We start from the raw sequence: 140,710 nt of genomic DNA, 5'->3' as shown, positions 1-140,710 counted from the left end.
TCCTTTGTGGTAGTCCCATGAGGTGTAAGGTTCAAATCTCATTGGGTGCAAACAATTCCCTGGGGTTAGCCCGCCGGTGAAGTAGAAATATTACGAAATCCGTGTGGAGAGGGCGCTTTCCACAGGTCCAAGGTTTACCTGACATGGTACACGAAGTGGTCCTACCTTGGAGGGGTTCCTTGTCTACCAAAAAAAAAAAATGTGACATCTTTTGTTAAATCTCTTGGGCTCTATCCTTGATGCCTGAACAGCCTCCTCTTTCTTCTTCAAGCCTTAACAGTTCTTTCCCCATTGATCCTTACAATGATTTGTTGACTGATAGAAAGGGGGTCATTCTCGCGCGAGTGCTTAAATTTTCTGAAGGAAAGAGTTTTCTTCAATACATTTATGAGTTAATAAACTTTGATATTCTTTTGAGTAACTTCTCAGGTAAAATTCTTAGAAATTTTCATTGATACAAACTTTTGTGACATCTTCCTTTGTTCTTTATCTTGAAACTTCATGCCCATGCCCATGTCCACGTCTACAAAACATAGATTAAAAATGAAGATGATGTATATATGTTGACTAGAGACTTTACTTAGTGTTTAATATGATTTTGCGTACACACAAAATACCGGAAAATGTTTTTTGCTGAAAACATTTTCCGACGTTGGGGACCCGACCAGGAGCTGCCTGATTTTCCATACATGCCAAATACCGGAAAATATTTTCTAAGAAATCATTTTCAAGGAAAATGTTTTCCGCCGAAAATATTTTCCCCCAAAAATATTTTCCGACGAGTCCTGGGCGAGTCCCTGTCAACTCCCGGCAGGGTCCTAGGCGAGTCCTAATCAAGTCCCGGCGGCGTCCCGGGCGGGTCCCAATCAAGTCCTGACGGGTTCCCGGGCAAGTCCTGGTCAAGTCCCGAGTTGGTCTTGGTCAAGTCCCGGGCGGGTCTCGGGTAGGTCTCAATGGGGTCCCGAGCAGGTCCCGGTCAAGTTCCGGGCAGGTCCGGTGGGGTCCCGGGCAGGTCTTGTTCAAGTCTCGGGTAGGTCTAGGCAGGTCCCGTTCAGGTCTCGACGAGGTCACGAGCGGGTCCTGGGCAAGTCCCAGTTAAGTCCCGGCGGGGTCCTGGGCAGGTCCCAAGCAGGTCCCGGCGTGCCTTGGGCGGGTGTTAGCAAGGTTCGTCGATTTGAGAATGAGATGCTCAAAATCGGAAATGGTTTACGGTTTTCAAAACCGTAAACCATTTTCCAAAAAATAAAGAAGAATTTTTGGTTAAAAAGAAAATATTTTCCGTTGACCACTATTTTAAGTCGTAGTAAACACCATAAAATGCGAAAATCATTTTCTTGAAACCATTTTACGTCAAACAAAACGAAGCCCAAGATGAATTGGCCCTCTGAATGCTATTATAATTTCATAGAGCCGAAGCTGCTGGTAACTCTAGAATTAGTTTTATAGTCTCTATTTTGGTCAAGTCAACCTGGGGTAGCAAGATCATCCATTGCCATCTACTGAGCTTTGGCTGATTATACTTTGTAGATTTGCAAAGTTATAGCCATGTCGGTTCATGATTAAGCTGTAGTGTAAGTTAATTATGTCTTTTCATATGTCCATTCTGACCCTTTTAGTCACTTCCTTTCACTAGCCAATGCTTGGGAGGAGGAGGATGAAGTTGTTCTGATTACTTGTCGCCTTGAGAATCCAGATCTGGACATGTTCAGTGGAATCGTCAAAGAAAAGCATGAAAACTTATACAACGAGCTGTAGGACAACTTTTTGCCCATTTTATGAAAACGCAAAGCTCTATTCTTGCCTAGGTGTTTCTGACAGTTACCATTCTTTTCAGGTATGAGATGAGATTCAACATGACAACTGGTCTAGCTTCACAGAAGAAATTATCAGCATCTGGGATAGAATTTCCTAGGGTGAATGAGAGTTACACTGGCAGGTATCCGGTATCCTTCAACTTTTGTTGACAATTTTCAATTGATCTATCCAAGATTGCAAGAATGCTGGTTCTGGAAGCGGATAAGAGAAGCTAGATGTTCTGAAGCTTCTTTTTGTTTCGCAGTGTCCTTTCATAATGTTGCTAGCAACCATGCATAATTTATATTGTTCTCTTATGTATTCCTATCATACGTATTGTACCTATGATTTTGTGGGTAATCAGGAAACAAAGATATGTTTATGGAACCACAGCTTACAGCATTGGAAAATTCACTGGGATTATCAAATTTGATCTGCATGCTGAACCAGAGACTGGAAAAACAAAGCTTCAAGTTGGAGGAAATGTTACAGGCATCTGTGTCTTGGGACCTGGCAGATTTGTTTCTGAGGCTATATTTGTCCCTCGTGTGCCTGGCATTACTTCTGAAGAAGACGATGGCTACTTAATATTCTTTGTACATGACGAGAACACCGGGTAATACTTTTCTCTCTTACACCATTGACAAATTTAATTCCTTTTTAAATACTATGTACAATTTTATTTTATTTTTTTTAGTTTAAAGGAGCTATATAGTTAATAATTAGTCCTTTTGATCAAATGAAGCTCTTGACAATGAGGATACAATCTCAAGTTTTCTTCTTTAATTCTGCAGAAAATCATCAGTGCATGTAATTGATGCAAAAACAATGTCAGCTGATCCTGTTGCAGTTGTTGAGTTACCCAACAGAGTTCCATATGGCTTCCATGCCCTCTTTGTGTCAGAGGTTAATTCTTTCTTTACATTTCTCTCTGTTACTCTAGAGTTGAAATTAACTTCAAAGTATTTGAATCAATGAACCATTTTGTGATCTAGATGAGAGCATTGTCATGCTGTTTATTCCTAACTTCATTTTTTTATTCCCTATTTTTTCACTATAAAAGCTGCCTTGTTACACCCCAAATTATTTTTATTTCAATTTCTTTTGGCTTCTGTTTTTCAGTTTGCTCACTTTTTATTGTGGAGATTCTAATTTTAGTTCTGATTTTGATTCACAGGACCAACTTCAAGATCAAGCAAAACTCTGATAGATTGTTGGGAACCGCACAATATATTTGAAAAAGAGAAACTGGAACTGAAGGCAGATCCATGTAAATTATACTTTTGATATCTCTTTGGTAGTACTTTCCCCATGTTATCTTTCTTCCCCAAGGACCATAGGCATCTCAATGATATTTCTTAATTGCAAACATATGATAATTGAACTGGTTCCCAACCAAAATTTATCTTTGAGAAGAAAATCTTGTCTATAAAAAATGGTGTTTTGCATCTATTATGATCTGATTCTCTACCATACTTGAAAAGGAAATTTTTCTTGATCCCCTGTCACTGTCAAACTGTCTAGCTTTGAGGATATAACACGTGTTGTCATAGCACTTGTTCTTCATTGGCCATCTAACAGTATGAGTTCTATATTTCGAGAGATGGATGCGATAAAGAGTTCTTAGGCTGCAGGGTGGCTACCATCAAGGGTGGTGTTTCAATAGCCCAAGGAAGTTTTCAAGTGGTCATGGCATGTATTAGGGCATGGGTTCGAATCTTCGCAATAGAGATTTTTCACATATATCTGATTAGTATTAGCCACATTAGATTCCCATTGATGCTCTGATGGGACTGGGTCAGGTTATGGCGCAGTCAGACTTAAGAGAGCGTTTGTGTTTCTCACTGTTTAGGCCCCTCCTGTGCGGCTTCAAACGGGTAGATGTTACTATGGTCATACCTAGGTAGAATAGCTATAATTGGTCTCTCCGGCCTACTCTTTCTCCAAGGGCTTAGCCGTCACCCTTTAGACCTCAAGATGACACTAAGGAATCCATAGATCTTGTATTGCAACTCATGTTATTTTGGCCAATTTAGGAACATCAAGTACAAGGGTGGTTCTTGGGTGATGTTACTGTTAAAGTTTGAAATAGTTAACAAGGAATAGGCTTGAAATTTTAGGTGTGGAGTTCTTAGGCTTGAAGCACCCATGGCATGGTTAAGCTAGGGTTGATAAATAAATTCCTTCTGTTTACTTAAAAAGATTGCTTTACAATTTCTTTTAGTAATGCAACCAATATTTTGGTGTCAATTTGGTGATTTCATGTATACCTGGCTGCCTTAGTAGTTAAATAAATCATATGCTTAAACAATTTGGTGAAAAGGATGTCTTGTTAACTCCCAATGAAATGAGGCATTTAGTGTGGCTATTACATTTTTTTTTTTTTTTTGGAGAGGGCAAGTATCTGTGTATAATCCAAAAGATGACAGCAAAACAGATGTGCTCCATTTGGGATTGGCCATATTAGTTTTTTGCTCTTAGTGTGGGACATTATTGCCTTGTTGCATAGGTTGAATGCTTTGATTTCATAATAGTAATTACCTATGAGTTGTGTGTGAATACTTCATCACGCATGTGTAGGGGCGAAACCACAGCAAGCACTGTAGGGGTGGGGGGAAATTATGTTTTTACTAGGTAACCCCTCTAAAATTAATTTTTTACTCCCCTGAAAAGGTTTTTACTTTTTATTTTTTTATTTTTTTGGGTTTGTTTTGCCCGTCCGCCTTACCTAAAAGTCTAGTTTCGCCCGGCTGCGGCGCATGTGTGTGCCTTCTAACTGTTTGAGGTCAAATACCTGCATTATGCCAAACAGTCTAAGAGATATATAGGACACATTTGGTAGATAGAAATTTTGAAAATTTTTGTATAAAAAAGTGAATATATATATATATATATATATATTGTAGTGAATTTTTTACTTGAATAATAATAAAAAGTTATTGATATGATATAAAAAAGTAAAAATATTAAGAGTTGAAAAAATTGAAATTTTGGTACTGACTTTGCATATTAACAGATTTTGTCAACTTTTCTAGTAACATAAACCTATTTTAAGCCAGGGAGTGTTTAATCGCTTTTTAAACATTCGGAGGCTCTTTGTCAAAACTCCAACCACATAGACCAATTTAACATTTTTCCCTTGATCTTACGGCAAAAATGTCTTTTCATTAAAAATATAATAAGAAATGGACAAAAACAAATTTCAACCCATAATTTCTTTCAAAATAGGTTAAAGAAATTTTTTTCAAATTTATTTTATAAAATTGTCATGCGTCCTTTAAGCATGCGAGAAACATATTCTTTTCTAATAATTCTATAAAAAAAAATTACGTGGTCCTCGCATGCTAATTAAAGGTCGCATCAGGTGTGTTTGGCAAGGGGCTTGAAAAAGGAAGTGGATCAAAACTGTAGCAGATTTGATTAATGTGAGAAATATATATATATATATATATATATATATATATATAAAAGTGAAAAAAAAAAGAAATTGTTTTATAGTTTTTTTTTTATCTGAATAGTAATAAAAAAAAATTGATGTAAAGTAAAAAATAAAAATATTAAAATTAATGCTGAAAAGAATTTTTTGAGCTTTTGGATATGGCCAAACACTCCCATAATCATCTTTTGGCTTTTAACAAAAATAAAAGTCATGGCGTTGGAAACAATTTCCTCATCTTTTGTTTGTACTTGTACAGAATCTTGATCCACAAAGCCACAGTTTATCCGCTCTTGATTAATTTATTCATTTTTCCATGTTGTTCCAATTTGACAACGACACGTGGCAGCACGTTCACCCCACAGAAAAGCCATGATTGGAAAAGACACCATATAATCCCCTCCAACACGCGGGCGCACACTCACTCACTCAAACACAGGCTGACAGGCAGAGAGATATGGCGGAGGAGAAGCAAAAGTGCGGAGGAGAAGGGTCGGTGGTGGTTGTGGAGCCAAAGCCATGGAATGGGTTGACTTCTAAAGTGGTGGACTTTGTGGAGAAGCTGATCGTCAAGTTCATGCACGACACTTCTCAGCCTCAACACTATCTCGCCGGTAACTTTGCTCCGGTTACTGAAGAGACCCCTCCTGCCACCGACCTCCTTGTCAAAGGGTTCCTTCCGGTGCGTACAATTATCTGGATAATGCTACAAGCTAGCGTTTATGCATGTATGCGAATTGGGTTGTGTACTTAAGCCTTAAGGGTCTGTTTGGTTTTTTGATGGAAGGGAATTGATTTTATGGATTGATACTCTTTAGCTAACCAAACAGAGATATATAGAGTTTCATTTTGGTATTTGTGGCAAATTGTTGAGATTGTTTTACGTATGATTATCGTATTACATGAATATAATTGAGCAATTCGAATTTTATAGAAACTGGTGTTTGATTTGGAGTTGTTTAGAATGTTTCTAGATGATGCTTTGGCGTTTTAACACAATTATAAAATAAATATTGTTTAAATTGTCACTTAACATGAGAAATTACAATTGGTTAGTGTTTCAGGCACGTTCTTGTAGACTTAAACAGGTTTTCGATATGTGGTGCAAATGTTTGATGTAAAAGCCTCCTGCCTAGGGATATGAATTTCAGGTTGTGATCCGGCTATAGAGTATTTGTTATTGTTTTGTGGTGATATTTCCTTATGAGTGAATAAGCTGTGAACATAAATATGGTGTTGGAAATGCAAGCCTCTGAATTATGTACTTAAATGGAGAAAGTTTAGATTTATGTGTGAGGATAGTGAGGACAAGAAGTTTAGAAACGTTTACTAAGCAATCAAAACCATGTGGTTTGGATGTGTTGTTTACCAATCATAAGCATTTGGTTTAATTGTGTTTGCAGTACATTGAATGGCACCAAAACTTTATAGGCCACTACTTGTGTTGACTGCATAAACACACACAGGGCTAGATAACAAGGTTTTGTGTTGGCCTCAACTCCTTGACCCAGGCTCTTTTTGGCTTTACTAAGCAATCAAAACCATGTGGTTTGGATGTGTTGTTTACCAATCATAAGCATTTGGTTTAATTGTGTTTGCAGTACATTGAATGGCACCAAAACTTTATAGGCCACTACTTGTGTTGACTGCATAAACACACACAGGGCTAGATAACAAGGTTTTGTGTTGGCCTCAACTCCTTGACCCAGGCTCTTTTTGGCTTTACTGTTATCCTCGTAGCTTCTTCAACTTGTATTATACTACCCTCTCATTGCAGATTTAATAAATGCTCCTTGTCACATAATAAGTGGTCCTGTCGCATTGATGACGCCGGCACATTGAATGGCACCAAAACTTTATAGGCCACTACTTGTGTTGACTGCATAAACACACACAGGGCTAGATAACAAGGTTTTGTGTTGGCCTCAACTCCTTGACCCAGGCTCTTTTTGGCTTTACTGTTATCCTCGTAGCTTCTTCAACTTGTATTATACTACCCTCTCATTGCAGATTTAATAAATGCTCCTTGTCACATAATAAGTGGTCCTGTCGCATTGATGACGCCGGGCAGAATTAAGATTGTTTTGACAGCATATAATAGCAGTAGAAACTAAGAATTGAAGATTGAAAAGGGAATTCAGGAAGAGAGAAAATAACAATAAGGAAGAGAAAGTTCCTAATTGCCCCAAATAAGCAAATAGAGAAATCTTAAACTTAATTGATAGTATAAACTGAATTCTTATATAACAAAGACTAGATGCCTTTATATAGGTTAGGCACCTTCTAAATTAACAAGGAAAAGGAAAAGCAAACCTAATTGGAAAAGGAAAACAAATCCTAATCGGAAAAAGAAAAAAAATCCTAATAGGAAAGGAAAAACCCAATCCTTATTGAAGAAGGAAAACTAAAACACACACGCATAATTAAAATAACAATTTCTCAAATTTCTCCTGCATCAGTCTCTCCGGGTCGGAAAGAACTCGCCCTCGAGTTCAAATCATCTTTTCCTCGATCTTTTGGATGTCCAATTAATCTCTTCCATCCTGTACTTCTCAACATCAATGCAACTTGATACCGGAAGAGAGACAATTTACAACCCAGCACAACATGACTACGAATAGTAGTTTGAAAACTCTTCATATCATATTGAGATACTTCAATCTTCACACGGTATTCATTTATCTTCTCCCATTCATGCGGCATATAAATCTCCCAATAAGGATCAACTATTTCTTCATCTTCGAAAATAAAATTTTCCTCTACCTCTATAAGATCTTCAACGTCAACATATATATCATAAGTTGGTGGAGCATTCCAATCGACGAAGCATTGAGAAGGATCTTCAACGTCTTCTTCATGTTGAAACTCTTCATCAACAAACTTAACTCTGAAGTCTAAGTCTCCATGTCGTTCATCCCGAGCACATTGTTCCTGAAATAGAACAGGCTTGTGATACGGGTTCTCGAAATTGAATTTTGAATTGTGACCGTCAATATCGCATTACATCTCCAAGTTTTGCGCCGCTAGACGCTGGGTTAACTCCGCAACCTGCCTTTGCAAATCTTCAATCATCACGTCTTGTATACTGTGCTCATGGTAAGGGACTTCCTTATTCGGAACCTGTCCACGTCGACCACGACCACTAGTCATAAAAAAACTAATGAAAAAAATTCATCCAAGAAAACACTAAGCTCTGATACCAACTGACGGTGGGCAGAACTAAGATTGTTGTGACAGCATATAATAGCAGCAGAAACTAAGAATTGAAGATTGGAAAGGGAATTCAAGAAGAGAGAAAATAACAATAGGGAAGAGAAAGTCCCTAATTGCCCCAAATAAGCAAACAGAGAAATAACTCTGAAAGACTACTTAATTGATAGTATAAACTAAATTCTTATATAACAAAGACTAGATGCCTTTATATAGGTTAGGCACCTCCTAAATTAACAAGGAAAAGGAAAAGCAAACCTAATTGGAAAAGGAAAACAAATCCTAATAGGAAAGGAAAAACCCAATCCTTATTGAAGAAGGAAAACTAAAACACACATGCATAATTAAAATAACAATTTCTCTAATTTCTCCTGCATCAATTGAGTGTTATGTGAGCCATCTCTTCGTGAAAATGCATTTATTTGTTGCTGGTGAAGATAGCTGACAGTTTGACCTATTGTTTGTTTATTTCTCTGATACTTCAAGCAGTATCTTATCATGCCTGTGTTACCCATGACATGGAATGTGAAATATTTATTGCAGGATTGCTTAAATGGAGAGTTTGTTAGGGTGGGTCCAAACCCAAAATTCTCCCCTGTGGCTGGATATCACTGGTATGTCTTTGGGATTTTTACTTCTCATGAATGAATTTAGTTATTAACCAGGTGAATGTTACTTATTCCCTTTGTTTTTCTGTTTCAGGTTTGATGGAGATGGGTGCGTGATGTTCTGTTCCTCTATTCAAACTAGTATTTCATTCAAATTTTCTTGAAGGAAGAATTCAAACATATAACTTCAGTACCCATTTTTTTCTCTGTAGAATACTATTATGGTCTCTCTGTTCGCCTAATATGTTGGTGTTAAGCGGATACTCAAAGGCCTAATATTTTCCATAGTAATCTAATCTTTGATTAACTCTGAAGGAAAAAGCTCCGTGTAATTTCAAAAAATAATCAATTGGCTGCTCTAATGAATTTGAAATTAAATCAGTTGATTTACTCACTCAGTAAGTGCTTGTGTATTTAACTGTGATAATCTGCATAATATATCAGCAGTAGCCAATAGTGAGCTATCAAATTTCCTGAATGATCTATATGTTGACTATTTGTGAAGTGAAATCTTGTTGCTCATTCATTTGGCTTAGATATCCAGTGCTTAGTTATCATAATAGATTTTGAAAAATTTCAGTGAAAGCATGCAGTTCATTCTTTAGTTTTCAAAATCATTTGGCTTTTATGTCCTGTACTTAATTGTCATACTAGCGTCTGAAAATTTTTACTGAAAGACATTGATTTTTCTGACTCAACTGCAGTTTGACAGTAGAGCAGAATTAATAATTTTTCTATTGGTTGAAACTACATAATTTTAGTCCTCAAGGAGGTGAAAAAATATATGCATTTGCCTTTTGTTTTTCCTGTCAGCCTCCTTGAGGTTTTCTCAATGCCTAAATATGTTTAAGCTGTTTCACGAAGGTTTGAGACCGGCATTCAAGGAGTTGTTTGGTCTGGATATGGATACTGTCTTGACATTAAAAACTGAATTTTTACTATTTTAAGTTGAATCATCAAATCAAGCTTGCTAAGAGTGAAATTTTTCCCTATTACTAAATCTATGTGGCAGTATGCAATGAGCCAGAACATCTTATCGAATGCCACTGCTATTCTAATTGATGAGTTATATATATTTATAATTTCTTAGAACTACCCTGGTCTTAGAGTGAAGCATGCTCGTGAAGTAATGTAATAAAAAACAACTTTGAACATATTGGCGGCATGTTCAATCATCAGGATTTGAAAGTAGATATCTATGCTTGTTCTCCTTCTTTCTAATTTCTTGGCAAGCTTTGGTGTCAATTGTATTTGTGAAGGGGGGGAAAGAAAATTTGATTTTAGTTTACTCATGCCATTTTCAATTTCCATGAAGTTTGTTACATTATGTAGTACTGTATTCTGGCTGGTTTTAGTGAATCATGTGTGTCTGTGACCAGTGGACGGCAGTTGATTGTTTATTAACCATCCTTGATATTTTTATGTTCTCTCATGCATTTAGTTGGCTATGTTTCAACATTCTGTTCTGTGTTTTAATGCCTTAGAACTTTTTCTTTAGATTTTGGAAACTAGTGGCAGTTGTTTGGAATCCATTAGGTCTATACAGTATTAATCTGTTAAAGCAAGAAGTGATTTAGATAATATCTTTAACTTTCGCAGCATGATTCATGGTTTGCGCATCAAAGATGGGAAAGCAAGCTACGTCTCCCGCTTTGTAAGAACATCTCGGCTTAAACAAGAGGAGTATTTTGGAGGTGCTAAATTTATGAAGGTATACCCATAAGTTATAGGGTTCTTTTTTCTTCTCTTTTCTAGTATCCTTTTCAGTTACATATTTTGCCTCTGCCTGTGAACTTTACTGTTAATGGGGGTCGCAAAAGGAAAAGTTTGTGATGGATAAAGGAGGGAAGGCAGTTGAGGATTGTAGAATTAAAAATCTTAAGAGTAGATAAGTCTTCTGCTATATATGTTTGATTTGGAGTCCCATTTTGAATTTCATTTTCAGGTTGGAGATCTTAAGGGGCTGTTTGGATTGCTTATGGTGAATATGCAAATGCTGAGAGCAAAACTGAAAGTGTTAGATGTTTCATACGGAATTGGAACAGGTAAGTTTAGTCTAGTATGCAATTTTTTGCTCGAATGTAACGATTCTGTTGCGATTGTGAAAACAACTTTTCTATTACAGTTCAAAAAAAAATGCTGTTCCAATTTTTCATTCTGTTTTGAATTGTACTTATTTTTCATGTTGCATGGGCTCATCTTTGCTGGGTACTAGTATGTGCAAAGGTCTTTTATTCATCGAATCCCCAAACATTAGGATGTAGGTACATGACTGGTTTTCAAGTAATAAGTGTCCAAATACTTGTTTTAAACCTTGGCTGACAAATTTTGCTTAATATATTGTGTTTCACATGGTGTGTGCTTCTTTTAATCACCAATTGTCCCAAAAACTTAGGTTGATGAGAAATTGTGTATTTAATCATTAAATCAATATCCTAACAGTCCTTGTGCAGTCCCAAACTCTGTGTCAAGAAGTGCAGCCTATCACATAAAATATTTAACTTTAATGGGTGGTAGCCTGGTAGGGTAAACCACAGTCAGAGTCATAAGGAAAGTACCAGTTGGACAGGGAGCACCCACCGGTAAAGTCGTTTCTCGATCTTTCACAGCAGGCAATGGTTGATGGCAGTTCAAAAAGAGCTTCAGAAGGCTGGCCAGCACAAGAGAAAGCAGAAGGATAGCTAGAGAAATGGGGGGAGTTTATTCATGTGGAGACAAAGTTCAACTCCAAACGCTATTCAAATACCATGTTAAATTACCTATTGTCCTAAAAGCTTAAACTTTTAGGACAACTAATAATTCAGCACTTCCTTTCTTTGACAGATTAAAAATAAACAAAAGCTTTATTTGAAAGCATTATTTGTAATGGGCAAGATTTGAACTTGACCTTCCCAACCTTTCCCCACCATTTTGTTTCCTTTGGATAAGTGAGTTGTGCCCATAGGGAAAGGGAGGGAGAGATTTGAGCCAAGGACCTGCACTTCATGAGACATCATACCCAGCCAATACACATATACTACTTCAAATTGTCCAAATGCAGCGGGACATAAATATATCTGATACATGTGTTATGCCGAAATCTGTACTGTAATGTTTGTACTGGGTATATCTCATATATTTTTTACTTTTTATGTGATCCTCGTGTGAGGTGAAAGACACTAACTGTTTGTCATCCACGTCCAGCTAATACAGCTCTCATATATCACCATGGGAAACTTCTAGCACTTTCCGAGGCAGATAAACCATGTAAGCTTGCCTTCTTATTTTGTTTTTAACTATGAAACATAAATAAAAGGGTTGGGTTTTCTCTGGATTGCCATTGATTAGAGAGACTAATGGGGAATGTTTCGAAATATCCCCATTAGCATATAAAATTTTCTTTCTTTGTTTCTGGGTTGCATTACTTTTGTAATGCCATGATGAAGTAATTCTGTCTATGGGAGGGCAAAAGGAACACAGAGCAATGCCAATTTGTTTGGATTTGTATGGACTCCACTAAATAATTTGCTGCAACTTCCTTGCTTCTAATGTGGAATTGAGATTGTTCTCATTACATTATTTAGATGTCCTCAAAGTTTTGGAAGATGGAGATCTCCAAACACTTGGCATGCTGGATTATGACAAGAGATTGACGCATTCTTTCACTGCTCATCCTAAGGTTGACCCATTCACAGGTAAAGACATCCTCATAAAAGAATTTATTAAGCCATTGTAATGGACGAGTTCCTTTTGACTTACTGCATCCCTCCATGCAGGGGAGATGTTTACATTTGGCTATTCACATACACCACCATATATCACTTACAGAGTAATTTCAAAGGATGGCTTCATGCATGACCCAGTACCAATAACAATATCAGATCCCATCATGATGCATGACTTCGCCATTACTGAGAACTATGCAATTTTCATGGATCTTCCATTATATTTCAGACCAAAGGTATGGTACTTGAAACTTGTTGCTGCTACAAATGTTAACTTGGTACAAATTACCATGATATTGAATAAATAACTTCAGCATGCACAGTGATGAAATACCACTCTGAACAACCCTAGGCTAAAGGAGGGTTGGGGATTTAAGTTAACTACAGCAGTAAAATTTTTTTTGTAACAAACCTAAAGTAAAACTCACCTTGAAAACTGGCTTGTAAGGAGAGGGTGCCCAAGAGCTTAATACACATGGTTTAATGATGTGGAATACTTAGAATCGTAACATACCACCACGCTTTGAAACCAACATCCCGATGGGCCCATCATTCCTAGCTGGGTGTCTTCGAAGACCCTGTGTTTTACAAGTAGTAGCCCTCCCCAAGTCGACCTTTCCTTGACTCAGCCACATTGCCACAACTCTTTCAGTCTTGTACTCGACAAGCTAAGTTTGATCTCATACTCGATGTAGTGGCAGCTCTGAAACTAAATGTAATAAACCTCATGTAGGACTCATCATTGAAAAGCAGTTTATAAGGGTAGGCTGCCCAAGAGCTTACATCCACATGGTTAACATTGCACTTAACCAGTGTGAGATACTTAGGATTGTAAAAATTGTTCATGAGATGTAGATGTTGCTCGTATGCTTTAAGCCAAATATGGGTCTTTCTTCGGGTAAACATGATGGATGAAGACAGTGTGCTTCATTTTTTGATAACATTGTTGCGCATCATATTAATTACACCAATGGAACTTGAAATAATTAGATCTTTATGTCAGGAAATGGTCAAGGAGAAGAAGATGATATTCACATTTGATGCAACGAAAAAAGCACGCTTTGGTGTACTTCCTCGTTATGCAAAAGATGAGCTGCTAATCAGATGGTTTGAGCTTCCAAATTGTTTCATATTCCATAATGGTGTGCTTGTTTCCTTTATAATCTCTTTTTAGTGCCAGAATGTCCTTTAAATTTATATTGTTTATTAGACGAAGTTTACTCGTGGATAATCTATTGTATGTGCACAGAGGTAAAATTTAAGTAGTAATCTAGTCATGTAGGCGTACTCACTCAGCTTTCTAACTAGTTTTAAGATTCCATGTCTGCTTCTGGTTATACATCATTACAGAGACTCTAGAGTATTAATTGTCAATAGAACCAGCTTACCCCTCTTTTAAATTGACGCAGACTATCAATTATTAAAGTTATTTGTCCATTATTTGCATTAGACTCTTTAACACTTGGGGTTGGCTACATGAATCTTTTCGTGCCAATCAGTTCTATTTTGTGACATGATTAAGCTATTGTGAAAGTTTATTCTGTCTTTTCATATGTCCATTCTGACCTTTTTAGTCACTTCCTTTCACTAGCCAATGCTTGGGAGGAGGACGACGAAGTTGTTCTGATTACTTGTCGCCTTGAGAATCCAGATCTGGACATGGTCGGAGGAATCGTCAAAGAAAAGCTTGAAAACTTCTACAACGAGCTGTAGGACAACTTTTTGCCCATTTTATGAAAACGCAAAGCTCTATGCATGCCTAGGTGTTTCTGACAATTACTGTTCTTTTCAGGTATGAGATGAGATTCAACATGAAAACTGGTCTAGCTTCACAGAAGAAATTATCAGCATCTGCTGTAGATTTTCCAAGGGTGAATGAGAGTTACACTGGCAGGTATATTCAACTTTTAGTGATGGGAGATTTTGGGTTGACAAATGTCAATAGATCTGTTCAAGATTGCAAGAATGCTTGTTCTGGCAGCGGATGAGAGAAGCTAGATACAGAGAGTCCATATTTATCTAATCTTTTGGTTTTTTTGAAGATGTTCTGAAGATTGTTTTTGCATCGCAGCGTCCTTTCATAATGTTGCTAGCAGCCATGCTTAATTTATATTGCTTTCTTGAGTGTCAAAACAATTATTAACTAAAAAATATTCTGATGTATTCCTATCATATGTATTGTACTAATGATTTTGTGGGTAATCAGGAAACAAAGATATGTATATGGTACCACACTTGACAGCATTGCCAAAGTCACTGGGATTATCAAATTTGATCTGCATGCTGAACCAGAGACTGCAAAAACAAAGCTCGAAGTTGGAGGAAATGTTAAAGGCCTCTATGACTTGGGACCTGGCAGATTTGGTTCTGAGGCTATTTTTGTCCCCCGTGAGCCTGGCATTACTTCTGAAGAAGACGATGGCTACTTAATATTCTTTGTACATGACGAGAAAACCGGGTAAGACTTCTCTCTCGCACCATTGACAAATGTATTTTCTTTTTAAATACAATGTAGAAATTTTTTTAGATTAATGGTGAAGGATAGGACTGTATTCAAGCCACCCTTCCCCGGACCCCAGTGGGACTAACTTTGGTGACTGGCCCTTTACAAATGTTTTCATCATTTATGTTTTTGTTTGTTAAATGGAGGAAATGCTAGTCAGAACATGAAATTGAAAGTGTTTGATTGCATCAAATTTTAAAAATTTGGACTATATGGATTGCATCACAGAAGAGAACTATTTTTACTAATGTTTGTTCCTGATTCGTGAGGAATCTGAAGACCTCAATGTTTCCAAGTTCTGGAAAGCTAGGTCATCGACAATCTTGACAAAAGGAATAAAGCTGTGCAGCCTGACCAAGGTGGCAATAACCATGAATATAATGGATGAGAAAGCATTGATTCATTTTCATCCACTTAGGATTCTATATTGCTTTTCCATACACCATGCTTAGTTCAACTGAGGGAAAAAAAAAAACCTTAGTGCCCTTAAAGGAGCTATAGTTAATAACTTAGTCCTTTTGATCAAATGAAGCTCTTGAAACTGTGATTAGAAAATACCAGCATGGTTGCTTTCAAAACACCGGTTGGATTGTAAATTATGAGTAAACTAGTAACTAGTATGTCTAAATAGGTCTTTTCTTGTTCTGGCTAGATGATGGACAATGCTATGACTCAAATCTTTGTCTTATGCTATTTGTGTGCACACTACAAAATCAAATTTCTAAATAAAAATTAGTGAATATTGCTAAGAATGATATGCAAACTGCAAGTGAACCGTATAGTCATTGTAGTCATAGCAACCATCCTTTTCTTTCAGATGCGTGAGTATAGTTATTAACTCTTGCTTCATGACTCAGATTTAAAGTTTGAATATCTTTTCAACGAGGATATAATCTCAAGTTTTCATCTATAATTATGCAGAAAATCAGCAGTGCATGTACTTGATGCAAAAACAATGTCAACTGATCCTGTTGCAATTGTTGAGTTGCCCCACAGAGTTCCGTATGGGTTCCATGCCTTCTTTGTGTCAGAGGTCAGTGTGACATCAATTGCTTTTGGATTTAATTTCTTTCTTTACATTTCTCTCTGTCACTCTAGAATTGAAATTAACTTCAAAGCAAATTCCTGAGTTTTTGAAAAAAATGAAGCTTTAGGACAGACCGGAATGAGACCCAAAATATAAAAATCTCCATGCAGCTCATAGCAAGTAGGAGTAGAATAGAGGAATGGTTGGAAAATTATAATTAGGAGATGCTCAATAGTGACCACTTTCTATTGAGGAAAGATTGAAAGAGACCTTGCTCAACTGAAGTAGATGGCTAAAACATAGGTGTATCTGGGATTTTTTTTTGTAAGTAGTTGATATATCATTAAAAGACCCCCAGATATCATATCTAGGATGTTATGTGGTCAATCACATAGTATTGGAATTGGTGAAGGATACAAGCCCGGTGTAACTTCATGGTACCAGATATCCAAGAAAACTGAGTGGTATTCTGTGCATCCCATATTATGCTGCATTTTAATAAACAATTATGTGATGTCGATGAGAGCATTGTCATGCTGTTTATTGCTGCTTGAATTTTATTCTTCCTACTTTTATTTCACCGTAAATACTTCCTTGTTATCCCCGAATAATTACTATTTCAATTTCTTTTGGCTTCTGTTTTTCTGTTTGCCCACTTTTTTATTGTGGTGATTCTAATTTATATTCTTGGTTGTCATACGTACGGGACCAACTTCAACCTTTTTTGGTTTTTGCTTTTCTGTTTGCTCACTTTTATTGTGCATATTCTAATTTATATTTATGACTTTCGTCCACAGGACCAACTTCAAGAACAGGCAAAACTCTGAATTTCTGATAAATTGTTGGAAACCGCGCAATATATTTGAAAAAAGAGAAACTGAAACTTAAAGCATATCCATGTAAATTATACATATGATATAACTCTTCAAATAGTACTTTCCCAATATTTTATCAGCACATCATTTCTAGCTTTAAAAAAAAAAAAAAAAAAAACAATGTAATAATTCCTCGCGGGATCAGGAAGAAGTATCTCTACTATTTCCCATGTTATCTCAGTGATATTTCTTAATTGCAATCTTATAGGAATTTGTTCTTCATTGGATTTGGCCATCTAGCCGGATGCATTTTGAACAGATAATTTGAAGGGAAGGGCTTCAATGTTCCTTATGGAAAGTGCTTATGGATTTCACATACATCAACAAGAAATATGACCCACGTTTCCTCATGACAGAATAATGCAGTACAACTGGAAACTGCAATTAATTAATCCAAAGCTGATTCCGAACCCAGTGGTTTTATGTTACTACAATGCATTCGAGCCATTCAAACCCCATTGCAGCACCCAATCTGCCTAAACAGGCAGTCTCATGCTCTAAATGTGTCCAGGTTGCAGGAGAAGATCCTGTTGAGGTTGTTCAAACATCCACCCTGATGTACAACTCAAAGTTGAACTGAATTTTTCAACTCGGTGTATTAAACTAATATCTATTCTTAGATCAATTTATTAAAAATGCATATGAAAATCACAATTATACACTTCTCCAAGGGCATTTATAAGTTTAATACTAGATTGGAAAAACAACCTAACTTGCAGAAAAGCTTTGTTCAAACATGATATTCGAAGTATGCTAGTTGCTACGCACTATGTACTCAGAGAAGATTAGAGGATTGAGGTGGAACAAGAAGGCCTCCAAATTAGCTGGTAAACTACAAAGCCTGACTGAACTAGTCCTAAAACAAGGTCAACTTTGAGTAGGTTTCAATTCAAATTCAGTTTTGTGCAACCCACATGGAGTGACCCTGTTTTAGCTTATTATGGAGATAGATTTTTCTTTTATAAGTAAACTAAATTTATTAAGAGCGAAATGGGGCAACCCAAACACATAAGAAGTATATAAGATAAATACCCAAGAAAAAAGACAAAAGATGAAGAAAAAAATTTAGGAAAATTCAAAATATGTAAACGATTATAGGCAGCTGCCCACTGGTAAAGAGTTTTAAAGAAGCAAGCCTTAGTTGTCAATAAGCTTATTAGGGAGATATCTTGTAGTATTTCAAGCAAAAATGATAACTTAAGAATCAGTTCTACAATTTACAATATCTAGTGAACTGAACTCAGAGCCAACTTCATTATTCCCGACAGATCCAATATGTGATTTGTCAAACACCCCACGTAGAATGCTTGGTAGCTTATCAGCACTTAGCTTAAGGGCCTTTTTTTTGTTTTTGCTTGTTTTGATATGACATAAAAGTGAAAGTAGTTTTAAGTGTTTTGTGAGTTGTAAAAAGAGAAAACAAAAGGAAAAAATCTATCAAACAAATCACATTTTTTGAGCTGGCAGTTGACATTGTTTGCAACATTGCAATACTAAATCCGATGAGGGTATCTTAAGCTATAAAAAGTTTCATCCTATTAACATTAGAGGCTATATAAGTTCTCTGTGTAACTCTATGGTTTCATTGATTAAGCAACTTAACAGAAAAGAAAGCTACAATGATCAAGCACCTAACAAAAAGTTTCCCCTTATATTCCTCTACATAAGCTTCTGATGAAAGACCAAATCATGATTTGGTCTTATTATGCTCCTGACATGAGCGAATCATAAAAAATACTCTAGCTTTGATACCAAAAACAAAGAACACCCATCAAAACACATTAACTAACAAACATGTTTTTTTCTTATAAAATAGTTATAAATCCATCTGCACTGGAACAGCATTTCATATATACATATACCCAGCAGGTCCAGCAGCCTATACCAGTATAACCATATTCATATATCCATATAAAATTTCAAGGCAAAGTAGTTTAAGAAAAGAAAGCCTCAAGTAAACCCAGATCAGCAAGCACAGTAAACAAAAAGATCCCTCAGAATGCCGAGTATCAACCTGGGCAGGGCATGAAACCATGGTTCCTCAACCTCTGCAAATAAGCTTGCCAAAGGGAGCCCCACGTGTCTTTCTGCTATGAATTCCATGCACCCATTTTAGATTACTAAACTTTTCCTCACTGGGATATCATAAATCATAGAAATCAAAATAAATTCAGAATCTTTAGCATCAAATAAGCATCTCCAAAAATCACTATGCCGGCGCATCTATGTAAACTTGTAAAGCGAGAGAGAGAGAGAGAGAGAGAGAGAGAGAGTATTGTTGGGTCCGTGAACCGTGAGACTGTGAGGGCCGTTGTCCCGCTGCGTAAGGTTTTGTTGCATGTTCTTTTTACTTCTTTCCTTTTCTTTCTTTTTTTTTTTTTTTTTTTTTTTGGCACTTTGTTTGCTTTTATGAATGTTTTACTTTATAAATGGGTATGTTGGTCATTTTTGTTTCCTTCATTAAGATTTAACCCAAAATCTTAACAAAAATGTCTTAGAGCATTATCAATGGAAGATTCAAATTTTTATGCAAAACTGCTTCTCAAAACGTCTTTTTATCTATTTTAACTAATAAATTTTTAAAGGTCTCCTACATCCGATTAGCTATATTTTAATCTATATCATTTAAATATTATTAAAAGTGAAAAGTTTTGGGAAAAAAAAAAAAAAGCATGTGAGAGGAAAAATGGAAAAAGCTTTGAAAAAAAGAGAACATGGGAGAGAAAAAGTAGGAAAATATACGAGGTGAGAGAAGAGCACTGATTGGCAGCACGCGCGGGCGTGGCACGCCCAGTGCAAAATTTTTTTTTTTTTTTTTTTTTAAGTTCAACAGCACGGGCGTGCAATGCACGCCGCGTGCTGTTGATCTTTACCCGGTGAGAGAAACAATAAACAATAAAATGGCTCCCTTAAAAAGTGCTATTACATTTAGCTTTTTTTTAGCTCTTCAAATTAAATATATTTTTTTTAGCTAATCTAATGTAAGAGGTTTTTTAAACATTTAAAAAGCTATTTTAGATAAAAGTAACATTTGACTCTTCCATACCCAAAAAAAAAAAAAAAAAAAAAGTTCTTAACAAAAATGAGTAATTAAAATGCCCTAAAAGATTAACCGAGATGAGTAAAAAAAACTCTACATTGCTATAAACCTCTTGGCTGGTTTGGTACGTACGTACGTAAGAATAACCAAATTGCACTTAGTCAAACATTATTTAAAAGGTTGTAGGGTCTATAGACTATTGGGAAGGCATTCTTCTTTTTACTTTTAAAAAGGGCAACCTCTTTTTTTTTCCATATGAACAAATAACATTCTTCACTTTTCTCCTAAGATAATTTAAAACTCTCTCAACTTTATATCACACCAATCTATTCTTTCTTCATTTTTCCTTTCTCTCTCAAAACTCTGTACTAAGTATATCAAACTATGCTTAGTATATCAAACTTTACTTGTAGTGGAGATTCATCGTAACGACAATCCCACTCCATAAATGTCACTCAAGTCCAAGCGCTTCTTGAACTTGAGTATAAGACCTGGTTTAGACATAACACCGTGCTTTCCTACCAGTCCTGTAGACCATACATCTTTCTCCGATGACTCTTTCTTCCTGTAAACCCATTTGCACCATTTAGCCTTATTTCCCTTGGGTAGTTCTGTCGATTCCCAAACTTTACATTTACGTGGTGACTCCACCTCTTTCAGCATATCATTATGAATAGATGATAAATCTTCACTACAAGCTGTCAGAGCAAAAGAAATCATATCCTCAAAGCCATACCTCTTTGGTGCCTTTTGATCATGTTTCTCTTTGCCTCTTGCTAAAGAATAAAACTCTTCTTGGTGCTGTGAGTCTCTTGAAGATTCTCCGTCATCATATTCATCCGTAAGTGAACACTGTTTATCAAGCTTCACCTCCACGAATTGTTTTTCTTTCTACACTGTACTTTCAGAAAGATCATCTAAGTTAACAAATTTAGACTTCTTCGGTTCTTGCTCTGTAACTTCAGGTTCTGCACTTGACCCATCCTTGTGCATAGCACACTAATTAAAAATCACATTCCAACTTCTAATAATCTTTCGGTTTTGATCATCCCAAAACCAATCACCAAATACCTCATCTCCATATCCAATGAAGAAACACTTTCTAGATTTAGCATCTAGCATACTCTGAGTATCAGACTCATCATGGACATACAAAGCATAACAACAAAAATTTCAAATGCGAAAGATTTACCTCTTTTTCACTCCAGACTTCTTTCGGTAGTCTATGGCTCAAAGGAACGGAAGACTCCCTATTTATCAAGTATGCAACAGTGCTAACTGCATCAGCCCACAAAGTCTTTGGTAACCCAACATGCAACATCATACTCCTAGCACGCTCATTGAGAGTCATGTTCATGCACTATGCCACGTCATTCTGCTGCGGTGTTCCCGGGATAGTTTTCTCCATCCTAATCTCATTCACTGCACAAAACGGTTTAAACCTCTCATCTTTGTATTCTCCTCCATTGTATGATCTCAAACACATAAGCTTCAAGCCCGTTACAGTCTCAACCATAGCCTTCCATTTCTTAAAAGTCTCAAATACATCATATTTACTTTTCAAGAAATAAACACATACCTTTCTGGTTGAGTCATCAATAAATATAATGTAATACCGCGAGCCTCCAAAAGATGACACTGATGCGGAACCCCACAAGGAATCCTATATAAAGGCATTGAGCCTTTGTGTTTTACGTGTGCCAAAAACGTGAATATCTATGAGCACCAGAGGGTGGGACAAAACGTGAGAGAGATATTGAAAATAAATGGATGCTCCCTTGAATATTTTGGAGGTCCATGTTGTCTTATTTATAATATACGATTACAGTGTTGGTCTTACATTATACATGACAAGTGCTCATATATGGGAACTAGTTATGACTGTATATACATATGAAAAGAATGGATATTTGTACATATGAATAGATATTGTGATGCGCGTTGTGCAATATATGGAAGGAGCCGTTAGGTAGAGCTCACAAGGAAATAAGTTTCATATAGCCATTGGAGGAGAATCTCCTTATAGCTATTGAAGAAGAGTAACACCTTGAACATTATACAATTGTCGTGGGATCCCGTGATTGGTGTTGTGTGTCTGGACCATGAGCTGGATCATAGTGTACTTGCTTACAGCCACCAGCAAACTGATGGGGGAGCTAAGCACCATAAGCTTGTCACGGAGAAAATGGAAACGAGAGGAGGTGAGACCTTTGGTGAAGATATCAACTAGTTGGTCATGAGTGGACAAGTAGTGCACTGAGATATCTTTATTGAGAACCTTCTCGCGGATAAAATGGTAATACACTTCAATATGCTTTGTCCGGGCATGATAAACGGGATTGGAGGCAAGAGCTAAGGCACCGAGATTGTCACACCATATTTTAGGAACAGTTGGCAAGGGAACATGGAGTTCCTTAAAGAGCATACGGAGCCAATAAAGTTCGGCAATGAGCATGGCCAAAGCTCTATATTCGGCTAAATTAGAGGAAAGAGAGACGACAAGTTGCTTCTTTGCACACCAAGCGATCAAACACTAGTCAAAGAAAACATCAAAGCTAGTTGTGGATCGGCGATCATCTGGGTTACCAGCCCAATCAGAGTCACAAATAGCCGCTAAATAGTATGGGCCTTTTGAAAAACGAAGACCATGATTGGGCGTACCCCTCAGGTAGCGAAGGACTGCTTAGCAGTTGTCCAATGTAGAGTGGTCGAAGAGTGTAAATGTTGACAAAGTTGATTAATAGAGTAGGCAATGTCAGGTCGAGTAAGAGTGCAGTACTGTAAGGCACCGACTACCTGACGATAGATGCTGGGGTCGGGTAGGGGGTCGCCAGCTGAGGAAGAAAGCTGTGAGCCTGACACTCTTGGAGTTGAGTAAGGCTTTGCTCCAACCATTCCAGTTTTGTGAAGGAGATCTTTGATGTACTTGGTCTGTCGTAGATGAAGCTGAGTGGGAGTGCGAGCAGCCTCAATACCTAAGAAAAACGTTAAGTCACCAAGGTCCTTTAGAGGAAATTCTTGTTGTAGAGCATGGATGAGGGATGAAATGGCAGCCTTGTTATTTCCTGTGACTAAGATATCATCAACATAAACAAGTAAGAAAATTACAACATTATTTGAGTGAAAAATAAAAAGTAAGGAATCAACCAAGGAGCCCACAAAACCAAGATGCTGCAAAGAAAGAGATAGTCGATTGAATCATGCCTGAGGTGCTTGCTTAAGACCATATAAGGCCTTATGGAGTTTGCAAACAAAGGTAGGGTGATGGGGATCGACAAATCCTTGAGGTTGCTCCATAAAGACATCTTCATTGAGAGTACCATGCAAAAAGGCATTTGAGACATCGAGTTGCCTGATGTTCTAGTAAAATTGAACAGCAAGAGCGAGTACAAGTCGGATAGTAGCTGGTTTAATCACTGGACTGAATGTCTTAGTGTAGTCAAGGTCACTTCTTAGATCAAATCCTTTAGCCACAAAACGGGCTTTAAATCTGTCGATAGTGCCATCAGGTTTTCTTTTAATTTTATAAACCCATTTATTGCGGATCAGGTTTTGGTGTAAAGGCTTTGGACATAAAGTCCAGGTGCCATTTTTGATAAGTGCCTCATACTCTTGCTGCATAGCCAAAAGCCATTCAGGTGCTAAGTTGGCTTGGTTGAAACGAGTGGGCTCAATCTCAGGAAATACAGCACTCAAGGCTTTGAGAGGATGTTTGGTACAATAGTGAAGCGTATAATCGGGGAAGGTCTTGGGTTTAATGGAGCCTGTATGAGACCTAGTAGTCATGGGATGTATAGATTGTGTTAGTTCTTGTGTTGGCTTAATTCAGTTTCAAAATACATAGGCTACTGTTCACAGGCTCAAACACTGATATAGAATGCTCAGAATCCAATCTCCACCGTTCATAATGTAGATTGATGTGTCATGAACGTCCCTGCAAAATTTTAGCGCAATCAGACCACAAACGCCAATCGATCAGAGCTGTTGATCAATACTAAACATCATTTCCAAAATGCTGTTTTTCCCCATTGCAGGCCATGTCCGAACACGATAATAGGCTGTCCGAACAGGCTTTCCAAAAACTCTATTTTTGCTCCGCAAGGCCCTGTCTGGATAGCCCATTAACTTGTCTGGACACCTCGTACCTATTATGCCAAAAAACGTGTTTTTAGTGAGCCCAGGTTTAAGGTTTGATGTACTTATATATTTACATCATTATAGAAGAGAGAGGCACAAATTTTCACCCCCAGAGAGTTCGTCAGAGGCTGTGCTAAGAGAGATCATATGTGGTGAGTGTTACATTGAATCTCTTAAAATTTTAGTTATTCCTTTGATAAATCTATAGTTGAGAAGTCTATCGGAAGAGATCGGTAAAGGAGAATCACGTTGAAGAAGATTGTGAGCAAGGAGATGAGTTGTAGGCTTGTCGATCTTACAGAGCCAAGGTCTTGCAAAGGGTTGTAAGTGTTCCTAGTGTTTGTAATCTCTGGATAATCTTTGGATAGTGATTTCTTGGGTTTGGCTGCCCTAGAGAGGTTTTACTTTTAGATCGGTTTCTAAAAGGTTTCTTCTTTATAACCAAAATATATGTGTCTGCCTCTTTATTGCTTTATATATTTTGGGTGATTGAATTGTTTATTGCTTCATAGTATTAATTTTGCATAAATTGTGATAAACAAGTTTTTGGAGTCAGCATATCGTTTTTCAGGTTGAATTGAAGTAGAAGGAGGTATAAATGGTTTGGAGGGATGCGTCTGATGTGGGGGTGGAATGTGAGTAGACGAGAGGTGGTATGGGATGAGGTCAACCAATGCGGAGCTTGAGGGAAAAGGATATGATGAGGAACTAGTAGGTGTGGGTTGGTGTATAGGAGTAAGTGTGGCAGGTAGATTGGGTGGGGACCTAGTAGGTGTGGGTTGGTGTATAGGAGTAAGTGTGGCAGGCAAATTGAGTGGGGACCTAGTAGGTGAATTTGGAGGATTTTGGGAAGATGATGTTTCAGGTTGGTGGATGGGAATAGGTGTGTCTAGGTGTGGTGAGGTGTTGAAATTTAAATTAAAGTCAGGAAGTGAGATGAGAGAAGGTGCCTGGGTTGAAGCAATCCTGGAAGGAGACGGAGAAGTTGGTCGTGTATCCTTGGCTGGAAAAAAATCCTTCATCAAACACAACATTTCATGACACATACACTCTTTTTGAAATAGGATCAAGACACCTATAACCACGTTGGTTAGAGCTGTAGCCAAGAAAGATGCACATTTTGCTACGAAAGCTAAGTTTATGCATGGAATATGGTCTTAGCAAGGGATAACAAGCATCCCCAAATACTCGTAAAATGGAATAATCAGGTTCCTTTGGAAACAATTTAAAATATGGAGACATGTGTTTAAGGATGATGATGGTAACCGATTAATTAAATAAATTGCAGTTTGAAAAGCATCTATCCAAAAATGAGTATTTAGGTGGGATTGTGCTAAAAGAGAAAGACAAACTTCCATAATAAGCCTATGCTTGCGTTCTGAAATACCATTTTGTTCAGGAGTGTGTGTACATGTCACCCTATGATAAATACCATGTGTGGTTAAAAAAGATGTAAATTGACGTGACATGTATTCACCACCCCCATCACTTTGAAATTGTTTGATTGTGCACAAAAATAAATTCTCAACAAGATTTTTAAATTGAACAAAATAATTAAAGACATCTGATTTTTTTATGGAGAGGGTACATCCAACTAAATCGTGAATAATCATTAATAAAAATGACATAATATCGATAACCATTAGTGGTATAATTGGTGAGGACCATACATCAGAGTGAATAATTTGAAGGGGTGAAATAGACTCACGGGTAGACTCAGTGAAAGGTAATTTATTGCCTTTTCCTAACTGACATGAAGAGCAAAGGTGGGTTTTAACTAAAGTGCAAGAAATAGGGAGACTTTGAGATGTGACTAGGCGATGAACAATAGGATCAGCCGGATGTCCAAGACGTGAGTGCCACACATTAAATGTGGTCTTTATTCCTAGAAAGGCGGTGAGACCACAACATTTATTCAATGAGGTTCTTTCCAAGTAGATTGGATACAAACCAGCTTCACTTGGTCCTTCCAAGAGTGTTGCTCCCGTTAGAATGTCCTCAATAAAATAAGAAGACCCAGTTGGTATGAAATAACAATGATTATCAATGCAAAAACGATTAATTGATAATAGATTGGCAGAGACTTTTGGGCAATGTAAATTATTTTTCAAGACAATATTTGAAAAAGGAGTTTGAAAAGTGGATGAACCTGTGTTTTGGATTTGCAATCCATTACCATTACCTACTGCCACAGTTTCATCGCCTTGGAACGGTTGTTGGATAGAAAGAATTTCAAGCTCAGAGGTAATATGAGCATTAGCCCCACCATAGCAAGATTGTGAAGGTGGATGTCTGCCTTGATAGGTATAGTCCATCCTATGGTAACAATATAAGGCATGATGATTGGATTTGCCACAAATTTGATAAGGTGACCTTGGAGAAGTACCATGGAAAAATTGTTGTTGGCTAGAAAATTGTTGTGGAGGTTTAATTTGCTGTTGTGAAAATCGGTGTTGCTGGTTCGAGACTTGTGAATAAGGGAAATTGATGGGCTGCTACGTATTTGAAGGATAGTGTCGTTGTGGATATCTTGGTCCATGAAATTGACTTTGAAAATTCCCTCTTGGAGGTCAGATTGCTACTTGTTTTTGAGTGAAGAAAGCAAACTTGCTAGCGTTGAATGTTATGGCTGAATTTTAATTTTCAATCAAAATTTCATGGGTGATCAGCAACTCAGCCTGAAAATCTTCAAAAGTTGAGCTTTTATCCCTTGTAGCAAGGGAATAAAATGCAACAAAAGTATTATATGAAGAATTTAAACCATTAAGAGTAAAAGAAATAAGATCATCATCATCAATTTTATTTCCTCGAATATTGAAAATAAATGGATGCTCCCTTAAATATTTTGGAGGTCCATGTTGTCTTATTTATAATATACGATTACAGTGTTGGTCTTACATTATACATGACAAGTGCTCATATATGGGAACTAGTTATGACCGTATATACATATGAAAAGAATGGATATTTGTACATATGAATAGATATTGTGATGCGTGTTGTGCAATATATGGAAGGAGCCATTAGGCAGAGCTCACAAGGAAATAAGTTTCATATACCCGTTGGAGGAGAATCTCCTTATAACAGTTGGAAAATAGTAACACCTTGAACATTATACAGTTGTCGTGGGATCCCGTGATTGGTGTTGTGTGTCTTGACCATGAGCCAGTGGCGGAGCCACGTTATGCACTGGGGGTGCCACGGCACCCCCAAAGATTTTTAAAAAAAAAAAAAAATTTGCTTTTTTCCAAACTAGTTCCACACTGACGGCACCCTAAAAAAAAAAAAAAAAAATTATTTTCTCCTACTTTTACCCAAGTTACCAGCACCCTAAAAAAGAAACATATATTTCCTTTCTCCAACCCAAAGTTGCACACAGCTGCACAAGAATACGGTATTTATAGCAAGTGTGGAGATAACATTATCCTACAAGAACAAAAAAAATAAGAATATTTCAGCTGTGGCTTGCTGTTGCCTCTTCTACACAGTTCACATGTTTAGACAACATTATTATTAGCCTTGCAGTTGCTTTTCTGTCCATTAGGGTGCATTATAGTTTCGTTAATAAATTCACTATTAATTTGAATGATTGAATACTCTTGAATATCCGCATAACAGTTTATTTTGTTGTTGTTTAATGTTTATAAACTTTGATTGTCTCTTACGGGTCATGATTTAACTTGAAAATTTAACTTGTTTAATATTTTTGAACTTTTATAAATATTTTTTTGTGATGCATATATTATGTGAAAAAAACTTTTTAGGATACATATATTTTATAGAACGCCAAAAAAAATTTAGCAGCACCCCCAATAGGAATCGTCTGACTCCGCCACTGCCATGAGCTGAGCTGGAATCGTAGTGTACTTGCTTAGAGATATATCAAAAGTGTGTGCAGAGCAAACACGCACATTGGGAAATTAGAAATAATTGTGTGCCCCACTTGTTGACTTGATGAGATCAAGTCACATGCAATAACAGTACGTCTGTTAATTTCCCGCGTCTATTTCCTTCTTTTGACATTATCCTTGTACAGAGATTATCCTCACACACACACACACTTGTGATACCCCTGATGATGTTTGCCGCAATGTTGCCAAATCCTTGTTTGGGAAAGCCCCTGATGATGTTTCAGTTCCATAGTTTGATTCCTCCCATGTCCTGGTCGGCTCCAATCCAGTGCCAATGGAAAAGGTGTCGGTTTGAAGAATTTAGAAGTCCATCACACACTGACATACACACAGAGATGGAGGAGGAGAAGCAAAAGTGTGGCGGAGGAGGAGGAGGGACGATGGTGGTGGTGGTGGAGCCAAAGCCAAGGAAAGGGTTGACTTCTAAAATGGTTGACTTTGTGGAGAAGCTGATCGTCAACTTCATGCACGACAGTACTTCTCAGCCTCTACACTATCTCTCCGGTAACTTTGCTCCGGTTGCTGAAGAGACCCCTCCTGCCACCGGCCTCCTTGTCAAAGGCTGCCTCCCGGTGCGTACGTACAATTATTTGTCTAATGCTAATAATAACAACAAGAGGAGTCAAATTTTTTTGCAAACGGGCTATATACTCAAAACTTACTTTTATCTAATTTATCTAATGAATTTTTAAATGCTTCTACATCCGAATTAGTTATATTTCTATCTATTCTATTAAAATATTATTTTTTTTACTCTTTATTGGGAAAAAGTTTTGGGAAAAGTTAATGGAAAAAAGAGAAAGCCTGTCAGAGAAACAATAAAAAATAAAATGGCTCCATTGAAAAGTAGTGTTATATTTAGCTTCTTTTTTTTTTTTTTTTTGCTCTTCCAATCAAATATCTATTTTGTATTTTTTTTATTTTTGCTAATCTAATGTAAGGGTTTTTACAAATCTGAAGAGCCATTTTAAATAAAAGTAACATTTAGCTTTTTCATTGTGAATGCTTTAATACTACCCTGTAATATATATATATATACACGTGCATGAATTGGGTTGAGGGTCTGTTTGGTTTTTTATGAAAGGGAATTCATTTTATGGATTGCTACTTACAGTTTCTTTAGCAAATCAAACAGAGTGTTATATTGTTTCATTTTGGTACTTGTGGCAAACCTTTTAGATTATTCTACGTATGATTATTGTCTTAATTAATGTCAGGATAGCACAAGTTTGATTACAATCAATGGCCAAGCCCGGATTTCTATTCATAGAAGACAAGATTATTAAAAAGTACGTAGATCGAGTTAAATAAAAATTAATTACAAATATTATAAAATATAACTAATCAAAATTAATTCAACAAAATTTAATCATCGTTTAATACTAGTTAGCATGTTCGTTGAACGAGACTGGATTAAAATTCATTTTTTCTTCTTCATATTATCTTTGTGAGAAAATTATGAATAATTGATTGGCAATATCTTTTTAATTTGTAGATATGTTATTTGGATTTATTCTTTATCATTATGAGGTAGAATCATAATGATAAAGAATAATGCCATAAAAAGGGCATGAGTTTTTCCAAATATGATGTATTTTTTAAAATTATTATTAAATTTAAAATAATCATTCTTAAATTTAACATTACTCTGTGAACTATTTTCTTTTGCCTTCAATTTTTACATCTAGTGTACAGTAGTCGTTTCGCCTTGAGTTTTTTTGCATGCCATGATCTCTTTGTAAAAATGTATTTTATCTATTGCTGGTGAGGATAGCACCCATAACATGGAATGTTAAATGTTTATTGCAGGACTGCTTAAATGGAGTGTTTGTTAGGGTGGGTCCAAACCCAAAATTCACCCCTCTGGCTGGATATCACTGGTATGTGTTTCTGCCCCTCCCTCCTCCTTCCTTTTCCCTCCGGGGTGGGGGGGGATTGGTTTAGAAGTTTGAGCTTTTTACTTGTCATGAATGAAATGAGTTATTAACCAGGTGAATATTGCTTGTTCCCTTTGTTCCTCTGTTTCAGGTTTGATGGAGATGGGTGGGTGATGTTCTGTTTCCTTTATTCAAGCAAGTATTTCATTCAAGTTTTCTTGAAGGAAGAATTCAAAGATATCACTTCAGTCACAGTTTTTTCATCTGTAGAATGCTATTAATGTCTCTCTGTGCGCCTATTATCTTAGTTGTAATCGGCTACTGAAAGGCCTAATATTTTCCATAGAAAAGTGAGAGGGAATTTAAAAATAAAAAATAAAATCAATTGGCTGCTCTATTAAATTTGCAATTAAATCAGTTGATCTACTCACTCAGTAAGTGCTTGTGTATTCAACTGTGATCATCTGCATAATATATCAGCAGTAACCAATAGTGACTAGTGAGGTGTCAATCTTCCTGAATGATCTATATGTTGGCTATTTGTGAAGTGAACTCTTGTTGTTCATTCATTTGGCTTTGATCTCCGGTGCTTAGTTATCATACCAACTTTTGAAAAATTTCAGTGAAAGCATGCAGTTCATTCTTTAGTCTTCAAAATCATTTGGCTTTAATCGTCATACTAGCTTCTGAAAATTTTTACTGAAAGACCTTGATTTTCCTGACTCAACTGCAGATGACAGTAGAGAAGAATTAATAATTTTTCTATAGGTTAAAACTACACAATTTAAGTTCTCAAGGAGGTAAACAACTATATATATATGCATTTGTTTTCATGTTTTCCTGTCCACCTCCTTGAGGTTCCTTCTAATTAATGAGTTACATATATATTAATAATTTCTTAGACTTACCCTGGTCTTAGAGTGAAGCATATTGGTGAAGAAATCTAATAAAAAACAACTGTGACCAGTGGACAGCAGTTAATTGTTTATAAACCATCCTTGCTATTGTCATGTTCTCTGAATCTGTTGTGTGTTCTACAGCCTTTGAACTTTTTCTTTATATTTTGGAGAGTCGTGACAGTTGTTTGGAACCCATTAGAGAACATGAAAATAGCTAGCAAGAAGTGATTTAGATTATCTCTCTAACTTTGCAGCATGATTCATGGTTTGCGCATCAAATATGGGAAAGCAACCTATTTCTCCCGCTATGTAAGGACATCTCGGCTTAAACAAGAGGAGTATTTTGGAGGTGCTAAATTTATGAAGGTATACCCTTAAGTCATAGGTTTCTTTTTTCTTCTCTTTTCTAGTTTGTGAACTTTACTGTTAATGCGGGTCACAAAAGAAAAAAGTTTGTGATGGATAAAGGAGGAAAGGTAGTTGATGGTTGTAGAATTAAAAATCTCAAGAGTAGATATGTCTTCTGCTATATATGTTTGATTTGGAGATCCCATTTTGAACATCATTTTCAGATTGGAGATCTTAAGGGGCTGCTTGGATTGCTTATTGCGAATATGCAAATACTGAGAGCAAAACTCAAAGTGTTAGATGTTTCATACGGAACTGGAACAGGTAAGTGTAGTCTAGTATGCAGTTTTTTGCCCCAATCTAAATAGGATAAACAATATTCCTATTTATTATTCTGTTTAGAATTTTACTTTTTTTTTTTTTTTTATATGTTACCTGGTCTCCTATTTCCTGGGTAACTAGTATGTTTACTGATTGGCTGCCAAATTTTGCTTAAGATAGTGTGCTTCACATGGTTTGTGCTTCTTTTAATCACCTATTGTTTCAAAAGCTTAGGTTGATGAGAAATTGTAAGTTTAATCATTAAATTAATATTCTAATAGTTCCTCTCATGTGTGGTCCCAAACTCTATGTAGTAAGTGTAACCTAACACATAGAATATGTAGCTTCAATGGGGTGGTATGGTGCAGAGACAAAGTTCAACTCAAAACTGCTATTCGAATACTATTTTAAAAAATCACCTATTGTCCTAAAAGCTTTAAGACAACTTATAATTCAACAATTCCTTCCTTTGACTGAGTCAAAAACAAAAGTTTTATTTTAAACTATTATTTGTAATGGGTAAGATTAACTTGATCTTCCCAGCCTTTCCCCACCATTTTGTTTTCTTCGGAGAAAGTGAGCTTGGCCCATAGGTAAGAGGAGGAGATATTTGAACTGATGACTTCACGAATTGTCCGTAGTGAATACACATTTATACTACTTCAACTTGTCCAAGTGCAGCAAGTGTATGTCTGTATTGTATTGTTTGTTTTGGGTATATCTCACATATTTTTTCCTGTTTATGTAATCCTCGTGTGAGGTGCAAGACACTAACTGTTTGTCACCCACTTCCAGCTAATACAGCTCTCATATATCACCATGGGAAACTTCTGGCACTTTCCGAGCCAGATAAACCATGTAAGCTTGCCTTCCTATTTTGTTTTTACTTATGAAATAAAAATAAAAGGGTTACTTATCAAAAAAATAAAAATTAAAGGGTTGGGTTTTCTCTGGATTGCCATTGATTAGAGAGCCTAAGTAATGGGGAATGTTTCGATATATCTAATTAGCATATATATGAAATTTTCTTTCTTTATTTCTTGGTTGCATTACTTTTGTAATGCCATGATGATGAAATTGTTTCTATGGTTGGGAAAAAGGAACGACAGAGCAATGGCAATTTGGTTGGTGTTGTATAGAACTCTACCAAACAATTTGCTGCAACTTCCTTGCTTCTAATGTGGAATTGAGATTGTTCTCATTGCATTATTTAGATGTCCTCAAAGTTTTGGAGGATGGGGATCTCCAAACACTTGGCATGCTGGATTACGATAAGAGATTGACGCATTCTTTTACTGCTCATCCTAAGGTTGACCCATTCACTGGTAAAGACATCCTCATAAAAGAATTTATTAAGCCATTGTAATGAAAGAGTTCCTTTTAACTTACTGCATCCCTCCATGCAGGGGAGATGTTTACATTTGGTTATTCAGATACACCACCATATATCACTTACAGAGTAATTTCAAAGGATGGCTTCATGCATGACCCAGTACCAATAACAATATCAGAGCCCATCATGATGCATGACTTCGCCATTACTGAGAACTATGCAATTTTCATGGATCTTCCATTATATTTCAGACCAAAGGTATTGTACTTGAAACTTGTTGCTGCTGCAAATTTTAACTTGGTACAAATTACCATGATATTGAATAAATAACTTCGGCATGTACAGTTATGAAATATATATCACTCTAAACAACCCTATACTAAAGGAGGCTTGGGGGGTTTAAGTTAACTACACCAGTAAATTTTGTAACCAACGTCCTGTTGGGCCATCATTTTTAGCTTGGTGACTTTGCAGCCCCTGTCTTCTACAAATAGCATCCCTCCATGACTTGGCCACAAAGCCGCAACTCATTTGATCTCATACTTGACAAGCTGGGTTTGATCCTATATACGATGTAGTTGTTGCTCTGATACCAAATGTGTTGGGTTTTGAATTGCCAAATTCAGTGACAAAATACATTCATCTACAATCCCGTCTGCAGTGCCTACATACGAGGTGTTGTGTCAAGAGAAGACCTAGAAAATGTGGTTAAGCTTAACCAATCATAATAGAAAGAAGACCTATATGATGTGGTTAAGTTTAATTAAATCGAAATTCTTTAATTAAAGTTAAAATCGGATTTGATTAAATTCTTTATCGTGCACATATATCAGTATTTGAACCATAACTTTCGGCTCAAGAATTGGATTGAGGTAAAACTAGCGGCATTGGAAAGATAACACAAAATTATACAAATCTTTGTGAAATAAGATTTTCAAAATTCGAAAGTTATCTATGCAAAAATCGTCTCGCAAGATAAGGACGAAAATTTGGACGAATTCTATTCTTTCTAGAACTAGTTTTTCTTCCCTTTTCAACTAGTACTAGGTTTTCTTGAAGTCTATATATAGAGAGCTGTTATGCACGAAATTGTAAGGAATTCCACATAAGAATTTCATGTGCTAAGATAACGTTTAAGATATTGAGCGTTAGGGTTAGTCTCTCTTAGAGTTAAAGGTTGTGTCTTTATCACAGATCATATACAACCGAAGTCTATCGGAGTCCCGGTAAAGGAGATCAAGTAGAATGATTGTGCCAGATGTTCTGGAAATGGCTACTGCGGTAGAAGTCAAGTGGGTCGTTTGTCTTATGCAAGGGAGTGTCAATTGCAAAGGTTTTGTAAGTGTGAACTTCTTGTAATCCTTATTCTTTTATAGTTGATTGATTTCCTGGGTTTGGCTACTCCAGAGAGGTTTTACATTTTATAAAGTTCTCTAAATGGTTTCCTCGTCGTAACCAAAATATTTGTGTCTCTGTGATCTACTGTTCTACATATTTTGGTTGTATGATTGTTTAATTTTTAAACATCTATTCAACCCCCTTATTGGTGTCGTTTGGAGTCGTATATAGGTTTTTCAAAATGTAACAAACTTCAGGTAGAACTCACTCTTGAAAATCGACTTCCAATGGGAGGGTGTCCTAAAGCTTACGTATAGCATTGTTGCTCATCATCTTAATCACATCAAATGGAACTTCAAATAATTAGATTTTGATGTTCAGGAAATGGTCAAGGAGAAGCAGCTGTTATTCACATTTGATGCAACGAAAAGAGCTCGATTTGGTGTACTTCCTCGTTATGCAAAGGATGAGCTGCTAATCAAATGGTTCGAGCTTCCAAATTGCTTCATATTCCATAATGGTGTGCTTATTTCCTTCAGTCCCTTTTTTTAGTGCCAGAATGTCTTTAAATTTATATTGTTTACTTGACAAAGTTTACTAGTGGATAATCTACTGTGTGTGCACAGAGGTAAAATTCAAGTAGTAATAGTACTATAGGCGTACCCAGTCAGCTTTCTAATTAGTTTTAAGATTCCATCTCTGCTTCTGGTTATACTTCATTGTGGAGACTCGAGAGCATTAATTGTCAATAGAACCAGCTTACCCCTCTTTGAAATTGATGCAGACTATTAATTATTAAAGTTCTGTGTACATTATTTGCATTAGACTCTTTTAACACTGGGGGTTGGCTACATGAATCTTTTCATGCCAATCAAGTTCTATATGTGACATCTTTTAACCCCATGGGGTTGGCTCAAATGGTAAGGGTCTTATCCTTTGTGGTAGTCCCATGAGGTATAAGGTTCAAATCTCATTGGGTACAAACAATTCTCTGGGGTTAGCCCGCCGGCGAAGTCGAAGTATTACAAAATCCGTGTGAAGATGGCGCTTTACACAGGTCCAAGGTTTACTTGACATAGTACACGAAGTGGCTCTACCTTGAAGGGGTTCATTGTCTACCAAAAAAAAAAAATGTGACATCTTTTGTTAAATCTCTTGGGCTCTATCCTTGATGCCTGAACAGCCTCCTCTTTCTTCTTCAAGCCTTAACAGTTCTTTCCCCATTGATCCTTACAATGATTTGTTGACTGATAGAAAGGGGGTCATTCTCAAGTGCTTAAATTTTCTGAAGGAAAGAGTTTTCTTCAATACATTTATGAGTTAATAAACTTTGATATTCTTTTAAGTAACTTCTCAGGTAAAATTCTTAGAAATTTTCATTGATACAAACTTTTGTGACATCTTCCTTTGTTCTTTATCTTGAAACTTGATGCCAATGTCCACGTCTACAAAACATAGATTAAAAATGAAGATGATATATATATATGTTGACTAGAGACTTTACTTCCTTAAGCTTCAGTTTCCTGTCAGAAATCTATGCTTGTTTATTTCTGGTGTTCTGAGTTTGCAGTTCATCTAAGGCACCATTTCTTTCGACATAAAATAGATTCCGTTGGAAAATATTTCAAACAAGTCATTTTCCCTGAAAATGTTTTCTATCAATTATATATATTAAACTCTAAATTATGAAAATGTCTCGACCAATTCTTATAGGTGTTCGAACCGAGTCCAGCAAGGACCCCACTGGGACTCACCCGGGACCTGCCTAGACCCCGCCTAGACCCTATCAAGACCCGTCGGGATCAGCCCGAGACTCTGGCAGAACCCGCCCAAGACCCGACAAGGACATTTTCTTAATTTAGTGTTTAATATGATTTTGCGTACACACCAAATACCAGAAAATGTTTTATGCTCAAAACATTTTCCGACGTCGGGGACCCAACCAGGAGCCACTTGATTTTTCGTACATGCCAAATACTGAAAAATATTTTCTAAGAAATCATTTTCAAGGAAAATGTTTTCCACCAAAAATATTTTCCCCCAAAAATATTTTCCGACGAGTACTGAGCAAGTCCCTGTCAACTCCCGGCAGGTTCCTAGGCGGGTCCCAGTCAAGTCCCGGGCGAGTCCTGGCGGCGTCCTAGTCAAGTCCCGACAGGGTCCCAAGCGAGTCGTGGTCAAGTCCCGAGCTGGTCTTGGTCAAGTCCCGGGCAGGTCCAGGAGGGTCCCGTTCAGGTCCCGTCGGGTCCCGGGTAGGTCTTGGTGGGGTCCCGACTGGGTCCTTGGCAAGTCCTAGTCAAGTTTCGGGCAGGCCCGGTGGGGTCCTGGGCGGGTCTTGGTCAAGTCTCGGGCAGGTCCGAGTGAGTCCCGTTCAGGTACGATCGGGTCCCCGATAGGTCCCGAGCAAGTCCTAGGCGAGTCCCAGGTGGGTCCTGGTCAAGTCCCGGCGAGTCCTAAGTAGGTCCGAACGGGTCCCGTTCAGGTCCGGTCGAGTCCCAGTCAGGTCTCAGCGAGGTCATGAGCGGGTCTTGGGTGAGTCTCGGTTAAGTTTCGGCGGGGTCTTGGGCAGGTCCCGGTCAAGTCTCGGCGGGCCCTGGGCGGGTCTTGGCAGGGTTCATCGATTTGAGAATGAGATGTTCAAAAGTAGGAAATGGTTTAAAACCGTAAACCATTTTCCGAAAAATAAAGAAGAATTTTTGGTTAACAAGAAAATATTTTTCATTGACCACTATTTTACGTCGAAGTAAACACAGTAAAATGGGAAAATCATTTTCTTAAAACCATTTTACGTCCAAAGAAACGGAGCCTAAGATGAATTGGCCCTCTGAATGCTATTATAATTCCATAGAGCCGAAGCTGCTGGTAACTCTAGAATTAGTTTTATAGTCTCTATTTTGGTCAAGTCAACCTGGGGTAGCAAGATCATCCATTGCCATCTACTGAGCTTTGGCTGATTATACTTCGTAGATTTGCAAAGTTATAGCCTTGTTGGTTCATGATTAAGCTATAGTGTAAGTTAATTATGTCTTTTCATATGTCCATTCTGACCCTTTTAGTCACTTCCTTTCACTAGCCAATGTTTGGGAGGAGGAGGATGAAGTTGTTCTGATTACTTGTCGCCATGAGAATCCAGATCTGGACATGTTCAGTGGAATCGTCAAAGAAAAGCATGGAAACTTATACAACGAGCTGTAGGACAACTTTTTGCCCATTTTATGAAAACGCAAAGCTCTATTCTTGCCTAGGTGTTTCTGACGTACAGTTATCATTCTTTTCAGGTATGAGATGAGATTCAACATGACAACTGGTCTAGCTTCACAGAAGAAATTATCAGCATCTGGGATAGAATTTCCTAGGGTGAATGAGAGTTACACTGGCAGGTATCCAGTATCCTTCAACTTGTGTTGACAATTTTCAATGGATATATTCAACATTGCAAGAATGCTGGTTCTGGAAGCGGATAAGAGAAGCTAGATGTTCTGAAGCTTGTTTTTGTTTCGCAGCGTCCTTTCATAATGTTGCCAGCAGCCATGCATAATTTATATTGTTCTCTTATGTATTCCTATCATACTTATTGTACCTATGATTTTGTGGGTAATCAGGAAACAAAGATATGTTTATGGAACCGCAGCTTACAGCATTGGAAAAATCACTGGGATTATCAAATTTGATCTGCATGCTGAACCAGAGACTGGAAAAACAAAGCTTCAAGTTGGAGGAAATGTTACAGGCATCTGTGCCTTGGGACCTGGCAGATTTGTTTCTGAGCCTATTTTTGTCCCTCGTGTGCCTGGCATTACTTCTGAAGAAGACGATGGCTACTTAATATTCTTTGTACATGACGAGAACACCGGGTAATACTTTTCTCTCTTACACCATTGACAAATTTAATTCCTTTTTAAATACAGTGTACAATTTTATTTTTTTTTAGTTTAAAGGAGCTATATAGTTAATAATTAGTCCTTTTGATCAAATGAAACTCTTGACAATGAGGATACAATCTCAAGTTTTCTTCTGTAATTCTGCAGAAAATCATTAGTGCATGTAATTGATGCGAAAACAATGTCAGCTGATCCTGTTGCAGTTGTTGAGTTACCCAACAGAGTTCCATATGGCTTCCATGCCCTCTTTGTGTCAGAGGTTAATTCTTTCTTTACATTTCTCTCTGATACTCTAGAGTTGAAATTAACTTCAAAGTATTTGAATTAATGAACTATTTTGTGATCTAGATGAGAGCATTGTCATGCTGTTTATTCCTACTTTATTTTTTTATTTCCTATTATTTCACTATAAAAGCTGCCTTGTTACACCCCAAATTATTTTTATTTCAATTTCTTTTGGCTTCTGTTTTTCAGTTTGCTCACTTTTTATTGTGGAGATTCTAATTTTAGTTCTGATTTTGGTCCACAGGACCAACTTCAAGATCAAGCAAAACTTTGATAGATTGTTGGGAACCGCACAATATATTTGAAAAAGAGAAACTGGACTGAAGGCAGATCCATGTAAATTATACTTTTGATATCTCTTTGGTAGTACTTTCCCCATATTTTCTCTGCTCATCTTTTCTAGCTAACTGAAAAGAAAAATACAATGTAATAATTCCTCTCGGGATCAGTGTACTATTCCCCATGTTTTCTTTCTTCTCCAATTAAGGACCATAGGCATCTCAATGATATTTCTTAATTGCAACCATATGATAATTGAACTAGTTCCCAACCAAAATTTATCTTTGAGAAGAAAATCTTGTCTATAAAAAATGGTGTTTTGCATCTATTATGATCTGATTCTCTACCATACTTGAAAAGGAAATTTTTCTTGATCCCCTGTAACTGTCAAACTGTGTCTGACTTTGAGGATATAACACGTGATGTCATAGCACTTGTTCTTCTTTGGCCACCTAACAGTATGCGTTATATATTCTGTGAGATAGATGGGATAAGGAGCTCCTAGGCTGCAGGGTGGCTACCATCAAGGGTAGTGTTTCAATGGCCTAAGAAAGTTTCCAAGTGGTCAGGGCGTGGGTTCGAATTTTCGCAATAGAGATTCTCCACATATGTCTGATTAGTATTAGCCACCTTGGATTCTCATTGATGCTCTGGTGGGGCTAGGTCAGGCTATGGTGCAGTCGGACTTGAGAGAGCATCTGCGTTTCCCACCATCTAAGTCCCTCATGTGCGGCTCCCAGTGGGTAACTGCTACTATGGTCACACCTAGGTTGAATAGCCACAATTGGTCTCTACGGCCTACCCTTTCCGCAAGGGCTTAGCCGTCACCCTTTAGACCTCAAGATGACACTGAGGAATCCATAGATCTTGTATTGCAACTCATGTTATTTGGTCAGTTTAGGAACATCAAGTACAAGGGTGGTTCTTGGGTGATGTTACTGTTAAAGTTTGAAATAGTTAACAAGGAATAGGCTTGAAATTTTAGATGTCGAGTTCTTAGGCTTGAAGCACCCATGGCATGGTTAAGTTAGGGTTGATAAATAAATTCCTTCTGTTTACTTAAAAAGATTGCTTTACAATTTGTTTTAGTAATGCAACCAATGTTTTGCTGTCAATTTGGTGATTTCATGTATACCTGGCTGCCTTAGTAGTTAAATAAATCATATGCTTAAACAATTTGGTGAAAAGGATGTCTTGTTAACTCCCAATGAAATGAGGCATTTAGTGTGGTTATTACATTTTTTTTTTTTTTTTTGGAGAGGGCAAGTATTGTGTATAATCCAAAAGATGAAAGCAAAATAGATGTGCTCCATTTGGGATTGGCCATATTAGTTTTTTGCTCTTAGTGTGGGACTTTATTGCCTTGTTGCATAGGTTGAATGCTTTGAGTTCATATATATATATATATAAGCCGAGTTTTGGCTTAGAGAGTGTGTAGAATTGCGACACGTATCCTCAACCGGTCCTATTACAAAGTACCTAGAATTGTGACATGTGGTGTTGTAGATATTAGCCTTTTAGTGAGACAATTAAAACAAAGGGGTTTTATTTGTAATGCATTGAATTGTCTAAATGAAAAAAACAAAAGGTTTTCAAATTCTCTCTTTATCTAATTTTATTTTCATTTTCTCTTGCTTTATGTTTATATCTCAATATGAGATAATTAAAACGTATAGGTTTTATTTGTAATATATTTAATTGTCTTAATGAAGAAAACAAAAGGTTCACAAATTCTCTTGCATAGAATTGCGACACGTGGTGTTTTAGATGTTAGCCTTTTAGTGAGACAGTTAAAACATAAGGGTTTTATTTATAATGCATTAAATTGTCTAAATGAAGAAAACAAAAGTTTTTCAAATTCTCTCTTTTCATCTTCTCTTGCTTTATGTTTAATGTGAAATAATTAAAACGTATAGGTTTTATTTATAATATATTTAATTGTCTTAATGAAGATAACAAAAGGTTCACAAATTCTTTCTCTCTCTCTCTCTCTCTCTCTCTCTCTCTATCTATCTATTTTTCTTTTTATCTTCTCTTGCTTTCTCTTCATATTATTTGGAATGCATTTAATTGATATCGTAATGAAGAAAATAAAAGGTTCTCTTTATTTAATTTTCTTTTTATCTTCTCTTTCTTTATGTTTATATCTCAATGTAAGACAATTAAAACGTATTGGTTTTATTTGTAATATATTTAACTGTCTTAATGAAGAAAACAAAAGGTTTACAAATTCTCTCTCTCTTTCTTTATTTTTCTTTTTATCTTCTCTTGCTTTCTCTTTATATCTCAATGTGAGACAATTAAAACGTAGGGGTTTTATTTAGGATGCATTTAATTGATATCTTAATGGAGAAAACAAAAGGTTCCCAAATTCTCTCTGTTTATTTTTCTCTTTTCTTCTCTTACTTTTTATTTATATCTCAATATTCCTTTGTAAATTTCACACTCAATTTAGGAAAAAGACGAGAGGAAGGGAGAGTGAGAGTTTCCAATAGTTGTTTCGCAATGAAAAATTATACTACAGTTCTTTTATTTCTTTTCTTTACTTTTTTTTTTTTTTTTTTGCTAGAACATTTATTTTCCATTATATGTTTATATGTTTATTTTCCGTGCTTATGTTCTTCCATTTTTTTTTTTTGTCCCCTATATTTTTTTTATTTTGCTTTTACTTTCTATTTATATCAATCAATTCAGAAAAAAAGAGAAGAGAGAGAGAGGGAGAATTTCTATTCTTTTTTTCTCAATGAAAAATTATATTTTTTCTTTGTTTTTTTGTTTTATTTTGCTAGAATAGTTATTTTCAATTATATTAATATTTTCGTTTTTTTTTTTATCTTCATTTTCGGTGCTTTTGTTCTTCCATTTTTTTGTTTTTGACCCTTATTTTTTTTCTAATTTATATATTATTTTTTATTCAAATGATTACTTTTCTTTTGCAAATTTTACATTGAATTCAGGAAATATTAATAGTGAGAGAGTTTCTTTTCGTAGAAACTCAATTTTTTCAATATATTTCACTCTCAATTTTCCAATCGTAGATTTTATTTATTTATTTTTTTTTTTGGTCTTTCTTTTCCTATATGTCTTAAAATTAGTTTCTTTTACTTTTATATATGTGAAGGATGGTTGAAAAAAAAATATTTATTTTTCATTATATTAGTATTGTCATTTTATATATTTTTTTATCTTTATTTTCAATCTTATGTTCTTCCTTCTTCTTCTTTTTTTGTCCCTTATATTTTTTTTCTATTTTTTCTTCTTTTACTTTCTATTTATATTAATCAATTCTTGAAAAAGACGAGAGAGAGAGAGAGAGAGAGAGAGAGAGAGAGAGATTCTATGAGAGTTTCTATTTGTTGTTTCGCAATGAAAAATTATACTACCGTTATTTTCTTTCTTTATATTTTTTTTCCTATAACAGTTCTTTTCAATTTTCCAATAGTTGTTTCACAATGAAAAATTATACGACAGTTTTTTTTTTTTTTTTTTTTTTTGCTAGAATAGTTATTTTCAATTATAGTAATATTTTCATTTTTTTCGTTTTTTTATCTTTATTTCCGGTGCTTATGTTCTTCCATTTTATTTTATTTTTGACCCTTATTTTATTTCTAATTTATAGATTATTTTTTATTCAAATAATTACTTTTCTTTTGTAAATTTTACATTGAATTCAGGAAATAATAGTTAGTTTCTTTTCGTAGAAACTCAATTTTTCCAATATATTTCACACTCAATTTTCTGATTGTAGATTTTTTTGGTCTTTGTTTTCCTATGTCTTAAAATTAGTTTCATTTACTTTTATATAAGTGAAGGATGGTTGAAAAAAAAAAAAATCTATTTGACAAAACCTTTTCTAATATTTGTGGATTTCATTGGAACTAAGAAAAATATAGAAAAAAGAGTTATTTTTTATTATATTAGTATTTTTCATTTGTTTACATTTTTTTTTTGTCCTTAATTTCTATTCTAATTTATGTATTATTTTTCATTCAAATTTTATTAATTTTATTTAATACAAGTTACAAATTTTATTTTGTAAATTTAATTGACTTTTGTTGTTCATTTTTGTTTTTGGGTGTTCCAATATTCCTGCCACTGTTTTTTATCTCTTTCTTTTTTAAAAGAAAAATTAAACTATCAACATTCTTTTGTTTACAAAATTAGTAAACATAATTGTAATCATATATCAACATGCTCATTTATTTTAGAACACTTCTTTATTATTGTCAATGGTATCATTGTTGGAATATAATGAACTTTCAGGAGTTGAACTTTCTCCTCTCAAACAATTTTTTTGAGAAGTGGTATCATTGTTGGAATATAATGATTAATCAATCATTTTCTATAATTGATTAATCTAGGTTTTTATTTTGAATTTTTTTTCCTTTATATTTCGTTTTAAACTACATATATCACTACAAAAAAATATATGTTTTTTGACGTGGCAAACAGTAACTTATTTTTGCCACGTCAAAAACTTTTGACGTGTCAAAATAAGACACGTCAAAAATATTTTTTTTGACGTGTCTCCTTAGACACGTCAAAAGTTTTTGACGTGTCAATTTGACACGTCAAAAGTTTTTGACGTGTCAATTTGACACGTCAAAAGTTTTTTGACGTGTCAATTTGACACGTCAAAAGTTTTTTGACGTGTCAATTTAACACGTCAAAAACTTTTGACGTGTCAAATTGACACGTCAAAAATTTTATACACCTAGCTTAAATAAAATTTAAATAAGATAATATAAATATTTATTTATTATAAGTTTTTGACGTGCCACACATTGGCACGTCAAAACCTTTTGACGTGTCATGCATGGCACGTCAAAATGTTTTGACGTGTCAAGCATGACACGTCAAAACATATTTTAATTTTAATTATATATATATATCAAAAATTAATTTTAATTTTGATATAAAAAAATATGTAATAAACAACACTTAATGTTAATTGGCATAAAAAATTAATTTTGATTGGATAGGAAAATTATAGTTTATCATATAATTAGTATAAATTACTTGGTATATATATATCATGCATGCATAAATTGATCAGTCTAGTAATATTAATATGATAGCTAGCTATATTATTTTTGTAAAAATATATAAAACATACTTGGTACATTTATTTTATAAGACCCGCAAACCTCATATGAACTCGACGAACACAACATATGTGGTCGGTTAATTGATGCAATAAATCTAATGTTCGCAATAAAGCGGCTCCTGAGGGCTGCATTGCGGAAGGGTACATAGCAACGGAGTTGGTGGCATTCTGCTCAAGGTATCTAGATCACGCACCAACATTTCACAATAGGACTGTAAGAAACCCGGATGGTTCAAAGGGGGCGGGAACACGAGTCATCCTAGACCGTGTCACATTGACACAAATTCACCGATACATTATTTTTAACTCGGATGACTTCCTTCAACTACGGACGTAAGTCGTGGTCGTAGTGTATACAAGTTCAATATCACCTTGCACCCTTAGTTGTGAAGTATGGATATAATTTAAATTTTGTATTGTAGGGTGCACATGGATATACTTAGGTGATCATGCGATAGCGTGCGAATGACGGAGGATCAGTATGAAACCCAACATCATGCGCTGTTCTCTGATTGGTACCGTGACTAAGTAAGACTACCGTGACCCATTATATTTAGTTATTGGATACATGTACAACTAACAAATACGCATAAATTTCTTATGGTCAATCGTACGTATGTGCTAACAGGTCGATCGATTGGACGATCGAGAAAGGAAGGAATTAGGTGACAAACTGGTAATGCATTGTAGAGGGCCAAAGGCCACAGCAACCAGATATAACAGATATGTGGTTAACGGAAAGCTGTTTCGCACTATTGCATTCGATGCTGGAAAAAGGACCCAGAATAGCGGGGTGTGCGTGCCAACAGTTGATGGTGAAACGTACTATGGGAAGTTGACGAAAATAATTGAGGTGGAGTACTTCGACAGGAGTAGGTATGTTTTGTTCAAGTGCGATTGGGCGGACAACACCAGGGACAGGGGGTACAAAGTGGACGAGTATGGCATACTGCTTGTCAGCTTCAAAAACCTTGTCCACCGGGGCCAGGAAATTACTGATGAGCCGTATGTGCTAACGTCACAAGTTGACCAAGTATTTTACGTCCAAGATGAAAGGGACCCTGATTGGGCTTGTGTTGTAAGAACTAAACCTAGGAACGTATACGACGTTGGACAAGGTGAAGATTCTGATGATGAAAGTGTCAACTACTACGAGTGTGAGCCGCTCCTATTGACCAGACATAATGAAGTGGATCCGCAGGATGACATTGACTACATCCGACAAGACTTAAATCCGTATGTGAATTTAAAAAATTTAAAACTTTAATAATATATATCGTACACATTATTTTGACGTATTTAATGTTATTTCTTTCTATATTGATTGGTTATTATGGTGAATTTTTTATCTATTAGATACATAATTAATTGAGTATATTATGTGTTTTGCAGGTTGACATGAGTACCCGGGGGAAGAGTAGACGCCGGGGGTCCGTACAGATAGACGACCAGGGGTATAGACCCTTACTTCCTGAGCAAGGGGAAGGGTCTCAGCCGGTTTCCTATCACACGGAGGCCGCATATGATCTTGGTCCTACCATGAGTGAGCTGGGTGTATGTGCGCATGGTGAGGTAGAGAGGATGTTTCCACCCGAGTTAAACACGAATCTCTCTTACAGTGAGCCATCGCAGCCAGATGACAGCGAGACCCAATACTATGGGGAGCATGCGGAGGATGGCTCAGGTGACTTGGAGGCCGATGATCCTCCAGAAGTGTTGGGTGTTCGACAACTCCGGACAATAAGTAAGTATATATGCTTAAAAAACTAATTTTAAATATATATAAAATTTATGTAGTTACTATTAAATTTGAAATAATTAACATTTGCAATTATTAATGTGTTAGGTATCAGGGGAGACGGGAGCACCCAATTTCAGGTGGTGGACATCCCAGAATCGAACAAGAAGTGGGAGGTCCCCATTGGCCAAAAAATCGTCCGCGAGTACAATAAGGCATGGCAGCCCGTAGGATTTAGTGGGATGAAATTCAGAAGGGAGGCCGGCAACGTCATAAGGGCTGGGACTTATGTTAGGCTCCGGGATGAATGGGAGCATGTACATCCCCGTGCGAAGGAAGATGTATAGGACGCCTTGATGGTATGGTTAAATTGTTTCTTATATTTTCGCATGTGCATTTTATATATTTTAAACGTTAATGTATACAATTATACGCCTAATTTGTTCGACTTATATATGCAGACTCAGTTCTACATGCCGCCTGAGTACAATATTGAGGCGATTAAACGGGACGCCTTCAAAGATATGGGCACGAAACTAAAGAGTTGGAGACACTCTGTAAAACGCAAATTAAAAATCCAAGCGGGCGATACTCCAGACTCAGTGAAGGCGAGAATGGGTGAGGATGCCGTTAGGAAATACAACGCCGAGGACTTGAATGTCTTGTTGGCGAAATGGTGCGACCCGAAAAATCAGGTAGGTCCGGAGTGTTTTTAGAATTCTTCCATAACTTGATTGGTTTGCTTTGTTCATAGCTGCATGCATGATCGATCTCTCGTTGTTGATTATTGTCCATGTTTGGGTGTTAGCTTAAAAAAATTTAGCTTTTTTATTTTTTCCATTTTCGTGATTCATGATGCATTTATGCATTGTTTAGTTTCATTAATTGTAATTGGGTTATGCCTGATATTGTAAGAGTGATATGCATGTAGGAGGTTGCTGCGAAGATGAAGGAATTGCGAGCAAGAAACAATGCGCCTCACTGCACCGGGTCGATGAGCTTCGCTAGAATATCATATCAAGAGGTATTTATATATCTTTACTGCATATATATAAGGTTGTTTAAGTCGATTATTTTCTTAATTTTTTTTTAAAACTTTTGTTGTTGTATTGATGTATTTTCTATGCAGACCGTAGCCGCGGGGGGCACTCCTCCAACTCGAGCTTCAAGTTACGTCAAGACTCACACATACAAAGAAGGTGGCTATCCGAATGACGTGGTCAGGGAAAGATGTGTAAGTACTTTCTTAAATTTTGTTAAATTATTTATGATTAACGTTCTTTATACGAGATACTAACTTGTTTTTAATGTACAGGAGAGGATGATGGAATTGATGCCCACTGACCCGGCAAATACTTCGACCGTGACGGAAGGGACGGTACGGTGGACACCTGATGACGCGTATGCTCAGGCGCATAGAAATAAGCCTGAGTATGCTGGCAGGGTCCGCCAGCTGGGTCCGAATGTGCTGCCGGTGCGGGGCACCATACATTCATATTATACACCGTCCCAGACACGGTCTCAAAATGTATCTCAATCCTCGTTCTCACAGATGACAGATAGAATTAGAGAACTTGAAGAGGAGCGGGCAACAACAAGAAGTGCTATGGATGCGATGGCGAGGAAGATTGAAGCACAAGAAGCCCAGATAGCAGAGAAAGATGCTATGATTGATTCGCGTTTTCGCCAGATCGAGGCAATGTTCGGGTCGACGTCGGGATCTGCGCCCCCCAGAGGTAATTATATATTTTATTTTGTTTTTATAACAATTGTTAACTGTTAGAAACCCCTAGTTACAGCGTTCCATTTTAGAACGACGTACGTATCTTTGCATCATATTATAGAGTACATAATCATTTTTGTATTGATTATTATTGGTTCACAACTCATTTGCAGGTAATTGAGTTGGGGAATGATTGTGTTGAGTTGGGCGCCACAGGGCTGGTCATCACTTTTTGTAAAGTTGTGTTGTATATATGTAGATCAAACTATATGTTTGTTCAGACAAATTTAAACTTATTTCTAGTAGATAAGTCCAGAAATGTTTTATTGCTTATTTGTTTTTCAATCTATATATATGTTTTGTTATGTGTTGTGTTGAAATGTAGTATGTGTGTTGGAATTTTGTTTAATGAAGTATGTGTTGGATATATATTGTTGGATATTAGATATATATTATTAATGAAGTTTACTTGTGTTGGATATATATTATTGGATATCATGCATATATTATTACTGAAGTTGTGTTGTGTTGGATATTGAATATATATTATTGGATATTTGATATATAGTATTGGATTATGTATGTGGATTATGGATGTGTGTTATGGATTGGATTGGATTGGATTATGAATTGAATTATGAATTGAATTGGATTATGGATTATGGATGTGTATTGGATTGTATTATGGATGTGAATTGGATTATAGATGTGTATTGGATTATGGATTATGGATTATGTATGTGTTGGATTATGGATTGTGGATTGTGGATTGGATTATGTATGTGTTGGATTATGGATTGGATTATGTATGTGTTGGATTATGGATTATGGATTGGATTATGTATGTGTTGGATTATGGATTGGATTATGTATGATTATATTATGGATGTGTATTGGATTGGATTATGGATGTGTATTGGAGTATGAATTATGAATTATGGATGTGTATTGGATTGGATTATGGATGTGTATTGGAGTATGAATTATGGATGTGTATTGGAGTATGAATTATGGATGTGTTGGATTATGGATTGTGGATTGGATTATGTATGATTATATTATGGATGTGTATTGGATTGGATTATGAATTATGGATTATGTACGTGTATTGGATTGTAGATTATGTATGTGGATTGGATTGTAGATTGCGTATGTGGATTTATGGATTGTAGATTGTGTATTACAAATATCAGGAATATCAGGAATATCAGGAAATATTTGAAAATATTGGAATATCAGGAAAAAAAAAATATTGGATTAAAAATATTAAATTAATAAAAAAAAAAAAAAAAAAAAAGGTTTTTGACGTGTCAATCTGCGTGACACGTCAAAAAGTGCACGTTCAAATTTTTGCCGTGTCAATTTTCTGACGCGTCAAAAAAGTTTTTGACGTGTCAATTTTTTGACGCGTCAAAAAAATTTTTGACGTGTCAGAAAATTGACACGTCAAAATAGTTTTTGACGTGTCAGAAAATTGACACGTCAAAATAGTTTTTGACGTGTCGGAAAATTGACACGTCAAAAACTTTTTTGACGCGTCAGAAAATTGACACGTCAAAAACTTTTTTGACGCGTCAGAAAATTGACACGTCAAAAAAATTATTTTTGACGTGGCATTTCCCACACGTCAAAAGTTTTTGACGTGTCTACAGTGACACGTCAAAAATATCGGTTTTTTTGACACCTACCCTTTCGACGGTTGATGAACGTCAAAAACGACGTGTCAAAAACCTCTGGTCAAAAAAAAAACCCATTTTTGTAGTGTATGGGAACAAATATTTAACACGTTTCAATTTATAAGAACTAAAATTTATGAATTTTTAAATTTATTGGATATGTGGGTTTATGCTATTAAATAAAACTATGGTTTAAAATGATCTTATGAATATTTGTCATTTTTTGTAGCTAATTTGTTAATTAAGAGAAGAAAATAAAATTTGTTGTTGATAATCTTTTAAAGACTTTTTGACTTAATTAAAAAAAAAAAAAAAAAAAAAAAAAAAAAAAAAACCGGCGCATAATGTAGGCTCTAAGCTAGTAATAATAATAAGGGAGTAAGAGAGGAGCTTCACTACTCCTATTAGGAAATAGGGTTCCAAATTCATGCCCTCTCTATTCAAATAAAAGAGCTTCTTTCACATATTCCTGTCCAAAATAGAGTACTGAACAAAAGTAAGAAAAGAGATCTTTAATTACTGGAGATCAATAAGATAATGAGTTCGTCGAAACGCCTGGGTGTCACATGCGGGCAACTATTATATTGTACATGCATGACAAAAAAAAAAAAAAAAAAATCAATGAAGGGGTTGCATGCAAGAAGAAAAAATCAATGAAGAGGGTTTCAAGAGGGCAATGATTGACACTAACATCCATTCTGATTTAATGGTAGCATGGGTAGGCCTACAGCCTTCTGATTGATAACTTGTCTATCGTAAGGATGAGTACTTTTGTCTTTGCTGAATATTCCTTGGAGTCTAGAATCTCCAAGCCGTGTTCATATGATATTTTACACAATCAAATAAGTTGATCCAAAAAAAAAAAAAAAAGTTTTGATTCAAAGTCAAAACACATAGATAAAAGAAATCTGAGTTGATAAGTACACGTAAAGTCCACATACCCCCCTCAAACTACTACCCAATTGACAATGTCCCCCCCAAACTTTTAATTGTGACAATGTCCCCTCCAAACTACCAAAACATTGTCAATGTTCCCCTCAAGGCTACCAATAAGACAAAAATGCTCCTATGGATTTTTCAATAAGACAGAAATATCCCTATAAATTAAAAAAAAAATGATTTTTTTAAAAAACGAAAAATTTTAATTTAAAAATAATATTTAAAAAAAAACAATTTTTTTAAACAAAAATTTTTATTATTTTTTTTAAAACGGAAATTTTATTTTTTTATAAAAAAATCTATTTTTTATTTAGTTTTAAAAAACAAAAAAAATCATTTTATTAAGCGAATTTTTTTTTAAACGTAAATTTTTATTTAAATAAAATTATAAAACAAGAATAAAATAAAATAACGAAAATTTTCAATTTTTATATTAAAAAAAAAATCGAAATTTTTTTAATTTTTTTCTTATAAAATTGATTTTAAAAAAAAAAGAAAAAAATTGGCCAAGTTTGGATTTATTTATTTTTTTTTGTTAGTTTTAGGTTTTTTCTATAAGTTTTAGTATTTTTGTTTATATTTTACTAAGGGTAATTTCGTCATTGGGGGGAACATTGACAATTTTTGATAGTTTGGAGGGGACATTGTCACAATTGAAAGTTTGGGGGGAACATTGTCAATTGAGTGGCAGTTTGAGGGGGTTATGTGGACTTTCCCCTAAATTTTTTTTTTTTTTTTTTTTTTTTAGTCAACATGATATGCATGTGGTGGTGCAATCAATTTGAGGCTCTTCTTCCCCTTTCTTTTCCTGAGAATATATATATTGCTTAGTGGGAGAGAAGAAAATGGGAAAGAGATCTTAAAGAAGTTGACATTTGAGATTATTTTGGAGATGATTTGATTTTCAGGTTTAATTTTCGTTTAAGAAACTGCAAAGAAATTAAGGCTCTAAAGTCTCTTTCGCTTGGTAGAATATTCAAAAGATGTCGAAAGTTGGCAGACATTAAGACTATTGGCAGCATTGTACAAGTTGCACAATAAATGGGCCATGCATGGCTCACCAGGGTCCCCTGATAATAACATATGATTAGCAACTGATCATACAAGATCTCAGAGAGAGAGAGATTTTGCGTCAGCAGGCATGGGTGCACGTGGCATTGACCCAGATAAGAGTAAGATAATTAATTACACGTGCACAGACAAAAGAATAAAGTTTGATTGAATTAGAGCCAGGTATTTGAGCATTTCTTTTAATTTTCTTTTGGATATATAAAGTGATTACTTAAATAGTTAAATCTACTGCTGAAAAGAAAAGATCAGTTCTAAAGGTCTAATTTTGTTCTTCTCTCCCATGGCATCCACTAATATATGGCAGCCAAACACACACGTGTTAGAATATATGATAAAAGATAAAAACTCTTTGTGATATTAAGGGATTTGTTTATCTTGTGTTAATGGATTTTATTATATTATTTGTAAAATTTCAATAAATATTAATCAATAAGAGCGAAATGTAGTCTTTAGAACAATTACTTAATGGTAGACACCGGAGATATAATGTCGAACTACCCGAAAATTATTTATCTCTATTTTCTCCCTTTCTTCCACTTTTTTTCTTTAATTTTCCATTTCATTTTGATATTAGTGCAATCTGTTAACACCAATCTTCAATCCCTAATGGCCATGTGGATTCCAATTTTTGTTTCTTCATTTTCCCAGCAGTGCGTCCCACATGGAACTCCTCACTGCCATTCAATCAACATTCATCTCAAATCCCAGTCTTCCGAGAATCTTATCACGCTTTTGATCACATCAATCAAATCGGAAGTTCGTAGTGGAACATATTTGAAACTATAAGGCGTGTTTAGCAAAGGACTTGAAAAATAAAGTAGATTGAAACTGTAGCAGGTTTTGAAAGGTATGGTGTGAGATTTTTTTTGAGTTGATTTTGAGAGGAATAATGTGAGATTTTTTTTTGAGTCCGGTCCACTCCTTTGGCAAATAGAGCCATAATGAAACTTAAAGACCTAATTATAGTTTAAATTATAAATTCAAAGACTAGATTAAAATCAGAAAAAAAAAATTAGTGACTAATAATCTGGTTTATCTTCACACACTTAATTAAATATATCCAGCAGAAAAAAAATTGGTTGATAAGGGAGACGTGATATTTTAAAGAAAATAAATGTCAATAGACAATAAGTACTGATTAATTCAGGGATCCGACTTACATATTGTTATTAAAATTGTATGCACGTAACAGCTTTGAGAATGACGTTATTGGCCTTCTTCTAGAACATAATGAAAAATTGTGTTTTCTTTTTTACCATAAGTAAGCTCTCTCTCTCTCTCTCATTTTCTTTAACGTTGTGGAAACGAAAAATATTTAGATTCCACATGTCAAGCTCCAAATTGAACCTTCTATAATATATGTTTGCCTTCAAAAAATAATGATCGATCACTACAACAATTACTTTTTATATAGAATTATTTGAGATTCTCCGTATGATTAGTGTAAATTATTTTGATTTTTATTAATATTTTGTTGTGGCTATATCAAGTTATAATTCAATCGGACTCAAAAAAGTGAATGTAATTTCTATCATTTAGGTCATTTCTCTGAAGTTTTTCGAGGGTAGGTATTATTATGTTCACGGACAAGAAGAATGGTCACAATTGACCTCTATCGTATGCCTGTTTTAATTAAAAAATATATATAATATTATCTTTTTCTTTTATAAAACAAATAATGACAACAAGAATTTTCCACACTCGGCCTCTTTGAAGGCCTAGCTTTTTTGTATTTTTCTGACCAACGTATGAATTTATAATGTGGTTGTAATCAGATGACGAAACAACGATGAGATATTGGCCAGAAAAGACCAAAGACCTTTGCCGTTTATTCTTAGCTTTGTTCTCTTTTCTTGTGTTTCTTCTTTTTGTCTTTTATTTGTTTCTTTTTTTTTTTTTTTGCTAAACTTTGTTTACTTATAACAAAAACCACGACAAACACGTGCCATACATACATTTGAACTAATGTTCATATGTTTTTACCTGCTTAATTATATGCTTGTGGGCGGAATCGTACGAAATTCTATAGAGTTTTTCTCATGTTATTATACTTTACGTATTTGCAAATAATATTAAGACATGATTTTAATCACATTAATATTACGTATCACTAAAAAAAAATTAATATTACATATATGCAAGTAATTTATATATATAAGACACTACAAAAAATTTAATTTTTTGGTAACAGCCCGTGTCATTAGCATCGTGTGTGGCAGGTTAACAAATTGGAAGTTACTAATGAGAATTTAGTAACGTGTCAAGTTTGACACGTCACCCTTTGGTGACGTGTCAGAAATTGACATGTTACTAAAGTTTAAAAAATATATAAATTTTTTTTCAAATTTTTTTTCAGAATTTTTTTTTTTTCAAATAATATCATGGGATCTGATTTTCAAAAATCCAAACTCAACAGCAAATCAAAATTTAATTAAAAAAATAATAATTAATTGAACTTGGAATAGATCAATAGATTCAAACCCAGCAGCAAAAATTAATTTAAGCCAAAATTTCACTCACTGTGTGGAGTTCGAGAGTACCCGAAATCATAAACCTACAACACCAAAGAACCAGAAAAATCAATACGTTTAAAAGCTAAGACAAATGACCGAAAAATCAACCAGAAAAATTAGAAAAATTACCCATTAGAGTATACAATGTCCGTTTCCAAAGTGGATTCAACCTGAAAAATCAAACCAAATCGACCAGAAAAATCAGACCCAGAAAAATTTCAACACACCCAAACCCAGCAGCAAAAAAAATTCGAAATCCCAAACCCAGCAGAAAAAGAAAAAAAAAAAAAATCAGATCTTCTCTTCTCTTTTTCATCTTCTTCTTATCTTCTCTAGTAACGTGTCAAATTTGACACGTTACTAAATTTTTTCGAAATTTATTTTATTTTATTTTTAAATAAAACTTTGACAACTTTGGTAACGTGTCAAGTTTAACACGTCACCATTTCGAAAACTGAAAAAATAAATAAATAAATACATAAATAAAACTTTGACAACTTTAGTAACGTGTCAAAGTTGACACGTTACTAAATGGTAACGTGTCAAAGTTGACACGTTACTAAATGGTAACGTGTCAAATTTGACACGGTATTAAATTTGATATGTTAAAATAAATAAATAAATAAAACGTTGACAACTTTAGTAACATGTCAAAGTTGACACGTTACTAAATGGTAACATGTTAAATTTGACACATTATCAAATGAGTTGACACGTTACCAAAAACTTTAGTAACGTCTGAGAAACTATCAAGTCACCAACTGTTGAGATCATCTTTTGGTTTTTCACAAAGATAAAAGCCATGGCGTTGGAAACAATTTCCTCTATCTTTTGTTTGTACTTGTACTGTAACGACGGAGAATCTTGATCCACAAAGCCACAGTATATCTTTATTCATTTTTCCGGCGTAGGGATATGGCGGAGGAGAAGCAAAAGTGGGGTAGCGGAGGAGGAGGGTCGGTGGTGGTTTTGGAGCCAAAGCCAAGGAATGGGTTGACTTCTAAAGTGGTGGACTTTGTGGAGAAGCTGATTGTCAAGTTCATGCACGACACTTCTCAGCCTCAACACTATCTCGCCGGTAACTTTGCTCCGGTTACTGAAGAGACCCCTCCTGCCACCGACCTCCTTGTCAAAGGGTTCCTTCCGGTGCGTACAATTATCTGGATAATCCTAGAAGCTAGTGTTTATGCATGTATGTGAATTGGGTTGAGGACTTGAGTGTCTATTTGGTTTTTTGATGGAAGGGAATTGATTTTATGGATTGATACTCACTAAGTTTCTTTAGCAAACCAAACAGAGATATATAGAGTTTCATTTTGGTATTTGTGGCAAATGCTTGAGATTGTTTTACGTATGATTATCGTATTACATGCATATAATTGAGCAATTCGAATTTTATAGAAATGGTGTTTGATTTGAACTTGTTTAGAATGTTTCTAGATGATGCTTTGGCGTTTTAACACAATTATAAAATAAATATTGTTTAAATTGTCACTTAACATGAGAAATTACAATTGCTTAGTGTTTCAGGCACGTTCTTGTAGACTTAAACAGGTTTTCGATATGTGGTGCAAATGTTTGGTGTAAAAGCCTCATGCCTAGGGATATGAATTTCAGGTCATGATCCGGCTAAAGAGTATTTGTTATTTTTTTGTGGTGATATTTCCTTATGAGTGAATAAGCTGGGAACATAAATATGGTGTTGGAAATGCAAGCCTCTGAATTATGTACTTAAATGGAGAAAGTTTAGATTTTTGTGTGAGGATAGTGAGGACAAGAAGTTTAGAAACGTTTACTAAGCAATCAAAACCATGTGGTTTGGATGTGTTGTTTACCAATCATAAGCATTTGGTTTAGTTGTGTTTGCAGTACATTGAATGGCACCAAAACTTTATAGGCCAGTACTTGTGGTGACTGCATAAACACACAGGGTTAGATAACAAGGTTTTGTGTTGGCCTCAACTCCTTGACCCAGGCTCTTTTTGGCTTTACTGTTACCCTCGTAGCTTCTTCAACTTGTATTATACTACCCTCTCATTGCAGATTTAATAAATGCTCCTTGTCACATAATAAGTGGTCCTGTCGCATTGAGTTTTATGTGAACCATCTCTTCGTGAAAATGCATTTATTTGTTGCTGGTGAAGATAGCTGACAGTTTGATCAATTGTTTGTTTATTTCTCTGATACTTCAAGCAGTATCTTATCATGCCTGTGTTACCCATGACATGGAATGTGAAATATTTATTGCAGGATTGCTTAAATGGAGAGTTTGTTAGGGTGGGTCCTAACCCAAAATTCTCCCCTGTGGCTGGATATCACTGGTATGTCTTTGGGATTTTTACTTCTCATGAATGAATTTAGTTATTAACCAGGTGAATGTTACTTATTCCCTTTGTTCTTCTGTTTCAGGTTTGATGGAGATGGGTGTGTGATGTTCTGTTCCTCTATTCAAACTAGTATTTCATTCAAATTTTCTTGAAGGAAGAATTCTAACGGATAACTTCAGTACCCATTTTTTTCTCTGTAGAATACTATTATGGTCTCTCTGTTCGCCTAATATGTTGGTGTTAAGCGGCTACTCAAATGCCTAATATTTTCCATGGTAATCTAATCTTTGATCAACTCTGAAGGAAAAAGCTCCGCTAATTTCAAAAAAAAATCAATTGGCTGCTCTATTGAATTTGAAATTAAATCAGTTGATTTACTCACTCAGTAAGTGCTTGTGTATTCAACATAATATATCAGCAGTAACCAATAGTGAGGTGTCAATTTTCCTGAATGATCTATATGTTGGCTATTTGTGAAGTTGACTCTTGTTGCTCATCATTCATTTGGCTTTGATATCCAGTGCTTAGTTATCATAATAGCTTTTGAAAAATTTCAGTGAAAGCATGCAGTTCATTCTTTAGTCTTCAAAATCATTTGGCTTTGATATCCTGTACTTAATTGTCATACTAGCTTTTGAAAATTTTTACTGAAAGACCTTGATTTTTCTGACTCAACTGCAGTTTGACAGTAGAGCAGAATTAATCATTTTTCTATTGGTTGAAACTACATAATTTTAGTCCTCAAGGAGGTGAAAAAATATTGCATTTGCTATTTGTTTTTCCTGTCAGCCTCCTTGAGGTTTCCTCAATGCCCAAATACGTTTAAGCTGTTTCACGAAGGTTTGAGACCGGCATTCAAGGAGTTGTTTGGTCTGGATATAGATACTGTCTTGACATTAAAAACTGATTTTTTACTATTTTAAGTTGAATCATCAAATCAAGCTTGCTAAGAGTGAAATTTTTCCCTATTACTAAATCTATGTGGCAGTATGCAATGAGCCAGAACATCTTATCGAATGCCACTGCTATTCTAATTAATGAGTTATATAAATTTATAATTTCTTCGAACTACCCTGGTCTTAGAGTGAATCATGTTCGCAAAGTAATGTAATAAAAAACAACTTTGAACATATTGGCGGCATGTTCAATCATCAGGATTTGAAAGAAGATATCTATGCTTGTTCTCCTTCTCTCGAATTTCTTGGCAAGCTTTGGTGTCAATTATTTGTGCTGGGGGGAAAGAAAATTTGATTTTAGTTTACTCATGCCATTTTCAATTTCCATGAAGTTTGTTACATTATGTAGTACTGTATTCTGGTTGGTTTTGGTGAATCATGTGTGTCTGTGACCAGATGACAGCAGTTGATTGTTTATTAACCATCCTTGATATTTTTATGTTCTTTCATGTATTTAGTTGGCTATGTTTCAACATTCTGTTCTGTGTTTTACAGCCTTCAAACTTTTTCTTTAGATTTTGGAAACTAGTGACAGTTGTTTGGAATCCATTAGGTATATACAGTATTAATCTGTTAAAGCAAGAAGTGATTTAGATAATATCTTTAACTTTCGCAGCATGATTCATGGTTTGCGCATCAAAGATGGGAAAGCAACCTATGTCTCCCGCTTTGTAAGGACATCTCGGCTTAAACAAGAGGAGTATTTTGGAGGTGCTAAATTTAGGAAGGTATACCCATAAGTTATAGGTTTCTTTTTTCCTCTCTTTTCTAGTATCCTTTTCAGTTACATCTTTTGCCTCTGCCTGTGAACTTTACTGTTAATGGGGGTCACAAAGGAAAAGTTTGTGATGGATAAAGGAGGAAAGGCAGTTGATAATTGTAGAATTAAAAATCTCAAGAGTAGATAAGTCTTCTGCTATATATGTTTGATTTGGAGTCTCATTTTGAACTTCATTTTTAGATTGGAGATCTTAAGGGGCTGTTTGGATTGCTTATGGAGAATATGCAAATGCTGAGAGCAAAACTGAAAGTGTTAGATGTTTCGTACGGAACTGGAACAGGTAAGTTTAGTCTAGTATGCAATTTTTTGCTTGAATATAAGAAATCTGTTGCAATTGTGAAAACAACTTTTCTATTACAGTTTAAAAAAATGCTATTCCAATTTTTCGTTCTGTTTTGAATTGTACTTATTTTTCATGTTACATGGGCTCTTCTTTGCTGGGTACTAGTATGTGCGAAGGTCTTTTATTCATCGAATCCCCAAACATTAGGATGTAGGTACATGACTGGTTTTCAAGCAATAAGTGTCCAAATACTTGTTTTAAACCTTGGCCGACAAATTTTGCTTAATATAGTGTGTTTCACATGGTGTGTGCTTCTTTTAATCACCAATTGTCCCAAAAATATCCTAACAGTCCTTGTGCAGTACCAAACTCCATGTCAAGAAGTGCAGCCTATCACATAAAATATTTAACTTTAATGGGTGGTAGCCTGGTAGGGTAAACCACAGTCAGAGTCATGAGGAAAGTACCAGTTGGACAGGGAGCACCCACCGGTAAAGTCGTTTCTTGATCTTTCACAGCAGGCAATGGTTGATCATAGTTCAAAAAGAGCTTCAGAAGGCTGGCCAGCACAAGAGAAAGCAGAAGGATAGCTAGAGAAGCGGGAATTTATTCATGTGGAGACAAAGTTCAACTCCAAACCGCTATTCAAATACCATGTTAAATTACCTATTGTCCTAAAAGCTTCAACTTTTAAGACAACTAATAATTCAACGCTTCCTTTCTTTGACGGATTAAAGAAATCAAAAGCTTTATTTGAAACCATTATTTGTAATGGGCAAGATTTGAAATTGACCTTCCCAACCTTTCCCCACCATTTTTTTTCCTTTGGATAAGTGAGTTGTGCCCATAGGGAAAGGGAGGGAGAGATTTGAGCCGAGGATCTTCACTTCATGAGACATCGTACCCAACCAATATACATATATACTACTTCAAATTGTCCAAATGCAGCAGTACATAAATATATCTGATACATGTGTTATGCCGAAATCTGTACTGTAATGTTTGTACCGGGTATATCTCATATATTTTTTCCTGTTTATGTGATCCTCATGTGAGGTGAAAGACACTAACTATTTGTCATCCACGTCCAGCTAATACAGCTCTCATATATCACCATGGGAAACTTCTAGCACTTTACGAGGCAGATAAACCATGTAAGCTTGCCTTCTTATTTTGTTTTTAACTATGAAACATAAATAAAAGGGTTGGGTTTTCTCTGGATTGCCATTGATTAGAGAGACTAATGGGGAATGTTTTGATATATCCCCATTAGCATATAAAATTTTCTTTCTTTGTTTCTGGGTTGCATTATTTTGTAATGCCATGACGAAGTAATTCTGTCTATGGGAGGGCAACCACAGAGCAATGCCAATTTGTTTGGTGTTGTATAGGACTCCACTAAATAATTTGCTCTCCTCAAATTAGATGTCGTCAAAGTTTTGGAAGATGGAGATCTCCAAACACTTGGAATGCTGGATTATGACAATAGATTGACGCATTCTTTCACTGCTCATCCTAAGGTTGACCCATTCACTGGTAAAGACATCCTCATAAAAGAATTTATTAAGTCATTGTAAATTGTAATGGAAGAGTTCCTTTTAACTTACTGCATCCCTCTATGCAGGGGAGATGTTTACATTTGGTTATTCAGATACACCACCATATATCACTTACAGAGTAATTTCAAAGGATGGCTTCATGCATGACCCAGTACCAATAACAATATCAGAACCCATCATGATGCATGACTTCGCCATTACTGAGAACTATGCAATTTTCATGGATCTTCCATTATATATCAGACCGAAGGTATGGTACTTGCAACTTGTTGCTGCTACAAATGTTAACTTGGTACAAATTACCATGATATTGAATAAATAACTTCGCCATGCACAGTGATGAAATACCACTCTGAAGAACCCTAGGCTAAAGGAGAGTTGGGGGTTTAAGTTAACTACACCAGTAAAAAAAAATTTTGTAACAAACCTAAAGTAAAACTCACCTTGAAAAATGGCTTGTAAGGGGAGGGTGCCCAAGAGCTTAATACACATGGGTTAATGATGTGGAACACTTTACATACAAAGTGTTCCACATCATCGACCCTGTCTTTTACAAGTAGTAGCCCTCCCCAAGTCACCCTTTCCTTGACTCAGCCACATTGCCGCAACTCTTTCAATCTCATACTAGACAAGCTAAGTTTGATCTCATACACGATGTACGATGTAGTGGCAGCTCTGATACTAAATGTAACAAACCTCGAGTAGAACTCACCATTGAAAAGCAGCTTACAAGGGTAGGCTGCCCAAGAGCTTACATCCACATGGTTAACATTGCACTTAATCAGTGTGAGACACTTAGGATCGTAAAAATTGCTCATGAGATATAGATGTTGCTCGTATGCTTTAAGCCAAATTTGGGTCTTTCTTCCAGTAACCATGATGGATGAAGACAGTGTGCTTCATTTTCTGATAGCATTGTTGCGCATCATATTAATTACATCAATGGAACTTGAAATAATTAGATCTTGATGTCAGGAAATGGTCAAGGAGAAGAAGCTGATATTCACATTTGATGCAACGAAAAAAGCACGCTTTGGTGTACTTCCTCGTTATGCAAAAGATGAGCTGCTAATCAGATGGTTCGAGCTTCCAAATTGTTTCATATTCCATAATGGTGTGTTTGTTTCCTTTACAATATCTTTTTAGTGCCAGAATGTCCTTTAAATTTATATTGTTTATTTGACGAAATATACTCGTGGATAATCTACTGTATGTGCACAGAAGTAAAATTTAAGTAGTAATCTAGTAATATAGGCGTATTCAGTCAGCTCTCTAACTAGTTTTAAGATTCCATGTCTGCTTCTGGTTATACATCGTTACGGAGACTCTAGAGCATGAATTGTCAATACAACCAGCTTACCCCTCTTTTAAATTGATGCAGACTATCAATTATTAAAGTTATTTGTCCATTATTTGCATTAGACTCTTTAACACTTGAGGTTGGCTACATCAATCTTTTCGTGCCAATCAATTCTATTTTGTGACATGATTAAGCTATAGCGAAAGTGTATTCTGTCTTTTCATATGTCCATTCTGACCCTTTTAGTCACTTCCTTTCACTAGCGAATGCTTGGGAGGAGGACGACGAAGTTGTTCTGATTACTTCTCGCCTTGAGAATTTTGATCTAGACAGGTTCGGTGGGACCGTCAAAGAAAAGCTTGAAAACTTCTGCAACGAGCTGTAGGACAACTTTTTGCCCATTTTATGAAAACGCAAAGCTCTATGCATGCCTAGGTGTTTCTGACAGTTACTGTTATTTTCAGGTATGAGATGAGATTCAACATGAAAACTGGTCTGGCTTCACAGAAGAAATTATCAGCATCTGCTGTAGAATTTCCAAGGGTGAATGAGAGTTACACTGGCAGGTATCTTCTACTTTTAGTGATGGGAGATTTTGGGTTGACAATTGTCAGTAGATCTGTTCAAGATTGCATGAATGCTTGTTGTGGCAGCGGATGAGAGAAGCTAGATGCAGAGAGTCCATATTTATCTAATCTCTTGGTTTTTTTGAAGATGTTCTGAAGCTTGTTTTTGCTTCGCAGCATCCTTTCATAATGCTGCTAGCAGCCATGCTTAATTTATATTGCTTTCTTGAGTGTCAAAACAATTATTAACTAAAAAATATTCTGATGTATTCCGATCATACGTATTGTACTAATGATTTTTTGGGTAATCAGGAAACAAAGATATGTATATGGTACCACACTTGACAGCAATATTGTCAAAGTCACTGGGATTATCAAGTTTGATCTGCATGCTGAACCAGAGACTGGAAAAACAAAGCTCGAAGTTGGAGGAAATGTTAAAGGCCTCTATGACTTGGGACCTGGCATATTTGGTTCTGAGGCTATTTTTGTCCCTCGTGTGCCTGGCATTACTTCTGAAGAAGACGATGGCTACTTAATATTCTTTGTACATGACGAGAAAACCGGGTAAGATTTCTCTCTCGCAAGTCGCACCATTGACAAATGTATTTTCTTTTTAAATACAATGTAGTAATTTTTTTATGATTAATGGTGAAGGATAGGACTGTATTCAAGCCACCCTTCCCCGGACCCCAGTGGGACGGACTTTGGTGACTGACCCTTTACAAATGTTTTCATCATTTATGTTTTTGTTTGTTAAATGGAGGAAATGCTAGTCAGAACATGAAATTGAAAGTGTTTGATTGCATCAAATTTTGAAAATTTGAACTCTATGGATTGCATCACAGAAGAGAACTTGATCTTTTTCCTAATGTTTGTTCCTGATTCGTGAGGAATCTGAAGACCTCAATGTTTCCAAGTTCTAGAAAGCTAGGCCATTGACAATCTTGACAAAAGGAATGAAGCTGTGCAGCCTGACCAAGGTGGCAATAACCATGAATATAATGGATGAGAAAGCATTGATTCATTTTCATCCACTTAGGATTCTATATTGCTTTTCCATACACCATGCTTAGTTCAACTGAGGAAATAAAAAAAAAAAAAAAAAAAAAAAAACCTTAGTGCCCTTAAAGGAGTTATAGTTAATAACTTAGTCCTTTTGATTAAATGAAGCTCTTGAAACTGTGATTAGAAAATACCAGCATGGTTGTTTTCAAAACACCAGTTGGATTGTAAATTATGAGTAAACTAGTAACTAGTATGTCTAAATAGGTCTTTTCTTGTTCTGGCTAGATGATGGACAATGCTATGACTCAAATCTTTGTCTTATGTTATTTGTGTGCACACTACAAAATCAAATTTCTAAATAAAAATTAGTGAATATTGCTAAGAAAGATATGCAAACTGCAAGGGGACCGTATAGTCATTGTAGTCATTGCAACCATCCTTTTCTTTCAGATGCGTGAGTATAGTTATTAACTCTTGCTTCATGACTCAGATTTAAAGTCTGAATATCTTGACAACGAGGATACAATCTCAAGTTTTCATCTATAATTTGCAGAAAATCAGCAGTGCATGTACTTGATGCAAAAACAATGTCAACTGATCCTGTTGCAATTGTTGAGTTACCCCACAGAGTTCCGTATGGGCTCCATGCCTTCTTTGTGTCAGAGGTCAGTGTTGCATCAATTGCCTCTGGATTTAATTTCTTTCTTTACATTTCTCTGTCACTCTAGAGTTGAAATTAACTTCAGAGCGAATTCCTGAGTTTTGAAAAAAAAAAAAAAAAAAATGAAGCTTTAGGACAGACAAGAATGAGACCCAAAATATAAAAATCTCCATGCAGCTCATAGAAAGTAGGAGTAGAACAGAGGAATGGTTGGAAAATTATAATTAGGAGATGCTCAATAGTGACCACTTTCTATTGAGGGAAGATTGAAAGAGACCTTGCTCAACTGGAGTAGATGGCAAAAACAGAGGTATATCTGGGATTTTTTTTTTTTGGGTAAGTAATTGAGATATTATTAAAAGCATGAAGCACCCCCAGATATCATATCTAGGATGTTATGTGGTCAATCACATAGTATTGGAATTAGTGAGGGATACAAGCCCAGTGTTACTTCATGGAACTAGATATCCATGAAAACTGAGTGGTATTCTGTGCATCCCATATTATGCTGCATTTTAATAAACTATTATGTGATGTAGATGAGAGCATTGTCATGCTGTTTATTGCTGCTTGAATTTTATTGTTCCTACTTTTATTAAACCATAAATGCTTCCTTGTTTTCCCCGAATAATTCCTATTTCAATTTCTTTTTGCTTCTGTTTTTCTGTTTGCCCACTTTTTTATTGTGGTGATTCTAATTTATGTTCATGGTTGTCATACGGGACCAACTTCAACCTTTTTTGGCTTTTGCTTTTCTGTTTGCTCACTTTTATTGTGCATGTTCTAATTTATATTTATGATTTTCGTCCACAGGACCAACTTCAAGAGCAGGCAAAACTCTGAATCTCTGATAGATTGTTGGGAACCGCACAATATATTTGAAAAAAGAGAAATTGAAACTTCAGGCATATCCATGTAAATTATACGTATGATATAACTCTTCGACTAGTACTTTCCCAATATTTTATCAGCACATCTTTTCTAGCTTTAAAAAAAAAAAGAAAAAAACAATGTAATAATTCCCCTCTGGATCTGGAAGAAGTATCAGTCTACTATTTCCCATGTTATCTCAATGATATTTCTTAATGGCAAGCATATAGGAATTTGTTCTTCATTGGATTTGGCCATCTAGCCGGATGCATTTTGAACAGATAATTTGAAGGGATGGGCTTCAATGCTCCATATGGAAAGTGCTTGTGGATTTCACATACATCAACAAGAAAACAACTGTAGGCTGCAATTCATTAATCCAAAGCTGATTCCCAACCCAGTGGTTTATGTTTTACTACAATGCGTTCGAGCCATTCAAACCCCATTGCAGCACCCAATCTGCCTAAACGGCGCTCTCATGCTCTAAATGTGTCCAGGTTGCAGGAGAAGATCCTGTTGAGGTTGTTCAAACATCCACCCTGATGTACAACTCAAAGTCAAACTGAATTTTTCAACTCGGTCTATTAAACTAATATCTATTCTTAGAGCAATTTATTAAGAAGATTAGAGTATTGAGGACCAGCTTGTTCCACTATGCTGGCAATCATACAAGAAGGCCTCCAGACTGAACTAGCCCTAAAACAAGGACAACTTTGAATAGGTTTCAATTCAAATTCAGTTCTGTGCAACCCACATGGTGTAACCCTGTTTTAGCTTATTATGGTGATACATTTTTCTTTTATAAGTAAACTAAATTTATTAAGAGCAAAAGGGGACAACTCAAGCACATAAGAAAGTACACAATAATACAAGAGAAATACCTATAACAAAAAAGACAAAAGATGCAAAAAAATATATTTTTATTAGGAAAATTAAAAATATGTAAACAATCATATGCAGCTGCCTATTGGTAAAGAGTTTTAAAGAAGCAAGCCTTAGTTGTCAATAAGCTTATTAGGGAGATATCTTGTAGTACTTCAAGCAAAAATGGTAACTTAAGAATCAGTTCTACAATTTACAATATCTATCAAACTGAACTCAGAGCCAATTTCATTATTCCCGGCAGACCCAATATGCGATTTGTCAAACACCCCATGTAGAATTCTTGGTGGCTTTTCAGCACTTAGCTTAAGGGCCTTTTGTTTTTGCTTGTTTTGATATAACATAAAGATGAAAGTAGTTTTAAGTGTTTTGTGATTTGAGTCGTCTGTTTTGAAAAGAGAAAACAAAAGGAAAAAAGTCTATCAAACAAAGCACATTTTCTGAGTTGACAATTGACATTGTTTACAACATTGCAATACTAAATCACATGAGGGTATCTTAAGCTATAAAAAGTTTCATCCTATTAACATTAGAGGCTATATAAGTTCTGTGTGTAACCCCATGGTTTCATTGATTAAGCAACTTAACAGAAAAGAAAGCTACAATGATCAAGCACCTAACAAAAAGTTTCCCCTTATATTCCTCTACATAGGCTTCTGATGAAAGACCAAAGCATGCTTTAGTCTTATTATGCTCCTGACATGAGCGAATCATAAAAATTAATACTTTAGCTTTGATACCAAAAACAAAAAACACCCATCAAAACACATTAACAAACAAACATGTTTTTTTCTTATAAAATAGATATAAATCCATCTGCACTGGAACAGCATTTCATATATACATATACCAGCAGGTCCAGCAGCCTATACCAGTATACCCATATTCATATCCATATAAAATTTCAAGGCAAAGTTGTTTAAGAAAAGAAAGCCTCAAGTAAACCCAGATCAGCAAGCATAGTAAACAAAAAGATCCCTCAGAATGCCGAGTATCAACCTGGGCAGGGCATGAAACCATGGTTCCTCAACCTCTGCAAAGAAGCTTGCCAAAGGGAGCCCCATGTATCTTTCTGCTACGAATTCCACGCACCCATTTTAGATTACTAAACGTTTCCTCACTGGGATATCATAAATCATAGAAATCAAAATAAAGTCATAAACTTTAGCATCAAATAAGCATCTAAGACACAAAAATACTATGCCGTCGCATCTATGTAAACTTGTAAAGCGAGAGAGAGAGAGAGAGAGAGAGAGAGTACTGTTGGGCCCGTGAACCGTGAGAGTGTGAGGGCAGTTGTCCCGCTGCGTAGGGTTTTGTTGCGGCTATAACGGTGCCACGAGGTTGTTTTCTTTTTCTTTTCTTTTTTACTTCTTCTTTCCTTTTTTCTTTTTTTCCTTTTTTTACTTTTATGAATTTTTCACTTTATAAATGGGTATGTTGGTATTTTTGTTTCCTCTCATTAGCATTTAACGAAAAATCTTAACCGAAATGAGTAATTGAAATGCGCTTAAAGATTAACCGAGATGAGTAAAAAAAACTCTATGTTACAAATTTTTTTAAGGCTCCCTTTGTTTTCGGCATAAAATGATTTTCAAAAAATATTTTTTGTATTTTTGGGTGTTTGACGAGACATAAAATAATAATCAACGAAAAATATTTTTTGTTTGACCGAAAATTCTTCTTTAATTTTTGAAAAATAGTTTCCATTTTTTAAGACTATAAACCATTTTCTGAGTTTGAACTTTTCATTCTCAAATTGACAAACTCAGCTAGGACGTCGTCAGGACCTCCCCAGAACCTGACTGAGACTCAACTAAGACCCCGCCAAGAGCCGTCGGCGACCCAACTGAAACCCCGCCAAGACCTATCGAGGACCCGCCTAAGACCTAATCGGGACCTCACCGAGACTCTACTGGGACTTGCCTAGGACCCATCCGAAACCCCACCGAGACCCGCCAGAGAAAGGGGTAAGTCAAGTTTTTTTCTAGTTATTTTGATCTCATTTCTTTTTTTCTTTTTTTTCTTTTTTATAAATACACAAAAAACGAACCGCATACAAAACAAAACAAAAAAATCAAAACAAAAAATTAAAAATTAAAAAATTAAAAAAAAAAAAAAAAAAAAAAAAAAAAAAAAAAACATAAACAAATACAAGCATAACATAAAAACCCAAACTTGCAACTACCGCACGGAAAGGTGAAAGTCAAGTGGACGGATAGAAGAACTAGTTATGTTTGCCACGTGATTTGAACTGATTTTTCAGTTCAAATCAATTCCCTGAAACCAAGTGATTTGAACTGATTTTCAGTTACTATTCCTTATGCACAACACCGTAAGGCCGACTTGATCCTTCAAATGCTCTCTGAATCAGCATGACACAACACACCCACATACCAATTTGTCAATAAAGTGTGACGGTAATGTATGTTGATGTCATACGAATGTTTTGGATACGGTTTTTGCTTGTTTAGGCCGACACACTCAATGGTCAACTGCTGAACTAACTCAACTCAGCAGCCATTAACTAAATGATAATAACCACAAACAAACTCATCCTCAGAATTATGAAAAAAGTGATCTTCATTCACCACCTCAATTCAACGGTCCTTGCACGCTTATGCACACTTGTTTGGGCATAAAATAATGTTATTCTTCATATCTATTTATCATACTCATGTTAAACCAGCTAACGTAACATATTTTAAGTGGCTTTTCAACCACTTTAGTCGAAAAATATGATTCTATTCATTTTATTTGAACTGGATAATATTCAATTAGTTATAGTAAAATTGATAAAAATACCGTTTCAATATAACTAATTGGATATTATCCAGTTCATTTGAACTGGAGAGGATCCTGTTACTTTAGTCGGTGTGACATGAGTGTGAAGAATAACATTACTCTTAGGCATATAGACAATATGGAAAATGAATCAAATGACAAACAAAAGTTCCATTCAATGATAGATTGATAGTATGCATCTGCCCTTTGTGCTTTGCATCTTTGCTGTCCCCTATCGAATCTCACATGTGATGCCACCCAATGGAAGGTGTTGGCATCTTACTATCAAAAAAACAAGGTCGATGTACTTGTTCTTCATCAAAACAATCAGCACATCCAACGTATCAATTGAGACAAACACTACATAAAATATGCAATGACCCAGACAGCAACTCTTGACATTGTCAACATTTAACATTATTATTGTAGAAGAAGCAAACCCTTTGTCATAAACAAGTAAGTTTTTACGATTCTGAAACACTCATACCTAGATTGTTAAAATGGTACACATTCATAAGTATTTCTTACTTGAAAAGTTAGAACTTTCTCTCTTTTTTACACTAGGGTTGAATGGAAGAGAAATGTATGAACTGCAGAAAGATCACAGCAGCTAGTCCACCACATATTTGTCTCCTCCCATCTCACCCCAGTAAAGACAAGAAACCTAGATATAAGCCAAGAATGAATTGCCTGAGAAACACAACACAAGGAGGGTTTCTGTCCAAGCTGGAAGGGGCGAACGCCTTCAGGTTCACCTGCACAACATAATCTCATGAGACACTACATTCCCAAGTAAATTATTACATTGGATATCAAAGAATCATTAGTACTGAACTGGTAAAGCAATTCTGGAAGCACCCACCTTCAGAGAATTTCATTTAATGGGGCGCACCCCATGTGTGAGCCCATTTGCCTGCATGCTCTCTCTCTGCTGACCCAAGTAGCATCCCCCCTCCTTAACATCACTAAACAGGGAATGGTAAGTCGACGACAGATCATGACCATTGCCATTACCATTGGATGAATTGCGAGCTTCATGCACATTGTGAACTACGGACCAGGATCCTTCTTGCTGATTACGTGAGGACTTCAAATTCCCATTGCCATTGGTGGGCAAGCACTCAGTACCAGATGAACTGATCCGTTGCATTGAAGGGTTAGCACCCACGTTCATGCCTTCTTCTAAAGTGGGATCGGCAACATTATCGAGCTTTTTTGTATTAAGAAAGCGACCCCCACAACCTCTTGCTCTTCTCAAAGCATGTTGGTGTCGAGACTCGTGGAGATATGGCTGGCACATGAAACAGTCATACAATGTCAAGAATCCTTCTGGGTCATTCTAAATCTTCAAAAGTTGTACAAACATATATAAACAAACTATTTTGCCTTATCTCCAAGACCATACTTGCTAATACCTAGTTAAAGAATGAACCAAGCATTAAGAAATCTGTTATTCAAAGAGGAAAACACACACACACACGAGTAATTCCTAATGGATCCCCTCTGCAAGGGCACCAACCAAGCTATGAAACCTATCATGGGACCTGCCAGCACACGTACACGTACACGTGAAGTTTTAATTGCTGTTCGCAAGGGGCCATATGAAGCTACAAAAACTAGAAGGAAACTTGCCAAGAATGAAGATATTTAACATGAAGAAAAAAGAACTTTGACCAAAAGCAGAGAGAGAGTGAAAGTTGCATCAACCACACACTGCATTTGTTTCCTCTCTATGATGACTAATCAATATTATGCCTTCTACTTTTTTGTCATCCCATACAGTAGCACAGCCCAGAGAAGAAAAACATTATAAAAATTAATTTTACCTTTCGAACTTTTATCGCTTTCTTCTCAAGCTCAGCCTTAGCACGTGATTGTCTTCGTCTCAGAATACCATGATATTGTTTTGCATTTACATAGACAGGTTCCTCTTCCATTTCAAGGGGTAAAGGCATTCTAGCATGACGCATTCCATATAACTGAGGAGTTAACTGGCATCAAACCAGGTACTGTCAGAATATTGTAGTGTCCTAATACAGTTCATTAAAAAGAACTACTCCAAAAACTAAGCACAATAGCCACTAATCATGGAAATTGAGTTTCTTATAAAAGTGTACGCAGAAATCATAAATGCATAATCTTTTGTCAAGAGGATCTTCAATATAATAGTACTGGTCAGTTTTCATTAAAGTGAGTGATTAACATCAATTTTCATGATCTTCCAGCACTCACTTTTGGTATGAATTAAAATTTGTTCAGCAAAGATACATCAGAGCACCACTCATCACATAAACAATATATGTTTTCTGAAGCAGTAAGCACAATTTATGCAAATATATATGCACAAGTGACATAATTTCATCCTAAACAGGGCAGTGAAAAGCTCCCCTCTTTTAAGTAACAAAGCTACGGCATTTTCTATGAAAAAGCATGTTCGATCAAAAACATTAATACTACTGTCCTTCAAGGTCCCTTACATAGAACATACACTGGACTGCAGATTGCATACCATAGCTTGGGGACCATAAGAAGCCAACATTCCGCCATACTGTGGATCCGAATACGGATATGATGTCAATACCTGCATAAATCATGAGGAAAAATAGTACAATCTTGTTCTTTATCCCAAAAACAATTATGTGAAGTCCCAGATTATTAATTAGCCATCTAAATGTGTATGTCTTTGATGTTTGAGAGAGAGAGAGAGAGAGATGAGCAGGTCTTACAATTGAGTGACCAACAAGTTCCATCTGGGAGTTTGGATCAAGGTGTTTGCCCATTTTAGGTGTCAAGGATGGAACATGGTTAATATGTTGGTGCTCTTGCCCAATATTTGCATCTGATATTAAATGAAACTTGAAGATCAATATGATACTCCGCATGTGTGAACATGTGTGATCATATAGCAGGAATTCATCACAAACGTAAGAAGAAGATAACATTACACTAAATCAGAATATTGAGATAAAAATTTAAAGAAATTAAGGTATCAGATTTTAACATATAATAAATGTTCCGTGCACATTTTGGTATAATCTATTGCATTGCATTTTTAAACTTAATATATCTTAAATCACAGGGATCTGTGGACCGACATTTTTTTCCCCTGTTTGGGAATATCTGGTGGGTTAGTTTGATGCATGTTCCTAGGAGAATTCCAGCAGAGTTGCTCAGGAAAAAGAAAAGGAAAAAAAAAAAAAAACCAGCAGAGTTTCAGGGAGAAGAAATTTGGACATGCACCTTGGGGATGACACAGTCAGAGGATCATGGGGCAAATAATAGGAAAATGATAGAAGAGAGCTGTTTGAATTTTACAATAGGACTGAAACACTGTTTGGACATTGGAAGACCCTTAAAAGCTAAGAGCCTTGGAGCCCTGTATTCCATCTACGAGAAACTTTGGTGTCATAGAAAAATATGGCAGTCATGGCAACAAGGTGAAATTGGGAACAGAATCATCATCAACAATTGATGTTTTGTTCAGAGATGACCCACATTTGCACCTCTTTGCACTAACTCCCAAAAACTGAAGCACAAAAATATGACTTTCAATTTCTTGGTCTGCTTGCTGCTACAGTCAGCTTCACATTGCCCCAACTGAAAGAAAAACAGGAGAGAGAAAAAGAGAAGAAAAAAAAAACTACATGCCCTTAAATACCAGAGAACAAGATCTCAATCCTTTTAAATTTCAATTCAAGAACAATAATCATATAGATGCCTATATATGCATATATTCAGAATAATTTAACAGATTAGGAGGAGTAACTCCTGTGCTATCCACATCACATCAAGTAAATGTCTTTCCCCTTTTTCTAGGTAAAAATCCATCTTATTGAGAATTTCAATGTTCTCAAGAGTCGGTCAGCCCATTAAATACCTCGAATTTCCATTTGGCAATCTTTACGGTCCATCCAGACTAAATGCAGGCCACCATGAGGGATCTCTCAAAAATTTTAGAAAACAAGATAATTTCGTTGTTCATTAATTAGGAGCATATTTCTATCTTTTTTCTCCTCTACCTTTCAGCAATAAAAGATCTTCCACCAAAAGCAATATTTCTGTTCTTCTTTCCAAAGTAAGCTTTTGTTTTTATTAAATTACAAAGTCTATATGGAAAAATAAAAAATATCCAAATATTTTTTATTAAATTACAAAGTAGTAAGCTTTCTATCTTCTTTCAGTAGCAATTACCAACCATTTGGATATAGAGAAACATTTTTTCAAGTTCAAACACCATACAGTTCATTGCATCCAATAGCTGGTAAAAACACACACAGCCATACATAGAAAATTATAAGAATATCTTCACAAGACAATTCAATTAAGAGAGAACAGTTCAAATGATAACTACCAGATTGGGATGCTACAGTTCCCTGTGTTTCTTTGTTAAATTTAGCTCCATCATCCGGCAGACCATTTGCTTTCGACTGAATAGCTCCATTCCTAACAAAACCATTTAGGTGTTCCATTGAAGATGATTTCAAAGCATTTTCACCCAGGGACCCACTGTTCCCCATGCCACGCCACCAGGGTTGGGAGTAAGCGGCCGACTGCAACACAGTCTGCCCACCATGTTCTAACCGTCCAAGCTCATTTCCAGGCTTTGCCGGCATCATTCACAATTTCCTCCTTCAACCCAAAAATTAAAAATTAAAAATTTAAATAAATAAAAAAAAAAAAAAAAAAAAAATTGAAATGAAACGAAATAAAGTTTGATTTTTACCAAAATAAACCAAAAAAATATTGGGCAAGTTTTGGAATCTACGTGTAAACAAAAAGAGCACATGCATGCTCAACAAAATGAAGAAAAATATTACAACACAAAGGAGTATAATAAAGTCAATGTCTAATCAAATACAAACCAGTATTTCAGGGTTGAACAGATACTAAACTGTTTCTCTTGTTTGGTAGCTGAGAAATTGAGAAGAAATCAGAGAAATTTTGAATTCAGCTTAATACAACTATTTAGCTACAGTAAACCAGAATTTCTCATCTGGGTATATCTATTTCCACTCCAAATTTTGCTACATCCACACGCAACTTCGTCTCCCACAATATATAACTAGTACGGACTCAGAAAAACAAAAAATTAAAAAAAAAAAAGTTGAGGAATTTTGACAACCCTTTTCATTTACAAGCCTAAAAGGCTCAAACTTTTCTCTTCTTTTCCTCGGTTTTCTCAACAACAAAACAGAGGCCAACAAAAGAATTAAAACCCAAAAAAGAAAAAAAGCAAGAATTCTGATCAAACTTTTGAATCGAAGTCCAGAAAGTGCATGGAAATTCGAAGAGATATGAGAGGAAATTATTGGGGGAGAACTTACTGTTGGGTGCGATCACCAAAGATGCTTCGGTTTTTCACAAGTCGAAGCTCATCGGACTGAGTCTATCTTTTCTCTCTCCTTCCCCCCCTCTCTCTCTCTCTCTGCAACCTTAAAGACAGACAGTGGAGGGTGACGGAGAAAGAGAATAAAATTACTTAAATTTTATTTACAACAAAAAGAAAAGTCTTTTCAAAGGTTTTCAATAAATGTTATTAGAATTTCTGCTTCGCTGTTAACACAAAAGTCGCTCTCTGTCTCCGTTTAAGGAAGAAAAAAACAAAACTTATTTTCAAAGTTATTCATGTCTATATAAGGTATACAAAGTGGGGTGGCCGGACGAAAATATCCCTTTCTTTATATATTTCTTTCATTTATCTAGTTTTTTTTTTTCTTTATATATTTCTTTCATTTATCTAGTTTTTTTTTTTAAAAAAAAAAAAAAATCTCCTAGTTTATTTTTCTTGTAGATATTTATTATTAGGGTCAAATGCATAATTGGCATCTCCCTTTCAAATCGGGTTGAAAAAAAAAATTCTTGAAGCCTAAGGATTGGGTGAGAATGATAAAGTTCAAACTGCAAGTCTCGACCAAACTATATACGCCATGCAAATGAACAAAAGAAAAATTCATACAAGTCGACCACCTAGATCAACATAACAACTACGGAAATAAATTCAAACCTCTCATAATCCAACTAAGTAAATGCTCTATAAGTAAAGGTCATATAGCCATTTCATCTCCTTACACCCCACCCCCCCCCAACAAAGACAAAAAAGATCATATGAAGTTGAGCTCCAATCTGAAAATAAAACATTAAATGAAAAAATAAAGTGAATGGATAAAAGAGAAGCCGACAATGATTTGATTTCATATGGATCTCCACCGGGTTATCCGTTACTTGGTTGGGTCTACACAATCTTGAGGAAGGTGGCATTCATGCAGCAAAAGAATCTAGCCGTAGAAAAACTCTCTTTAACAAGAGATGTAAATTACTAAACTAGTAGTTCTATTTCATTAACTAACTTCCAACTCTATTTCTTTCATGTAATCTCTATCTAAAGCCTTCGAGCTATTAATAAAATATATGAGGAAATTATTAATTATTCAACTCTCATAGCTGATTTGAAAAAGTTATAAGAATTTTCTCGAACAGTCAAAACTACCATAATTTTTTCATTGCGTGCCCATAACACAAAAGTCGAAAACTTACAAAACAAAGAAAAAACTATCGGAATGATGCCGGCCTAATAGCTGGTGCAATGGCAAATCGAAATTTTTTTTAGAGAGATCCTTAATAGATTACCTTTTTTTTTTGTGGCTATTTTATACACCATATTTGTTTTGAGGTTGTGTGACCCTTCTTATGCAAGATTTTTTTAGATAATCGTGGTGGATAAATGATATATAATGGACAAGTACCCAATTTCTATCCACCAAAGCTGATGTAGCGTGGTCTCCATAACATTTGGTAGATGAAAATAGATTTTTTGGTTAGGGAGACCATATAACATCAACTTTTAGTGGATGAATAATGTTACTTGTCCGCTATATAACATTTATAGTTGTGGGTATGTTTCTTGGTTTTTCATCTCCTATCGGGCGTATAGACTTCACAACTTTTTAGTTAAGTGGGCACTTGGTTATTTGTTTCCATACCACTAATTATGATTAAAATTACATAATTTTTATACAATATGATGGTGGTTAAAAACTTAAAGTGGTCTTGAGGATTAATATTGTATTAGTTTTTATTAACATGAGGTAAGAGTCCAGTAAGAATGTATAGTTCAAAATAATACTATTTGTGGCACACACATATATAATATTTGCTAATTTTTAACATTATCATTTTTATTTTTTTTTCTCATTAACAGCAAAATGATTCTTGAGTCCGTCCATACCAGCATATTCATTAAATTTAAAGGTAAAGTGTTTATTTTATAAAACAAAGGACAAGTCAAATTGTGAGATTATTGGTTGGTGCAACGATAAAGTCATCAACCTTGTAAATTACCCATTTGAATAAATTAAGAAAACAAAAAAAAAAATACTAAAGAATAAAACCTAGGTTTATTGGTAACATTATTGATTAAAGAATTGTCGAATTAGATTCCTAACTTATTTGACATAAAGTATCTTGATGCCTTTGTTGATATGATAGGGTTGAATGAGTCTAAAGTCATATATATCAACACGAAAAACCCCAATACCGGATGAAGTTTCCGTTTAAATTGGGTCGAAGAACATTCTTAGAATCCAGTCTATTAAATTGACATCTGCTCTTAAAGCATGTGATCTTCACTTGCATTTTTAATATAGTAATGTTTGAAACCATATTTTTGTCTCGCAATGATCCTATAATGTTGACAATGACAATCCTAATCAACCTTTTGATCACTCTTTCTTAAATAAAAATAAAAATAAATCCAATGATTGGTTGGAATCTTGGAACTGATACAACAACATTGTGAAATACTCATGAAATAAAAATACTAAATACTGCATTCACACGCCACCCCATCTCATTAAGCTGATGTGACAATGCCCATCTGTCATTTGATTTGATTTTAACAACAACTGATCTTATAACTAATGAGTACTGTCACATTAACCCTGTAAAATTATAGTATAGTATTTAACATTGGTCTTAACAAAGGCAATTCCAAAAAATAATGAACACTAACACGTCGGCCCAATAAGATGGGTTGAGACAGGATGTACTAAACAATACTTTAGTGATGTTAGTAACCCCTATGGCATATAAATTATTAAATTAATTAGATAGAAGTTGTGGTCACCATGACAAGTAGGTTAATAGTTATCCTTACTTTAATTTTTCTATTTGTAAATGCCTAAAAAAAATGTCATTTTGACCCTAGGGAGTAGGGATAGGATAAAGAAGACCCTTGTGTATGTATATATATATCTCTTTTCCTAAGAATGCCAAGCAGGCTCTTGTTGCTTACAGTGTTAGACTAGAATCCTCTTGTCACTTTCCACACCAAATAGAATAACAAAACAAAACACATACATAGGCAGGTAAAAGGGCAGGCGAATGTGGACAAAATCACACAACTGTTCACTTTGGTTGTCTTGTCTCCATTGAAATAGCCAAAGAATTAATTTATTTATTTTTCTTATCTGAATAACTGATTAATTACTTTGTTTAGAACTATATATTGTCTACACCCAAAACGACAGGGACCCAAAAATGCATTTATTTTTAAAATATATATATATATATATATATATATATATATATATATCACGTACTCTAAAAACATATATCAATTTAAGATATTGGATTAAAAAAACTCAATCCAGTCGAAAATAAAAAACTTTATCTTCCCTTAAAAAAAAAAAAAAAAAAAAATCATACAGGAAAACGTTCAAAATAAAAATAAAAAAGAAATGAATTATTAGTTATATCATCTTAAAGTTTTGTGCGTTGAGAAATGCTACACTTTCCAAAATAAAAATTATAAAATTTGCTATCTAAATGATGTGTCACAATACTATATAATATATTATTTTGAAAAATGTGTTACTATCTCATGTTATTGTGGGGCACATCATTTGAAGAGCAAATTTTAAAGAAAAATGTTTGGAAATGTAGCATTCCTCCCACACATTTGCTAGCCTAAAACTATATTCTTTGTGTTCAATTCATCTGTGTCAGCACCATTAACCCCAATGTGAGCAATCTACAAGCCTGCTTTCGTAGCTTAGTTGCCGACTTGCTGGTATAGATTTTGGGTAAAAAGAAAATAAATACTTTTCAGGCCCAACAAAGAAGAGATACAGAAGGAAAGCTTCCCCTTAAGTCTAAGGTGACATTTTTTTTTTTTTTTCAAGAAAGAGCATTTTGAACTTATGAGACAATTACTTAATTTCTCCATTTCGATCGGGATTCATTTTATGGTTAAGATTCGATTTCACATATCTAATGGTGTATGCGTTGTTACGTCGAAGTAAAATTTTAAATAACGTGACACCATGTATACCGTTAGATGCAACAACCATAAATAGAAAGATGCCAACCCAATGCTATAGTCGTTTTTACTTCAGAACTTATTTGTATTGTTAAAAGTACATGTACCTAGCTAGCTATTAGCTTTTAGTTCATGGTAGAATCAAATTTTAAATCCTGCTTGTTTGGCAACTTATAATTGGATTTGTGATGTCCCCAAGGAATAGCTCAATCGGCTGTGAACCACGCTTCATAAAGCGGAGATTACTAGTTCGAATCCCCCATCCCCCTTTCCTTGTGTGGACATGTCCAAAAAAAAAAAAAAAAAAAATTGGATTTGTGATTAGGCACAATAGTATAAGTTTTTGGCGTTGGTTACCAAGAAAGTTTTACCCGAATTTCACCTTGTCTTTTTTTTTTTTTTTTTTTTTGTGGTTTAATTACCATTATTATAGTAAAATAAATTTTCAAATCTCATTCATTTCAAATTAAATCATTTGACACTATTAAAAATCAAAGCCTATAATTAAATCGTCAATAACAAATTCAAAATCATTCATAGTAAATATCGATTTATTCATAAGGTATCTCTAAAATAATCATTTCCTCCATAAAACATGTATTCCTCCAAAATTAATATTTAGGAAATAATTTCGGGTATTACACAATATAGCATATAATTATAGTCTATAGGTAGCAAATTAACAGTATGTTATTATGTATAAATAGATAATAAAAACTATAGTATATGTATAATATGAGCAAGTTATAAGTATAGTGTACTATGTATGTTAATAATATTAATATATAACACACATATATAATAAAATAAATAACATACATAGAAATATTATTTTAAATTAAAAAAAAAAAAAAAAAAAAAAAAGTGGTCCTTATTTTTCTCACCCGATTTTTATAAAATAGTATTCACTTAAGACCAAAAGAACATCTAGCATTTTCCTTTTCTTTCACTTAAAATTGGTTGAGAGATAATCTTGTTTAATACTTGGACGATAGAGGGGGCGGCTGCCCTGCCTAGGGTATTTCCTGTCCTTTTTACTTGTTTATTTACATGCATGTGGTATTATTCTTACTTTTTGTACAAATCATTCCCCTACATTATTAATTATAAAATCTATTTCAAAATCAGTGATATGAGCATATAACTTTGAGATATGGTTTGTTTGTCTATTTGGGTGGACTTTCTTCTTTCTTTTTTTCTAAGCAAAGTGGGTGGACTTAAACTGAGCAAAAGTATCATTTGTCGGCCAACTAAAATATCATATGTAGCAAGCCAAGCTTGTCCAATTAGCCCCCCAACCCACCACTCACCGCGTCCCCCAAACCCCCCCCCCCCCCCCCCCCCCCACCCCCCCCCCCCCTACAATATTACATTATTACTAGTTAGGGAAACCCATGGCAAACATAGCTTTAATCCATATATTACCAAGGAGGATTTATGGCAGTAAACAGGGAAGCATTTTATTCCTCTTGGATTTGGCTTGCGTGCTGTAAAAAAAAAATATATATATATATATATATATATATAAAATACAAAATACAACACATTTCCTGTAATTTTTTCAACAGTCCAAATTATGCTTTGCTATAGAGAGGAATGGTAACCTGTTGAAGCAGCCAAACAACTCCAGCAAAGCAACAGCCTTTATTTCGTTTTGCTCAATAATTATGGCTTTGTTTAAAGGCAATGACAGGAAAATGAAAAATTGAGACTGTTTATTGTCAAACACAAAGTAGCACCCAAGTACAATTGTATTCCACATCCTCAAATATCAAACATTTTCTTCTGGTCATCATACATACTTAAAAGAAACCAAACCCTAGGGCCTACTAGCGCCCACCCTTTGATCCAACTTGGAATCAAATCTGGACCATTAAAAAAACTACATAAGATTTCCGGCAGTTTTTTTCTACAGCACCTACGCCAAATCCAATTATCTGACACGTTATATTACAGACCTTTCTGCCTAGTATAACACACAACTATCAAAGCTATTAATGTTGTTGTCGTTGTCATCCTGAATCCAATAAAGCTCTTCTAAGAAAAGGCAAATCATTTTGGGATCATTTTCCCTTCATACTGTTGCAGGCACATGTACTAGTGTGCTCCAAATATGACATCCAATAAGTTGGCAAAAATTTTGCCAGGAAGGTGGAGAACCCAGCAAAGCTCAATTAAGAAAAGGCTCTCCATTTTCAGCTTCTTTTACCCTCCACAATTGAATTGCCGATATACTATACAATCTTCATGTTTAACTTTTCGTCCATTTCTTACTGGTAAGCATGCGTTGAAGAGTACCTCTGAATATGGGCAGCAGTCAGTCAGCTAATATCATGGAAACATTCCCTCAAGAAACTCATCAAAGCTATCATCGTCATCAATTTTATTGTCAACAGTTGAACTTGAAGCCTTTTTCCCTGCAATTATGAGCACAGAGGTAAGGACCTTGCTGGAAAAGATGGGAAGAGTGTACACTGGAGCAAGTCAAGCTAACCAAAATTAATATGAGCTATGTTATAAATCTATTGTAATGCTCAAAATTACAAGCAGACCTATGCATACAAGCTTGTTTAGCTTAATAAAGGTAAGTAAGCTAAGGTGCACACGGACTCTAAAATTTCAGCTCTATTTTTCCTTATATTTGGAAGCAAACACTAAATGTTGACTCTACGAAGCAAATTGCAACCCTGACATGCAATTTTTATCATATACATCTAATCAACATCTTCATGCATTCTGAATAGTGAGTTTAGCCGATATATTATATTGGGATGAAAAAATAAGTTGCTTACAAAGATAACTGCTAATTAGTTAACAAAAATGAAAAATCCAAAAGCTTGTCATCAATAAAGATGCCGTATAGGAACTTGCTGGCCTCATTTTCTCAGGAAAAAAAAAACTTTTCTTTCAAGAAAACTCACGTTTATCTGTTCTAGTGAAACATGTGAAACCTGGAGGAACGTTATGCAAACTTCCTCATCCATGTCTCCATGAAAGGTTTTGGCTTAATCTGCTTAAGTCTTGATTAGAGTTCATCCTAGCAACTGGGGTAAAACTTTCTTGGTAACCAACACCAAAAAGTTATACTATTGTGCCTAATCACAAATCCAATTATAAGTCGCCAAACAGCGGGATTTAAAATTTGGAGTCATGATCCTACCATGAACTAAAAGCTAAAAACAAAAGGATTAAATTAATATACCAATGCGAACAGAAAACGAGCACAATAACGTGTCATCATGAAAAACGAGGGCATGTGCTTATGAGCTATATGTAACATTGAAGTATAATCTGAGGCAAGTCCATACCTTTTCTCCTCTCTTTGGCCTCTTCATACTCGATATCTGTTTCAGCATCCCTCCTTGAACGATTCCTGGAATAGACAGAGTAAGCTACAGGTACTTTTAACTGTACAAATAGGTTATGAAGTAAAAATGACTATAGCATTGGGTTGGCACCTCTTTCTTTTGTTTTCTTCTTGCTCTCTTTTTTCTTCTAGCTCCTTCTCTTTCCGCCTTTTGTAATGAAGCTTCTTCGCACATCTATTTGAAAGTGATAAAAAAAAATTTGAAAATGCTTTTGAGCACAATAATGCACAACTTCAAAAATAGTGAACCAAGACAGGAAAAAAAGAAAAAAGAAAAAAGAAAAAGAAAGAAGACATCTTTGTTCAACCCAAGACACATAACCATATGCGATCAGCTTCCTATGAGAAATATCAAGTAAAAGATTATCTCAAATCTCCAACATATTATTCTGACACTAAAGAAGTAATTATTCTTAAGTTGAATTTGAGAGATGGCCTGCTGAATCCCATTATATTACAAGCATTACTTAAGGGCAGATTTTATGATAAGAAGCAATGTTTCTAATATTCACATAGAACTACAAAATAAAGAGTATCTACACTGACGGCCGAAAGAAACTCGGAACAAGAATAAAGAAACTTCTAAGCTTATTCTGTCATAAAACAAAAAGGTCTCAGAACTCAGATTTGATCAATTCAACAATCAATTGGAGAAATATTAATCAGAGGCCTTTTTTTCTATCATGCTCAAGTAGAACACCTTTTGCTCCTCAACACAACATGTACTTCCCAACAGTATATCACAATTCCAACTTGTTATGTCCTTGTCAGAAACGTTCGTAAATGAATTGGAAAAACAAAAACAAGTCATGTTTCATTCATCATGGAACATGTCAATAAAATGACTATCAAAGCCATTTCAAGTAGGCCAAGGATGATCTTTTCAACTCCATCTGCACACAAGACATGCTCAAAAAAAACCAGGAGAGCCAAACTTCATAAAAAAGCTTTTCAGAATATGGATTATCACTACTGTATTTAATATGGATGCTGCTAAAACAACTGTATTGGCTGAATTTAGGTTATTAGAAAGAAAAAAAAAATTACATAGGCAGATGTATAATTGGACACATAATCAACAAAATCCACTAACCTCTCACAAGTTACCAATTTCACTAGGGCTTGTTTGTTTTCTCCAGCTTCAGAATAAGAAAAATTTACCTGCAGTGGAACAGAAAAGAAGAGATACAAAACTTGAATAAAGAACCGGAGCTATTATGATAAAATAGCAAGACATGCGCGCACGTGCACACGTGTGTGTCCAAAGCTATTATGATAGCAAGACACAAGCGCGCGCACGTGTGTGTGTAACATGTGGGCAATGCATTTAGATTAAATGCTACAATCACCCATGCCATAGAATTATTAAGAGACCAATGATGTCAAAACAAACACTTGCCTCATAACTTGTTAAGCAATCTTTCTCATCGCAATGTTTGTTACCACATATAAACTGCCCTGACAGAAAAGGGTAACAAGTCAATTCTAAACTCAAATACCTTCCCAGCTAGGAGGATTCTTTTAAATTATAAAGAAAAGATAATACCGTGATGCAATAATTCAGTCAAGCAACAGTAGGAAGCAAACCCAAGAAGCGATAAACTTAAGCAAGACCTCCCCATCAAGGGTTTGCCAATATTAGACCCACATATGAAATAGAATCCCTACTAACTATGGTGCCCTTAAAAGCTCATCGACCTTTGGTAATCGCTGGCAAGTATGTCTTTATCTCACGAAAAAAAAAAAAACCTTAAGAAATGAAATTCCATAAACAGTTGTTGATATCTCTCTCAAACATATACCATATAGCATGCTATGGAACAAGAAACAAAAATAATACAGAAAGTCGTCTTTTAAGAAATTTATTAGATTAGTCAAAATATCCAAACTAGTAATCAAGAATACCAAATCATCTATGTGTTCCCTAGATAACCAGCTATGGTCAAAATAATCGCTCATCAATAATTTCAAATATAAGTTTAACAAGAGAGACAGAGAGCCAACAGAGTGGGTAGTCAGCAAAAGAACATAGCCAATGACCCGTAGGTCAAATGGCACCAAGGATTAAATTAGGAGAGTAATCAATAAATCCAGATTCAAACCTGGGCCAATTTTTTGCAGAAAGAGGGCTGCTCTTTGTGGAGCAGACTAAGCGGTTAGAATTGAAAAAAACAAAAGAACAATATTATACACAGTTTCCTATTTGACAAAAAGACATGTAATCCCACAAGAAATCACAGATGGATAACAAAGGGACCATATTAATCAATGAAGAGAATAATATTAACCTTTCCCAGACATCACTTCCTTCTCTGTCCTCCACCGCAGACCAATCTATAAAGAAAAATTTTACAAATCAGAGTTAAATCTTCTAGACGTGATGTAACTAGTATGACTCATTCACAAAAGGGAAGCTATCAAAAAATTAGCCAACATTTATTCTTCAAAGTAACAAATAAGAAATCTATGTACCAAGTAAAAAATCACCTTGCCACTTTTGTATTGTGACATGTCAGCTATGCAGTATCTTCAGCGAGTTTAAGGCATTGAACAAGGATATATCTGAAACAACTTAATGAGAATGAAAGAATATCTGTTTCCAAAGGATACTCTTTAAAAAGCTTATCATAGTAACGCTTCACCAGTCTTTGCTCCCAAGAAGGATTCATGTCATCTTCCTCAGTACGTATGAACCTTTATCAATAGGTGAAAAGACAATTAAAATTACCGAAAAGTCCTAGATTTGGGGAGGACAATTTCACAAATACCATATTTCCAAGGAAATAATGAAAGAAAACACACAAACTCCTCGATGTATTTCCCATAATTAAGGGCATCTCCAATCGGATCCATGATGAGAAGTGTCTCTGCACTTTATCTAGTACTAAATGAAGAAATAAATCAAGAGCAAAATTGCATGCTTAGCTGAAGAAAAAAATGAAGAGTGAAACTTTCTTGCTTATGTTATTAAAGTAAGGGTGATCAAGAAACCAAAGGAACTGACCAATTCAATCAATCTAATCCGAGCTAAGGGCCATAGGGTCTATTTGTTGGCACTCATGTGAGCATCAATCTTTAGACCCAAAAAGCGACTTGGCAAAAGTGCCAAATTGGCACTTATGCATAAAGTAGTTTTGCCAAATAAATGGATCCTGAAACCAATTTTTTGGATTATCACAAACCACTCACTTACCACAAAAATCTATACAACACAGAATAAAAACCAAAGAGGTGTAACAAATACATGTGCAACCAGCTGCAAAATTGTAGATAGTAACACAATAGAACATACCGATATCCCTCTCGTAGGGTGTCTTGATCAGTTTTAACAGGCAACTTAACATGTGTGGCTTTTTCTTTCCCATAAAATCCAACTGCAACACAGACCAAGCATTTTAACTGCCAAAATGAATATACCGTAATCTTGACTACAACTACAACTATACTATGATATTCAAGAGACACACCCATATATTCTACAGTTGTACTCAGCTTAAATGCAAGTAAGGATGTTATTTCAAGTAAAACAAAAATCATGGTTTTCCAATTATAACTTATAACTTAAAAGACAAACAAAATCAAAATTGTTTATTGAACATTGAAAATAATAACAAACCTGTGAATGCCATACCAACAAATGTTAGCAACAAAACGTTATAACTCAATGCAAAGCTAACCAAGTAAAACAGGTTCATCAAGCCTTGGAATTTGAAAGGAAATATAAAAGATTATAGAATTTCAAGTCAATTACAAGTCCCCCAACATTCGCTAAGTACAGCAGTAGAGTGTGGCTACTGTATAAATCACCATATGCAGTGATGAGGAAAGGGAACACATCATTGGTGGCAGATATACGTTATATGTTAACAACCTAATTAGTTAACCCAGTTATCGTTATCATCAGCTACATGCTAAGCATGCAAGATGAGTGCTCCTACACCTCAGAGGAGAGTATGAAATTTCTCTTCTTTTTTTACTAGTTGGTGCATAAACGAGCAAATAAAATAAAAGAAAACAAGGAAAACAAATAACTCAAAATTGTCCTTGTACACCAAAAATTTTGCCTCCAAAAAACATTGAGGTTTGAGGAGAAACGTTTGCAGAAGAAACAAGATATAACTATTTTTCTTCTTTTTAAATTCTCCCAACTTTCCGTGCATAACCAAATAAGGTAAATAAAAACACAAATTTATCTTATTTTCTTCTGTGATACTTTCTTTTTTTTCTGAAAGAAAAATAAACCAAACTGCAAACAAGGCAATCCACAACAATTTTGCATAGAGACACATGCATGGCAGGTAGATCTATATCCCCACATCTGTACCAATATGCTGCAAACACATACATGCTATAAACTCCCTCTCCAACCATTTGACTGATATCTACACTCTTGCTGCCTCGCTTGTACTACCTGTTCGCTTAAATAGCGCACACACAAAAAGCAACCACTAGAATAAATCTGTCAATAATGAATACATATATGGGAGATTGTAGCCCCCTTCCTCCTTAGTGGAGAGGATTGTTCATCACCCAATTGCTTTAGGACACAAGGACTCAAAAAACAAAAAAGTTCATCCTTTGCATACTTCCTTCATGTCCATTTCTCTAAGTCAATAATAAATACATATATGGGAGATTGTAGCCCCCTTCCTCCTTAGTGGAGAGGATTGTTCATCACCCAATTGCTTTAGGACACAAGGACTCAACAAACAAAAAGCTCGTCATTTGCATACTTCCTTCATGTCCATTTCTCTCACAACCCATTCCCTATCTATTATGAACAAAATCGATGCTTCTGCCTCAAACCTAATTGGATAAGAAACTCATCCAGAGATCATATGACATACAAAAAATATGAAATTATAGATATCAAAAGAAAAGAAGCTCCTACAATAAGTGACCCCCCACCCCAATTTCGATATTTAATTCAATATGTAGAATTTTTTTTTAGAACCAACAAGAATACCCGATTAAATTTAATCCATACATTGCTCCCAAGATTCATTGATATCTAATGCAATATATAGGAAAGTGACTAAATTTAATCCATATGTTTTTCCCAAAATTCATGTTTCCGAGTTCCTACACTTCTGCACCACTCACAACAAACCGCAAGCAACAAAATTCCATTAGCCCTACGAATAAAACTTGAATCAAAATGCAGAGACAGTAAAACAAATTTCCACATCTTGACCTACTATTAAGTCATTGCCAGCATTATATATAGCAAACCCTAGCAACAAAGTCGAATGCTATGAACAATAACTCAACTTAAATACATATAAAGCATGACCTATAGACTGAATTAAAATGTCTTTGTATTATATATGAGTATAGTGTTAGGTCTAGAGAGTGGACAGCCGTGTACGCGTGGAATGTTATGGTCGCAAGAGTTAAAGGGTTTAACTAAATCAATATAGACAAGTCCTAATTAACTAACCCCAGCAACAACGTCCAATCCCAAGAACAACACTCAACTAAAAATACCTTCTTCTTTTTTAATAAGTAAAGACTCAATTAAAAATACATATATATCAACAACAAAAAAAAAACAACTTTCTTGGCCCAGAGCAAGTTAAAATCAAAATTTGCACAAATCAATCTACACTCAAAAGACATGTACGTATACATATACGTAGAAACAGAGAGAGTGAAACGCACCGTAATCGGTGAGAAACTTCTTGTGGCGGTCATAGGCGTTGAGGCCTCGGATATGAGCCTGGTACTGCCTGAAAAAAGATTAGGGTTTGCGATTACTTAGCGGCATCGAACTGTGCAGTGAAAAATCAAATGGGTAAGAGAAGTGAATAGCGGAGAGAAGAGCTCACTGTTTTCGCTCTTCTCGGTCGTAGATTCCCGATCTCAGTGCCCGAAACGACGCCATTTGATACCCCTCGAGAAGAGCAGAACGGAGAGGCTAACGGTATATATATGTAGAGGAAATATACATACATAACATACACTATTCTTTCTTTCGGTTATTTCATTATTATCATTTGGTAGGTTACTTTATTATTATTGAAAATATTTTTCTCTTCAAAAAAAAAAAAAAAAATTGCTTTTCAAAAATTAATTAAATTAAATTAAAAAATAACTCTAGTCTTTTTTTTTTTTGAAAAAAAAGAAAAGCAAAATATTTTCGCTAGGTCACAGCCAGACCTGCGTCGGTCAAAAATCAAAGGGTAATTTGGTCGTTTTAGGCATTCCGTTCGAAGTTAACCATTAAAAGTTTAAAACTAACGAAGGGAGTAAGTTAATTGAAATTGAAAGTTCATGAGTATAAATTATGAGTTTTTAAATTTTGAAAAAGGTCTTTTTAAAATGCACGATAAATCAAGGATCTAAAGTGAAATTTTTCAAAAATATAACATAGAATAGTTTAGTAAGTGAGACATGAATGTAGCTCATTCTTGTGGTCAAAAACACAAGGAGATGTAATTATAATATTTTTTTTTTTACTTTATCCAAGCGTTGGGATATTGTGAGGCTCCATAAAAATGTAAATTAGATTTTGTAATATAAGAGTGTCTTATTAAATCTGATTACAATATCATTCTATTTAACGTATTGCATTGTACCAAATAGTAAAATACACATTCAGAATTCGATTATAATGAATATGAATAATTATTCCATTTGAGCTTATTCTATTCGCAGTAATAACTATTCATTATCAAACGATTAGGATAAAATATGATCAAAAATGGAAACAGAGAGAAGTTTTATTGGAGGGATTGGGTTGCAACGTTTTGGAATCTTGGTTGATGAAAGCCTATTGGGGCGTTTGAAGTGCTCAACTTTTGATTGACATGAACGAAACAACACATGATGTTTACATTATCACTTTCAATATTTCATCATAAGCAGTTGAAAATCAATAATTTGTCCATAATAAATATTTTTACATTAAAACAAATAGATCCCAAGTAAAGTTGAAGAATAAAATAAGTGAGCGAGACTTGTCAAGTATAATCTCCGGTTTTGTTTGTTAAAGTATTTTAGAGGGTATTTTGTGTAAGAAAAAGTGTTATGATATAATATAAATGTGAAAGTAGTTTTGAGTGTTTTGTGTTTTTAAACACTAGTTAATTTTTAAACCCAGGAAACAAAAGAAAGGAGAAGAAAGTTTTATAAACGAAGTAAGTTGCATTATCGCTACCATCATACGAGACCAAATCTAAATAATAAGATCAAGATGATAAGATAAAAATTACATACATTTTCCATTTTGCTTTGACAATAGTATTTGCATTGTTACTTTGCCTTAATAACGGATGAGGATCACTACAATTAGAGGTTAGAAGTTCCCTTGCTTTGAGCAGCCTAGGGTGTTAAACCAAACTATGTAGGGTAGGTCTTTTAGGTTATTCGAAATTATGTAAAATTCAAAACGCATTTTTTGTTCTATTTAAATTAGAAAAGGGAAAAATTGAAAGAAAAAAAAGGGGACATAGTTATCTTTAGAACAATTGAGAATATGTCAAATAAATTATTCAACCCATCAAAGGAGCTAATATCACCAAAGAAGGCGGTTAAAATATACAAAGTTCTTAAAACAAAACAACCTATAGACTAATAGAGAGAGAAAATGAGCATGACCGTCTCGAGACCCTTCAACCTTATCTGGATTCTCAAAGACACAAACAACATGACTCTCGAAATACCTTTCAACCCGGCCTACCCTAACCCTTGTAGAAAAACAACACGACCATCGGTAGTCATTTGAGAGGAATGTATATCGATTTAAAAAAATAAAAAAAGGCCAACACAAGGTGGAAAAAGGCGGTGTGAATACAGTTGAAGACCGGTGCTTGCCGGAGCCAGTAGGTAGGGGACTACCGCTGACAACAACAACGAAGATGACTAAAAGGAGGAACAAAGCCGCCACATGCGGCGCAGGGTTGTCGATGCGCCAGTCTAAATCCTATGTAACAACATTTACTGGAAAATGAAACCTTTAGAGTGCACGTACATGGTGTTTATACACTTTCTCTCACGTTTTGGCCAAAATATTGGCAGGTTTTGGGTGTGCCCGGTATACTATTTGGTGCCTTACCTAACACAATACTTTCATGAAAATTGCTTTTTACGTTTTTGTTAGTTTATTATTACATTAAAACAAATTTCCTTGTTCTTATCATGCCCTTGGGGAAAAAGACAACCCATTTCACCAACCTACCTTGGCCTTCATTTTCTGAGACTCATTCATTCACTTTTGGCCATTTGGTATATATTTGGATTTCAGTCTTGAACTGTCATTATTGATGATAATCCCATCTTTTTTCATGCTATTTATCACAAGGATAAATGTTTTGTTTATGCATTTCAGAGAATATTTCTGCTCTTTTATTTGAAAAAAAAAAATGTTATGATGAATATAAAGGTAAAAATTGTAACACTTAGGCCTCGTATTTGGAAAGATAAGGAGTAGTCCGTATAGAATTTGTGGTTTACAAAAATAGTCATGAGTGTTAAGTCTCACATTGTCTAGTTACTTTTTAAAATTGAGCTTTATAAAAAATTATAGAAAAACTCCAAATTGACTAATCTTTTTGGAATGATGATATATATGTGACTTAACACTTTTTTTTGGGTCGTTATAAAATAATTTTGAGTATTTTATATTTTTTATCGTTTATTAATGTTTTTATTTGAAAACATAAAACAACGAGGAGAATGGAAAAACGTTAGCAAACAAAATACATAGCTGACGTATATAGCCCAATTTAAGGAAGTTTTTATAGCCCAATTTATTAAGCTGACGTATGTTCAAAATACATATGATTCTCACATATACTTTTAATAGAGTATGTGATTCTCGTATGTATTTTTGTTAAAATCACATGCATTTTAGACATATGTCAATTTAATACACTTAATTAGAAAAAGTTCCTCTTAATCATTTAGGAACAATTGCTTGGTGTTCTAGTGAATGTGTTATATAATTACACATTCATGAGGTTGGAGCACCAGAATCTTTAAGACAAAATGGTGGGGCTGGAGTAGTTATAGGACCATGTGAAGGTGACATTCATTAATTGTACATAAAAATAAAAGATATAACAAAAGAAGAGGAGATTTCAATCAAGAGGAGCCAAGCAAACCTTGGAATATATATATATCAAATCAACCTGCAGATATTGTACAGTTCAACAATAGCTGATGGTTTGCCTTATTTGGTACGTACATGTATTTTTTATAACATGTCCAGCCCCATCATCATATGGGTAATATTAATAAGTGAACGTTTTTTTAAAAAAATGCTTTTATTTTTATTTTTAAAAATCACACCTTTTAAAACTACAAAACCAAACAGACATAAAACAATCCAAAAAAAAAAAAAAACACTTATATGATTTTCATATTTCGTCAATTTCTTGTCTATTTTTGTATAAGAGACGGATAAATCTATTATTATATCTATAAAATTGAAATAAATAAAACGATTACAAAATATTTAAAACTGTTTTTACTTTTATTTCGCATTATATTTGTTTAAACAAAAGCAAAAATACCTGATAAAACACGTTAATATATATATATAGTTTTGAGAAATGGTACATGCCCTCTATCTGTTTATAAAGTCTTAACGATTTGGATCTATTAAGTTTTTTTTTTTTTTTTTTTTTCAATCAAAATTTTAACAATTTTTTTATTTAAATTGTTAATAATTCAGTAAGAGATTGGATTTCGGTTTTATTTTTCTTTTTTGCTCACTTTCTAGTTTGTTATCTTGTAAATTTCTTTTTTGACGAATAATTTTCCTGTAAATTTATCTACAGAACCAAATGATTGGACTGTGACGTGTTGTCTTAACCAATCTCTCTCTCTCTCTCTCTCCCTCTCCCACACACGCGCGGACATCAGAGTGACTGTCGGTTCTCTCTCTCTCTCTCTCACACACACAGCATAGAGACTGTCGGTGGAGTTGGAAGTCTTAGCTCGCAGTTGCTGCGTCTCTTTCGTCTCCTCAAAGCCATTTCCTCCAAATATTATTATATCTACTTTAACAATCATTGACAGCTATACCACACACTGTTTAAGACTCGGGGAGAGACTCAAGAGGGAGACAGAGGTGGGCTTAGCATAACATTGTTCGTTTCGTCCACTTCCCACTTGGGTCTGTTCGATCTAAAGTCCCCGACTTCGATCTCTCTCTATTTCTCTTTCTGGGTGGATTCTTGGAAGGGGATCCGGTGGAGATTTTGGAGAATTGAGCTTTCATTTCCAGAGGAATTTCAATTGGGTTCCTTGGAAATTCCACTGATCGCATTGTTTTGTGCTGAATTGTGACAAAGATTGCGTTTTGAGGTAAGTTCATCTCCTGAGATCTGTTTGTTGCTTTAGAAACTGAGAATTCAGGACTGGGTTTCTTCTAGTATTGCCTTATAATTAAGATTTGGGGTGCTGAGATAACGATGAAAACTGTTTTGTGTGTTAAGGATTTGTGAAAGTACTTTGTTTGCTCGTTTCTTTTTGTATATTTTTTTCAGAACCAAACATAAATATTAAGAGTTAGAAATTTCCTTTTGCTGGAGCAATTGATGACTGTGGAGAGTGCTTGTTGAAGGAGACAATCTGATTCTTACATGTATTTTTTCTTGTCCTTCAGGTATTCCTATTCAGATCTGGGCTTCATTTGAGAAAAAAGCTTGCTTTTGAAGCACAGAGCTTTGAGGCATGCATAGATCTTGTTGAGACTAAGGTACCATTGTTCACATCTGGGCTAGGAGAAGCTGGTGCCAATGGAATCAGAAGGAGAAACTGTGGTGAGTGTCCAAAAACCTTCAGCTTTAGCTTGCAATGGACACTTTGTTTGGTTGATGAGGAATGTAAACGGTTAATCACGATGAAATTAAATTCATGATGTTGTCTTGATTGTCATACTGAGAACTTTTGCTCCCGACTTAGTCAAATAGTTACACTAGGTTCGGTTGAGTGGAAATGTCCCATGTAATCAACAATATTTTTAATTATTCAGCAACAGATGGGGCATAGATTCATTCAGATTTCAGAGATTGAACTTTGACATTTTCCTGTGTTTGTTTTGTGCCCTTTAGATTTTAATTAGCCATAAACTTTGAGTACACTTGTTTGGTTTAGATTATTGTGTTGATTGATTCATATCAGCATCCGGTTTTGCTGAATGTTATATGTTTTAATGTGATAACCCAGGGAAAGTCCACAAAGAACCTGGGTGGACATGTCTGCCAAATCTGCGGTGATAATGTTGGGAAGACTGTAGATGGTGAACCATTTATTGCCTGCGATGTTTGCGCTTTTCCTGTTTGCAGGCCTTGCTATGAATACGAGAGGAAGGATGGAAATCAGTCTTGCCCTCAATGCAAAACCCGATATAAGAGGCACAAAGGTAAGTCATATTAGTGGAAATTTTTCCATACACTGGGAAATATGAAAAATAATATGATTTTCAGAAAGTCGTTAACTGCACCTACTAGACTAGGTATCATTCACCAGCTTGTGATATTGTTCATGAACTTTGTGAAAACTGCAAACACAAAGCAAAAAGGGTTCGACTAATTGAATATTATAAAATGTGAAAACATGCTTTTGTCTCTGGGTCGTATGCTCCTTTCATCCCCGAACTTCTTTCAAGGCAGTTTATTGCTGGCAATACTATCAATCTCTGAAAAGCCGTGAATATTTGCTGAATCAAAATATTCTAAGTATATGTTGTCACTGTTTGTGTTGTTAATTCTAGGAAGTTCTGCAATTCTTGGTGATAGAGAAGAGGATGTTGATGCTGATGAGGTTGCTAGTGACTTCAATTACACTCCAGAAGATCAAAACCAAAAGCAGAAGATTGCGGAGCGAATGTTGAGCTGGCATATGACATATGGACGTGGGGAGGATGTTGTGGCTCCCACTTATGATAAAGAGGTTTCTCACAACCACATTCCCCTGCTCACTAATGGAACAGAGGTAATACAACAAGCTTCTGAATACTAGTTATCTTCTTCTTCTTGATTGTTTGGGTTAGAGGGAGGGGGGATGACTTTTGAAGTGGAGTTAATCTTTTGGCCATTGCCAACTTTTAGGTATCTGGAGAATTGTCTGCCGCATCACCCGAGCGTCTTTCTATGGCTTCTCCTGGAGTTGCTGGTGGTGGAAAGCGTGTCCATCCTCTTCCTTATGGATCTGATGTTAATCAATCACGTACGTCTCTCGCCTTGACATGTGATATATACTTTGTATTTGTATTTAAGTGTTGCCATCGGATGTTGATTTGAGCTATACTTTATCTGCAGCTAATATTAGGGTTATGGATCCAGTGAGGGATTTTGGTTCTCCAGGATTAGGCAATGTAGCCTGGAAAGAGAGAGTTGATGGCTGGAAGATGAAGCAGGAAAAGAATGTTGTTCCAATGAGCACCGGCCAAGCGACTTCTGAAAGGGGGGCTGGAGATATTGATGCCAGCACTGATGTGCTTGTGGATGACTCTTTACTGTAGGTTCCCTCTTGATTGAAATTACTAAATTTTGGCTGATCTTTTTGTATTTGACTGAGGCTTTACACTTGGGAATTCCTTGCACTTTATGGTGGATTTAAGACTTCACAGTTTGCACTTATTAAAAAAAAAAAGACTTCATAATTTGCTTTCTTGATTACTTCAGCTTTATTTTGTATTTGCATTTTACTGGGCAACCTTGGTCATTACTTTCTAGCAGTACTTTCAAATGGAGTTCTGATGTTAAACTAAGTATAGTTACTCAGTTGGTTTTCCCAAGTTTAATTTCTATGATTTTCACTTGTTTCTTAATTCCTGTGTAGAGAAGGGCTGCAATTAATGCCATGTCGCCTTTTGTTTTGCAGGAATGATGAAGCTCGGCAACCTCTCTCAAGAAAGGTTTCTATTCCATCTTCTAGGATAAATCCTTATAGGATGGTCATTGTTCTGCGGCTCATTGTTCTCTCCATTTTCTTGCACTATCGAATTACAAATCCTGTACCCAATGCCTATGCATTGTGGTTAATATCAGTGATTTGTGAGATTTGGTTTGCAATATCCTGGATATTGGATCAGTTCCCCAAGTGGCTGCCAGTAAACCGTGAAACATATCTTGACAGGCTTTCTCTGAGGTAAGAATATCTATCGCAGTCTATGCTCATATATCAGGCTTAGTGATTAAATCTGCATTTATGTGTCTCAAGAGGATGTGTCATTTCAGTCTTGGTGTCATCCTTTTATATATATGATTTTAATTCCAAATTATATGAATTACAGATATGACCGAGAAGGAGAAATGTCACAGTTAGCTGCGGTTGATATATTTGTCAGTACTGTTGACCCATTGAAGGAGCCTCCCCTTGTGACAGCCAATACTGTGCTATCCATCCTTGCAGTTGACTACCCAGTTGACAAGGTCTCTTGCTATGTATCTGATGATGGAGCTGCTATGTTGACATTTGAAGCTTTGTCTGAAACATCTGAATTTGCAAGGAAATGGGTTCCTTTCTCCAAGAAATATAACATTGAGCCTCGGGCCCCAGAATGGTACTTTGCACAAAAGATTGACTACTTGAAGGATAAGGTTCAACCATCATTCGTCAAAGATCGTAGAGCTATGAAAGTAAGGTTTTACTATCCCAATGCACCTTTCAACTCCGTTTTTCTACCTTAAAGTGTCCTTCTTATGTTACTTCTTTGTCTCATATTGCAGAGAGAATACGAAGAATTTAAAGTCCGTATTAATGGGCTTGTTGCTAAAGCACAGAAAGTTCCCGAAGAAGGATGGATTATGCAAGATGGTACACCATGGCCTGGAAACAACACCAGAGACCATCCAGGAATGATCCAGGTTTCTTCTCCTTCAAATTGTTGGATCTGTTTGTGCTGAACATTGCTAGTTACTGCTCATTTGTGGTTTTAAGTTTGTTTCTTATTTGGCGGGTTCTCAGTCATTGGGTTCTAAAGTAATTCTAGTAGATCTGCTCTCTCAGGATTATCATTTGGTTGGTTACTAAGTATCTGTTTCATTTATGTGAAGGTTTTCTTGGGTCAAAGTGGAGGGCTTGATGCTGAGGGCAATGAACTGCCACGTTTAGTCTATGTTTCTCGAGAAAAGCGCCCAGGTTTTCAACATCACAAGAAGGCTGGTGCTATGAATGCACTTGTGAGTAGTTGACAATATGAGATTTGGAGTTCTTCATTCTCTCGATGTCTAGGATTATCTTCTTTTTATTATCTAATATCTAGTGGTCTATACTATATTGCAGGTTCGAGTATCAGCAGTCCTTACCAATGGACCTTTCTTGTTGAATCTTGATTGTGATCACTACGTAAACAACAGCAAGGCCTTGAGGGAAGCCATGTGTTTCCTAATGGATCCAAACCTTGGCAAACAAGTTTGTTACGTTCAGTTTCCACAGAGATTTGATGGTATTGATAGAAATGACCGATATGCCAACCGTAATACTGTTTTCTTTGATGTAAGTTGTACATCCTTCTATTTAGGCGATGGATTCTTTGTTTCTATCTGATGTTACTGAATGGTTTTAGTTGTGTGTTCTCATGTGTTTTGAGTTTGCTATCTCGTAGTAGTTGGACGAACATTCAAAAATTTGTCAAACTATTTGTTATCTTTTTGATGCTTATCTATTTCATTGTGAATCTTAGATAAACTTGAGAGGTTTGGATGGCATTCAAGGCCCTGTGTATGTGGGTACTGGATGTGTCTTCAACAGAACGGCTTTGTATGGTTATGAGCCACCTCTCAAACCTAAGCATAAGAAAGCTGGAATTCTATCTTCACTTTGTGGTGGATCACGGAAGAAGAGTTCAAAGTCTAGTAACAGAGGTTCCGACAAGAAGAAATCTAGCAAGAATGTGGATCCCACCGTACCTATTTTCAGTCTAGACGATATAGAAGAGGGTGTGGAAGGTACATTGCTTGATTACTATTTTTATTTCTTTTCCATATTCCACTTATAAATATAGCTGTTAACATCCCTTTTTTCTGTCAACGTGGCAAATTGACTAATAATACTCTATATTCCTCGTTTACATGTTTAAAAGGAGACGACTATGCTTCTTGTCTTTTTATTCTTGTTGAGACGTCAACCTTAACACATAAACAATATCTAATATCTAAAATTGACTGGTTCATGTTTTTTTTTTTGCTTTTTGTAAGTAAATCAACTTAGTCTTCATGAAACTATATTTGTATGATGGCCATGGCATCTAGTACCTTTCATTTAATTTAGTTAGACATGAACTAACCTTCTCTTACTAATTTTTAAATTCAGGTGCTGGATTTGATGATGAAAAGTCCCTACTCATGTCACAAATGAGCCTGGAGAAAAGATTTGGCCAGTCTGCTGTTTTTGTTGCCTCTACACTTATGGAGAATGGTGGTGTTCCACAATCTGCAACACCAGAGACTCTTCTTAAAGAGGCTATTCATGTCATCAGCTGCGGGTATGAGGACAAAACAGACTGGGGGCGTGAGGTGTGTTATCTTTTTATCTAATGCTTTTCTTTTGACATTTATTTATTTATTTTTATTTTATTGTTCCCTGCATTAGGAATTTTGTTTCTACAAAGTATTACCTTAACTTCAGGATGAAAAGACTGCTACCAGTATTATGGATGAATATAAACAGGCAGGATGGCATTTAGATGAGTGAAAAATTGGTTTGTCAATAAAATTAATTGGTTGAGTAAAATACTACTATACTCCAAATTCTGCCTCTGGCTTTACAGATTGGCATCATTGTCGTGTATGTCTGAAAGAATGAGGAACAAGACCTAATTTTAGTCTCATGATGTGTTTAGATCATAGGAGGAATAAACAGGACCCCTTTTTCTGTCTTCTCAAGAAACAAATGTACCTTGAAGGAAAGTGGTTGGTGCAGGGAGTTCTTTTCCCATACCCATAGAAGTCTGAATGAAGAGTCACTCCTAGATGTAGGGTATGCTTATATTTTTTAGTGTATGCAACTGCAAGTTATTGGGAATTTGGGATGCCTGTTTCTTCCCCTAACTTTGAGTCAGGTACTAAGATTATTTGTTTGGGGATGTGTGCACACTACATGAAATGACATTTTCCACATCCATATAGAGTCCTTGTTTTTTGCGGGATCATATCAATCAATCAACTTTTGTTACTTTCTGGGTTACATAGTCCGCAGTGTTGGATGGGGAGGAGACTGTTTAAACCTAGAACTTCTGTTCAAATAAATATCCACCTCTAAGATACTCCCAACTGGTAGCAGGTTTTTTTTTTTTAATGAAATTTGGAACCTGATAAAAGTTTGTTACAGAATTTTTTTCTTCCTGTTTTTTTAGTCCACCCTCTTACCTACTTGAAATTTCTTGATGGGTGGAATTTTGCTGATAGTTGGTGCTTGTAGTAATTATCTATTAATTGACAAACAAGACATTATCATGCACCACCTATTGTGTGTGCGTGGTCTTCCCAGTTTAGGATAAGTTGATGATAAATTGTATTATTTCTGAACATATGGTAAATTGAATTTTTGATGACTCATATTTGATAAAATGTCATCTTATTTTATTTTCTATCATTAATATGTCTTTTTCTCTGCAGATTGGATGGATTTATGGTTCTGTTACAGAAGATATTCTTACGGGATTCAAGATGCATGCTCGTGGTTGGCGGTCAATTTACTGCATGCCCAAGCGCCCTGCCTTTAAAGGGTCTGCTCCTATAAATCTTTCAGATCGTCTCAACCAAGTGCTTCGATGGGCTCTAGGTTCTGTGGAAATTCTTCTCAGTAGACATTGCCCTATCTGGTATGGTTATAGTGGCAGGCTTAAGTGGCTCGAGAGATTCGCATATGTGAACACCACCATCTATCCAATCACTTCCATTCCTCTTCTTATGTATTGTACTTTGCCAGCCGTTTGTCTACTTACTAACAAGTTCATCATTCCACAGGTTCGTTATATCACTGCTTTTCAATTTATCTTAATAGGGCACTAGTGCAGTCCCTTCATATTACAACAGCTTACTGTGTCGTGTTATTTGGGGAGTTAGTCGTGGTTTGGCTTCGGAATATGAAATTCCTCGTTATGAATTAACATTCCCCAAATAACATGCACGACATCCATAAATTAGCATGTTTCTCACAAGTTTCTGTTTTCAAAATAAAAAGGGCTTGGAGAAAAAAGAAAAAGAAAAAGAAAAAAAAAAAAAAAAACTTGTCTGTATTTTCGTGTGCATCGGGTGAAACTTTCTCCATGATGAAACATACCAATTGGCTCTAGTATGTTCCAGCTTGGTGTATAGTATGGATATTGTCTCAAAATGAATGTGCTAAATTCTTTTGCTTGGCTCTTTCCGTTTGCAGATCAGTAACATTGCAAGTATATGGTTTATATCACTCTTTCTTTCCATCTTTGCTACTGGTATCCTAGAGATGAGGTGGAGTGGTGTTGGAATCGACGAGTGGTGGAGAAATGAACAGTTTTGGGTTATTGGTGGTGTTTCAGCCCATCTCTTTGCCGTTTGCCAAGGGTTGCTGAAAGTACTCGCCGGAATTGACACCAACTTCACTGTTACATCCAAGGCATCGGATGAAGACGGAGACTTTACTGAACTGTACATGTTCAAGTGGACAACCCTTCTCATCCCACCAACTACTCTCCTCATCATAAACTTGGTTGGTGTCGTTGCCGGGATCTCCTACGCCATCAACAGCGGTTACCAATCATGGGGTCCGCTATTCGGCAAGCTCTTCTTTGCCTTCTGGGTGATTGTCCATCTGTACCCTTTCCTCAAAGGTTTGATGGGTCGCCAGAACCGAACACCCACCATTGTCGTCGTCTGGTCGATTCTCCTCGCTTCCATTTTCTCTTTGTTATGGGTGCGGATAGACCCGTTCACCACAAGAGTTACTGGACCAGATGTGCAGTTGTGTGGAATCAACTGCTAAGAGGGAAACACTGCTGGAAGACTGAAAATTCGATTTAAGTTATTCTCCTTGCCCAACTAAAGCTTTGAGAGGTGGGGAGAGTTGTGTAATTGCCTCATATTTTTGCTGTAATCTTTGTGTCTGTGAGCTTGTTTGTCCATGTGAAATTTACACCATGTGCAGTGCAGTGCAGATCATAGGTGGTAAAGAAAATTATTTTGTTGTTACAGGAGTGATATTATGTATTATTTTGAACATAACTTATTCTGAAAACTTTGGACATTGCTTATGGAACCATTTACTTATTCTTTTTATATATATCTCCCAGTTTATGGTGAACGCAATGTTGAATCGATCCATCTTCATTACCTTTAGGGTAATTCAAAATTGCTTATTTGTGTCCTACTAAGAATGATGTGACTATTTTTTTTTTGATAAAAGATTCATCTCATTTCATAATCAAATAGACCAGAGTTTAGAAAACTCTAAATAACAAGAGCAACAAGCTCTAAAGAAATAATAGGAGCAATACAATGAGGACATTCTTCCATCCAAACCCTATCTTGAGTATTCAAAAGATCATTCTTCGCTAAATGAAGTAATATTAAGAATTGTGTGGCTATTAAAATCACTTTTGGATTAAAATTCAATAACGATTAATCATAAGCCTAATAATGATTTTAATAGCCACATCATTCTTAGTATAACACAAATAGGCCTCTTAAAATTACTTACCTTTACTATTTATGGTTTGATTTTGTTTGGTACTAATAAGCATGAATGACAAATAATTTTTCATCATGAACTTCTATTTGAAGTTTTGACAGAAACTATCAGCAAATTACCTTCAAATTCATGAGGATCCAATCTTCTCTTAGAATTATTTTGGAAAAATTTTATTTTAAACCACCTAATTATCACTCGTTTTGAGAAATTCTCCTCAAATTTCAAAAGTTCTCAATTTAACCTCATGAACTTTTAATTTAATTCAATTTGCCTTCCTTCAACATATCCATCCATTAACTTCTAACTAAAAAGATTAAAGTACCATTAGATATTTTTTTTTAACTTTTCTCATATTTTATTATATAAGAAAGTCTTATGAGTTACTACAACCTACGTACACATGCTCCGTCCAATTAATTCTCCAATCTCTCATCGTTATCTTTACATGTCTCTGACATACGATCACATGAAGCACACATGCCCACTCCACAGTCCTCATCTATTGCCATGGCCCACTGCCCATACACAATCATTTATCATCCTCATCCGAACAACCCCTCATTGGCATGACACGTGTCCGTCATTCATATCGACACCTATTCTAGATGATGGACGCGTGGCAGCTTGTGACAATTTTTTTTGTCTCTCACCGTATGTTACCCTTTTAAAGGAACCTCTTAGAACTCTTATAGTCCCAAACAAGACCTCCCCACCTCTCTGAGACAAAAAAGACACAAAGATCAGTTTGTTTCCCGAGAAAAAGTATTGTATTGGCAATGGCAATGGCTCTCGTCATTGAGGAACCCATTATTTCTAGGCTTGATCGTTTGGATCACATGGTTAGTATCTATATATATATGGGTGTGTTGTGTATTAATTTCCCTATGATAGAAAGCTTGATATAGATATCCAAGCTATATTTTGGTAACATTTTGGAAACTCTTTTTTGCTTCTTAGAGTTTTCTTCAGGTCAGGTCAGATAACTTCTCCAACTTAATCTATTATTAAATTGATATGGACTACGACTAAGGTGGTAGTTGAGTTGGTAAAGCATCATAGGATAAAATTCAATTTTTCCTTCCTTTCTTTCTAATGATTACGGGTTTGAATCTTGCAGTAGTAGTCTGCGAACCAGATGCCCCAAAAAAAGGACTTTACCAACTTGTACTTTAGTGGGGTTGTGGTGACGGACTCGTCATATTAAAAAAGTTATCGATATTTTTGTACTTCTAAAAAGCTTGAAAAAGACATTATGATCTCTAGGTTTAAACTTAGTAAATTCAAGATATTTAATGAAAAACTATAATTCTTAAACATAATAAATTCAAGATATTTAATGAAAATCCTAATGGAGGATAACACTATCAATAAAATTGATGGCTTTTTTAAGGGTTTTTTTTTTTTTTTTTTTCTAATGAGATTTGTGTACAAATTTTCATGTACTTGGTTAATACATGGCATCAGTTGAGGCACTTGGAGGAAATTAAAGGGTGCAACAGATCCCCAAAGAGCTCATGTGCATCCGTTGGATCAAGCGGGACCCCGACGAGCGATGGGCAAAGGTCGTCCACCGATTTCTCCCCAAAGAGCCTAGAGAAGCACAGCCGTCCGCTCAACCACGTGCTAATGGAGACCGAGGTGAAAGGAACGCTTATTGAGAGGCTTGAGCAAGTAGAGGACCGTGTACTGAAGGTAAAAGAAAAACCACAACAATGAACCAATCATGACCGTTTGATGAATGATATATAGAGGGTAAGGAGCATGTTAATCTGATGAGCCTGATGTATTGTATCAGCTGTGTTTGCAGTTGGAGGTGGAATTTGACGCGGAGAGGAAAATATTGGAGGCGAAAAGTGTGAAGAAGAAGAGTCGTCCCAAGGAGGGATTGAAGCAACTCGTCAAACATTGTGTGACGGGAAAAGGAAAACATAATAAATCAAGGAGTGATTAGTGTTCTATGAGGTGTTCATATAGGCTTTGTTTAATATGTTCATATTTTTTAGAACCTTTTTTTTTTTTAAAATGTATTTTGATGTAATATAAATGCTAAGAGTTGATGCATCATGCCTTGTTTTTGTAGTTGCTCTGCAAAGGTGCACCAATGAAGTGCTTGATCGTGGTTTTGTTTCAAGTAAATGTAAAGGTGTAGAAGTAGTGAAAGAAAGCAAAGAAACTTGCTTTTGGTGGAATGAAGTCTCAGCTTCCTTCTCATTGTATATATAGGCAAAGAGTTACAATTGTAATCAAGTTTGACAAACTCAAACTTGAAAAAAAAAACTAGGAGACCTAATTCAAAACAAACAAGTAGAACAAATACAACTAGAACATTAAGAGAAGAGATAAGAACAACTATAAAACAGACTCTATTGGTTTCTTAACAAGTAGAACCAATAATAAATAATGATATTTGTAGTAAAAATATCAATAATAAATATTATTTGATATAGAACGAATTTTTGGAGAAATATCAATAATAAATAATTAAATATCATGCGAATGCGTGCAAGAGTGCATGTGTTTTGTTGCTGCACCCGACCCTTTTTAGTTTTTATGCGCTCGAGCCATTGAGACGTGTGCAAGAGTGCATGTGTTTTGTTGCATAAAGGAAGAAGATAATGCAGTAAACCCTTTTAGCAATTTTAGCCCCACTGCTGGCAAACACTGAAAAGTGAAAGTAAAAACCCAAGGACTATATAGCCTCCCAAATTTCTCAAGCTCAACCATGTCCACCCCTGGCGTGCACATCGCCGTTTATCCCTACCCAGCCGCCGGCCACATCATACCCCTCCTCGACCTCACCTATCGGTTACTCACCCGTGGCCTAACCGTCACCGTTTTAGTCACCCACGATAACCTCCCTTTGCTTGACCCCTACCTCTCCTCCCACCCATCTTCTCTCAACCACTTGATCCTCCCATCCCCTGACATGGCCGCTCCCCAACAGAAGAGGTTCTCCGCTAACATGCGCGCCCTGCGTGACCTTCACTATCCTATCCTCCTCCACTGGTTCCAGTCCCACTCCTCGCCGCCTGTGGCCATTCTCTCAGATTTCTTCCTCGGCTGGACCCACCACCTCGCGCGTGAGCTCGGCGTGCCACGTGTCGTCTTCTCTCCCTCCGGTGCCTTTGGGATGTCGGTGGCTTTTTCCATGAGTCGCGACCAACCGAAGAACGATGATCCGGAGAACATCAATTTCCCAGTTTCGCTTCCGAGAATCCCGAATTCCCCTGTTTACCCTTGGTGGCAGGTCCCCCAGCAGTACAGAATCGGCCAAGAAGGAGACCCAGATTGGGAATTTTACAAAAGCAACATGCTGGCCAATACCGTGAGTTGGGGATTGGTGTTTAACTCGTTCGCGGAGTTGGAAGGCGTTTACTTTGACCATTTGAAAAGAGAGCTGGGGAATGATCGGGTGTGGGCAGTCGGACCTGTATTGCCTCTGGAGGAGGTGGCTAACAGAGGTGGGGCCAGCTCTGTGCCACGTCACGAGGTCATGACGTGGCTGGACTCTCGTCCCGACAACTCGGTCGTGTACGTTTGCTTTGGGAGTCATGCGGTGTTGAATAGCAAGCAAATGGATGTGGTGGCTGCCGCGCTGGAAGTTAGCGGGGTCCACTTCATTTTGTGCGTGAAGTTTCCGGATGCGCATGGCGAGGAGCCCGGCGGCGTGATTCTTGATGGGTTCAAAGATCGTGTGGACGGCAGAGGTCTTGTGATCAATGGGTGGGCTCCGCAGGTGGCCATTCTGAGGCATCGAGCCGTGGGTGCGTTTCTAACTCACTGCGGGTGGAACTCGGTGTTGGAAGGGATTGCCGCCGGCGTTGTGATGCTGACGTGGCCGATGGGTGCAGACCAGTTCTCGAATGCCAAGTTGTTGGTGGACGAATTACGGGTGGGAATCCCAGTTGGTGGGGCCACTCAAAACATCCCGAAGTCCACCGAGTTGGCTCGACTATTGAGAATCTCGGTTGTCAGAGATAGGCCGGAGAGGGTCCGAGCCAAAGAGCTAAGGGATGCAGCCCTGGCTGCCGGTAGAGGGGGAAGTTCACATCAAGCTTTGGAAGAAATGGGGAAGCTATTAGTTGATTATAAGAAGTAATTTATTTTAGTATTTTAGCTAGTTTATTTTTTATTTTTTTGGATTTTGTGTCTCTAGTTTCAGTTGCCACTGAATCTTCCTTATGTTTTGTAACGAGACTTGCCCTAAATTAAAGTGAAATATTGCTAAAGTTGAAATCCTTGGAACAAGAGAGAAACAGAGAGAAGAGGGCTTGCTGCTTCTATACGGTCGTGTGGCAGAATCAATCAATCAATCACAATGTGACTTATCAGCGATTAAAAAAAATGCAAAAAATAAAAATTATAACAAAACACTAAATCAAAATGAGGGCAACCACAATGAGAGACACCAAATGGGTTGGCGTGGCCACCTCTTGACATCTGAGGTGGTGCGAGCCGCCTCCACCTTCCTCTTGGGTGACTTGCTGGCCACCTTGGGTGGCTGGAGTGATTTTCTAATTCACAATGTGACTTATCAGCAATTAAAAAAAATGCAAAAAATAAAAATTATAACAAAACACTAAATCAAAATGAGGGCAACCACAATGAGAGACACCAAATGGGTTGGCGTGGCCACCTCGTGACATCTGAGGTGGTGCGAGCCGCCTCCACCTTCCTCTTGGGTGACTTGCTGGCCACCTTGGGTGGCTGGAGTGATTTTCTAATTTGTTTTTTTTTTTTAATTAATAAAATTTGATAATCAGGTGTGGTGTTTTTTTTTTTTTTTTTATTTCTTATTGTATGCTAAGCTAAGATGTCAGTTTGTGAATGAAGGGCATAAAACCCTAATTTTATGCCAATACCGTATTAAAGTTATTCCCAGAAGAATTATATGAAATGGACATAATCAATGAAAAGTTGAAATGGTCCATGGTGCTGGAGAAGAAGTAAAAGAGGTGTCAATGAGTTTGGTAGAGGCATTATAGGCCGGCAACTTCCCAAGTTTTGGTCCATCAAAAGGAGTAGGCTATAGGTGCCTCCTAGGATATTGGTAGAGGCATTATAGGCCGGCAACTTCCCAAGTTTTGGTCCATCAAAAGGAGTAGGCTATAGGTGCCTCCTAGGCCTATATCCTTGGCCCAACTCTCTTGGCTCTAGGGCTTCCTTTTGGATGAGTGGGGCATCAAGATCCCAATCTTCTTGAGTTTAATATTTGATTCATGTAACTATAATATTTAATTAAAATAAAAGGTGAATGACAAAAAATATTTGAATTCAAGACCTAGCAATTTGCTATGATATAGTTAGAACAGTTTTCTTATGTCCAACAATGACCAAATTGCATGCCAATGGTGCTGGCATGAGATAATTCGATGCTTAAGTTAGTAAACGTTTGATAAAGAAGAATAGTAAAATGCTTTACAATCCAAGTTTTGAGTTAGGGTCAAAATGATCAAGACTTACCTTTTTATCGTGGTTCTCATAAAATTACTTTTATGCCTTATTCCATCTTCCACGTGTGATCAGTCCCACGATAGCCTAGATTTAAGTGTTGGGTATCCCCTAAATAAGGAACGTTTCCTATGTCGTGGTATGTATAGTGGTTATTTATTCTTGTAGCACACACTATAATTCTCAATAAATATTACGTTAAAATCATAATTTGTCTCAAAAACTTCATTCGACAAAAAAAATTGATTTAATCATTTAATTAATATTTTAACATATTTGTTATATTTCACTAAGTTTATCGTATCCGTTTAAACTGTTTTATTTATTTATTTATTTTTGTAATAAAAACACTGCAGAGTTTTAATCATTTTTGTCATAAGTTTGCAGATTCCTAATCATTTTCACATTTGCTGGTAAAGTTTTACTGCACAAAAAGAATTTTGTATTGTTATGATCTTTGGGAAACTCTTCATCCGATGGGGAAGGGCATTAGCTAAATCTTTTCACCAGCTTCTTCTTCTTCTTTTTCTTGGGAAAGTCTCTTTTTCCCACACAGCAAGTAATCCTCATGATAGCCTTTTTCTATCTAATTGGCACTTGAAAGTCATAGTACACATGATAATCTGCATGCCTTGAGAAGCTGAAAATCCTCCTAATCACTCCACACATGCCCTTCAAACTTTTACTTCAACTTTCTCTTTCTTTCACTTCAAATCTCTTACTTTTCCATGGCAAAAATTTGCATATAGACATGATCGAATCCAAAATTTGCATATAAATATGTACCGAAAATAAAAACAATAACAAATTTGCTTCCAAACAAGCATCAATTTCTTGAATTTTTTGTTTGAAATTTCTTTGAATGAGAGAGGAGTATAGGGCTGCTCGAGCAATCGAGCAGATAGACCCTGTATTTCGAGCTGTCTAAAATTTATTTGGATCGAATATTTTTTGAAATTTGAAAAAAAATTAATTAATTAATTAATTAATTAAAAATTAGGACAAAATATTTGGGAAAATCTCAATCCTGTTATTGGCCACACATGACCATGTGATTGACAAGATAGCCATACAGAGTACAGTCACAGACCATCTGAATTGACCAAATTCTTGCATTGAAAAGGTTATGAAAAACGCAATTATTTATAGCCTTGAATGTCTCCTAATTGTAGGCTGTACACGTGGCAGAGATAAAGTTATAAATGGGACCCATCGTAGACAACTCTGTCTGATGGTACAATGATTCAAAATACTTTCGGCAAATCGGACGGCCAAGATTGCCCCATCTAGTCAGCAACAAATCCAGAATTTTCTTCCTTTTATGTGGGACCAAACTGTGTACCACTCTCTATAAACCACCCATTTTTGATCTTCAGCAGAAGAGGGACAAAGAATTGTTCTCAAAGAAGCATCATTTTCCTCAGCCTAAAAATTGATGGGTGAAGGAACTAGAAAACCTACTAACAAACACACAATGTGATCACATGATGGGAACCGTTGATGAATTATGAGCATGCCAAGTGTACAATGATTAGGGTACATAAAAAAATCCAACATTTGGGGGTCCACATTAGATTGGTTCCCATTCGAGGGAGCTAATTGAAATACCCAAATGGGTCTTTTTCATATATTTTAGATATGTGATGCTATGGCACCAAAAATTGCTTTTCAAAAGGGGACCCAATTGGGTTTTGTTTGTTAATCTGTATAAATAGCTTCTTTAAAAGGTAGTTGAGGTGGCATTATCCAAACCCTACAACTATTCACCTTCGTTTAGATCTCTATTTCAACTGTATGCATGTATTACTACAATGCTTCTTTTTGTGCACTCTCGAATAGTGTCGCATTTCTAATATAGCGGAAAATTTTTTATACGACTTATAAACTTGATATAAAATTAATAGATTAAGGTTGAGATGTTTGACTCGTTTAATTAGATGGGTCGATTTAGTGCTGGCTTATATAGTTTTATACGCATGCTTTGACATGATTTATGTTAAATTACCAGTTTTCCTGAAAACTTAAACTGATATGAAGAGATAAATTTAATCACTTAGTCAATACTTTAACACTCTCCCTCATTTGTGGGCTCAAACTTTTATTTAATAGATAAGGCTCAACACGTGGAATATTTCATTTAAATGGAGGGTGAATTGACGGAGTCAAGATTTGATTCCATGACCTTTGGCTTTAATACCATGTTAAATCACTAGTTTTCATGAAAGCTTAAGCTGATAAGAAGAGATAAAATTAATCACTTAATCAATACTTTAACAAACCTGATACGTGACATGAAGAGCTGGCAATTGTTTACACGACCTGCAAAAATGACACAGGGTCAGTTCAACGTTAGCGTCCGATTGTGCGCAATGAAGAAAACAAACTCAATATGAAATTAGTGGTTTAGGGTTTAACGGTCTGGCTTGTTCAATTAAATATGTTAAGTCATGACTGACCTATACAAGCTTATATGTATGTCTCGACACAACCCGTATTTAACACGCGAACAAGAATTGTCACCCATACTTTCAAATCTAAAGGGTTTGGTTTGAGTCTAAACCCATTGAAATTAGATATCCCAATTTCAATGAATCCACTTTAAACTTACCCAAGTCGCAACTCAAGTCCAAATACCAAGTGTGCTTCTCATTGGTAAAATTATACGAGGTTTTGGCAGAATTATACTATATTTTTATTGTGCAAATTAGACATTAACTTTTACTTTTCGAAGTGTTTTTCATTAGACAGTTGATTTCTAATCTTTCAAGTTTCTAGCCTAATTTTAAGAAACTATCTACTCTTTCAATAATTTTAAAGAATAAACTCTACTAACTACTTTAAGCCTCCAACAGCTAGTGCAATGATGAGAATATTAATTTATACATTTAATTAATCTCCAATTTTTTATTTTTATATTATGAAAAGGTTTTGTTAGCTTATCCAATAGATTTTAGCACTTAATAGTAGTTGGTACGTGTATATTACTCTTCAATTTAAGGGATATTAACTTTTAATTTGAAATTAACAGAGAAATATGGTATGATTTTGTAATCAAGGAGGAGGTTAATATTGTTTTTCCTTCACTGTCCATGTAAGCTTGATAGTGAAAACAATGAATGCCAAGCTAACAACTTTTGCTTATATTCAAATTCTTCAATTTTAAGTTATTTAAAAACTATTTGTGGAACCAAATTAATCAAGCATCTTTCTCAACACCCCAAAAAAAAAATAAAAAAAATTATAATGTCCGTTTTCGTTCAAACTAAGATGTGTCATAAAGTCCTGTGGTTTTTATATACATTTTAATGTGATGTATATTAAACTAATATGCATACTTAGAACATGTAATTTTCATAACACATGTCAGTACTTTAATAAACTAATTAAATTGAAAGAGTTTCTTCTGATTCATGAACAATCGGGGTTGCCCTTTTACCCTAGGGCACGGGGCATGTTTTGAGCACCTTCACAAGTCAATAGAACAAAGTCAACACGCCCGCGTTGATCAAAATAATCCATATCCAAGATCCAACCATTCCAATAATTCAATCCCGTGCTTAATTGTGTAAATTGATTAACTTAATTGGATGTTTGATTTTGTCATTATGTGTCATAGAAGATGCTTTTGGTATTTTTCTTCCATTCTTGTTTTTGTTTTTGTTTGGTACCTTCTGCTAGGAATGAAGTGGTAGCCCATAATTGAACTAAATCTTATAATATACATCTTCAATACCTTCTCATGTGGTATTAAACAGTATTCATTTGTCAATATTCTTCCCTTCTGTTTTGGCATCTTTTTAGGTTGTCTGGAAATGAATAATATGTATAAAACAAATGTAAGAAGAAGGAGAGAGAAAAAAAAAAAAAAAAAACTCATTGATTTTGTTAAATTAATAGGTATCTTAAATATTGAAGTATTTAGTTAAGAAAAATGTTAGGTGTTCTCCTAGTTATCAGTATATCATATTTTCTGAAAAAGAAACTGACCTCACCGGTCTCTTATTTCTCTCACATGGTTTTTAGAAAATATTATGTGTTCTCTTGGCCTTAAGTGAATATTATTTTCTAAAAACATGAAATAAGAGCCAATTTCTTTTTATGTTTTTTTATAAAATAATATCCACGTAGGACCATGAGAACACTATACTAGAATAACATTAGGAGAACACCTATCATTCACAGTTAGTTAATGTTTTAGCATTTTTTTCACGTGCATGTTCAAATACTCTTTCGATAAATGTGGCCTATCACGTCAAATATTTAATTAAAATAAAAAGTGAATTATGGAGATAATGTTATAACTTAAAAATATTACTTATGATATCATATTAATTTATCAATTGTTTAAAAATTTTATTCATTTAATTACTTAGATTTGGTGGCAAGTCATGTCAGAAGCCAGATTAGGAACTATAAAACCTCATCTGCAATGTCTGCAACACAATACTATTAATGAACAAATAATTTCTTATTACCACATAATATAAATTATATAATGGGCATTTTATATATATTTTGTGTCATTATATTAATTAATATATGGATGTCAACTTTAAGATTCTAATAATACTTCTCTGTGTTTGATTGAGTTTTGAGGTTTGGCCTGTTATACTACACAATGTTCTTTGATTGAGTTGTGAGAGATTCTGACTACTATTTTGGCTCAACCTTTTGTTTATTTTATTTTAATGTAATAATACTTTTTTATTAATATGGGTTAGAAAAAATTCTTTTAATTCAATATATATATTAAATTGATAGCTACCTTTAAAGCATATTGGTATGTTTGTTAATTTATTTTGTTGAGTTAACATAAAAGTTCAGAATATTTTATGTTTTTATTTATTTATTAATATTTTTGTTTTGAGAACAAAAAACAAAAGACAAGATAAACATTTTAACAAGCATAACAACAAAAGTTTTAACATGCATTTTTAATTGAGCGTTTGATTCTCATATGCGTTTTATATGCTCTAAGAATAAATAATAGTTTGATTAATAACTTAAGTTAGAAAGATAATGTTTTTTGACATGTCCACACAAGGAAAGAAAGAGAAAAAAAAAAATTCAAACTAGTAACTTTTAGGGAAAACTTTACTGAAGACTCTTGAACTTCTACCCGTTTTGAAATACCCCCTAAACTTCAAAATTTCTCAATTTAATCCCTTGAATTTTCAATTGCTCTTAATTTGGACAATTCTGTCAGATTTTAAATGTTACATAACGTTTATACCCCTGACTTTTGTATAAAATTTCAACTTTCAAAACGTTTTTTTATTTAAAAAAAAAACAAAAATCATGGATATTTTAGTTTTTTTTTTAATTTTTTTTAATTTTTTTTTTTTATGTATTTTTAACGGCGAAAATTGACTAATGGGTCTAAATTAAGAGCAATTAAAGTTCAAATGTATTAAATTGAGAGATTTTAAAATTTATAAGAGATATTTTAAAATGAGTAGAAATTCGAGAATCTTCAGTAAAATTTCTCCTAACTTTTACTTAATGAGACGTAAACTACACCCAATTAAGCTACCGCTCCAAGCCGTATGGCAAACTAATCTAATGCGTGTTAAATCCTTATCCTGAAAACGTGCATTAAATATTGGATTCCACCATTTCTGGTATTGTAATAAGTACTCTTTTATTGCTTCTGCACTTTAATAAATAAACAATCCGTTTGCCACATCACTATTACCTGGAAAGCAAATCTTCAACAACAATAACTTCATCCCTAATCGATATGACCCTCTGATTTTCTTAAACATTAATTCACTTCAATCACTTATCTACTTTTCATAATTTCTTTCTTTATAAATAATTTCCTTAAAACTTTCATTCTTTTACTTGAGCCTTTCAAAATATCATTAATTAATTTACTCATTTTGCCATATTATATTTATAATATCTCTTCGTCATATTAAATTTTTTCAGTAATGTTTGATGGCGGATTAAAATCTTTTCAAATTTGATGTAATTTAATTTTTTTTTTTTTTAAAGGAAACAGTTCAATTTCATTCATTGATAAACGAATATAAAGCTCAAATAACACAGAGCAAAAGTTCTGAAGCAACTATAGCCGAAGCTACGAGGATATAAACGTCAAAAATGACGTATTACATTATAAACTCATACAAAATTCGCTAATCTATGACTAATTTTTAAATTAAACAGCAGATCTGTGCCAAACATACTCAAACCAATGCATATGTAGCTCTTATTCCTCGGCACTGAGGGTAAAGAACCCCAACCCAAAACTCATTATCTTTAACCCGAAAGCTAGGATAACATTCACATCCACAACCCAATATATATATATAACACTGACTACATTAGTAACTAAATTGTGAATTGTCGTGTAATTGTCAACATAATACTTACTATATTATGTAGTTCAATCGGCTGTAGACTACGCCTAATAAAGCGAAGATCACTAGTTCGAATCCTTTCTCTTTCTTCTTTTGTGTGGACATGTAAAAAAAAAAAAAAAAAATTAATAACGTGACAGTCTACGTGGTACTTACCACTTAAGCACTAAGACGTAGATTGACAGTTGTCACTATACCAATTTTCATAAAATATGGGATGGACAAAATTTGTCACCTTTAATATAAGGGAAACATGATCGTCTCTATTTTCAAGTAAAACGAAGATGGATTATTTTATGGTTTATATTAAATTTTACGATATCTATCTTATTATTTAAAAAATTTAAATTATGTGGCGTTAAGAACACCGATAAATATTATAAAATATAATATAAATGAACACATGCAATAAAAAAAAAAAAAACAAAAAAGAAAAAACATAAAAAAAAAAAAAAAAACAAAAAACAAAACAAAACAAACTTTCACATGAAACCTATTTGTTCCCGTCTTTGGTGCTCCATGCCTTTTCCTTCGACTTGACGCCAACATCAGACAATTGACCACTGCTCTTCTGTTTTTCACGCACATCGCAGCCCCTCATTGGCGGACTCCAAACCCACCATATTCCAATCCACCTCAATCCACCCCCCACACGTCCACTCCACCGTCCACCTTCTCAAGCGGTCATCCACTCTCCTCTACTTAATTACACTATATTATGATTCTTTATATTTTTTAGAATAAAGCAATATTTTTGAATCTTATTTATTATTTTTAAACATAAAAAATCATATGTATTTTACTTACACTTCAATTTAATAAATTAAATGGAAGAAAATTCCTCTGACTTAATTTTTATAAAAACTTGATAAAAAAAAAAAATCTCGTAACTCAATATATTATTATGTTATGAAACATAATAATATATTGAGTTTTAATAGAAAAATAGATGATTTTATTTTTCTCATCTAAAAGGTGCATTATTGAAACTAAAATAAAAGGTTAAAATAACTCTAGGCTTTTTATTTTTAATAGTAGTTTTGTTTGTTAAGATTTTTTATTTTGCCTTTTGTTTTTTAATGTCAAAATAAATGTATTAACAAAAACAACACAAAATACTCGTATAAATATAAAACTATTTTTTAATATGTATGTCACATCAAAATGCATTAACAAATAGACAAAAACACTCTTACTATAATTGAAATGATGAATAAAAAAAAAAATTCTAAGGTAATGATTATGAAAATTCTTGTTTTATATTTTCAAAATAAACACGTATCCAAACAATTCAAAACATAAAAATATTATTTAAAATTTCAAAAATAATTTGTAGCTTTATATCATTTAGAATACCGTTTTAAACCAAAAACATATAAAAAACACCCAAAAACATATATAAAAAAAAAATTCCTGAGATTTACAATAAATTATTTTAGAATAATAATTGTAATTTTAAAATAATCATTACAAAGGTTATTCTGACAAAACTAGAAAGAGAACAGAGAAGGTGGCAATCCCACTAATCAAGCCCTTTTCCCTCTCACCGGCTAAGCCGGTCAGCACCCACCATTTCAAACATGGACTTCATTTCTCGTGCATTTCAATGCCAATTTCATTTCATTTCATTTCAATTTCATTTCCAGACGTCCCCGGGAATTAAATTTAAATTCACTCCAAATTTCTCTGCATTTCATTTCCATTTCTCTTTCCCAGACGTCACTTTCTCTTTCAGATTCTCTCTCTCTCTCGATGTTTCCTCGGTACAATCGGTGATAGAAATGGAAGCTTTGCGCTTTTGCTCTTCGGTATCTTCTTCGTTGGTGTATCGCTCTCTATTCGATCGATGAGCGAGTGAATCTTACTCTCCATGCCTCTAGATCTCTGGCTAATCTTTGATTCTGATACTGATACCCGGTGAGTTTTGCACTGCGTCATATTGTGGCTTTCGAATTTTCTTGAGGGTCTGTTTGCTCAGAAACAATGTTTTAGACAGTGATTGGCTTCTAGTTGCTCTACCCTTTTTGGTCCAAGTTGTGGTCTGTGATTGAGTGTGTTTTTTAGTCTGATTTTGAATTTCTTTTCTTGCTGTTTGGTTGCCGAGAAAGTGGAGGAATAGAGGAGATGCAACACGGTTTACACAACCTTTGTTTTTTGTCTTTTATTGTCTTGGAGCTCTACTATAAAGTCTTTGCTTTGAGTCCACTTCAGTGGAAAGTGAGAAAATCTGAAAGAATAAATTTTGTTTCTTTGATTCTAGAGAAATCTTGTAGATAATTGTTTATTTGTTTTTTTTTTCTTCAATGAAAAAAGTGTTTTTCTCTAATTTATGGTGATTTTTTGGTTAATGAGTCAAATTTATGATTTTGTTGTGATTGTACTCTCTGAATGATCTTGTTTTTACAGTACTCGAGAAACAAATGTTGTGTTTTCGAAGGGAATATAAATTTGTAATTATTTATTATTATTTTGTTGTAGTGAATATTGGGAAGATTGTACCTTTTTGGTTTGAGAAGAATAAATACGATTCTGTTTTCTTTTATTTACTTGTAATTTTCTTTTTGAAGGAAAATGACTGTTAGATTTCACTTTAGATGATTCTAGATTACAAGCAGATCTATATGCCCTGGGATAAAGATTCTTTATTGATCATTTGCTGGGTGTTGATGCTTTTGGTACGGCTTATCTTCTAATTTGTTCTCTGGTTTGGGAAATTTGATTTTATGCATTATTGTTGCTAGGCTTATTTTGGCGTTATAGGTTATTGTGTTTAAACTTAGTTATGATTCGTTGCCCAGGAAAATAAAGACTTTGTTATGATTCATGGGTTGTGTTCAGATTTTTGTATGAGTTTGAGTATTGTCTGATTTTCCATTTCCCCCCTAATTTATGATACTTACAAGTTTGTGAGCTCTCAGAAGTGTTTGATGGCTTTCCGTGTTTTCCCTTCCTTTTTTAGCTTAGCATTGTTTGTTAACTGGGAAAATGTTGGAAAAGGAACAATGAAATTCTGAATTCATGTTTTCGCTTTGTTACCCCAAGAAATGAGTAGCTTTTTTAGGCGTTTCTGATGTTTATTGAGTGCTTTCCTGTAATTCTTTTTTTTTTTTTTTTTGCAATTTATTGCTATATTGTTCCCCACTTATATGATTGTTGTGACATGGCCATGCATCCATTTGCTTTTAAGTTTTTGTCTAGGATTGATATTTATCCATTAATTTGGTCTGTTTTATTATGAACAAAAAATTTTAATGGGTTGGATTCTTATATAAAATCTAATAGAGGCTTTTGTTTTTTTGGCTCTCGAGTTTTAGCTAATTGAAGCATGTGCAGTGGTCCAGAGCAATCTAAATCATCATCAACTCCGGCTGCATCTACTGTAGAAACCACATCTAACAACAAAGACATGAATAACCTAACTGTTCAGACTGAAGATTCTTTTTCCAGCTTACTTGATCTTGCTGCTAACAATGATGTTGAAGGTTTTAAGCAAACCATCGTGAGGGTTGCTTCTTCAATTGATGAGGTTGGACTCTGGTATGTCCGTCAGAAAGGCTCAAAACAAATTGTTCTCGAGCATAGAACTCCATTAATGGTTGCTGCAACCTATGGCAGTGTTGATGTTCTTAAATTTATACTCATGCATCCTGAAACTGATGTAAATTTCTCATGTGGACAAGATAATACCACTGCTCTTCACTGTGCTGCTTCTGGGGGATCTCTGAACGCAATTGATGTTGTTAAGCTGCTTTTGTTAGTGGGTGCTGATCCAGATCGTAGAGATGCTAATGGTCTTCGCCCTATTGATGTTGTTGTTGTTCCTCCAAAGTCTCAAAGCTTGAGAGCTGCTCTGGAAGGGCTTCTCTCCATCAATGTTTCTGATGGCACTGTTGGTGAGCGTCATCTACGGCTATCCATCAGTTCCTCAGGTTCTGACTCATCAACCCTTTCATCATCACCTGAAGATGGATTGCCTTCTTCTCCTTTGGAGTTGGTATCTTCTCCAATGTATTCAAAGTTTAATGATTTACCTGTTAATCCTGCATCGGAGAAGAAAGAATACCCTGTTGATCCGTCGCTACCCGACATTAAGAACAGTATCTATGCAACGGATGAGTTCCGCATGTTCTCATTCAAGGTTCGTCCTTGTTCACGAGCCTACTCCCATGATTGGACTGAGTGCCCTTTTGTGCACCCTGGAGAAAATGCTCGTAGAAGAGACCCAAGGAAGTACCATTACAGTTGTGTGCCTTGCCCTGATTTCCGAAAGGGGGCTTGTAGGCGTGGAGATATGTGTGAATATGCTCATGGAGTTTTTGAGTGCTGGCTCCACCCAGCTCAATACCGGACTCGGCTTTGCAAGGATGGTACAAGCTGCAATAGGCGGGTCTGCTTTTTTGCACACACTACTGAGGAGCTCCGTCCCTTGTATGTATCTACTGGATCTGCTGTGCCATCACCCCGTTCATCTGCCTCTCACGGTGTTATGGACATGGCTTCTGCTATGAGCCTTTTTCCTGGATCTCCTTCATCAATGTCTGCCATGCCTCCTTCTCCATTTGCTCAACCCATGTCTCCATCTGCAAATAATGGCATTTCACACTCATCTGTTCCATGGCCGCAGCCAAATGTACCAGCCCTTAATCTTCCTGGAAACAACCTTCAATCCAGTCGCTTGAGATCTTCGCTTTGTGCCCGAGACATCCGACCTGAGGATTTAAATTTGTTATCCGATTTTGATGCCCAACAACAGCTTCTAAATGACTTGACTTGTTTTTCGCAGTCCCGGACCAATACTGTCTCTATGAATCGTTCTGCTCGGTCTAAGACACTAACACCTTCTAACCTGGAAGAGCTATTTTCTGCTGAGATCTCTTCATCTCCCCGATATTCTGATGCAGCTGTTTCTGCTGTTTTCTCCCCTACACACAAATCTGCTGTTCTCAACCAATTCCAACAGCAGCAGAGCATGCTATCACCCATCAACACTAATGTTTTCTCCCCAAAAAATGTCGAGCACCCTTTATTGCAAGCTTCATTTGGTGTGCCATCCACAGGAAGGATGTCACCAAGAAGTGTGGAGCCCATCTCCCCAATGGGCTCTCGACTCTCTGCATTTGGTCAGCGTGAGAAACAGCACCAACAGCTGCGCAGCCTCAGCTCCCGGGATCTTGCAACCAACAGCCCAGCCTCCATTGTTGGGTCTCCTGTAAATTCTTGGGTGAAATGGGGATCCCCGAATGGAAAATTTGATTCGTTGGTTAATGGAGATGAAGTGGGGCGACTGCGAAGATCATCATCGTTTGAGCTTGCTAACAATGGGGAGGAGCCTGACTTGTCATGGGTCCAATCTCTAGTTAAGGATTCACCCACTGAGATGAAAGAAAAGTTGCCAGTTCCAGTCTCAGGGGCTGCAGCATCCGGTGAAGGTTTGAATTCTAATTCTCAAATTGAATCCATTGATCATTCTGTTTTAGGAGCTTGGCTTGAGCAGATGCAGCTTGATCAGCTCGTAGTTTAGTGAAAGTGAATTCTTTTTTTGACTCACTGAGATGATTAAAGAGTTTCGGAGGGTACATATAATTTTTGTGGGTTACTTTTCGCTGGTGGAGAAGGTGAAGTGGGGGAAGTTGGAAAATGGTGGCTAAGGTCTAAGAGTGAAGAATGGCTGGATAAAGTTTAAGGGATATGATTCAATTTTTTACCATTTGTTGTTTACAGCAGAAGTCTGAAGAGAAGGAAGCCTTACTCTGGGCTAATATTAAAGAAACCAAGTCCAGGTTAGGTATCTCTCTTTAAATACATCTGTTTTTAGGGTTAGACTTTTTTCTGAACTTTCATTTCCTCTTCAAAGGAAGCTGTATGTTAATTTGCCAACGAAATCATTAGCTCTGTATCTCTTCAATGTATCAATTTTTCTTCTATATTTTCTTGGGTTGTACCATTCCTCGTTGAACAAAGACAGACTGTTGGGGGGGGGGGGGGGGGGGGGGTGGTGTTAGGTCTCAAGAAGGGTTTAAATTGGTTCTTGGGATGTGTTCCATTGAGAGACTTCGTATTTTGTGGGTGGTTAGGTAGGGAGAGAAAGGGGGAAGGCAATATGTTTATTTGATGTTGTAAAACTGAATTAAAGTTGTTATTATATCAATACCTTTATTTTTTGTTCTCCAAGAATGGCTGTCCTGCTCTTATCTTTTTCCTGTATTCCCTTTGTCTCTCTCTCTCTCTCTTGATTATTTTAGTTTGTGGATTTGTTTATTTGAGAAATTATGTGGGAACCCTGCTGTGGTGGGTCCTGCCAGTAGATGGGAATTGGCTGAATGGATATATATTTTTGGATTTTTTCAATCTTCATGGAGAGTGACTATTCCACGGTATTGATTTTGTTTTGTTACATTTAAAAGTATGGTAGTACGTCAGTTTAAATGACATGGTCACATATTTATTCACACCATGGATTAAATTTAATCAGGAGCATGAAATATGTAAGGATTTGATCCTTCAATAGGGGTATACTTTTTGAAAATGATGTGAATGATGTTTGAGGAGTTGGGATATCATGTACCTTGTTTTATGCCCACCACTCATGGGTGGGTGGGGGTGTTTATCGGAAAGAGAGGAGAAAGTAATAGTTGTTTTCATAGTTCGATTTGGGATGGTGATCTGTGGGGGCATGTGGTAGGACTTTCATGGGTTTGCTTTTATTTGGTCGGTTGAGAATTTGGATGCTTTGTTTCGAAGTCATGGTGGTTTGGTTAAAGAGCATCATCCCATATCAAAATTCGCATCATCATTAGCTTGGTGCCTGCGGGCCCTAAGCTTTCATTATCGTTGATGATTTCCACCATGCAATGCGATTGATGCCTTTCAAAACATCTTCCAAAATCTATTAGCATATATTCCTACTTTGTTGCCATAAGCACAATTGAGATTAATACAAAGGGAAGAGAGATAAAAGTATGCTTTTTAGTATTTTTTAAAAATAGAAAGGAATTTACAAGAGCTGTGGATGTCTACCCGTACTAGTATAATAAAGGGTTCCTTTAAGATTATATTTTACAACACAATCCCTTTTGGAAAAGTAGGTGCGAGTCTGAAAATGAGAAAATGTCTCACTTGTATATTATTTGCCTGAGCAATGCAAATCCATTTATGATTTTAAGGGTAAAAGGTATAATCAAATAAATATCCAATAGTTTTAGGTTTTCTAGATTAGTGGTTAGGCTTTTAGCAATTGGTAGCCGAAGACTAGAGGTGGCACCACGGTACAAGTTCGAGTTGTGGAAGAGGACTAGAGGAGGCGTATGAGGGTTTTTTTTTTTTTCCAAACAAAGCGGGAGAGCGGGTGAGGCGTATGAGTTAGAATTGTAGAGGAGGCGGTTGGATTAAAATGTTTTGGTATTATGTGTGGATATAGAGTAAATGAATACTAATAAGTACTTAAAAATAAAAAACGAATACTAATAAGTAAAACTGCCAAAAAGAGAAATTGTTACAATTGAGTTATTATCGAATAGAGTACGCCGCTTTGGATGTCGAATTCAGAAACGTCATGAATTGTTATGATCTTAAGAGTTAAGGGTTTAACTAAATCAATATCCCAATGATTCTAAGGCTTTTGGATCAATGGTTAGCGGATTAACATATCCAATACTTGTTCTATTATTATCATTGAGAAAGATAAAGAAATAGTTTTAGGAGCCCATAACCGTATATGGGGTTTATAGCAGCATTTTTGTTGACTATAGCCAAAAAACCACAAGAAAAGATGGCGTTTTCTCAGTTACCAGCCCTTTTGCTCATGGACCTGTCTCCAAAAAAAGGCCTTGATTTGGTTTCACCATCTTTTTTATTTTTTTTATTTTTTATTTAATTCAAAGGGGGAAGAGTAAAAAAAAGGAAACTTTGAGCAGGGGTTTAGGTAACCAAACATGGTTGGGGATTAACACTTTAACGCATCATATTCTAAACGGCTAACTTTGATTTTCTGGCATAGCAATGCCAGGCCATATCAGATTGTAAGAGATTTATAGTAAAAGTTGTAGACAACGGTCGAAATAGTTTATGATTTCAAGAGAAAGAGGTGTAAACAGCAATATGATTTATATAATAGCGTTTAAGCATATCTTATTACAACCATCAGGCAAGAAACATTACATACGCGGCTGAATCCAGAAATCAAAATTCGTCACAAAAGAGAGGCAGAATATAAGTCTGCAGGTAATATATATATTCCTGAGGCTTCATTTTCTTGGCAAACACTTCTTAAAACTTTTAGACGATCGATAATCCAGGTGGTCCAAAAGTGTCTTATTAGATAATAATTTAAGACGAGGTTTTTCCCCTGAGGAAGCGCCATGGACCAGTTGCTGTTCCAACCCTGCAATTGTAATTGCAAAGAAAACAAGAATTCCTTCAGAATCTTTCAGCTTCCATGGTTTCCTTCTTTGGGTAATCACAAGAATATGGATGTATATCAAGGAAACATTACCTCCAGACACCGGCAACTGTGCGCAAACCCATGTAGATGATCAAGGCATACCAGATTCCAAGATAGCCTCTGGCTTTAGAAAGGAGGATTTCTGCGGAAATACTTGCAACAGCCATCATCACCTGAAGAAGAATAAGAAGAAGAAATTTACCAAGGAATTAATACTAATTAAAGAAAGCTTTGAGGGCTTGTTTATAGTGTTGTGGAAAAGAGGGCTGCTAGTAAACTTGCCATTGAATATGCAGTGTACAGAAAGTCAGAGGCTCCAAAGTTCACACCATCAAGAACAAAAGCCAAGGTGTTCAGTGGTTGAGTACCAGCAATAAACTGAGCCAAAAGGGAAAAGTTTCAGTTATCTATACTTGAACAAAGTTACTAAGATTTGATTCTTCAAAACTTTTTGTGCTTGTTATTTGGGATATATACCGGTATGCCAATATACATAAGGTGCAGAACATGTTTGTCACTTGTGAACACGCCGCCTCCGAAGTATAAACCGGCTCCTACGATAACAAGGAGCCCTATACCAGCAACAAAACCCATCTGCAGAGTAAAAGGTGGTTGACAAATTAAGGGTATGTAAGCATTTCAGATGAAAAGCAATGAAGAGGACTGAATTTACTTGCAGAGTATGGAAATGTCAATACCTGTGCTACGCGGAGAGCAGTCACCACAGCCTTTTTGTAGTCCTTCTCAGCAAATGCACAAGCCAGAATTGCCTAAAGAATGGAGAAAGTAAAGTCATTGGCCATTAATCTATGTTGGGAATAAAGCAATTAGTTAGAACAGGAAGCTTTCATACTGCATGATTTAGAAGTTGCCTAATTTTTTTGTTAGATTCGTGGGTCGTGTCAAAAATTGCAGAATTAAGTAACTCGATTGGTGAAAAAGGAAGAAGAGCAATGCCTACCTGTCCAGCAACAGCCAAACCATCTGCAAGAAGTGATGATGTTAACCAGACCTGCAAGCAAATCTGGAATGCAGCCATGGGAGTAGGGCCTTGCCTTGCAGCCAATGCTGCTGCAAAGGTCACACAAGATGTCACGGCTATGACTCTGGTCAACATCAGGAAACCTGCATCAAGATTTTTTTTAAAGAAAGTTAATTAACAAGAGCTATAAGTATCCAATAGCAAGTAATACCAATGTTTTGAAGGAATCATTGATGGAGGAGATTAACCCTCTTACCATTTTTGATGAACCGACCAAATTGTAATTGTTTGAAGCTTGGAGCCAAGAGATTCACTTCTCTAATCAATCTCAAGAAAAGGATCAGAGAAATTAAGTACCTAGAAGGAACATGAACCATATGAGAATCACCTCGGATACATGTATACATGTATGTATATATACAACCTTTTTTTTATACAACTTACTGGGAAAGAGCATGTGAAATGGCTGCACCCCTGACTCCAAAACGAAGAACAAAGATGAATATTGGGTCCAGAATGATATTTGTTCCATCTCCCACAACTGCATTATATTAAACCAGAAAAACAAAAGAAGATGAGGTGGTGGAATGTGTCCAACAATATCAAATAAGAAAGGTAATAAATTAACAAAACTCCCTACGTGTTGCATATAAAGGAGTTGTGGTATCCTTAAAGCCTCGGAAGACCCCTTGCATAGCTAAGGAGAGAAGAACTGCAGGAGAACCAAGTGCTCTTACTGTCAAGTACTGGCGTGCTGGTGTATACATAGGGGAATCCTGTTCAATACAAGAGAGATTACTATTATATGTTTGTTACGAAATCATGAAACTGCGAAAAAAGATAAGATTGAACCCCATATTGAAAAGGTGTTCCAAGTGTGAGCAATTAATATAGCGTAATTGGATCAAAATCCATAGGCCATAGCAGGGACAGAATCAAGAAATTTTATGGGAGGGGGCCAGCCAAATTTTTATTTTTACTAAAAAAAAATGTTTTGGTTGTTTTTTATGAACTAAAGACAACTGTAAGGGCCAAAAAAAGTGGGCATTTAAAAGTATGAACCAAAAATGAAAAAAAATTAAGAATAGGGCCAAAAAATTTAAAAATAGGGCCAAATTGGGCCCTATTTTACTCTTTGTTTTTCCTTATTTTGGGGGGCTTGGCCTATGCCAGTCCCCAGTTTCGTCATCGGGCCTTAGAGCATTCATATCAGGCTCAACAAATATATATATATATATATATATATATATATATATATATATATATATATATATATATATATTGGTGAGCCGGATGAGAATGCTCTAACATGTTATATTATAACTTTACTAAAAGACTGCTTAAAGGTGTCAATCTCCATTGTATGAGAAGAAGATACTTACAGCCGACACACCCATGAACTTTAAGAGAATATTTGACCCAAATATAAGCAGTAGTGCTTGTGCCACGCCAAGAAGTGTGCCCATGATTATTGCTGTTGTTGCTGAGGGAATGTTTCTCTTCACCTTTTTGCGTTTTGCAGGCTCATTTCCCTTAGGAGTAGTAACACAGGGAGAGTTGCTTCCTGCTGCATTGGAATCCAATAGCAAATTACCAAAGATAGTATGTTAGAACAATGACAATTTGCAGCATTGCTTGTAATATTGTTTAAAAAATCATGAATTATTCTAAAAGCTTAAGCAACACGTGGAATATTTAATTAAAAAATAATGCTAGAAATCACACTTCTATCCTATCACTATCACACTGTGTTGACGTGACAGTGCCTATCGACTCTTAAATTTTAGAAAGAGAGGGAGAGAGCACCATTTTTTGGGGAAGGCTCTTTCATTTCAACATTTTTGGGAGAAGCTTCTTCCAAGTCCTCAAGCTTCTTGCCCTCAACCTTTTCTGCTTCGATGCTACTTTTGTCCATAATGTCTTCCTCGGCAACAAAAGAAGTGGTAATGCTCACAATAGGGTACATGGTAATCCTTGAAGCTTGGTTAAATATGGCGATAGCAACTCCAACAGCACCAATATCAGTTGCACCTAAAAAAAAAAAAAAAAAAAAAACGGAATGTATAATAATTATGTTAGTCGAACTTCACTTTTACCAAATGTTAACTTCATTCTTTAAAAGTCGTATTTTTATTAATTGTGTTTTAAAATTACTATTTTTTCAAATTATAAGCTTTAAATTAATGTACATTAATAGAGAGAGAAGCAGACTGACCTAGACGACCAATGAACATTGTATCGATGAGAGAAGCAACAGGATCAGCTGCTAAGGTAAGGACTGCAGGAATTGCAATTGATAAAATCTCCCTGCCAAGGGTATCCAACTTGCAAACAAACCTACAATTACATTCACAAAAAAGAACACCATCTCTTAGGTTAGAAATGTTTATAATCACACTCTGGTTCTATTTCTATCTCACTTGATTGACGAGCCAGTATCCATTAGCCATTGAATTAGTCATTGTTAAAAAATCAAAATTCAAGAGAGCTGATGAACACTATTAGGTCAGTCCAGTGAAATGGAGCGAGCTGAATTGCTTTGATCCAAGAAAAGGCATAGTCAGCCAACGACTCGATGCAGGTCATGACGTGACCTACAACTCGGGCCTTTCCAGTGGGATGGGATATGGTTTTGACATTTTTTTTTTAAAAGTCAAAAATAAAAAAAAATATAAAAAGTTAGAAGTAACACAAACAAATGAATATACCTCAAGTCTTTAAAGAAAATGATGAAAGGTATCTTTGAGGTGCGATAATATTCTTGCAAATCATCATTCTGCAGGTCACTCTCATGTTGCTGGGCAGCACCATTGTCTCCATTCTCATGTTGCTGGGCAGCACCATTCAGGTTCTCATTTTGATTCGAATCACCATTCTGAGCCATGATAACTAATGGAAAAAAAAAAAAAAATTTAAACAAAACTAAAAGTAATTACTTTATGGTTGAAGTGTTCTTAAATTACCGATTATTTTAAAAATTTAAGTCGACAGAAAAATAGTAAATTTAATTATTTAATTAATACTTTAACGTATACAACATATAATATATAAATATATATGATCACTAGAGAAGCTTAGAAAATTGAAATATTCATTGGATTACTACCCCTCTTTGCTGAGATGATCACAATGAGGATAGTAGTGGCTGCAGAAATGGTGAGAGAATTAAGCTGATTGCTGAATGATGAAGTGGAGATGAACTCATAGGCTATATATATAGAAGCCTCAGGATTAAAAAATTACAGAAGAAATCAAGCTTAATTATAACTTAAACACAAGACTAGACAGGAATAGAAAAAATAAAAAAATAAAAAACAAGCCAAGACAGAAGTCACCTGGATATTGACAAATTAATACCCTGGTCAAACTTCATATGCAACATGAAGGAACAAAATTAAAGTATTCATAGAAGTCACCTGGGTTTAGAGAAAAAACAAAGACCATAGTCACACATCAAGTAACATAAGAAAATCTTAATTAGGTATTTGATGTCATTGTTGTGCAGCCAATAATTAGTAGTGATAAACTAAAAAAAGAGCATGAATCAACCTTAGTTACATGTTCCCCCAAGAACATGGAAACGAAAATAGACACGCAATTTCATGTTCACACAAGGTTGGTATGGAAAGTTGATATACGCAACTTCATGTTCAAACAAATGTATATATATATATATATATATATATAAAATTTCTAAAATTTTCAAGCTAGTCAAGTATGAAATGAAAGACATGATCAATGCTGTTAATTTGGTGTGCTGCTTCTTGGATTATGTGTAGTTTAGCAGTTTCTACACGTATGGGACGTTTTCTATAATTTTGTTTAAAAATATACTTTCGGCTTTGATTGCCAAAAACACTCTATATTAGTGATGTCAAGAAAGACGTTCAATATTCTTGATATATCTCCGTTTTGATCTTCCTAAAAGTTCGGACTCCAAAAATTACATGTAAATTGAAATTTATCAAGCATTCAATCATCATTCGAGTAATGCTTAATTAACACATGGTCGGCCGGATAGATTTTAAAGTTTAAGGGGTCAATTTTAAGTGGGGTATTTTTTTAATATTTAAATATTAATGAAATAATATTTATTTTAATTTTAAAATCATTCATCTTTCTTTTTGAGATGCAAAATTACTAATTAACTTTTTATATTCAACTTTTTTCTAATATTATCTAATATTTTTAATTGATAAAATAACTAATCCACTTAATCTTCCGATCCTTATGACATTGTTTAGGGTTTAGAATTTTATCCTTACGACATTGTCGATCTATGATAGGATTTTATCAATTTTAATTTTGAAAAACTTATATATATATATATATATATATATATATATATGCAGAAGCAACTATATTAAGTATTGTCAATAAAATTCTATAAGCAATGCATGCATTTGATTTTGATATTTGATTTTTATTTTTTATTTTTAACTAATAGTATCTGAAAGTCTTATTCTATTGTGGGTCTTAAATGACCGCCTCATTCGCTTACTGAAAGAGCCGATATTACTAGCTTGCCGCTATTTAAGTTTTTAACTCTTTTTTTTATTATTCAAATCTTTTTCTTCATGCCGTGGGATCATGTGGATTACCATAAGAGGCAAAAATTCGATGACACATATATATCATGTAGGATTAGTATAATTGATACATTTGGTTTTCTATATATGTAAACAATTAATTTATTATTTAATATACATTAATATATGTCTCTTATAATTGTAGAAATGCTTGAAGGTGTGTTAAATAATTAAAGACTTTGCCAATCAGACATGTTTTTTGTTTTTTTTGTTTTTCATTATCTCAAAAGATCCGTGAACAGATCACATAAGCAGGAAGGAAAGTTTCTTTCGTACAATATCACCTACACTTGGTGGAACATTCTCCAACCAAGTAGACATAGTGACATGGGAGGTAGCCAATTTTGCTAGTGTATGCGCAGCATTATTGGCGTCTCTCATTACATGGCATTTTACATACCACGTAGCTCTCTTTGGATACATTCGATAATGTGACCATAGCTACTAAGACATGTTGAGGTGCATGGTAATCATTAAGTTGACAAGCGTCATGCACACATCGATCGTATATGTCATATACTTTTATATGCATAAACAACCATAAATTCGTTCGTATTACAATTTTACAAGTCAAAATTGAAGTATATTAATTTTAAATAAAATTGTAGAAAATATTTTGGTTTAGAGTATATTTTTTTAAAAAACAATTGCGCTTTAAAAAAGTGAAAAATTCACATTTTCAAATCGTAGACAAAGAAGTGTGTTTTTCAAAGTCAAATTTGGATTTTACCAAACACTTGACTGTGTAAAAATCACATTATAATTAGCTGAGTTTTAAAATGACTATTGTTTTTAAATCGTAGATACATTTTGACATCGTTAAACCAAAAAACAAATAAGAGTTGTGACGAAATGAGCATGGACACATTTAGTCTAATACAAAGTTAAGCCCAAAACATCTATAACTGAATTTTTTTTTAAAGTTTAAGATCCAAATTTAAGTTAACCCACTTCCAAACAAGGCGTGTGGATATTTGGAGAACAATGCATGCTTAATAACCAATATAAGGCCGGCCAATTTTGTGCCAGAAAATGACTTAAATCTCTATAAACATCCATATATAATTATATATATAGCATGCTGCATGCACAAAATATGCAGTCTGGCATGCATGCATGAAACGCACGCAATGCGTGCCAATCAGGGGTTGGTCTTGCATGTAACGTGCGGCATGCTTTCATCGAACAAGACGAAACAGGAAAACGACTAGAAGTAGAACAACACATGGATTTATTGAAACTTCTGGAAATCAAACAAAAATTACTGTCTGTTTGTGTCTACTGACCACACGCCAAGCATCATCGGAGGACATGGTGGGTGGTTCAGCTATCGTCGGGTCCGAAAACCTTAGGATGAACGGGTTTTATGGGGCCTTTACACAAATTATGGCTTAGATATGTCCTAGGCTTAGAGAAATGATTAAAGAGAGCACAAAAGTATTCAGCTATATCAATTATTGAACTCCCGTCATTCCAAGTTGATATAGATTCGGCTTGGGTCAGGTTCTAATTAGAGTTTAATCCGTCGAAATTAGAATAAGTGTTATTTGTGTCGTGTAAAACATATGTCACGATTCCAACGGTTCGGTAAACCTTTAATTATAATACAACCAGTCACATCTTTTCGGTGGGAAACGACAAAAGAAAACCATGTAGGGGATATCTGGGGAATCCTATTCAATAAACAATTAAGGATGCCTGGTTTAGTAGTAGAAAACGACTCAAATCTTTATATATATATATATATATATATATAGCATGCATGTTTGGCATGAATTTATAGAAAAATAATGAAGGAGCAGCATTTGGGGGGCCAATTAATTAAGGATAAGTCTCTCGTATGTGGCATGCTATCAAAGAAGCAGACGAGAAAGGAAAGGACGAGAATTGACAAGTGTCAAAGAGTTGTGAACCATAGGAGTAAGTTTTGATACAAACGTGCATGAATTGAATGTCCAATTAATTAATATGAAAAATACAAAGATATTATAAGGTGACAAGTACATGCATATATATGTACTTTGCATTATAAAGTTCTTCTCCATCCCTAGTTCCTTAATCCCCGGTTGATTACCAAGAGGGATACAATAAAAAGAAATATTTCTGCATCTTAGTACAGCAATTGCGTATAAGTATCTATATAATTTCTTTATCATGAAAACTAGGAGGAGGGGTTGAGTTGGCCGGTGTGGTCTTTGTGAGACCAAAATATTCTCTATTTTTTTGTTTTGTTTTGTTTTTTTTTTTAAAAAAATTGTAAGCTAGGAAAATTTTTTCGTTTTCATTTGCAATTGAGTAACGCTAGAGTGATTTACTCCATTATCACTTCTAGTTCTTTACTCTTTGACGTGATAGTACCATGTTGCATTGCCATTGCCATGTCAAGCAACAACGAAACAAAAGCGGAAGAAGAAGATGCTGTTAAAATTTGAGCTCCAAAGACACAGATGTGGTGTTTTTTCTTGTCTCTATCCATTTTTGCAGTTGCAGAACAACCAAGCAGCCATCAATGGCTAGCTCTTGCTTCTAACCTCAGCTTCAAAGTTCAAGTGATCTTTTACAGCCGTGGGTTCTCTTGATTTCTGTGTCTTGGTTTTTGATGAATTGGGTCTATTTATTTGTATGAAGTTTTATGATGGTGGGTTTGTATGCGTGTGAAGCTAGACAAGGAAGCGAGAGTGGGTTTTGATCAGGTTGTCAGAACAGTGCTTTCTTTTTTCCAGCTAAAGTATGAAATCTCGTTTTATGTTCTTTGTTTTCATTAACTTTTTGCTTACTATCGATTCAGCATGAGAATTAAAATATAAATTAAATAATTAAATTCACTTCTTTTTATTAGTTTAAGTTTTTAGAATAAGAGTTAAATACATGTCTTGAATTTGAACCTTGACTTCATTCAGAGACAGATCCAGCTTTTAATTTGGAGAAGGACTAAGAGCCAAAATTTTTTTGGAAAGACCAATTGGCAAAAAATACCGTAATTTTTTTTGCCTTAAAACTTTTTTTTTCTTTTGGGGGGGGGGGGGACCAGGGCCACTCCCAGTCTCCCATATATCTGTCTCTAACTTCATCGTTTACCTCTCATTTCAATTAAATATATATCCATATCAGCTTCTTTTTTTTTTTTTTTTTTTTTTTTTTTTTTTTTTTTCGTTCTTTAGGCTAAAGATGTCAAATTTGGTTGTAAATTTCTGTTGTTTATTCAGTTTGAATTCACATTTACACTGGAATCTTGTTCTTGGAAATACAAAATATTTGAATTTATTTTGAGACGCAAGAGGTCATGTGAGCTTGGTTTTTAGGCGATGAATTAATGTGAGTTTTTGTTGCGTACTTATAACATGTTTGAGATTGCGTTTGAAAAATAGAGTTTTTAAGTCAAAAATTTTTTTTTGGCAAAAGCTTAAATTAAACTTTTGCCAAAAGTGCGTTTTGGTCATTTTTAAGCTTTTTGGACCTTTAAAAATGCTTTCAATTTTTTTAACCAAACATGTACTTTTTTTAAACGGACTTTTTGAGTGTTAAACGTACTTTTAAGCCCATCAAACGCACACCCAAATATGCTCTTAGATGAGAACTCAACTACACATAACTTTCAATCATGTATATATACATATCAAAATATGTTGTCTTTGATGAGAACTCGTTAATTTCCTCCAGTGGATAAGGCTGCTGCTTCACTACCTTCAGGAGATCAATCCTCTCAAACAAGTAATGTTCCTCTTATCCCACTTTTTTCTTCAAATAAATCCCTTTTGCTTTATATCCATCTGAACAGAGTACAGATAATTCCATCTCTACTCATTTTGCAACTTTTTGAGCCATCTACGAAATCCTTCTAGGTCAATTATGGGGCGGTTGAACCACCCGCAAGACCATTGAAAGTGACTCAACTATCTATTCTAGAGGGTGGTAGAACCGCCCTAATGCCATTAGAGGTGGCAGCCACCCATTCTGGCCAATTATGGGGGTGGCCAAACCATCTCCCAAAAGCCATTAATTGGGTGTTACATGAATAATGGTTACGTTAGTTGAGTGCCGATGTAATAAGTGTCAAGTGAACTTGTAATAACACTATTTAAAAAAAAAAAAAAACAGCTCTTAATATATACTTGACAAAATCTCATGCCCTCCAAACCGGAGGCTTCAATTTTCACTATATATATAAGAGTCATAAAATTTATGCTGCCCATGATGAATGGCTTCACCGGCCAATACTATAAATTTTAACAACAATATTCTAACACAAGGATATTTTAGTAGGTCCAATCATGATACAAACAAGTAGAGAAAAAAAAGAAAAGAAAAGAAAAGAAATAAAAGTCTGTAAACCAATTACATAACATGGGCGAAATAAAAGAAAAAGAGAAATGTAGCATCGTAAATATGTTGCTTGATGATCGAGTATAGACATCCATGGAGGTTGCAATGCCTAGGCCCTCGATCTAGGGCAACGACCCATTCCTCAGAAAGCGCCAAGGTCCTGTTCCAGTGCCCATCCTACAAAATTCACATGAGGCAATTAATTAAGTCCATTAATTCCACTCAATTTCAAAAACCATAAAAGATATAAAAGAGTCGTAAGATTTTTTATGAATATTTTACATTTTTAGTTGTTTGTTAATGTTTTTGTTTTGAAATCCGTAAACAAAAAAAAGGGGCCGAAGAGCAATGCAATGCAATGAAAGGTCTTAAACCCGCTCTCGCATGGTCGTTTAGGCAACCTATGTATATATATGTAGAGCCACCACTCAAATTTTTAACGTCCTCGTCTTATTCACTTTACAATGTAGTGCCGTATTTGTACTATATCCCGAAATGACTAGTTAAAGATACAATAAAATTCTTTGGAAATTTAGAAATTAAATAATGATATTTACTTGAACCCACAACAATATGAACATGAATATTAATTACCTCCAAATACCAGCAAATGCACGCAGAAACATATAGATGGTTAAAGCAATCCAGATTCCTACAAATCCATTGTCTTTGTAAAGAATGAACAATGATGTAATGCTTGCTGCGGCCACAATAACCTGCGGAAAGAAAGTTGACAAAGAACATTTTATCAAACAGAGAAAATATGTTGGAAAATATCAAACTCTACATATATAAATATGGACAGTGGATCAAATTAAAAGAGCTTATAATAAACTTGCCAATGAGTAAGCAGAATATGCAAAATCAGACGCTCCAAAGTTCACCCCATCGAAGACAAAAGCTAATGAATTGATAGGTTGTGTAGCAGCAACAAACTGGTGCATAAATTCAATAATTAGCAATTAGTCGAAAATAAAGAAATTAAATTAAAAGATTGATGTTCTAATTTTGATATATATATATATATATATATATATATATATATATATATATATATATATGGGAAAAATGTAGGTACCGGGAGTCCAATTTTTATGAGGTGAAGAACATGAACATCTCTTGAAAAGATCCCAGCTCCAAAGTACAAGCCAACTCCAACAACAAGAGCAAGCCCCACCCCAAGAACAAAACTCATCTGTATGACATAAAACGTTTCACAAATTAAGTAATTGTGTGATCATTCTATAGAGAGTTCAGATCGTTTCGATTTCACAGATCTAATAGTATATCTATTGTTGCACTATGAAATATATTGTTATGTCATATATACATTGTAGTGTGACAAAAATTTTAAATGACATAACATTATGTACATTATTTTATATAAGTATTTTTTCTTTTCCCCCTCTTCCGCTTTTATTAGAAAAAAAGAAAAAGAAAAAATTATGTAAGTATTTGATTACCTGTAATACCCTGTTTGCAATAGCTGTTGCCTTCTTGAGGTCTTTCTCAGCAAATGCACAAGCCAGAATTGCCTAAGAAAATAATTAAGACATTTTTTAATTATTTTGTTAATTATGAATTGCCACGTCATATTGTAAATAACGCCCTTGTTATTAAAGAGAGAAGAAAACAAAAAAGTTGTATAATTACCTGTCCAGCAACAGCCAAGCCATCTGAGAGAAGAGATGATGTCAACCAGACCTGTAAGCAAGTCTGGAAAGCAGCCATTGGCGTGGCACCCAGCCGTGCTGCCAACGAGGCTGCCAAGGTGACGCAGAATGTGACAGCTACCACTCTTGCTAACAGAAGACCACCTGGTGTCCATGCATATAATATAAACAAAGGTAAGCAAAAAAGCCATTTGTATTAAGGAGCACTGATTCACAGCACGCCACGTGCTGTTTATCTTTACCCTTAAGTATTAGAAGACTAACAATAATGAGAGCAAAGCAACATATAAAAGGACAAATCAAGCGTCATTAATTACTCATTAACCATGGTTTGGTTTATATTCGAGTTGTGTTGCAATCAAGTATACAGAGTTTACAAAAATTAAGTCTAGTATTGAAAAGATGTGATGATGTGATGAGTATGAGTAGGTAATATAACATAGTTGACCATTTAAGGTGGTGGTTTAGTAGTCCCAAAAAAATTCTTAAAAGTGGTTACGTACACACTAGCTAGAACATAAGTTTGAATTTGTAATGAGAATCTTCATATTTGATTAGTATAAATCACTATGGGTCTCACTGATATCTTGATAGGATTAGGTCAAGCTATAGCTCAATCGAACTTGAGGGAGCACCATCAATTTTTACCGTACCAAACTTGAGGGAGCTAGAATTAGTAATTTTCACCGTCTAAGTTTTCCCTATGCGATTATCGCAGGCAGGTGTTAGCATAGTCACGCCCCCTCGTAGGCTTAAGTTTTTGAATTTAGTGATCTTCCAACACGCTATATATATATCATGATTTTATTGAAGATTTTTTAAAGTCTCAATTTTCCTGGCAGGCATAAATATTTAATTAAGCCCCTTACCATTTTTGAAAAATCGACTAAGCTGCAATTGCTTAAGACTTGGAGGTAGGAGATAAACTTTTCTCATCAACATCCACAAGAGGATTGACAAAATCAAGTACCTAAAAAGACCAATATCAGCCATCAGAAAAATAGCAGCTATGAAGATGCCTTGGAAAGAAATTAAAAGAATGACTAGTACTACTTACTGAGAAAGAACATGAGCAATTGCTGCACCGCTGATGCCCAAACGCAAGACAAAGATGAGTATGGGGTCCAAAATGATGTTTGTTGTATATCCCACAACTATATTAAGACCAAATAAAGAAATGAATAAGAATTAGGGGGTATATATCCAGCTATCAATATCAAGCAAGCAAGTAATTGCTAGTAATTTGGGATGAGGATTCCCTACAATTAATTATCTGTGTTTTATGCTATTTTGTGGGGCTGCCCGAATTGCATAAAATTCAGCCAGCCTAATTATAAAGAAACCCAGTAATTTATCTAGAAAGTACTTGACAAAATGTCTGGCATGTTATAATTAATGCAACTGTTATATATTATAGTTCAAATAGGGGTCATATATATATACAATTATACTCAAGTTGCTACTTAGTTTATTCTTCCATTTGTTTTATGCTAAATGGACTTTCTTTATTTTGTATTTCATGCAATTAGATGATCTGCTGAATGTTTCATATGCCAAAAAAAAAAAGAAAAAAAAGAAAAGAAAAAAGAATGTAAAACTAAGTAGCTAGAGAATATGTAGAAAACTCATGAGCCTACGTACGAATGACATATAGAGGAGTTTTAGTATCCTTAAATCCTCGAAAGATCCCTTGCATGGCCAAGGATAGAAGAACTGCAGGAGCACCAAGCGATCTTAATTTCAAGTATTTCAGTGCCGGGGCTAGCATAGGGGAACTCTATTCAGACAAAGAAAAAAAAAAAAAAAACAGAAAAAAAAACAAAGGTGAGTGATGCACTTGTTTCCATTTTCAATATATAAAAGCTCAACTTGATAGGTAGATTGTTATACGACTGTGATAACGTAATGATAAAAATCGGCTATTGATTTTTACTGTTCAATTATCTTAGTTGTATGACAGTCGTATAACATTCTATTAAAAGACTGAGTTATATATTGTCGAAGACGCTTACTTGTTTCACACCCATGACATATAAGAGAGGTCTGGCTGCAAAAACTAGGACTACAGCTTGAATGATGCCAAGAACTGCACCGAAAAGTAGTGCTGTTGATGCTGAAGCAATATGTCTTTTCTCGGTTTTTACTTTGGTCTTATTTTTCTTCAATCCAAAATCAGAGGGATCTTTGTTGCTCGTAGTTGTATCAAAATCTGATAATTAATGAATCACCAAGAATTCAGATGTCAGTTTCTGGTAAAATAATTAAACTTATTATTTTTTATTGATTTAAGTTTTTAGGATAAGTGATAGTTTAATTAACATGATATCAGAGTAAAAGTTCTGAATTCAAATTTTGTCTCTGCCACTTCCTTTTTATTTTTAATTAAATATTTTACGTATTAAATTTGTACTATTAGAACATGTGTACGGCATGTTTGACGTTGGCACGCATGTTCTAATAATGAGAGAAAGAGAGAGAATACCTTCGTCTTCGTCTTCTTCTTCTGGTGTTGACTCTTTTGCGTCACTCTTTGTTGCTGCTCCTTTTCCCACATCTTCTGGCATAGACTCTTTCTTGCTGGTTCCTGCTGCACCTTTTTCCACATCTTGACCGGCCGGAATCATATTTTCCGGTTTCTTTTCACTGCTTTTTGGTGAACCCTTTTCCAAGTCCTCCTCACCCTTTTTTCCACCTTCACCTTTTTCCATGTTCTCAAGCATATCATCTTCTGTTTCACCATTTTTATCTGAGCACTTCTCTGCTGCAGCTTTGATGCTCATTTTTCCAACAGTATCTTCCTCAGCAACAAACGACGTCGTAATACTCACCAGTGGGAATATGGTAATCCTTGAAGCTTGATTGAACAAGGCAATAGAAACTCCTGCAGCTGCAAGTTCCACCGGTCCTGCACAGAGCAAAAAAAAAAAAAAAAAAAAAAATCTCCTTTTTAGTAATTGTTGAAGAAAAAAATACACTGCAAAGTGTGTACATTGGCAACTGATTATCACAAACTTCTCTTTCAGTTAAAACAAAAATCATTCATTATTTTGGATCGTCGCCCGGAGATGGCTGCAGGCAGGCAGTGGTTGGCCTGGTGGCCAACATTATCCTTCAAATTTAATATTCCTCCACCAGTTCGGATCTCATTTTATTATGCTAAGACTCTCACGAAAAGCGAGAATTTCAGGACAACAACAGTCTCGAGTCAAAATAAGAATATCATCAAAGTATTAGACATTATTATATTGCATTTAAATGTATAAATGATGTAATATCATTTGAACTTTTGAAATAATATTTAATATTATTTACACCAGTTAGACACAACAACATTGAATTTCCTCGGGCCATAAAAGATGAAGAAGGAAGAAACTTTACCAATATGACCAATGAATGCAGTGTCAATCAGAGAAGCAATTGGATCAGCAGCTACAGCAAGGGCAGCGGGCAAAGCAATGCCAAGGATCTCCCAACCAAGAGCATCCAGCTTGAAAACAAGCCTGCATGCATGTACTCACATTTGTCAAACACAATATAATACACATATACTTTTCTTCAACACACAAACATTTGCAAATGCAGCACAATATTATTCAAAGTACTTTACCTTGAATCTCTAAAGAAAACAAACATTGGCTTCTTCTTCCATCTTCCCCAAGTTGTTACATGCAAACTCCTGTTCTCATCCATGATATCAAGTGATCACAAATTATAACCTCAGATGCGGTAATATTTCTGGTGCAGTTGATTCAGTCGATCTAGAGAACAAGATGCCAGCAAGCTTTATAATCTACAGATTGCAACATAATTTAAGCTGTCAACATGTGAAGAACAACTTTTTCAACAACCAAGTAGTGATCCCAAGACATCGTTTCTGACGATCGATTGTCGGAAGAACCGCTACGGAAATGAAAACTTAATTTTCAAGCGATTATAACATGCATTATATAAGAACAAAGTTCATTCAAAAAAGAAGAAGAAGAAAAAGTAACATTAATTACCAATTAACCTAGACACCTAGCATTAATTGTTTCCGATATCTCACAATGTATATCGAAAAGCCAAGTGTGTAGATCACCTATGAAGAAAAGCCACAGTCTACGAAGGAGTCAGAGTGAATTTAAACAAAAGTTCTTGAAGTCAGTGACGGTTGACACCTCCCTTAGTTCGTCTGTTTTTACGTTACTTTTGCTTTTCACTTTTTTTCTTTCTTTCTCGATCTTTTCTCTTATATCCTTGTCAAAGCTGGAGCCTCCCTCAGTGTAGTATAGTCAATGAAGAAATTAGACGTACGAACAAGTATTATTTCCTCGAAATGACCTCTTTTTTTACTAAAAGACAACAAATGTGTTAAACAAATAATGTGACTGATTGAGACTAAGGGAATTGGATCAACCTTCCTTAGTACAACAATTCCCACATAACATGTTACGTACAGCAAGAATCTATAAATTCATGTAAAAACAAAAGAACATATCTTCATCAAGAAATACGCCCACTATGTCTTTGTCTGTATGAACACTTTCTTGTGACAAGATTCGACCCGTCTCTTCCCCAGGTGAAGCAAAAATAGCTATTAAAAAACTATATAGGGTTTAATTTATGGACCCCCGGCGCATGCATGCATGCAAGAGGATTTAATAGTTAGCATACTATATAAAAAAATATTACATCAAAAGGTGGGAAAATGGATGGAAACATCACCGACTGTTTTTGGAATTTGAAACAACTCAACCTAGAGATACTAAGAAACTTCCCTTTTGTTTTAATTTGTTTCTTGTGTACATTATATTTCATTTTCTCCTCAAGAGAATAGTACTTCTCTGCAAAACTTGAGCATCAATCACGGGCCTTAGGGATGGGAATTTATTGGCCGCTGAAACTCCCAAAAAACAAACTAATGGGAGTGTCATTGGTAGGCTCCTTACTTCAATTAGTGTCCCTCCACTGAATCTCTCTCTCTTTTTTAATTCAATAGGGAGAAGAGGGATCTCCAATGAATCTACTAATTGTTGAGAATGCATGGATGTAAATATGCTTATATGTATACTCATACTCTTTTTGACAATAATGCATTTTAAATTAGCTGTGATGTCCATAAAGTCTAGTTAAAAAATAATATCAGGATGAGTGACCTCCTGAAAAGTCTTGTTCAAGAGAATTAAAATAGACAATATTGTATTATTGAGATGGGGCGCGACAGATAACGTTGTCCAAAAAGCAATGCAAGGCATATCCAATGAAACTTAGAATTAGTAAACTATATATGTGCAAGTGAAAAATAATTAAGTCCTACAATATTGAAAATATATCCTAAGAATAATTGATTAATATAACGTAAATATTGGCTTAAACTTTTGAATTGAACCATATCCTAATATACAATAAATCTCCCAAATAGTGGTATTAGACCTAATGATTCCATATAATATATGTAGCATTTTTTGCAAATACTGTTAAAACTTTATTTTAATTTATATATAATAATTGATGCGAAGATCCAGCCCCTTCTTTTGACTTGGAGATACCCACCTCCTTTTTGTACTTTACTTTGATAATTGACCATTTTTTTGACCCCAATTTCTCATTAGTCCTCATACTTTATATATATTTATATTTATTTTATGGGTAAGATTTGGAACTATCCCAACCGGACCCCTTAAGTCCAAGATGCTTAAATTAAAACTTCACTGTCATCCTCGGGTCGATCTAACAAGAAATCTTACAGATGTTTCCTTAGAAATTTTCCCCCCTTATTTTATTGTTCTTCATTAGCATTAATTAAGGAGACTTTCTACGTGGAATAATGAATTGAAGGCCCCGGCCAACCAACACCAAAGTTACTTTTTGAATATTGTTGTTAGTCCTTTTCAACAATGACCAATAACAGTAATATGTTATAGGATTTTTTATTTCTTTTTGGGGGATATTAATTCTACGAATTATATATAATATTTGTTTACAATTTAAATTCTTGTTTAGTTATCACATCATCACATACAACCGTACGTAGAGGGACCAAACAACGTACCATGCGTTGTATTTCATCATTTTCAGATGAAAATAATAATTAGCTTAATTAGAAGAAAAGATAAAATGATAATTAGGAACCAAATTATAAAGTTAAAAAAGTAAAAATATATAGACTCTTATTGGTTTAAAATAATCTAGGAATATTATATAGGTTTTTCTTTAGAACATTTTTTGTATTTTAGTAATTAATTAAAATAAATAAATAAAACTCATGCAATTATTTAAACTTGAAAATAAAGGCTAATAAATTAATTTACCTATATATAAAAAAGAAGGTTAATTAGGACGTTAAGAACAACATGTTTGGGACAAAAACTATAAAATTAAGTTGACATTACCCTAATTACCTTGAGTTAAAAAAATCTTGACTGTATAAATTACCCTAATTTTTTAGTTAAATATTTCACGTGAAATATATATAGTACCTATACATAATACATACATGGGTGGTTAAAGAGAACTTGTATATATACAATAATGATGACGACTACTCTTCTTTTATTTTCAATCGTGAGATTATTACTTCTTTGACCAATATATAGATATATATATATACATGTGATACGAAAAGTGGTGGGGCATCAAAATTTGGAAGAGTACACGTTATATTACACTATCGTTATATTACACTATATATAAAAGTTTGCTTTGCTTGAATTTCTCTTTGCATGTTTGTTTGAATAAGTGTTCAGACAATTTAAATAAATAAAGTTTGAGTTTTTGGTATAATCGTCCAAATAAGTAAAATCGGAACAAATTACCACGTGGAACATGGTAATTTGTTCCATGAACATGGTATTGCAGTTTTGGCACCATCGAAGAAAGAAGTAAAACAATTATCTAGAAACATGAAAGAGAATGGAATTTTGGGACCAAATCATCAACGATTAATTATATAATATAGAATTGAAGGTCGGTTGTGATGATTAACTGGGGATGTGTTTATCTGGGTGGAGCAAAGTCCAGTCACCATCGTCAGCGTGGTCAGTGCTGACAGCGTTTCCCCCACCCAACTCTAAGCTGCTGCTCTCTGTGGTGTTAATTAGCCAATCTGTCTAATATTTTAGTTCATCGTATAATTATATGGGCCCCTGTACGGACGTCGTCCTTCTTCCTTCCAACTCAATTTAGAAGGCCTAATACTTTTAATTTAGTGCTTCAACCCTTCAAGTGGGAGTTGGTATACTTCTTTTGTTGTGGATTTATCACAAATTATATTACATACTTAATTACGTAATATCTTAATTAATTAATTCTTATAATTATGACCATTCATTTTAAAATAAATAATTGTCACAGAAAATGACTTCTATATATTATATATCAAACAAATGATCATCTAATTCCCATAAGCTTTGAAGGAAGATAGGCTATTCTCTTCAAGTTTTCGAGGGTGGTTAAACTATTTCAAAACTCTTAACGGGTATATATAGACATATTAGAAACTATACGGACATCATGTCCTAACTTATAAAATTGTGACCGTTTATTTAAAATAAATAACTAAAATGTTATCATAGGAAAACAATTTCTATGATCAACCGCCAAAGATAAGTGATTGGCCACCCAAAGAATAGTCTACTAATTCCTATATATATAAACCAATTTTTTTTAAGGTGGTCGGACTATTTCCAAAACTCTTGAAGGGGTAGCCCATATATATATATATGTGTGTGTGTGTGTGGCTTGCATTAATCCTCAATGCGGATTGTGGAGGTCAATTGTTTTATAATGCTAATTAAATATTGAAAAATATATTGATATTTTACATCGAAAAAAACCCAACTTAATTAATTAGCTTTAATTATAAAAGCTCTAAACTTAAATTGAAAAGTTATGAGATTAAGCTTGATCAAGAGACTCCTCAATTCATTTTACTTTTTATCTTTGAAGAGTCTCAAGAGCTTGAAGTACTCAAATAAAGTCGGCTTAATTAAGAAATGTTCGTTAATTGAAATCATTTGTTAAATTGATGACTCAAGCGTTAACAAGATAGTCACTTGAATTTTACTATTCTTATATATTTATAACTATCTGTACTTGTTTATGATTCATAGAGTTAATGATTCTTAGAGGGCTTCAAAGCCTACTCACATTTTGCTCTTGCATTCGGTTGGTTGAGCTGTGGATAATTATCTCAACATATAACGTTTATTTTTGTCGGGAAAAGGTGAGAGCTAATTGCTATAATGCTATCCATCCAAAACCCCACTTAAATATTACAAAAATAACCAAGAAAAATAAAATATGTAAAAAAGTGGTTTGCGATAGGTGGATTTCATGGTTTAAATTCTTTCTATTCTTATTGAATTTCTTCAATAAATTTTCACTTACAATAAAATAATAAAAAAGACACACATATATTTATAAAGAAAACATTAATTAATACAATAAAACGTACTTCTGATCTTCTGATCTCTCATTAATTAGATTTAGAGAGATTTGTGGGGGGGGGGGGGGGGGGGTAGGGAATCAAGAAGATAACTTAAAAAAGAGCCACATTTTGCAATTACACTACGAAATTGAAAGGGAAGAAAAAACATAAACATAACTCACAGAAATTCTCATGAATGGGGAGCAATTTTTGGATGTATGTTACTGAGTTTGACGTGTGACTGAGACACTCACCTTAGAAATATACATATATAATACATATGCATACATATGACTATCAACTAACGCATGCATGCCCATATATATCCATGGATATATATATATCTCATGATACGTGCGTGCATGTTTGTGTTTGTGTGTATTATGAGAAAAAGAGAAAGCATGCATATAGAGTATATCATGAAGAATGAAAGGAACGTACGAATATCCAACAACTCATCTAATTTTGGACATGTTTATTGATAGGGAAATGAGCATACCTTTGCACTTGTTTTCTCTAAGAAACAAACTCCAAGCTCTTTCCACCAACTTCCTTTTGCTCATACACCAAAAGCAACGTCCTACACTTCGCCTTTTAAGTACTCTTTCCTCACCCTCACACCTCACACCTCACACCTCACACAAACCCTTCAAATACTAGTTCAATTACTGTGCTAGGAGAGAGAGAGAGAGAGATGCACAGAATTTTCAGGCCTCTGGGATCCAAAAGCGACACATAAGAAGAAAATAGTACTTTAGACCTCAAAAGTCTAAAGAATACAAAGAAAACTCCCCACTACCTCACTGACACGACAGCAATTTCAGCAAAGGTTGCTTGAAACATCTATGGATTTGGTTGTCGTTTTTGTCATGGTCTCCAAAGGTGGAAATCCACCATTCAATTACAAGCTATAACCTGTATGAGATAATATTGTTCTACTTTGTCCTACACATATATTTTTAAGTGCTTTTAAGTAGGTAGCGATCAAACTTTTGCAAACGTGGGCTGAGTAGGATTCCCAATAAGCCATTGCAGTTTAATCATTACCTAATTTTATTACCGGTCGGATATTGGTGTCATGGATTAACTTGATCTTAATTGGTTAATTTTCATAATGCATGGCCAATAGATTGCTCATCACAACTCTATTGGCCGTATATGTATGACATAAGTTTTGTATTAAAGAATGATCACATTAGAATAATGTTGTCAACATTAGAAAAAGATCCCTGAGAAAAGTTTTTTCTGCCAACAATCATGAAGGCCTCTCCCAACAAAAAGAGCAAAAATTAAGTTGATGCATGTTTTCCCTAATTTCGGCAATCTTCTGAAACCTCCTAAGACTGATTTGAAGAAAACCCTATTTTGGGGCACTCAATCCTTTATAGATCAACAAATCTTGATTTTTTTTTTCTTACGTGGAGTTAGGATTCGAACTTAAGATTTTTGCTTTGATACCACTAGCTAGTTATAATAAAAAATAATGAATTTAATCGTTTAGCTAATTCTTTGACAGTGATGATAAATTATGAAGTATCTAACCTAAGGTGAGAAATGAACTTGTGATAATACCTAATGGGTATCATCCACTTACCTCATATTTACTTGGGTAAAAAAGAAAAC

The 140,710-nt window shown here is 35.2% G+C and overlaps 12 protein-coding genes, 1 long non-coding RNA gene, 1 other non-coding gene and 2 pseudogenes across 20 annotated transcripts in view; 9 read left to right on the top strand and 7 right to left on the bottom strand.

Moving 5' to 3' along the window:
• The window catches only part of LOC132181416 (carotenoid 9,10(9',10')-cleavage dioxygenase 1), a 7,864-nt gene extending 4,639 nt beyond the window's left edge, over positions 1-3,225 (top strand). The window contains exons 10-14 of the mRNA XM_059594632.2: positions 1,634-1,751; positions 1,835-1,936; positions 2,159-2,410; positions 2,589-2,700; positions 2,972-3,225. Coding sequence (XP_059450615.2) covers positions 1,634-1,751; positions 1,835-1,936; positions 2,159-2,410; positions 2,589-2,700; positions 2,972-3,001 — 614 coding nt within the window. The 3' untranslated portion in view covers positions 3,002-3,225. The remainder of the gene's footprint in view (positions 1-1,633; positions 1,752-1,834; positions 1,937-2,158; positions 2,411-2,588; positions 2,701-2,971) is intronic.
• Positions 3,226-5,665: 2,440 nt separating this feature from the next.
• On the top strand, positions 5,666-17,379 carry LOC132177787 (carotenoid 9,10(9',10')-cleavage dioxygenase 1). Its single transcript, XM_059590245.2, has 14 exons — positions 5,666-5,912; positions 8,984-9,054; positions 9,143-9,157; positions 10,648-10,759; positions 10,994-11,093; positions 12,232-12,294; positions 12,612-12,722; positions 12,804-12,988; positions 13,756-13,894; positions 14,344-14,461; positions 14,545-14,646; positions 14,959-15,210; positions 16,177-16,288; positions 17,080-17,379. The coding sequence occupies exons 1-14, from the start codon at positions 5,688-5,690 to the stop codon at positions 17,107-17,109; spliced, it is 1,635 nt and encodes a 544-aa protein (XP_059446228.2). The 5' UTR covers positions 5,666-5,687; the 3' UTR covers positions 17,110-17,379.
• Positions 17,380-28,571: 11,192 nt separating this feature from the next.
• On the top strand, positions 28,572-38,990 carry LOC132173634 (carotenoid 9,10(9',10')-cleavage dioxygenase 1-like). The gene is made up of 14 exons (XM_088513120.1): positions 28,572-28,817; positions 30,055-30,125; positions 30,274-30,288; positions 31,276-31,387; positions 31,594-31,693; positions 32,486-32,548; positions 32,905-33,015; positions 33,097-33,281; positions 34,743-34,881; positions 37,435-37,552; positions 37,640-37,741; positions 37,964-38,215; positions 38,390-38,501; positions 38,772-38,990. Exons 1-14 carry the CDS (start codon positions 28,581-28,583, stop codon positions 38,799-38,801), a joined length of 1,647 nt encoding a protein of 548 aa, XP_088369246.1. The 5' UTR covers positions 28,572-28,580; the 3' UTR covers positions 38,802-38,990.
• Positions 38,991-43,351: 4,361 nt separating this feature from the next.
• Positions 43,352-43,454, bottom strand: LOC148587226 (small nucleolar RNA SNORD90; annotated as a pseudogene).
• LOC148587225 (small nucleolar RNA SNORD90) lies at positions 43,410-43,512 on the top strand (annotated as a pseudogene).
• A 5,279-nt stretch (positions 43,513-48,791) lies between these two features.
• On the bottom strand, positions 48,792-48,906 carry LOC148587224 (small nucleolar RNA SNORD90). The gene has a single exon (XR_015911619.1). It is a non-coding gene; the product is annotated as a small nucleolar RNA SNORD90 (small nucleolar RNA).
• Positions 48,907-54,427: 5,521 nt separating this feature from the next.
• LOC132177795 (carotenoid 9,10(9',10')-cleavage dioxygenase 1) lies at positions 54,428-64,456 on the top strand. Its single transcript, XM_059590256.2, has 14 exons — positions 54,428-54,719; positions 55,824-55,894; positions 55,983-55,997; positions 57,473-57,584; positions 57,818-57,917; positions 59,012-59,074; positions 59,346-59,456; positions 59,545-59,729; positions 60,455-60,593; positions 61,043-61,160; positions 61,244-61,345; positions 61,658-61,912; positions 62,907-63,018; positions 63,828-64,456. Exons 1-14 carry the CDS (start codon positions 54,489-54,491, stop codon positions 63,855-63,857), a joined length of 1,644 nt encoding a protein of 547 aa, XP_059446239.2. The 5' UTR covers positions 54,428-54,488; the 3' UTR covers positions 63,858-64,456.
• LOC132177802 (uncharacterized) lies at positions 63,905-66,085 on the bottom strand. Its single transcript, XR_009439796.2, has 2 exons — positions 66,028-66,085; positions 63,905-65,886 (listed from the first exon to the last, which is right to left on the bottom strand). It is a non-coding gene; the product is annotated as an uncharacterized LOC132177802 (long non-coding RNA).
• A 1,860-nt stretch (positions 66,086-67,945) lies between these two features.
• Positions 67,946-73,020, bottom strand: LOC132167858 (nuclear transcription factor Y subunit A-1). Of its 2 annotated transcripts, none has more exons than XM_059578893.2 (7): positions 72,875-73,020; positions 71,902-72,179; positions 70,277-70,389; positions 70,039-70,131; positions 69,377-69,541; positions 68,413-68,841; positions 67,946-68,305 (listed from the first exon to the last, which is right to left on the bottom strand). In XM_059578893.2, exons 2-6 carry the CDS (start codon positions 72,164-72,166, stop codon positions 68,425-68,427), a joined length of 1,053 nt encoding a protein of 350 aa, XP_059434876.2. In that variant the 5' UTR covers positions 72,167-72,179; positions 72,875-73,020; the 3' UTR covers positions 67,946-68,305; positions 68,413-68,424. The 2 variants fall into 2 exon arrangements, with proteins under 2 accessions (XP_059434876.2, XP_059434877.2); XM_059578894.2 differs by having other exon boundaries at positions 70,060-70,131; positions 72,875-73,019.
• Positions 73,021-78,558: 5,538 nt separating this feature from the next.
• LOC132182833 (folate-sensitive fragile site protein) lies at positions 78,559-86,190 on the bottom strand. Its single transcript, XM_059596187.2, has 11 exons — positions 86,062-86,190; positions 85,895-85,962; positions 83,526-83,607; positions 82,844-82,927; positions 82,721-82,760; positions 82,522-82,567; positions 81,633-81,691; positions 81,327-81,394; positions 80,325-80,408; positions 80,175-80,239; positions 78,559-79,283 (listed from the first exon to the last, which is right to left on the bottom strand). Exons 1-11 carry the CDS (start codon positions 86,115-86,117, stop codon positions 79,198-79,200), a joined length of 738 nt encoding a protein of 245 aa, XP_059452170.1. The 5' UTR covers positions 86,118-86,190; the 3' UTR covers positions 78,559-79,197.
• Positions 86,191-90,105: 3,915 nt separating this feature from the next.
• LOC132166915 (cellulose synthase A catalytic subunit 3 [UDP-forming]) lies at positions 90,106-98,445 on the top strand. Its single transcript, XM_059577773.2, has 15 exons — positions 90,106-90,544; positions 90,846-91,002; positions 91,409-91,604; positions 91,956-92,176; positions 92,293-92,410; positions 92,503-92,701; positions 93,068-93,334; positions 93,480-93,825; positions 93,916-94,053; positions 94,243-94,368; positions 94,472-94,684; positions 94,872-95,136; positions 95,501-95,703; positions 96,805-97,155; positions 97,568-98,445. Exons 2-15 carry the CDS (start codon positions 90,979-90,981, stop codon positions 98,150-98,152), a joined length of 3,252 nt encoding a protein of 1,083 aa, XP_059433756.1. The 5' UTR covers positions 90,106-90,544; positions 90,846-90,978; the 3' UTR covers positions 98,153-98,445.
• A 1,114-nt stretch (positions 98,446-99,559) lies between these two features.
• LOC132167298 (uncharacterized) lies at positions 99,560-101,036 on the top strand. 3 transcript variants are annotated; one of them, XM_059578218.2, is made up of 4 exons: positions 99,560-99,696; positions 100,322-100,549; positions 100,653-100,819; positions 100,938-101,036. In XM_059578218.2, exons 1-3 carry the CDS (start codon positions 99,634-99,636, stop codon positions 100,806-100,808), a joined length of 447 nt encoding a protein of 148 aa, XP_059434201.1. In that variant the 5' UTR covers positions 99,560-99,633; the 3' UTR covers positions 100,809-100,819; positions 100,938-101,036. The 3 variants fall into 3 exon arrangements, with proteins under 3 accessions (XP_059434201.1, XP_059434202.1, XP_059434200.1); XM_059578219.2 differs by lacking the exon at positions 100,938-101,036 and having other exon boundaries at positions 100,665-100,925; XM_059578217.2 differs by lacking the exon at positions 100,938-101,036 and having other exon boundaries at positions 100,653-100,925.
• Positions 101,037-101,229: 193 nt separating this feature from the next.
• Positions 101,230-103,107, top strand: LOC132162130 (UDP-glycosyltransferase 89B2). Its single transcript, XM_059572392.2, has one exon. It carries the CDS (start codon positions 101,580-101,582, stop codon positions 102,954-102,956), a length of 1,377 nt encoding a protein of 458 aa, XP_059428375.2. The 5' UTR covers positions 101,230-101,579; the 3' UTR covers positions 102,957-103,107.
• A 9,243-nt stretch (positions 103,108-112,350) lies between these two features.
• On the top strand, positions 112,351-116,595 carry LOC132183558 (zinc finger CCCH domain-containing protein 30). 3 transcript variants are annotated; one of them, XM_059596903.2, is made up of 3 exons: positions 112,351-112,590; positions 114,007-116,102; positions 116,398-116,595. In XM_059596903.2, the coding sequence occupies exons 1-3, from the start codon at positions 112,544-112,546 to the stop codon at positions 116,403-116,405; spliced, it is 2,151 nt and encodes a 716-aa protein (XP_059452886.2). In that variant the 5' UTR covers positions 112,351-112,543; the 3' UTR covers positions 116,406-116,595. The 3 variants fall into 3 exon arrangements, with proteins under 3 accessions (XP_059452886.2, XP_059452874.2, XP_059452877.2); XM_059596891.2 differs by having other exon boundaries at positions 114,007-116,595; XM_059596894.2 differs by having other exon boundaries at positions 113,988-116,595.
• A 2,403-nt stretch (positions 116,596-118,998) lies between these two features.
• On the bottom strand, positions 118,999-122,979 carry LOC132173641 (protein DETOXIFICATION 43-like). The gene is made up of 13 exons (XM_088513154.1): positions 122,804-122,979; positions 122,311-122,432; positions 121,902-122,126; positions 121,478-121,659; positions 120,736-120,871; positions 120,540-120,636; positions 120,352-120,452; positions 120,075-120,238; positions 119,812-119,883; positions 119,591-119,707; positions 119,396-119,491; positions 119,165-119,286; positions 118,999-119,053 (listed from the first exon to the last, which is right to left on the bottom strand). Exons 1-13 carry the CDS (start codon positions 122,977-122,979, stop codon positions 118,999-119,001), a joined length of 1,665 nt encoding a protein of 554 aa, XP_088369280.1.
• A 6,031-nt stretch (positions 122,980-129,010) lies between these two features.
• Positions 129,011-139,643, bottom strand: LOC132164133 (protein DETOXIFICATION 43-like). Of its 2 annotated transcripts, XM_059574574.2 has the most exons (14): positions 139,587-139,643; positions 134,288-134,470; positions 134,059-134,180; positions 133,163-133,585; positions 132,693-132,889; positions 132,322-132,457; positions 131,738-131,834; positions 131,550-131,650; positions 130,661-130,824; positions 130,471-130,542; positions 130,086-130,202; positions 129,847-129,942; positions 129,602-129,723; positions 129,011-129,184 (listed from the first exon to the last, which is right to left on the bottom strand). In XM_059574574.2, the coding sequence occupies exons 2-14, from the start codon at positions 134,368-134,370 to the stop codon at positions 129,130-129,132; spliced, it is 1,785 nt and encodes a 594-aa protein (XP_059430557.2). In that variant the 5' UTR covers positions 134,371-134,470; positions 139,587-139,643; the 3' UTR covers positions 129,011-129,129. The 2 variants fall into 2 exon arrangements, with proteins under 2 accessions (XP_059430557.2, XP_059430549.2); XM_059574566.2 differs by lacking the exon at positions 139,587-139,643 and having other exon boundaries at positions 134,288-134,565.
• Between the last annotated feature and the right edge of the window lie 1,067 nt (positions 139,644-140,710).

Source organism: Corylus avellana, chromosome 2 (genome assembly GCF_965113065.1).
Source record: "Corylus avellana chromosome 2, dhCorAvel1.hap1.2, whole genome shotgun sequence".
Taxonomy (NCBI): Eukaryota; Viridiplantae; Streptophyta; class Magnoliopsida; order Fagales; family Betulaceae; genus Corylus; species Corylus avellana.
Note: the sequence above shows the minus strand (reverse complement) of the source record. Positions and strands in the feature narration are given on the sequence as shown.

What these genes read in the sequence shown, in the direction of transcription:
- LOC132162130 (XM_059572392.2), top strand. Translation starts at nt 101,580, where the DNA reads ATGTCCACCCCTGGCGTGCACATCGCCGTTTATCCCTACCCAGCCGCC.
- LOC132173634 (XM_088513120.1), top strand. Translation starts at nt 28,581, where the DNA reads ATGGAGGAGGAGAAGCAAAAGTGTGGCGGAGGAGGAGGAGGGACGATG. An exon ending in GAGGTGCTAAATTTATGAAG is followed by an intron (nt 31,388 to 31,593) that starts GTATACCCTTAA and finishes CATCATTTTCAG; the next exon opens with ATTGGAGATCTTAAGGGGCT. An exon ending in ATGCCCTCTTTGTGTCAGAG is followed by an intron (nt 38,502 to 38,771) that starts GTTAATTCTTTC and finishes TTTGGTCCACAG; the next exon opens with GACCAACTTCAAGATCAAGC.
- LOC132177795 (XM_059590256.2), top strand. Translation starts at nt 54,489, where the DNA reads ATGGCGGAGGAGAAGCAAAAGTGGGGTAGCGGAGGAGGAGGGTCGGTG. An exon ending in GAAAACTTCTGCAACGAGCT is followed by an intron (nt 61,161 to 61,243) that starts GTAGGACAACTT and finishes TGTTATTTTCAG; the next exon opens with GTATGAGATGAGATTCAACA. An exon ending in GTACATGACGAGAAAACCGG is followed by an intron (nt 61,913 to 62,906) that starts GTAAGATTTCTC and finishes TATAATTTGCAG; the next exon opens with AAAATCAGCAGTGCATGTAC.
- LOC132183558 (XM_059596891.2), top strand. Translation starts at nt 112,544, where the DNA reads ATGCCTCTAGATCTCTGGCTAATCTTTGATTCTGATACTGATACCCG. An exon ending in GATTCTGATACTGATACCCG is followed by an intron (nt 112,591 to 114,006) that starts GTGAGTTTTGCA and finishes AAGCATGTGCAG; the next exon opens with TGGTCCAGAGCAATCTAAAT.
- LOC132177787 (XM_059590245.2), top strand. Translation starts at nt 5,688, where the DNA reads ATGGCGGAGGAGAAGCAAAAGTGCGGAGGAGAAGGGTCGGTGGTGGTT. An exon ending in CATTATATTTCAGACCAAAG is followed by an intron (nt 12,989 to 13,755) that starts GTATGGTACTTG and finishes TCTTTATGTCAG; the next exon opens with GAAATGGTCAAGGAGAAGAA. An exon ending in TTGTTTCATATTCCATAATG is followed by an intron (nt 13,895 to 14,343) that starts GTGTGCTTGTTT and finishes TCCTTTCACTAG; the next exon opens with CCAATGCTTGGGAGGAGGAC.
- LOC132167858 (XM_059578893.2), bottom strand. Translation starts at nt 72,166, where the DNA reads ATGATGCCGGCAAAGCCTGGAAATGAGCTTGGACGGTTAGAACATGGT. An exon ending in AACTGTAGCATCCCAATCTG is followed by an intron (nt 70,390 to 71,901) that starts GTAGTTATCATT and finishes ATTTAATATCAG; the next exon opens with ATGCAAATATTGGGCAAGAG. An exon ending in AAGCGATAAAAGTTCGAAAG is followed by an intron (nt 68,842 to 69,376) that starts GTAAAATTAATT and finishes TTCATGTGCCAG; the next exon opens with CCATATCTCCACGAGTCTCG.
- LOC132167298 (XM_059578218.2), top strand. Translation starts at nt 99,634, where the DNA reads ATGGCAATGGCTCTCGTCATTGAGGAACCCATTATTTCTAGGCTTGAT. An exon ending in TTGATCGTTTGGATCACATG is followed by an intron (nt 99,697 to 100,321) that starts GTTAGTATCTAT and finishes ACATGGCATCAG; the next exon opens with TTGAGGCACTTGGAGGAAAT. An exon ending in TAGAGGACCGTGTACTGAAG is followed by an intron (nt 100,550 to 100,652) that starts GTAAAAGAAAAA and finishes GTATTGTATCAG; the next exon opens with CTGTGTTTGCAGTTGGAGGT.
- LOC132164133 (XM_059574574.2), bottom strand. Translation starts at nt 134,370, where the DNA reads ATGGATGAGAACAGGAGTTTGCATGTAACAACTTGGGGAAGATGGAAG. An exon ending in TGCATTCATTGGTCATATTG is followed by an intron (nt 133,586 to 134,058) that starts GTAAAGTTTCTT and finishes TGCTCTGTGCAG; the next exon opens with GACCGGTGGAACTTGCAGCT. An exon ending in ATGTCATGGGTGTGAAACAA is followed by an intron (nt 132,458 to 132,692) that starts GTAAGCGTCTTC and finishes TTGTCTGAATAG; the next exon opens with AGTTCCCCTATGCTAGCCCC.
- LOC132173641 (XM_088513154.1), bottom strand. Translation starts at nt 122,979, where the DNA reads ATGGCTCAGAATGGTGATTCGAATCAAAATGAGAACCTGAATGGTGCT. An exon ending in AGAGCCTTCCCCAAAAAATG is followed by an intron (nt 121,660 to 121,901) that starts GTGCTCTCTCCC and finishes CCAATGCAGCAG; the next exon opens with GAAGCAACTCTCCCTGTGTT. An exon ending in CTGCTCTCCGCGTAGCACAG is followed by an intron (nt 119,708 to 119,811) that starts GTATTGACATTT and finishes TTTACTCTGCAG; the next exon opens with ATGGGTTTTGTTGCTGGTAT.
- LOC132182833 (XM_059596187.2), bottom strand. Translation starts at nt 86,117, where the DNA reads ATGGCGTCGTTTCGGGCACTGAGATCGGGAATCTACGACCGAGAAGAG. An exon ending in CACAATACAAAAGTGGCAAG is followed by an intron (nt 82,568 to 82,720) that starts GTGATTTTTTAC and finishes TTTTCTTTATAG; the next exon opens with ATTGGTCTGCGGTGGAGGAC. An exon ending in GGAAGTGATGTCTGGGAAAG is followed by an intron (nt 81,692 to 82,521) that starts GTTAATATTATT and finishes CTTTTCTGTCAG; the next exon opens with GGCAGTTTATATGTGGTAAC.
- LOC132166915 (XM_059577773.2), top strand. Translation starts at nt 90,979, where the DNA reads ATGGAATCAGAAGGAGAAACTGTG. An exon ending in CTTGTGGATGACTCTTTACT is followed by an intron (nt 92,702 to 93,067) that starts GTAGGTTCCCTC and finishes TTTGTTTTGCAG; the next exon opens with GAATGATGAAGCTCGGCAAC. An exon ending in ACAAGTTCATCATTCCACAG is followed by an intron (nt 97,156 to 97,567) that starts GTTCGTTATATC and finishes TTCCGTTTGCAG; the next exon opens with ATCAGTAACATTGCAAGTAT.